Here is a 126,967-nt window from a genome sequence, read left to right on the forward strand (position 1 = left end):
AGGTGTTAAGGGTTTTGTCTTTTGTTACATTCAGGATAAAACAAAAATATTCTTTTTAATTAAGTGAGTATTGTAAATTAACAAGACAAAATGAATTAATAAATTATTTCTTTAACAGCTTTATTCAGGTTCAGGTTGAAACCTTGTTAAAACATTATTCGCCTGATGTTCGTTTCTGTGTCTGTGACGTCTGCTGCTCATCTGCTCTGCGCTGCCCTTCAACATTTATTATATCATATTGTTAAATCTGTGTCAAAAAGGAATAACAAAATAAGTGACTTTTTGTAGTTTTTATAAAGACGACTTATGTTTTTGTTCGCTTTAATAAAAAAATGAATATTTTGTCCATTAGTACCTATAATAAATTAAATTTCGACATAGGTCCGATTTATGTTGTTATTCCTTTTTGCCACAGAAATCATTTGTTTATAGTTCATTTGGGTAAAAGATATTTTATCGTTTGAGGAACAACACCATCGTCTCAACCCAGAAAATCACCTTCATGCAGTACATTTGCTGCTTCATCTTGCACTTCAGCTGGTCACAGCAATACAAGTCCAACATCTGTATTGAGAGTGACGATGGTGTTGTTCCTGAAACGATAAAATATCTTTTACCCAAATGAACTATAAACAAATGATTTCTGTGGCAAAAAGGAATAACAACATAAATCGGACCTATGTCGAAATTTAATTTATTATACTAATGGACAAAATATTCATTTTTTAATGCCATATCCATACATTCTTTTAAACTTTTAAAACGGATACATCATAATTAGGGCAACAAAAAATATGTCCTAAAAAACTAGTTTTAAGCGCTTATAATATACCCTTAAAAATCAAATATATGCTCAATAAATGTAAAAGATGTTTATATGAAGCGTTTTTGCTTTAGGAAATTAATTAATAAGAACAATACCAATCAAATACAGAAAAACCAAAACTCTTCTTCTTCACTCCAACTTTTTGAAGATTAATAAAACATCCAAAAAATTTGTTTAATGGCGAATAGTTCAACTTCGCAACATACAGACATATATTATTTAAGAAAAAAAAAACAAAGTTAACAAAGCAAATTATTTTTTAATAAAAGAAATTCGGTCGTGTCCTTGGTACAATAATGTACCTACAGGAATGTTTTATACCTTCCTGGAATCCTTGAAGTGTGAGTAAGAAAGTGGCATTCACACTTTTTAGTTACAATCAAAAAAACTAATAAGAACACGTCCAAGTGAGTTCCAAAATTTGTATTTTTCTATCAAAAATGTTTAAAAATGCAAACATTCGAACTCATTCGGTCGTGTCCTTGGTACAATAATGTACCTACAGGAATGTTTTATACCTTCCTGGAATCCTTGAAGTGTGAGTAAGAAAGTGGCATTCACACTTTTTAGTTACAATCAAAAAAACTAATAAGAACACGTCCAAGTGAGTTCCAAAATTTGTATTTTTCTATCAAAAATGTTTAAAAATGCAAACATTCGAACTCATTCGGTCGTGTCCTTGGTACAATAATGTACCTACAGGAATGGTTTATACCTTCCTGGAATCCTTGAAGTGTGAGTAAGAAAGTGGCATTCACACTTTTTAGTTACAATCAAAAAAACTAATAAGAACACGTCCAAGTGAGTTCCAAAATTTGTATTTTTCTATCAAAAATGTTTAAAAATGCAAACATTCGAACTCATTCGGTCGTGTCCTTGGTACAATAATGTACCTACAGGAATGGTTTATACCTTCCTGGAATCCTTGAAGTGTGAGTAAGAAAGTGGCATTCACACTTTTTAGTTACAATCAAAAAAACTTATAAGAACACGTCCAAGTGAGTTCCAAAATTTGTATTTTTCTATCAAAAATGTTTAAAAATGCAAACATTCGAACTCATTCGGTCGTGTCCTTGGTACAATAATGTACCTACAGGAATGGTTTATACCTTCCTGGAATCCTTGAAGTGTGAGTAAGAAAGTGGCATTCACACTTTTTAGTTACAATCAAAAAAACTTATAAGAACACGTCCAAGTGAGTTCCAAAATTGGTATTTTTCTATCAAAAATGTTTAAAAATGCAAACATTCGAACTCATTCGGTCGTGTCCTTGGTACAATAATGTACCTACAGGAATGGTTTATACCTTCCTGGAATCCTTGAAGTGTGAGTAAGAAAGTGGCATTCACACTTTTTAGTTACAATCAAAAAAACTTATAAGAACACGTCCAAGTGAGTTCCAAAATTTGTATTTTTCTGTCAAAAATGTTTAAAAATGCAAACATTCGAACTCATTCGGTCGTGTCCTTGGTACAATAATGTACCTACAGGAATGGTTTATACCTTCCTGGAATCCTTGAAGTGTGAGTAAGAAAGTGGCATTCACACTTTTTAGTTACAATCAAAAAAACTTATAAGAACACGTCCAAGTGAGTTCCAAAATTTGTATTTTTCTATCAAAAATGTTTAAAAATGCAAACATTCGAACTCATTCGGTCGTGTCCTTGGTACAATAATGTACCTACAGGAATGGTTTATACCTTCCTGGAATCCTTGAAGTGTGAGTAAGAAAGTGGCATTCACACTTTTTAGTTACAATCAAAAAAACTTATAAGAACACGTCCAAGTGAGTTCCAAAATTTGTATTTTTCTATCAAAAATGTTTAAAAATGCAAACATTCGAACTCATTCGGTCGTGTCCTTGGTACAATAATGTACCTACAGGAATGGTTTATACCTTCCTGGAATCCTTGAAGTGTGAGTAAGAAAGTGGCATTCACACTTTTTAGTTACAATCAAAAAAACTTATAAGAACACGTCCAAGTGAGTTCCAAAATTTGTATTTTTCTATCAAAAATGTTTAAAAATGCAAACATTCGAACTCATTCGGTCGTGTCCTTGGTACAATAATGTACCTACAGGAATGGTTTATACCTTCCTGGAATCCTTGAAGTGTGAGTAAGAAAGTGGCATTCACACTTTTTAGTTACAATCAAAAAAACTTATAAGAACACGTCCAAGTGAGTTCCAAAATTTGTATTTTTCTATCAAAAATGTTTAAAAATGCAAACATTCGAACTCATTCGGTCGTGTCCTTGGTACAATAATGTACCTACAGGAATGGTTTATACCTTCCTGGAATCCTTGAAGTGTGAGTAAGAAAGTGGCATTCACACTTTTTAGTTACAATCAAAAAAACTTATAAGAACACGTCCAAGTGAGTTCCAAAATTTGTATTTTTCTATCAAAAATGTTTAAAAATGCAAACATTCGAACTCATTCGGTCGTGTCCTTGGTACAATAATGTACCTACAGGAATGGTTTATACCTTCCTGGAATCCTTGAAGTGTGAGTAAGAACGTTACATTCACACTTTTTAGAAAAAATCAAAAAAACTTATAAGAACACGTTTATATGGTGTGTCTATGGATTGAGATTGTGTTCATCCATATCCATACTAATATTATAAATGCGAAAGTGAGTCCGTCTTTTCACTGCAAAAGGATCTCGATTCATACAAAAATTGTACCCAAGAACTTTGTTCAAGTCTGGTGGTCATAATTTTCATGAACGGTTCATGTTACCGATTTCATGTATTTTATATTCATAGAAATTAGGAATAAGTATACACAATTTATAGAATTGGTGTTGGAAAATTTTAAAAATCCAGGTTCATGAGTCATAAGATATAGGAATAGACATTAAATTCATGAATATATGCATACAAAATAAAAAATCCAAGTTTTGTAAGAACTATCCCTACAACTTAGGATTTTGTTCCTAAATTATATGTATTATTCATAAGAAAGTGCAAATGTTAAAGCAGGAACCGTTCATGCTCGTATGTAAAAATACATGAAATCTAGGATCAATGATTTTAAACGAAATTCTTCCATACAAATTTTTTTAGGAATTGAGATACATAAAAACAACACCCATACATGAACTTTATGACCGTTTTTTCATACATTTTCGGAAAAAATGTGCCATTTTGGCTCTAAGAACGCCGTTCCTAGATATTATGTACAATTTTTTTTTCAGTGTAGTCAACCTTCCATTAAAGTTGTCTGAGTTGGAAGGTGATTTTTTGGCAGTTCAGATATTATAAACTTGCCTAGCTTTCAAGTCTATTATGTCGTCTGAACCGGCCCAATGGAAAATGCAAATTTGACTTTTGGACTTTATTGGTAGCTATAACTGACTCCTTATTGAAGGAAAAATTAAAAAGTGCTATATAATGCTGATTTTTGTTTTTTGACTGTTAGGTGATATGAACTTTGCTTTCGTTAAATATAAGTAGTGGCACCTTTCATCGATTTAAATAGCAAAAGATCGATTTAATGGATTTTCTTCAATAAATTAGTCAATATCTCAAAAAGCCACTATTTTTACTTATACCTAATGAGTACTTCCCTTTATGTAGTTTATTCATTGATTGGGGTGAGTTTACATACACCCCATCCCTTTTGTTGATGCGACGAAAGGAAAATTCAAAATAGGGGAACGGAATGGATCTATTGTTATTTAAGTGACATGAAATGTATCATCGCACCCCTTCAACTTTTTACAACCTATAGCCCCTTTCACCGTCATTCAGACTGATTCAAATATTTAATCGTTTGATAAACAAAATGCACGCCACTCGTGTTTCCGTTTTTCGAAGAATTTAAAGCAACGAGGTTAAAACCTTAGAACTCAAATATACAACCCTTAAAATACATACACACATACTTCTCTTTCAATATTGCCCTTTTCATTTTTTGTACAATATAATAAAGGGTTACAAAGACTTGACTGAAACTCAACCCTGGTCCTTTTTAACGCTAAGCCATATTTGCTTTAACAATAGTTTTTAGATTCTGACACAGGGGTTTCTTTTTGAAAAGGAGGAACTTTCCTATGATCATGGAAAGAGAAAAAAAAACATCCCTTTCGATGCAAATATAGTGCTGTTAAGTTTTTCTTTACTTCCATATGACCACATACCCAAATTAAATGCTTTAAGGATACTATCTATATACTTTTAATGTATGTGAATATATAATTTTATATCATCTAGGTATGTATTATGTCCGTACTTTAATATGTAAATAGTTTTATTGTTCACTCCCATATTGAAACTTAGAATATCATAATTATAATGATAACAAGTAATCAAAGATAATATTTTGTAATGAATTTACGCGAGGGAATTGGGCCTTACCAAATTGAATCCATATCCAATTCGGATTGGGCGAGGAAAGATTCAAATAACTGGATTTGTCTATTCAATTGATTCAACTTTGTGAACTGAATTCTTATTAGGCCTGTTTGTTTCAAAATGTCACTGTTGTTGTGTGAAAAATGTGCTTAAGTTCACATTATCGATTTTAGATGACAGTTTTGCTCAAAACTTATTGAGAGCCCTCAAGTAAAATAAAATGTCTAATAAAAGTAAATCTGCAGCTAGTTTCACAGAAAAGTATTTTCAAAAAGGACTTGACAACGCACGTTGCTTTAAATGGCGCATAGGCTTCAATTGTTTGGTCAGTTGGATCTTGTATGGTTGATCCCTAAGATCATTACTCAACATACGCCAAAAGGTGTTCTGAGCGATAACCAATTCTTGAAAAACACAAACACGCTTCAGCTTCGGCTTCGCCTGACGTTTACGAGTTCAGCCATAGGAATTCAATGCATGCTATCACAATGAAGCCCCGACGTCACGTTTCATTTGACAATCGTAAGAAAATAACGTAATGTTACGTAATTTGACTCCAAACGGAAGCTCTAGTTCAAATTTGCTGAACATTTGCTTTGTCTGACAGCTCAACAGCTGTATAAAAGTCAACAAACAAAATACATTTGCTTTTGGAGGGATTCATATTGGTTATTATAGGCTACTTCCGCGATAAATGATATTTTTTTGGTTTCAAAACTCATGTTTTTTTTATTTTGAGAAAAAATAACAGCTGCTAATGACAGAAGTTTCATTTTAGAAAAGTCGTATTGGAAGTGTCATTCAACGCAACCTCGAAGCAGGCCCAACGGAACGCAGACGAAGCCGAAGCCGAAGCTGAAGGGTATTTGTATTTCAGCCATGACTGATTTACTCCGTTTGCTACGAACAGCAATATTTTTGACCAACTCATTTTCTTATTACTTGTCTATTACGGCTAAAATTATGACCGGAAATTGGATTCAACGCTCTCCAAGTTGCGGTCAGCAACTCCGAATGATGAAAATGTTAAGTTTATTGAATAAATTGGCAATGACAGTTCGATAATTGGAGTTATACTAAGGATCTGGCCCTCCAGGTTGGGGGTTGTGCCGTCGGGGTGACTTCCTGGCCACGTAAAAATACCTTAAGTTTCGAAGCACCAACAAGCTTCGGATACGGACGGATTCACTCTTGACAACCCACGCAAACGAAATAAGGACAACGAACTTCGGATATGTACGTGGAATGTTAGGTCCCTTAACAGAACACGTGCAGCCGAACAATAAGCGGAAGCCCTAAACTGCTGCAAGGCAGATATTACCGCCATCCAATAAGTGCGATGGGATGGACCGGGCAAACGCAAACTAAAAGACTGCGATATATACTACGGCGACTGCTACCGAGAACAAAGACAGCGTCTATTTGGGTGTGGATTTGTTGTTGGAACTAGGCTCAGGCAAAAAGTCTTAAATTTCAACAGTGTGAGCGAGCGCATCAAGGCTAAATTCGCCAACATAAGCCTAATATGCGCGCATGCTCCAACAGAGGAGAAAGATGAAGACACCAAAGACATATTCTTCGAACTCTTGGACAAGACATATGAGCAATTCCCTGGCTATGACATTAAAATTGTCTTAGGAGATTTTAATGCCAAGCTAGGAAGAGAAGACATCTTTGGTGGCATAATCGGGAGATACAGCCTGCACGACACTACCTCCGACAACGGATTCAGGCTGGTCGATTTCGCTGCGGGGCGAGACGTTCTGGTAGCTAGTACGCAGTTCACGCATCTTAATATCCACAAGGGGACATGGAAATCTCCTGATCAATCAACCGTCAACCAGATTGACCACATTGCGATCGACGCTCGACACTTCCCCAGTATCCAGGATATCCGAACATTCCGAGAGGCCAACATTGACTCGGACCACTACCTCGTTGTAGCCAAGGTACGGCTACGGATATCCCGATCCAAGCCAAAACAAGGAAGTACTGTGAGAAGATTCGACGTTAGACGGCTACAATCGCAAGAGACTGCCATGTCCTTTTCCGATCGAGTCTCTAATAACCTCCTAAGGAGTCCTATGCCTCCTGCATTAAGCATTGAAAACCAGTGGCAACATTGCCTTTCAGCCATCAGAGACGCCGCCTCTGAAGTGCTAGGTTTCACACGGCCACCACAGCGAAACCCCTGGTTTGACGACGAATGCCGGCAAGCTCACGCAGCGAAACAAGAGGCATACAAAACGGCGCTGCACAAAAGGACGAGAGCTGCTCGCGAGCTCTACGAGCAGAAGAGGAGAGAGGAACACCGGCTTCTTAGATGGAAAAAAGAGAGCATTAGAAGCGCGCGATCGAGGAGATAGAGGGATGTCACAACAGGAATGAGGTTCGTAAATTTTACCAAAAGGTAAAAAAAACCTCCCAAGGGTACCAACCACGAACCGAAGCCTGTAAAGACGATCAGGGGAACATCGTAGTAGAACGGCAGTCGATGCTGAGAATATGGAAAGATCACTTCTCAAAATTATATAACGGCGATGACGAACCGAATTCCGCTGTAAGGGAGATAGAACCACTCAACCTCGGCGACGCAGATCAACAATTCCGCCTACCCGACCTTGACGAAGTGAAGATAGCTATATCTAAACTTAAGTCAAACAAAGCTGCTGCAGCTGACGGCATCACCGCCGAACTATTCAAAGCAGCACGCGATGACTTGGTAGGGAGCATGCACCAACTCATCTGCAAAATTTGGTCGGAAGAAAGCATGCCCGATGAGTGGAATCTCAGCATAGTGTGCCCGATACATAAGAAAGGAGACCCTCTAAACTGCGCCAACTACAGAGGCACCAGTCTCCTTAACATTGCGTATAAGATTCTCTCTGCCGTATTATGTGAACGTCTGAAGCCATTCGTCAACAACCTGATTGGTCCTTATCGGTGTGGCTTCAGACCAGGAAAGTCCACATTGACCAAATATTCACACTACGGTAGATCTTGGAAAAAACCCAGGAGCTTCAAATCGATACCCACCATATCTTTATCGATTTTAAAGCCGCGTATGACAGCATCTATAGGGAAGAGCTCTACCGAGCAATGTCTAGTTTTGGCATCCCTGTCAAACTTATTCGTTTGTGCAGAATGACTATTAAGAATGCACGCTGCTCTATCAAGGTTGGAAAAGATCCCACCCATGCATTTGATGTCAACAAAGGTTTTAGACAAGGCGATGCACTTCTTCAACATCGTTCTGAAAGAATTGTGCAAAACTCAACCGTCAACACTATAGAGGCACAATCTTCCAAAGGTCCATCCAATTAGTCGGATACGCAGATGATATTGGCATAATTAGAAGATCAAAGCGTGATGTCAGTGGAGCGTTTTTGAGAATTGCGACGGAAGCGAAGAAGTCCTCTCTCGAGCATCTAACCATCTATAAGACACTCATCATCCCGGTTATCATTTATGGCGCTGAGGCCTGGACCCTGTCAAAGAAAGATGAGAGCGTTTTACGATGCTCCGAGAGAAAAATTTGTCGGGTGATTTTTGGTCCCGTACGCATAGATGGAGAATGGAGGGAGAAGATATAACGACGAACTGTACGGGCTGTACAGCGAAACTGACCTAGTTAGCAGAATTAAAGTCCAACGGCTTAGATGACTAGGTCATGTAGAGCGGATGGACATCAACGCTCCAGCCCGGAAGGTCTTCGAATCCAATCTTGTGAGACGGCGCAGTAGAGGAAGACCGCGACTCAGGTGGCGCACGCAGGTGGGAGAGGACCTCAACCAACTTGGCGTGCGAAACTGGAGACAGCTAGCTAGGGACCGAGCTCGCTGGAGACGCTTGTTGGTTGAGGCCCAGGTCCGCCCTGGACTGTAGCGCCACCTTAAGTAAGTAAGTTCGACAATTTGTATGTGAAAAGGGTGTGTCCATAAATTAAATTCATAGTTTTAAAGTCGCTATTAGTAAATTCCACATGTATTGCGAGCGATAATAGCTAGTGGCTCAACGACTTTGGTTTTCAAACATTTCAAGGATTTACTAAAGATATTTAATTTTCAAATAATATAGATTCAAAATGCGAATGTTGTACAAATTCAAACTAAATATCCCGGATCCATGTCAAAATGAAAAAAAATGTAAGCAATCCGGAAAAATAGTTAATAGATATTTTAGTATGTTTTCTTTTTATTAAAAATAAAGTAAAGTTAAAGCTTAGACGCATATTGTTTTTACTGAAAATGCATAGGATTTATATTACATATCATGTTTATAAACACATCCAGTCGTGATCATCAACGACTTTGAAGTCCTTTAAAGGTTTGAGTAGACAGAATGCGCTATCCTATATAAAAACACTCACCATCCTGGTTCTCATATATAGCGCTTAAGCTTGGACTTTGGTAAGGCAATATGAGAACGTTTTAGAATGCTTCAAAATAAAAATTCTTCGCGTGAATTTTTGTCCCGTCTGCATAGATAGAGATTGGAGAAGATTCAACGACAAAAGGCTAATGGCTGTAACACAAACACGCTTCAGCTTGAGCTTCGCCTGACTTTAAAGAGTTCAGCCATAGGAATTCAATGCATGCTTTCACAATGAAGCTTTGACATCACGTTTCGTTTGACGAACGTAATTTAACTCCAAACGGAAGCTCTAGTTCAAATTTGCTGACCATTTGCTTTATCTGACAGTTCAACAGCTTTACAAAAAAGTCAACTAAAAAATACACTTTTACTGCACGAACAATGAAAACAAAATTTTGAGAGAAAATAACATCTGCTAATCATAGAACTGTCATTTTAGAAACGTCATTCAAAGCAACCTCGAAACAGGCCCATCGTTACGCAGACGAAGCTAAAGCGTGTTTGTGTTTCAGCCATTATGGCTCAGGTTGGTCGAAGGGGGGTTGCAGAAATGTAGCACGACCCCCCAATTATAACGCAATGTTTATTCTGGGTGGTATCACTGGATTTTGTTAATACCTAATAAATTTAAAATTTAATAGAAAAATAGGTTTAGTAGTACTGATATTTATCATAAACTAGACAACATAAAACGAGACAGTTTTTAGTATTAATTAAGACTTAAAAGAATTATTAAATAATAAAAGTCAATTTAAAATGTAATTTTGCAATTTAGAAAAACATGGGATTAAATTTACATTTTTTTTCAAAAAGCGGACTTCTGGTTTTAAAAACCCGTGTAATACGTTATTGTAAGTGCTAGCGTTGTTTTTTAACAAATTTCTTTCAGTTTGAGCCCTTTTTTAAATTGCATCTACCATCTCAATGGTGTTAAATAGATCCACTCCTCTCCAAGTAAAAAAAAATCTTGTTTTTTACCACTTTACAAAATGCAGCTATCGATTTTAGGCGACCCAGTTATCGTACTCGTGTCTTAAAGTATATAGTTATAGGACTGACAGGTTTTTTAACTAAAAACTGTAGGAAATGGATCATCCTTTGTGTTTGAAAGGGACAGATTTATAGTGAAGCTTCATAGCGATTATGTTAGAGCCATTTTGTCGCATTATGAAAAAAGATTAGGTCTCAGATAGCTATCTTTGTCTCATATAGCCCATCAAGTTCGTGAAAGAATGCTTTTCCAAAGTATTTCATTCTAGTGTTTTTTCTTTGGTCTCTACAACTACGGGAAAAGGTGTTGTAAGAGATACCCAACTTCTCTGCATTAACTGCTACAGGCCAATGTCCGGTACAAACCCCAAAATTCCTGGCTATGCCTTGCCTTGGCCTGCATAGAAGATTGTTTGTACAGGTTTTATCATAGGTGGGCCATATCTTCCTAGATATTATACAGTTGGATAAATTGCTCCACCTTCAGTTTGATTCAGTTTGGTAGATAGAAAATATTTTACCCTTCACAGCACCAAGAGGAATGTTAACCATTTCCACAGGTGAGCTATGAAGGGCCGATCCTTGCCTGGCTAGCTCGTCAGCCCGTTCATTTCCCACGATACCACTATGGTCCGGAACCCAGATCAGGGTGACACCGAGGTTAACATTCAGGCTCGCAAGCTCATGGCGACATTGCTGGACCAATTTAGATGAGGATGTGGCCGAGTTAATGGCTTTGACAGCTGCCTGACTGTCTGTTAAGATAGCCGCATTTCAGTTTTGGTTTGGGCTTTTTTTAAGTATCTTACATGCCTCCCTTATTGCCAGCAGTTCAGCCTGAAAAACGCTAGCAAAGTCAGGAAACCTAAAGGATTTAGCTACATTTAGGGACTCAGAAAAGATCCCAGAACCAACTCCGCACTCCATCTTTGAGCCGTCAGTAAAGATGGTTGTGTCGAAACCTATCGACACGATATCATCCTCCAAATCTTCTCTGGATGAGAAAATAACCTTAAAACCCTTACTAAGGCTCAAAGTAGGAGTTCAGCAGTCAGTGTCTACCGAGATAATATCTGATTGAATCAATTTCATTGTGTTGCTGTGACCATAAGGTTTTGCCAACCAGCTGTTTGATTCCTTCAGACTAATAGCGCTGCAGGAAACTATGTATTTAATAAAAAGGTCGATTGGTAGAAGATCCAAAGTAACGTTTAAGGCGTCCATTGGGCAAGTACACATGGCTCCTGTGGTGCCCACGCAAGCTGTTCTCTGAACCTTCTAAGCTTATCAATATTTTAGGCTTTGCTTAGAGCAGGCCACCACACAATCGACCCATTTGTTAAGATTGGACGTACTACGGCTGTGTACGTCCATAAAATCACCTTCGACTGAAGTCCTAACTTTTTGCCGAAAGTTTTGCTGCAGGCGTAGAAGGCAACACAGGCCTTCTTAACCCGTACTTCAATATTTAGTTTCCAGTTTAGTTAAGGGTCAAGAACAACTCCCAAATATTTTGCACTGGTAGACAATGATAGGATTTGACCGTTGAGTCGAGGTAGCGTGAAGGTCGGTACTTTAGTTTTGGTTGTAAAGAGCAACAGTTCAGTTTTACTTTGGTTAACTCCTAGTCCAGCTGCTAACTTTCTTCAAAGCTGACTCCGTGATTTCACTAATCATAGAGGTGTACTTTCCTGACACCAATAGCACCAAATCATCCGCATAGGCTACCGCCTTCACTCCACATCTCTCTAATTTAACGAGAATTGTATCCATGACCAGAAGCCATAGAAGAGGCGAAAGGACACCACCCTGGGGTGTTCCCCTACTCACGTGTTTTGTTGCGATTGTATTGCCTAGAGTGGCTCGATCTTCCTACAACTGAGCATGGAAATAATCCATTCTCGAATGAAGTCTTCTTCACCGAGCTTAACGAGCGATTCGGTAAGGACGTTGTTAAAAGCACCTTCTATGTCTAGGAAGTAGTACCCGTAGCATGATGGTTAGTGCGTTGGACTGTCATGCAAAGGGTCTGGGTTCAATCCCTGCCTGTGCCACCTTAATTTAAAAAAAAAATAATTTTCGCGGGTACTGCCTCTTGCGAGGAATTGACAAATCCTTCAAGAGTAATTCTTGTCATGAAAAAGTGCTTTCTCAAAACTAGCCGTTCGGATTCGGCCCAAAATTGTAGGTCCCTTCCATTCCTGACAACAGTACTCGCACACAGGAATGGTTGAGAGTTGTAAGTCACTAGGCCCTGGTTCACAACGGACTGTTGCGCCACCCCATTTGATTTGATGTCTAGGAAGGTGGCAAGAGTAAATTTTGTATAATGGATTGGAGGGCAGTCTCCGTAGATTTGCCCTTAAGATAAGCATGCATGAGAGCTTTCGAGAGGTCGTCCAACTAGGATATCTCTAATATGGTAATCAAGAATGCGCTCCAAGGTTTTAAGCACAAAAGATGTTAAGCTTATTGGTCTGAAATCCTTCGCGGATTCGTGACCTCGCCTACCCACTTTCGGGATAAAAACTACTTTGACCTGTCTAACGGAATTGACTTGCTCCATATGAGCTACGTTTAGCTCTGTGGTTTCAAGCGATTCGGGGTTATTACTCTCGCAACCCGGAAAGTGCGTCTTCATCAGTAGCTCAAGAGATTCGGCTGGAGAGGCTGTCCAGGTTCCATCAGGCCTGGACAGTCAATTAGAATTGAAGGATTACAGTGTTCCTTCGATAAAACTTTGCTGAGCCTTGCGGAGTCCTTTATGTCTTCGATTGATTGACAGTATTCTCTCCAGCCTTGTCTTTTAGCTGATGACAGGGCTTGTTTGTAAATTTTAAGAGAGTCTTTAAACGGTTGGTAAAACTTATGTTTGTGGCAGATATTGAAAATTGTCCTCGTCATTTTCATAAGACTCGACAGTTCTTAGTTGCTTAGTTTGGAATTCGCAATTTGACTGAATTTCGTCCAGTCAGTTCTTTTGGGATTTCTGTAAATTGGAGGGTTTTTTGACTCGAAATTAATTTGAAAAAGAATCCACTTGTGATCCGAAAACGAATTCAAAGGGGAAACTCTCCAATTCTCCACTAATAAATTACGGTTGTTTACTAAGGTAACATCAAGCACATCCTCCCATGCATCATAATTTTCCGGGCTCGAAAAGACGAAAGTGGGAGTATTGCCTCTGTTACAAATGGTCATATTATTTTCAATAATAAAATCAAAAAGTGACTCACCTCGTTCATTGATCACAGAACTTCCCCAAAGGGTATGCCGAGCATTTGCGTCGCCTCCGATCAGAAGGTTTGCCTTTTTGATGTAAGATTCGGTTATGATTTTGCACACCTTCTCCGGAGGTGATGGTGCATTATGGGCAGAGTAAAAAGAGGCCATCAGCAAACCCTGTGTATTCTTGTCTTCAAATCTGACAACTTTCAGATCGGGAGTGCTAAAATTTGGACATACGAAACTTATTAAATGTTTCTTAGCTAAAATACAAGTTCTGGGATTACCTTGGTCTTGATCTGGGGTTTTATAAAAGAGGTCGTATTGGTTGTCTTGGAGGCCTCGTACCTTGAGGCCGTTTATCCACGGTTCTTGGAAAACGCCAATGTCGAAGTTTCCCTCCCTAAGGAAAACTCTCAGATTATCTGAAGCGCACTTTTTAATTATTTTTAGCTGCAGAGCTGGGGCCCGGCAACTCGCTGGGGATCTCGACTCCGCTTATAACATCGTCATCCTCGACGTTGTCATCAGCTTTGTCGGTGTCGGAGCCCCTAGACTCTCCTCGCTACTCCTCAGAAGGTAAGAGGCGCTGGTCTTCTGAGGTTCTTTTGCTTTAACTAAAGCCCAATCGTGCATGGGGACCAGCGGATTTTGCCTCTAAAGACCGCGGATCAGGTCATGTCCGCTTGGCTTTATGCTCATGAGCGGCAACCAAATGCGAGCCTTCGGTTGTCTAGGGATGTCCTTAGCTGGGATAAGCTTGAACTTCAAGCCCTCCCAGTAATTGCTAACCTTAGGAATGCTATCACCAAGAAATCCCTAGAAAACCTGTCCGCACACTTAATTACGCTATGCCCCCTGAGCATCTCGCCAGAGTCAAAACTAGGGTAGGGGCCCTCACTGTTTGTTATAGTGTATGGAAACACCATCTCAGAGAGCTTGCCCTCGATAGAGTTCCACGCGTTCAGCAGACCTTTGCTGTTTGTGGAGAGCTCATCCACAACTGCTACGTGGAGGTCATCCCTGACAACCTTACTAAGAGTACGCAGTTGCGCTGCTCCAGAAGATGGTGCTTTCACTGGCTTTGTCCGGTCGTCAAACTTGCTCTTTTTCTGAGACGTGCAGATCTCTACCTGAGATCTGTTTCGCTTAACGGCCTTTTCTCGGCTGGCAGAAGATTGTTGTATTCATCAACAACCTTCTGGTACTTTATTTTATCTTGGGCGTCCCTCTCATGAATCACTCCGGTCTCTTCAATATTGGCAATCTTGGCAAGAATATGAGTGGCCGATTTGAAGCGGTTCCTGAGAAGAGCGCCTTCTGATTGTTTTTTGGTTCCCCGAGTTGCAACGCTACTCGAGGGTTTCGGTTTTGTACACGGTTTAGGAAGTATAGGAGTGCTATGAATAGCACTGCCTATGCTTTCTGTGGTTTTGGGTTGCTCACAAGTGCTGGAACTACCAGCGCTAAATGAGCTCCCCTTCAAAGTCTCCTGGCTGGAGGCCAAGAGTTCATCCTCCAAGTCTGTGGAGGGTTCTACGTTCGTCTTGTCTATTTCGTCCATTTTTTTAAATTTTTTGTATTTTGGTCCCACGAGTAGGTCGGAAAAAAGAGGTCATCCCCGACAGAGCCGATATACCGGGGTAAGGCAGAAAATAAGACGGACCCTGCCAAGGCATCCGAATGAGCTCGTTAGCGACTGGTTTGCCCCCCAGCCTTTCATTCTTCGCTCATACCACCACTGAAATTAGGGACCCCGTATCTATGGTCAAATTTCATTGCTAAAGCTTGCTACTATTAAGGAGTAGGAAACTTCAGCAATTCAACCTGACCTTAGCTGAGCTCCATCTTAACAACGCACAAAACGACTGTGGTGATCATTACCGCCCGGCACCCGTCTTACAAACGAACACAAAGCTTGCAAGTTATTCAATTTTATTAGGAAAAATGAAAGTTTAAACTACCAATACACTTCGTAGAAAAAAAAACTGAGGAAAATATCGCAGCTATATCGGTCCAGTTTAAGTGATGACCATGACCGTGAATTATCGATTCGTCGCCGCGCCGTTCTCACCAATTGAGCGTCTGTAACTCCACTAGGTGGACAATTTTTCGGCATGATTTAGGTGTGAATTCTTTCAAAATACATCTAGTGCAAGAATTGAAGCCGAATGACCTACCAAACATTTTAGTAAATAAGCTCTTGAAAAGTTAACCAAAGATCCAACTCATTTCTGGTTAAACGGATACGCGAAACAATGTAAGGAATCGATAGGTGTGTTTGGCAAACAGTCAAGTGTGGGGCCGTTTAATCCTGCCTATAGATCCTGGGATTTAACACCTCCAAACAAGTTTTTTCTAGCTCTTTTTAGTCAAAAGTCTATAGCGAGAAGCTCTAATTGCTGCGGCACTGGAAGACAACAATGAAAAGTTAATTCGTGGAATACCGGCCGATATGCAAGATTGAGTATGCAAAAATTGGACAAAGCTTGAAATGACTGAAAATCTGTCTTTTTTCGAGATTCGAGATATGTTGATATATTGAGGGAAATTCCAGGTAGGTAGATAAGTAGAAATGGCGATCTCAAGGCAACCTAGCCAATTAGCGCTGTGGTGCGCCCTTTTGATACCAAAAACTCGTTTCACATGTGATTGAAAGGGACAGATTTATAGAGGAGCTTCATAGCGATTATGTTAGAGCCATTTTGTCGTATTGAGAAAAAAGATTAGGTCTCTAATCTTTGTCTCAGATAGCTCAAGATAGCTCATTCGTGAAAGAATGCTTTTCCAAAGTATTTAATTCTAGTATTTGCCAAACCAGGAAATTTACGGACAACTACGGCAAAAGGTGTTGTAGGAGATACCCAACTTCTCCGCATGAACTCCTATAGGCCAATGTCCGCTAAAAACCACAACAATCCTGGCTGTGTCTTGCCTTGGCCTGCATAGAAGATCGTTTGTACGGGTTTTATTATATGGGTGGGCCATATCTTCATAGATGTAATGTAGTTGGGTAAATTAATCCACCTTCAGTTTAATTCAGTTTGGTAGATAAAAAAGATTTTACCCTCCATAGAACCAAGGGGAATGTTAACCATTTCCGCAAGTGAGCTGTGAAGGGTTGATCCTTGCCTGGCTAGCTCGTCAGCCCGTTCATTTCCCACGATACCACAATAGTCCGGAACCGAGATCAGGGTTACACCGAGGTCAATATTCAGGCTCGCAAGCTCATTGCGACATTGCTGGACCAATTTAGATGAGGATGTGGCCGAGTTAATGGCTTTGACAGCTGCCTGACTGTCTGTAAAGATAGCCGCAATTCGGTTTTGATTGGGGCTTTGCTTAAGTATCTTACATGCCTCCTGAAAAACGCTAGCAATGTCAGGAAGCCTAAAGGATTTAGCTACATTTAGGGACTCAGAAAAGATACCAGAACCAACTCCGCACTCCATCTTTGAGCCGTCAGTAAAGATGGTTGTGTCGAAACCTATCGACACGATGTCATCCTCCCAATCTTCTCTTGATGGGAAAATAGCCTTAAAACCCTTACTAAGGCTCAAAGTAGGAGTGCAGTAGTCAGTTTCTTCCGAGATAATATCTGAGGGAATGAATTTCGTTGTGTTCCTGTGACCATAAGGTTTTGACAACCAGCTGTTTGATTCCTTCAGCCTAATAGCGCTACAGGAAACTACTCGTATGTATTTAATAAAAAGGTCGATTGGTAGAAGATCCAAAATAACGTTCAAGACGTCCGTTGGGCAAGTACGCATGGCCCCTGTGGTGCCTTCTTTAGGTTATCAATATTATAGGCTTTGCTTAGAGCAGGCCACCACACAATCGACCCATATGTTCAGATTGGACGAACTACTGCTGTGTACGTCCATAAAATCATCTTCAACTGAAGTCCCCTTTTTTTGCCGAAAGTTTTGCTGCAGGCGTAGAAGGCAACACAGGCCTTCTTTACCCGTACTTCAATATTTAGTTTCCAGTTTAGTTTAGGGTCGAGTATAACTCCCAAATATTTTGCACTGGAAGACAATGATAGGATTTGACCGTTGAGTCGAGCGGCGGTACTTTAGTTTAGTTAACTCCTAGTCCACAACTCGTGGCCCAGTTGCTAACTTTCTTTAAAGCTGACTCCGTGATTTCACTAATCACAGGGGTGTACTTTCCTAAAACCAATACCACCAAATCATCCTCATAGGCTTCCGCCTTCACTCTCCACATCTTTCTAATTTCACGAGAATTGTATCCATGACCAGAAGCCATAGAAGAGGCGAAAGGACACCACCCTGGGGTGTTCCCCTACTCACGTGTTTTGTTTCGACTGTATTGCCTAGAGTGGCTCGAATCATACCACTGAGCATGGAAATAATCCATTCTCGAATGAAGTCTTCTACACCGAACTTAAAGAGCGATTCTTCTATGGATTCGGTAAGAACGTTGTTAAAAGCACCTTCTATGTCTAGGAAGGTGGCAAGAGTAAATTCTTTATGATGGATTTGTAGATTTGCCCTTAAGATAAGCATGCATGAGAGCTTTCGAGAGGTCGTCCAACTAGGATATCTCTAATATGGTAATCAAGAATGCGCTCCAAGGTCTTAAGCACAAAAGATGTTAAGCTTATTGGTCTGAAATCCTTCGCAGTTTCGTGACCTCGCCTACCCACCTGTCTGTGGGCCTGTCTCCACGACATGGGCACATGTTTGTGAAGGAGGCATCCTTTGGAAATTCCAGACTTCGTTAGATTTAAAAAATAAAACACATTTTATTTACGTTTTACGTTTCTGGGGCGATTTTATTTGACTTTCTCTATGTAAATTGGCTTCTTTATAATTATGTTTTATTTATTCAGATTAAAATTAGAAAGCTTTCCTTTTTGCTATATATGTATGCTTTGCATTCATTATTTACAATTGACAATTTTTTAATATTAATTAAAATGTTCGGTAACTAGGTATATATTTTTTCATATATATATAATAGAATTTATGCATAAATTTCTTCTAATAATAACAATTGAATATAAAGTGAAAAATGTTATTTACTTTTTTTTTAAATTTAAAATATATTTATTGTTTAACAATTCATAAATTATCTGTATATTTATTTAATTATTTTTTTTTTAAATTTATTCTTCTCTTAAAGCAAACAATTTTCACAGCCGTTACATTATTAATATTTTCATCTTCTGTTATTTTATGTTAATTTCAATTTAACTAATGTAATAATTATTCTTTTTAATTGTTTAATAATAATTTCGATTAATTTTAATGTAAATAATGTGTAAATATATATATATTTTTCGATTTACCTATTTATACAATACAAATAGCTACATTTCATGCATTCTGGTCCATGAGATACAAATTTATTTAAATAAAAATTTCAACATGTGTTTTTCGTTTTTTGTATTTAATATTTTTTTATTTATAAAGATTTTTAAAAATTCTTTGCTATAGTCAGTGAAATAAAGTTGTGTGTTAGGTTTTTTATTTGTTTGTTTGGCTATTTTATATAAAATAGATTGTAGTTGTTATGTTTTACCATTTTTTGTCACACAGAGGTTTTGAAAATTTATTTTTAGTTTTTGGTTTATGTCTTGATTGAAAAAGTGAAAAATTGGATTTATCTAAAAATTTTAACATTATTCCAATTATTTTATAAGAAATAGTTTATTCTATAATATTGTTCTGCTGGAAATTATGTATATATAGAACCATTTAATATAAATGTTTTTTTTTACTTTAAATTGGTTGGTAAGTATAGAGGTTTGTGTGTGTACTTTCTTGTCACATCTAAAATATTTGTTTTTTCTTTATTGACAGGTTTAGATTAAAAAAGACTTTACAGAAAAAGCTATTCTAGGAAGACAGACTCTATAATTTAACAAAATAAAAGGTTTATTTTATTCACGTCATTCTAGTACCTAATTTTGTCGTAATTGTAGTAGAATCATTTATTTGTTGACATTTAATTTGAATACTACTAAAGTACTCTCTAGAAAGACTGAGTACATTTCTTTGCTTAGTTTTGAAAGGGTTTGAATCCTTAGATTCATTTTTTTACAATTAAATTATTTCTTATGCCTAACTATTTCATATCATATTTATGATTTATCATCTTTAATCTGCTGTCAAAACTTTTAGATTCCTACCTTTATTGTAGTGAATTAGTGCAAATTAGATTTTAAACAAGTGGACTGAATTATTTAATGTAATTTTTAGCACCTAAATTTAATTAATATTTTTTGTTCATAATAAGGCCTAAATATTTTTTTTTTTTTTCAAAAAAGTGTCCAGTATTTTTTAGCACTTACGTAAAATATAAATATGTTAATAATATTTCCTTGTAATAGTTTTCTTTTAAAATGGTGTCCGATGTGTCAAAATTAAAAAAAAAATATGCTTAATACATAGAAAAAAAAATAAAAAAAAAACAATATTCTAAAATGAAAATAGAAATTCTTGTTTCAAAATTTTTCATAGATTTTTTTTAACAACCAACGGTGCAGATCCTTTTGGTTTGGCCAAGAAAAATAATTATGCCTTAAATGTCAAAATTTTACATGATCTTCAATCAAATCAAGTTAAAAAATCCTTTTAAATAAAAATTGAAGATTTAATTTTGCCAACTATAAATCTCCAAAATTTTAAATATTTAAAACAAAGCTTCTTAATGGTTCAGTTTAAGCTTGAGTTAAATTTCTCAAAACACTGTTTTCTTTCGGAATTCCTGTTCCTTATTCATGTTTTTCTTATGTTTCAATTGAAAAGGTCTTGAGCATTAAACTGAATTGAGTTGAAATACGTTTTACAGAAGGCAGAGTCAAGTTGAAACTACGAGTAGTTGAAAAAATCAAAATGTGTTGTTTTTTCTTTTTATTTAGATGCTAGGGTTTATTTCAATTATGCCATATTTTTTTAACTAAATAAATACAATTAAAAGGCATATTGTAGGACAACTCCGTCTGCAGCTTTATCTTTATTGTACCAATCGATGGTGATAGGTGTCAGTTCTTTTTTGACAACAATGAAGATTGAACGCATTACGATAAACGACTTTTTTTTAGTTCAGAGCTAAGCACTGAGCAGTGTCTGAGCGAACAGAGTAGAGTAGAGTGTTCAGTATTTAACTCTGTTTACTCAGTTATTTTATTCTGAGCTCACAGAGCGCGCTCTGAACACGTTCAGAACTAAAAAATAAACACGAATTTGAAGCTCTGACCGATGAGAGCTCAAAAAGAAACAGAATTATTTTTGTGACAGTTCTGAACTAAAAAAGAAAAACGCCAAAAGATCAATCCACAAGCCGTTGTTGTTGAATCTGTCAAATAGAGTGTTTTCAAATATGGACGAAATGATTTTGACAACTCGTGGTGGCCATATTGTTGCTTTTACATTCTGTCAAAATATCTTCTTTTAATCAGTCACTAAAGACAAATCATCAAGGCAACTTAAAGCGTTGAGTAAAAAAGGATAAAATTGTATTATCAAAGTAGGTGTTCGCTTTTAGCATAGATGCGTGGTTGTGCCCTTTTGTATCGGGTGGACATAGTCTTGAACAATCAGTCAACATCCGTACGTCAACGAAACGCAAGATCTGCCGACAACATCGCCAAAGTTCTTGCAAGTGTGCAGAAGAACCCGAGGAAATCAATTCCGTCTCGTTCATAAGATCGTGTCTTTTCGGAGACTTCGATATGGCGAATTTTGAGTTGTGATTTGGGCCTGTACACCTAAATCCAACTGACACAAGAGCTGAAACTAGACGACCATATTCAGCGTCGTATGTTCTCTGATTGGATTTTTGAGCAGTTGGAAGCTGATCTTAATTGTATTCAAAAAATTATCTCAAGCGATGATGCCCATTTTTTATAATAAGCACACACTCAACTGGATATTAATATCCTTATTATGCAGAGGCACAGTGTGAGCACTAGGAAGGGGAGAGAGATTTTACAAGGAGATGTCGGGGCACATTGGTTTTGAATTCCTGAATATTGCAATGACTAGGAAAGACAGAGTGTGGTATTCCACATTCGCGTAGTACGGCTAAAGAACGAATCTCTGTATTTGACAGTACGGCCGAATTTTTACTTGAGGGTAAGCTGATGAGAATTCCCGGAAGTGCGAATATTACGGTTGAACTATTTAAGGGGGGGAATGCAGCTGGCTATTTCACTAGAGCATAAACCGTCAAAATAACGGTAAAAAAGGGTGGGACTAGAAACCTTACGATGATGTTAAAACGAAGTAAATGAACTTATGATGATATTATCAGCTATCAATTTAAATGCTCCACGGTTAATTACTATTCAAGTGGCTTAAATAAGTTGCAGGAGGAACTGCCCAGAGATGGGAGTTATACTCAAGCTTTAGACGTATAGTCTTGTAGATAACAACCAGATCAGAAGGTGTGAAATATTTCATGCATCGGCTAAGGAAACCCAAACACCTTGCCGTATTTTTGGCGAAATCGCGTACGTGATCGTTCCACAAGAGGTGGTTGATGATACACATACCGAGAATATTGGGATGTTCAGTGTCCTCGATGCAAGTGCCATTTATAGGGGGGTATATTTCGCTTCAACGATACAAGACAGCAAAGCTGTTTAAGTCGGAATTTAATTGAGCTTATCATATTTTGTCGTTGCAGTTCCACATCCGAAGAAGAGGTAGTTGAGCCTGAAAACGAATATAAAAACGAAGAGCACTATCGTCAGCGAAACAATGTATTGGATTAGAAGTTGCAGACAGGAGATCATTAATAAAAGTGAGAAAGAGTGTTGGAGATAGAACAGAGCCTTGTGGCACACCAGCATTTATTTTGTGGTTTTCAGACTTGAATCCGTCCAATACTACTATCCAAGAGGTAATTACTAATCCAATGAAGTAGGGATTCATTAAAGCCGAAAGCACGCATTCAGAGCCTGATGCCAAACCCTATCAAATACTTTTGAAATATCTAGTGCAATAATTTGAAAGAATGAAAGAAAGATTTAGGACGACACTCGAAATTCATGATTTGCCAATACATCGAAATAAAGTTACTCTTTGGTGTGAATTATGAGCTGAAAGTGTCATCGATCCGTATTTCTTCGAAAATTATGCTGGCCAATCCATCACCGTCAACGGCCGGCGGCTGCGATCAGTACACTGCCAATCACTAGGATGAGGCCACATATTTTTCAACCGATTTTCGGTCCGATACCTGTTGGAATTTGTTTAACCCGGAAAATTTTACTACTTGAGAGTAGGTACTTATTTTCTTAAAACAAAGTGATACAATTATAGGGTTAATTAGAAAAGACCGTTGGAATTTCCCTACAATCAATGAATGAGCTACCTAAAAAGGATATAAAAAAGTGAGTCACTAGGATGAGGCCATTGCGAATATTTCGTTGTAGAATTTTTTCAAAATTTGGGTTACAATATTTAAGAACGTTTTACAAACAACTATTTTTATTAAATTTCAACTACATATGGGTTCCGGAAAGACGTTGACAGTAGCAGAAAGAGGACAAATCGATGCTTTCAAGGAAATGGGACTCTCAAGCCGAGAAATAGCAAGGAAGCTGAACAGAAGTAAGACAGTTGTAAACAACTATCTTGCTGATCCTCAAAACTATGGAAAAAACCAAAAAGGACGCACAGCCCAAGCAACAACATCCCGAGAAAAGCGGTTAATTTTACGTATTGCTTCAAATTCTACTCAATCAGATACTAAAATAAGGTCCAAAAGCGGAGTATCAGCCAATATTTCGACAGTCCGAAGGATAATAAGAAAAGATGGTACTATCCAGAGAAGAAAACTCAAAAAGAAACCTGTTCTAAAGCAAGTACACAAGGAGCTGCGAATGAACTTTGCAACAGAACATGTCTCTTGGAGCAGTCAATGGCAACGCGTCGTCTTTTCGGATGAAAAAAAGTTTAGCCTTGACGGCCCCGATGGTTACAACTTTTATTTCCATGATTTAAGAAAAGAGGAACTAATTTTGGGAAGACATCACAGCCGTACATCAGGTGTTATGGTGTGGGGAGCTATTACCTACTATGGCAAAATCGAATTGGAGTTTCTTCTCTAACAATGAATGGAAACAGCTACAAATACTTGTTGGAACGCTCATTTCCGAAGATGAAAAATATTTTTGGACCTCTGCCTTGGATTTTCCAACAAGACAATGCCCCCATCCACACTTCCAGGGTTGTCAAAAGCTGGATTTTATTAGAAAACGTAGAGCTTTTGCCATGGCCACCCTATTCACCGGACTTGAACATAATCGAAAACGTATGGGCATGGCTATCTCGAAAAGTTTATGAAGGCGGTAGACAATTGAAAGACAAGGACTCCTTAATTTAAGCTATCCGTGATTATTAATTGAGAAAAACTTAATAAATAAATGTTTGAAAACCAAAAACTGTAAACATTTCTTTAATTTTTTTGATATTTTATAAGATTTTTCATGTGGCCTCATCCAAGTGACGCACTTTTTCATACTGTTTTTAAGTAGCTCTTTAATTAATGTAGGGAAATTCCAACTGTTTTTTCTATTTAACCCCTTAATTTTATTACTTTTTTTAAAGAAAATATCTACCTACTCAAATGTAGTAAATTTTTATTGATACGAAATTTCCAGCAGGTATAAAGAACGAAAATCGGTTGAAAAATATGTGGCCTTATCCTAGTGATTGGCAGTGTATATATCTCTGTTCACCAACTTCTTGTGGCCTTTATTTGATGATATGGACACCGAAGACATATGGTTTCAACAGGATTGTGCGCGTGCCACAAAGCATAAGACACATAACATGACATGGTTATCTCGCTCCAAAGCAATTTGAATTGGACACCAAGATCGTGTAATTTGATCCCTTTACACTTTTTTTCAGGGGGGCTTTCTTAAGTCGCAGGTCTATAAAAATGAGCCGCAAACCATGCCATACTCGTATGTCAAATTCAGCCTTATTTATACGCCAAAGTCATCGAAAACTTGACCTTTCAAATGCGTGCCACCCGTTAGGTGAGAAATAGATTTAAATAATAAGATTATGTTTAGTTTTTTGTTATCACAAATATTTTTGAATGATAAACTTTCCAGACCGATAGCATACTAATCCGTCCTTTTTTTAAAGCTCTAGCTATTACTTTTACATTTTCTCCAGAAACAAGTGACTTTTTCTATACTTTAAATATCTAACAACTTTGTATACAAAACAAGACGAACTTTAGATAAAAACCAATGTGTGCTAAAGTTCACAATAAACCTAGACGAGAAAAATTGTTTAGTGAAAATTTGAATTTTTTTTTAATTGAAATTAAGCTTTTCTATTTTTCAAAAACACAAAGCCCACCATATTTTACTTTAAATTGGTTCTATAGAAGATTTATTTCTAATATTTTGCTTTTTTATGTTTTTAATAAATTTGAGCAAATTTTCTTATTTTGTTCAAAAATTCTGATTAGAGAAAGATTTATAAAATTAATTTTGCTTAAAGTAGGTAGTATATCTAAAGCTAAAGACTTTCTAGATCTTACAAATATATTGTATCTATATAAATGAACCTAAGAGTAGTGTATAGGTATATATCTTTCTAAACTTGTATTTGTTTGTTTTAAGTTATTGTTATTGTTGTTATAAAATTGTGTCTAATTATGAGAAACCTAAGGAATTTATCGAAAGATTTAGCCATTTATTGTTTTTATTTTTTAACTTTATAGAGAGTGTGTGGCAAGTTCTTATTTATTTAACCTAACTTACATAATTTCTCTTATCAATTTACATGCCTATGAATCCTTCGGGTTTTTTCTTATTTAATTTATAGAATTTTGCGGAAGGAAATATTTATTCTTAGCGGTCTTTGACCAAAAATATAAACGAACGTTTACGAATAAGCTTTGCTTGTTTTTTTTTACAATTTTATTTAAATTTTTTAACAAACTTATAGAGAAAATATTTTACGATAGTCCACCATTTTGTTTTAGATAATTTTTGTATTTACAGAAAGATTTTTACTTTTGAGCAGATTTGAAGGCAATCATTTTAAATTTTTAAAATATGTTTAAATATTTTTATTTTAATTTTTGAAATAAATATTTTTTTTTATTTTTGTAAATTGTAAACATTTTCAACAAACAATAAAATAGTGTTTTTTTATTTTCTCAGTGTTGGATATGTAAGTATTGCATGTCATGATATTTTCTAATTTTTCAAGTATATGTTAATTTTCTTGTGTACGTTTCCAAATTCGTAAAAATAAGCGTAAGTTAAAAATTTTGAGGAAAAATAATTTAAATAAAATTTGCAAAAATGTGCAAAAATGTCCAATAGTTTATTTTTTATTTGTAGCACTCATATTTTTATGCTTTTTTCATATTCAATTTTTCTATCACAATTTATTGATTTCTAGACTCGAACTCATTGTCATTTCGTCCGAAACATTAATAATAATTTATTATTCTTTGATTGCATGTCAATGTGACCTTGTTTAGTTTAAGTTTTTTATTTGTTTTTATATTGTTTTTATGGTTCACATGTTACATTTTGTTTCTATACCATGACCTCTATGAACTAGTATTTTTAATTTGTTTGGACTTTTCGTAGAGTTGTATCATGTTTTGTAACTTAGTTTTCTATTTGTTTATGTGTTAAATGTAAAAAAATGTGCTAACAATAAATTTTTATTGATATAAAGAACAAAAAAACATAATTTTGTAATTATTTATGTACATAAAGTGTAAATATGTACATATAAAAATAAGGAATGCTTAAAGGTTTTCTTTTTGTTTTTGTTTAAGTTTTAATTGTTTATGAGAGCTGAAGTTATAAATTCAGCAATACATTACCCAACATTGTTATCATAATGGTGGACATCGCAAGTGGAGTTATGGCGGTTGCAGTGCTATTTCCGGCTAGAATTTGAGCGCGTTTTCTCATCCGTTCCTGAAAAATAAAATCAGATTGAAATAAATTGAAATTTAAAATTTGTATTTATTTTCTTGTAAAGTGTTTTTTATGTTTTTACGCCTTTATGTTGTATTTATTTAATTTTATAAGCTATTAAAATTTGTATTGAGTAATCCAGTCATAAGCTATTTCAAGCCAAATAAAGTCTCTGAACACAGAATAAAATTGTTTGTCAGCTGACTTGCAAGTTGTGGAGTAGCAAAGAAATTTCTTATTATCTCTTATCGCTTCTACGCGATTTATTTCCATTATTTTATCTAAAATTGCCAAATAATTGATGTCTACAATTTGAGCATCAAAAAGCGAAGTTTTGGTCACCATACAAAAATATAATTTTTCTGCTGACAGCTTGGGGTTAGAATAAAATAAAGCAAACATAGAACAACGTGAAGTAAATATATTCTAGTATGTCCGTACGTCCGTACGTTCGCTACGTTTTTTTCGTTGTCCATAGCTCAAGAACCAGAAGTGATATCGACTTCAAATAAATTTTGTTATGCAGATAATAAGGCAGAAAGATGCAGAAAGGGCTCTCAAAAAAAAAACCATAGCAGTTTAAAAAAAAGGTGACAATTTTGGTTAACCCTAAATATCTTACGAACCAAAAACGCTAGAGACTTGAATTAAATTTTATATCATACATATATTGTAACGTGATATCAAAGAAGTATATTTTAAAAAAAAAATCCATCTAACAGTTTTTTTATAAATCAAAAAAACTGAAAAAAAAAAACAATTTGTCGCCTCCAAAATTTTACGACTAAAATATGATTTCATCTCCAAAACAATTTTGTGCAACGAAGAATAATGTTTTTGACATCTGATAAAATTTTGAGAAAAATCGAATTGACAGTTTTTTTTATAAAAATAAAAATCTAAAAAAAACATTACTCAAAGTTGATAAAAATTGAATATCAATTCAAATATCTTTTCAAAACCTTAAAATTTAGGCTACAAACTTATTTTATCTTATAAGAAATATTGTTTGCAATATTCTGAAGAATGTTGAAAAAAATCGAATTGACAGTTTTTTTTACAAAAAATTAAAAAAACTAAAAAAAATTTTAATAAAAGTTGGTAAAAATTGATTTTCGACTCAAATATCTTTTCAAAACTTAGAGATATTGGCTTAAATTTACTTTTATCTTTAAAAAAATATTGTTATCAACATTCAGTAAAATTTCGAAAAAAATCGAATTGACAGTTTTTTTATAAAAAGTTAAAAACCGAAAAAAAATTAACAAAAGTTGGTAAAAAATGATTTTCGACTCAAATAGGTTTTCAAAAATTTGAGATTATAGCTTCTAACTAATTTTTACTTGTAAGAAATATTGTTTTCAACATTTTGACAAATTTTGAGAAAAATGGAATTGACAGTTTTTTACAAAAAATAAAAACCTAAAAAAATGTATAAAAGTTGGTAAAAATTCATTTTCGAGCCAAATATCTTTTTAAAAATTGTAGATATTGGCTTGAAAAAAATAAAATGGGGTGGCGCAACAGTCCGTTGTGAACCACGGCCTAGTGACTCACAACTCTCAACTATTCCTGTGTGCGAGTACTGTTGTCAGGAATGGAAGGGACCTACAATTTAAGGCCGAATCCGAACGGCTAGTTTGAGAAAGCACTTTTTCATTACAAGAATTACTCTTGAAGGATTTGTCAATTCCTCGCAAGATTTTTTTTTTATTGGCTTTAAACTTCTGTTATCTTTTCAAAAATATTGTTGTTAACATTCAGTAAAATTTTGAAAAAAAAGATTTGACAGTTTTTGTACAAAAAATTAAAAACCTAAAAAAAATTTAACAAAAGTTGGTAAAAATTGATTTTTGACTCAAATATCTTTTCCAAAAATTTTAAATATTGGCTTTAAACTAATTTTATCTTATAAGAAGTATTGTTTTCAACATTCGATAAAATCTTGAGAAAAATCGAATTGACAGTATATTTTACAAAAACTAAAACTCTAAAAAAAAAACAATACTAAAACTTGGTAAAAATTTACTTTCGACTCAAATAGCTTTTCAAAAATTAAAAATATTGGCTTCAAATTTATTTAATTTTTAGAAAATATTGTTTTCGATATTCAGTAATTTTTATATAAAAATCCAACAGTCCGTTTTTTTCATAAAAAATAAAATCTACAAAAAATAGTACGCAAATTTTCATTTTTTCACTTTTAAGCAAGAAAAATCGACAGACGGGATGGGAAGTTATCAGTGTAGGTCGCATCCCAGCCTCTTTTTTTTTAGATTGGTTTACACCATGACTAGACTTACATAGAACGATGTAGTCAATGGTAATCAATCAATTTAGAGCCATGATTACTGAGTTTTGTGTTCATCAAATGAACCATCATGATGATGTGTAGGAGATGCGGCTTCAACAACATGACGCAATATTTCACAACCCGTCGGCCGGTATAACTCCATTTGAGGCATGATTAAGGTTGTATGCCCTTAATGTGCCGAATTATCCCATCCTTGAGTTCTTGAACTGTTGCTGGCTTATTGATTTACACCTTTTTTTCAAATAGCTCCAAAGAAAGAAGTCCAACGAGGTCAAATGAAATGATCTTGGCAGCCAGCTGATACCACCACCTTGTGAGATAATTGTTGAATTTGTCGCTCAAAAGAGGCATGGTTTCTTTAGCTGTGTGGCAAGTGCCACGGTTCTTTTGAAACTACATATCGTTCATATCCATATCTTCCAATTCGGACTATAAAAAGTTCGTTATCATCTCACGATAGCGAACATACTCGTAATTCACAATAACTGCCTGACCGACCTCATTGTGTAAAAAAGTACGGCCTGCTAAAGCCGCCAGCCCATAAACCGCACCAAAGGGACAATCTTTCTGATTACATGATTTTTCGAAAATCACTCTTGGATTATCATTTGCCCAAATGCGGTAATTCTGCTTATCGACCAATCCACTGAGGTGAATATATATCTATCGCGAATAGCAATAACTTTTTCTTCAGTACGAGCTGTAAGAGCATGCACTGGTGTTTTCACGATTTTTCCGATTGTACACACATTAGGACGATTAAATTGGCAGAAAAAATAAGGAAGTGCATTTTGATAAGACTGAATGCCTTTAACTAGTTGCTCGATTGTTTAATATTCCATGGTTCAATTAAATTAATCTGAAATTTAAAAATTTCAAATAAAATGCAAAACAAGACTTGACGTTTTGGTGGGGTTCACATTCAACATCGGCCCTTAAAATTTAACCACCCATTATATTTGAATTATAATGACGAGATGGCTTGTGGGTCTTCATTTGAATCAATATGAAGTTTTAAAAAACCTTGAATGTACATAACTCATTTAAAAAATTCCTTTTTAATGCTGATTTTGAATTACTAATTCAGTCAAAATTACCTTTTTTCAACATTATTTTTATTTTATTTTCAAAATATTCCACAACCTTAAGAATACGACTTCATGAGAAAAACATACATTTTGTTAACACCATTCAGCTGTTAAGATTGTAAAATGATTGCGTTCATTTTGGTGAAATGCTATTACCTTTTCGAAGTTTGTTTTTGCTATTTGAATAAATATCTTCAAGGCTATAAATTTTAAGATTTCAAAAAGTAGGGAGATATTGTAATGTATAGGACGCAGGTATACAATAGTTATGATTTCTCTAGAAAAAAATTGTTTGGAATTTGAAACATTTGCTATATCGAGTTCCGAACGATTGTTTTGATTTTTTAAAGATGACTTGCCAACGTCAATATATCAGGGTTCCCTCAATCAAAAAACTTGATCCAAAATCCACAGCTCATCTTAACCTTGAAAAAGTGATAAAGCTCTATCTAATAGAATACCAAGTTTTTAATCTGCGCAGACATGAGAAAGACCGCTCACTTGTAGCCACAGATACTGGCAGTGTCACACCAAAGTATCGTAAAGATTCAAATCGTTTATATAGTTTTTGGGCCGTTTTTCATTTGACATAGTCAAGCAATGTCTGCATCAGTAGTTTATTTAACATTTCCAACTTTAAAGAATTTATAAGAAACAAGAATACAATTTTTACCTGCGCCAAATTCTCATCTCAGCTAAAAAATCATCCAAGCATCCTCTTATATCATCTGGCCACTCATAAGCAAATACTTTAACAGTTCTTTTCATGTCTTCTTTATAAAGATTATAAAATTTTACTGGCAAAATATTTTGAATTTTGAAAATCAATTCACGATGATCGAGGAACCAATTTTTTAACTGAACCAACAAATAGCCAACAAAATTAACATAGACAGACCGAAGAAAATGTTCTTCCGGACCACCCGCTTAATTGTCTGTTTGGCAATGATTCGTGGCACTACCATTTTATCAGCCATTTCCTTGTAAATATGCCAACAAATCACGTTTCGGAATTATGCGGCATTTCAACAATTTCTTCGTAAAGATGGCTGGCATATTCTACAGCACCAATTTTTCGCAATTTTTTTTTGGAGAAACTCACTTAGATTCTTAAAAAGGCGAAAAATTGGCTTTATTACAGTTATAGTTAAGTTTTGTATTGCTGTTAACAAAGTGTGAGGTTTTGAATTCGACACTTTTCAAATTTTGTTCATCCAGAATCTCTAACGGGCAGCAGACACGAGTATGCTCATAAACGTCAAAAAACAAAATTAGGGAGTCTAAATGCTGAACCCAACGAGTTTCGCAAAATTTTAAAAGCCGTGTTTGTTTTCGCATTTTCAAATTTACAGTAGATTGCTAGATTGATTTTTGAAATTGTCAAACACGTTTTTCTTAAAACTTACCCTCATGGTGAGGAAGTAATGATTTTGGATGAGTTCTTTCGATCCTATAGACCGAAGTCATATTGTTTTGCGCCTTAAATTAAGGTATGTTTAAATGCAGAAATGCATTTAAATGTTAAAAAATATTAAATTTAGGAGATATCACGTAACACTCATTATTAATTTGATTCTTGTTTTTGAAAAATAGGGAAAAAACGTGACAAAGGCAAACAGAGATGCAGTTTTTGTCTTAAAATATTCTTGTGTCACAATTCAAGAAGTGAAACCCGTTAAGTTAATAGATTTGTTTATATTTGCAGTTAAAACTTACATAAATGAACCGAACAATTTTTCAGTGTTTTGATATTACATTTGTTTGGAGACCGTGTCATAAGTGGCCGTGCGATCGTTTAAAAACGAGTACTACAAGGCTTTTTCTGTTTTCAATTTTTCATTTTTAGCCATAAGAAACTTAAGAGCGTTTCTGTGCTAATAATAATACTTATCTTCATACAAAAGATTCGAATAGACCAATGCAACGTATTTGCAAGCAGATAAGTGATTTTTTTTATGATGGGGACAAAGTTAGAGAATTTGAGTTGGAAATTAATTATGTAAAATTTCAGTTTTTTTTTCTTTTGAACAATAATAGATATTTGTTTACTGCACATATTCTGATATTTCGAAGGGGGCTTTAACCCCCAAACTCTCTCCCTTCATTCGCCCATGTTGGAGGTATATACAAAAATGTGTTTCTTGCTTGGAATCTCCGCTTAGTAAAATTATGTAACCATCGGATATCGGTTTTGATTTTTACATTTTATTTTAGTGAAAAGTGAAGTCAACTGTAAAAACACTTACAACTCTAAAGGATTTTTTTAGGCTGGTGGTTTTCAATCTAACAATAATTTTTTGGCCTTTTTGACAGCTGTCATTTGAGTTATGTTAAGTTTGGTTACTCATTTCATAAAAAATAGTGCAAACCAAAATAATGGTAAGGTTTACGCCACACAAGGAAACAATCAATAAAACAATCGCTGGACTATTATGTGTAGTTATTTGAAGTCGCTTTTCTACGCAGATAAGCTCAAAACGAATGGTGCAATGGAAGACAATATTCCAAGCGTTATAACTGACATACGAAAATTGGGTGGAATTTTTTTGAACTAGTCGTAAAGCCACTTGTCGGAAATTATTTTCGAAACATAATCACAGATTTTTTAGTCTTGATAATAATACTCGTTTTGTTGCCATTATTGATTTTTGAAAACCTCTCAGCTAAGAAAAAAAGCTATCCGATTCCCAGAAAAACCAACTTTTGATACCCATTAGCTTTTCAATATTTACAGATCCATGAAAGCTATCCATTCTATCTTTGAAATTTTGTATTTAGAATGCTTAACCGAAAATCAACAACAACGCGAACTGAAAACAGGATCAGCAGAATGTGAAAAAATTAAAAATAAATTTTTAAAAAATTGTAATTTATATATTTTGAAATATATGAATAATAAAATTCAGAAGATTCTAATAAAACTCAACATTTGAAAACAAAGCAAAGAACTCACAACATTTAAGATACCCACTAAGGCTCCGTTAAGTTTGTTGGCCCATAATTTTAATAACAATACGTTTAAAAAACAACATCAACTTATTTTGTATTTTTGAAAGCATTTCAATTAAAATTATTTTTTAGCTATGAAATCAGGTTATTTATTTTGAAACGAAAAGATTTAATTCTATAGCCACTCCTTTATTTGTGACCATTTTGTTCAACATTAAAAAAGCACACAATTTTGAAATTGCATTTCTTATAAACAAAAGCAGTAAGCTATTTATAAATCAACATAACAATGAAACCATCACATTTGGGTAACTCACAATTTTTTGGAACATTCCTCAATTATTCCTTAGTGAATTTTGTAGCAGGTATATAAGGGAACATCTTTATGCGCTATACTTTAAGCAGTTAAGAATTTTAGGAAAGATCAGTTTTGAGTCCAGAAATCGTAAATATATAGTATAAAAGCTTCTGGGTATACATTTTTGTATATTTTTTAAGAAGAATAAGGTATTTATAAGCTTAAAAGGTCAAAGAAGTTCCGCTTTGGTCGTTTTTTCATCTCAGAGCCTGTTGGAGTTTTTGCAACTGTTGCACCTTCCTATAGAAATTTGATTAATTTCCTTAAACTTTCCAATAAAAAAAAAAACGTTTCTTTTTTTTTAATTTTCTATGGCGCAGTCATACCTGATATTTTGTATCCTCTCCAGGTGGATCCAAGCACTCAAACTCACAGCAATGTGTACCAACTCTGAAGTTCTTGCAAAACTAATGAAATATAGGATTTAAAAAAAAAGAAACAACTTCTTGAACCAGATAATCAGATGAAGAAAAGAGTATTTCATGCTTACATAGGGTGGATCGCAGTAAATTGCTTTACACCACAACGGCTCCGAGTGGTAGCAGACACAAAGACTGCATACTCCGGGTCCAGGTACATACAGCATTCCATGGTTGACAGAGTTGCCTTGAAAATCGATGCAGTCCTCCTCCAAGCATCCTGCAAATTGAAAGATACATAAATAAATTTGAGGTTATGTAGAAGCGGTATGGATAAATTCAAACCCAATACAAGTACCTATAGATAGTTTATGGGATGATGGAGATTGGAGATGGATGAAGAGTTCCGGGTATAATTTAGTTTCTTTATTTTTTGGCAAATATCCTGCATCACAAGTGGATTTTTTCTGGCAACATACCAAAATTTATCAAAGCTTTATTGAAAGGTGGATGAGCATTGTTGGTTGTTGTTTTGTGTGTGTTTGTTTTTTGTTTTGGTATCTAGCTATTTAGCTACTGTTATTTAATGCTTCTTTGGCATAAGATAAATTGGGTCATAATAATAAGTTGCTGCATTTTGTTTTAATGCCGATGAATTTTTTTTGTAAATTTAAATCGATGCCAATGAAGATGAAAAAATGCAAACAGGTGATTGAGATGTCAAATGCACAATTACTTTTAATTTATTGCAAGGAAATGGCAAAACAAACTCTAAAAAGATGTTCGACTTTGACATTATTATGCTTATTTAAACTCGTATTATGGCATCAAATACAGGTAATACAAAGGCCCAAAATTGTTAATAATCTTCAATACCCATTGTGGGCTACTACATTGGACAATGTGATCTGTTGCAACTGTCAAACAAAAAAATATACAGCCTCGGTCGACCTTTAGGAGTTTATACCGCCTGCTTGAAATCCCTCTCATCAACTCCTTAAAAAGTATAATTACAAGGAGATTTTTGTGTTGGAATTTAATCGATTCAAGTGTTGTTTCTTTTGCACATCATAATTGTGTCACTCAGATAAGTAACTGGCTCAAAATCACCAAGGTTGCAAATTTTAAAATTGCTTTATGACAAAAAAAATTGCAAGGTAAAATGATGACTTTGAGCTTATACTGTTTTAAAATTTGTATATTTATAAACTTTGACAGGGCAGCGCACAGAGTTCTAAACTTTATTAGAAATATTTTTTAGTATTAAATATCTTATAAACGGTGATTTTTTAAGAGCTTGAAAACTTTAAAAAAAAACGCATACAATTTGCAAAATCTCATCGATTCTTTATTTGAAACGTTAGATTGGTCCATGACATTTACTTTTTAAAGATAATTTCATTTAAATGTTGACCGCGGCTGCGTCTTAGGTGGTCCATTCGGAAAGTCCAATTTTGGGTAACTTTTTCGAGCATTTCGGCCGGAATAGCCCGAATTTCTTCGGAAATGTTGTCTTCCAAAGCTGGAATAGTTGCTGGCTTATTTGTGTAGACTTTAGACTTAACGTAGCTCCACAAAAAATAGTCTAAAGGCGTCAAATCGCATGACATGACATTACGATGGTAGAGCAGTTGAATAAAGTGGGTCCCCGATTCCGTCCGTCTGTACGTTTGTCTGTCTGTCCTGGCTTTTACAAACCATTTGGTCTATTGACAAATTTGGACATTAAAGCGCTAGGCGTTTTTTAATTTATTTAAAGACTAAAAATAACAGTTGACTATACAAATTTTTTGATTATAAGCCGATAATTAAAATTACATTAAAATATCCCCAAAACTTTTTATCTTGATTTGGCTCCTATCGGTATAAAAAAAATATTTTTGCATTGCTCCAGAAGGGTACCATTCATAAACCCATTTTTTTTCAAGTTTTCGCAGGAACTTATAAACCGATTTCAATAAGTAAACGGTGATTTTTTAAGAGCTTGAGAACTTTTTTTAAAAAAAAAACGCATAAAATTTGCAAAATCTCATCGATTATTTATTTGAAACGTTAGATTGGTCCATGACATTTACTTTTTGAAGATAATTTCATTTAAATGTTGACCGCGGCTGCGTCTTAGGTGGTCCATTCGGAAAGTCCAATTTTGGGTAACTTTTTCGAGCATTTCGGCCGGAATAGCCCGAATTTCTTCGGAAATGTTGGAATAGTTGCTGGCTTATTTGTGTAGACTTTAGACTTGACGTAGCCCCACAAAAAATAGTCTAAAGGCGTCAAATCGCATGATCTTGGTGGCCAACTTACCGGTCCATTCCTTAAGATGAATTGTTCTCCGAAGTTTTCCCTCAAAATGGCCATAGAATCGCGAGCTGTGTGGCATGTAGCACCATCTTGTTGAAACCACATGTCAACCAAGTTCAGTTCTTCCATTTTTGGCAACAAAAACTTTGTTAGCATTGAACGATAGCGATCGCCATTCACCGTAACGTTGCGTCCAACAGCATCTTTGAAAAAATACGGTCCAATGATTCCACCAGCGTACAAACCACACCAAACAGTGCATTCTTCGGGATGCATGGGCAGTTCTTGAACGGCTTCTGGTTGCTCTTCAATCCAAATGCGGCAATTTTGCTTATTTACGTAGCCATTCAACCAGAAATGAGCCTCATCGCTGAGCAAAATTTGTCGATAAAAAAGCGGATTTTCTGCCAACTTTTCTAGGACCCATTCACTGAAAATTCGACGTTGTGGCAGATCGTTCGGCTTCAGTTCTTGCACGAGCTGTATTTTGTACGGTTTTACACCAAGATCTTTGCGTAAAATCTTCCATGTGGTCGAATAACACAAACCCAATTGCTGCGAACGGCGACGAATCGACATTTCACGGTCTTCAGCAACACTCTCAGAAACAGACGCATTATTCTCTTCTGTACGCACTGTACGCATTCGTGTGGTTGGTTTAATGTCCAATAAAGTAAACACTTGGTCGATTATGTAGACCATAAATCGGACGTAAAGCGCGAAACACATTTCGAACCGAACACTGATTTTGGTAATAAAATTCAATGACATTATTGCATTTTTATAGTTAAAAATAAATAATCTTTTAGTATCCTCTCTAAAACTACATTTTGTATAAAAAAAAAGTTATAGCATTTTATGAGCCAAGGTAGAACTTCGGGTTTCCTGAACCAAGGCAAAACAGGAATATGCTGGGAGAAAAAGGTACAAAGTCGAACGGCAAAATCGGAAGAGTTCGCCAAATCCTTCTCCGACCGAGTTACAAGTAACCTCTCTCGAAGTTCTATGCAACCAACACAATTGCAAAAATGCAATCAGAGAAGCCGCCTCTGACGTACTGGGTTTCAAGCAGTCACCTACAAGGAACCCCTGGTTTGATGAGTAATGTCGGCAGGCAAATGCTGCCAAACAACAGGCACGTAAAGCGGAGCTGCGTAAAAGGACGAGAGCTGCTCATGAGCTCTATGAGCAGAAGAGGCGAAAGGAACACCGACTTCTCAGAAGGAAAAAAAGAGAGCATGAGAAGCGTGCGGTCGAAGATGTTGAGAGTTTTAAAATCAGGAATGAAGTTTGAAAGTTTTTTAACAGATGAAACGAAATTCACAGATACATAAACCTAGAACCGAAGGAGGCAAAGACGAAAGTGCAAACATCATAGTGGAACCGCAGCCAAGTCTATGCTAAGGATTTGGAAGGACAACTTCTGCAGACTGTATAACGGCGAGGCCGAACCAAATTCCGTTGTCAGGCAGGATGGTCCATTCAGCATAGACGACGTAAACCAACAATCCCGTCCTCCCGACTTAGACGAAGTAAAGATGGCCATATCTAAGCTGAAGTCTTTTAAAGCCGCTAGAGCGGATGGCTTGAATTCCGAGCTCTTTAAAGCAGCTGGAGATAAGTTGGTAAGGAGCATTCACCAATTTATCTGTAAGATGTAAGAGTTTAAATACTTTAATAATATAAATGACTAAATTCAAATAAACATTGAAGACACAATCCAGTAACACTTCGTTTTAAGATATTAGAAATATGCACATACTCGTATGATCAAGAGAAAACTCTTATTCGTTTTGCAAACGGTCTTAACAAGTTCATTTTAATGTTATTTATTAAACAATGTAAGAAAAGCTCTACTCATAACAGCATAATCCAATGACGAACACTACTGCTTTTGATGTTTTGTAACAGTTTATTTTTGTTAAGAAGTTTACTTAAGGTTGTGCTGATTTTAATTTTAAGAAGTTTGGACGAATAAAATATCCAAATGATTAACTTGTCTTTTTTTTATTTTTGCATGTGAATTCATTTATGAGGTTTCTTAACTTTAATTTTTTATTGCATGATCATTTTAAGTTTTGCATGACAATTTTAAACTGAATTCAAAGCAAAATATATCAGGAATAAGCCCTACAAATATATGGTCGAAAGAAAGCATGCCCGACGAATCGAACCTCAGTATTGTTTGCCCGATCCTGAAAAAATGAGACCCTCTAAAAAAAATCTTCTTTGCCGTAATATGTGAACGTCTAAAGCCCATTGTCAACAACCTGATAGGTGCTTATCAGTGTGGTTTTAGACCAGGAAGGTCCACTGTCGATCAAATATTCACATAACGGTAGATCCTGGAAAAAACCGAAGAACATCTCGACACATCGACACTCTCCATCTTTTTATCGATTTCATGTTGTGAGTATCAAGGCAGAGGCCGCAAAAACGGGTTTAACGGTTAATGATGGCAAAACAAAGGACTTACAACACCGACGTTTTCGTCAATACATCACCATCGACAGACGTAACTTTGAAGTAGTCAAGGACTTCGTCTATTCGTCTACCTAGGCTCCGCTATAAACGCAGAAAACAACACCAGCGCTGTGATCAAACGAGGCATAACTCTTGCTAACCGCTGTTTCTTTGGGCTAAAGAATCAATTGAGTGGTAAGGTCCTCTCTCAAAAGACCAAAGTGTCGCTATATAAGACCCTTATCATAACCGTTCTGTTATACGGTGCAGAAGCAGGGACTATGACAAAAGCGGTTGAAAGCACCTTCGGTCGTTTCAAGAGAAAAGTTCTTCGTGTGATCTACGGTCCCGTATGCATAGAATGGGAGTGGAGGAGAAGATGGGACGACGAGCTGTACGGGCTGTACAGTGACGTAGACTTAGACAGAAGGGTAAATGTCCAATGATTAGATGGATGTGTCACGGAAAGTCTTTGAATCCACACCCACAGGACAGCGCAGTACAGGAAGACCGCAAAACAGGTGGGGCGCACAAGTGGTGACCTCACCCAATTTGGAGCACGAAACTGGAGACATCTAGCTAGGGACCGAGCTAGATGGATAAGTATGTTGGGTGAGGCCCTACTTCACACAGGACTGCCACCTTAAGTAAGTAAGTATAGCATTTCAAGAGGTATTATGTTTTTTGAGTTCACTCGGTACTATGAGCTAACGCAAACCCCATTAAAATAACTTTAAAAATAGGCTGCAATCGGAATATGTTTTTAAAATTCTAAGTGAACAACATTCTGGTTGGTTAGAATTCTGTAATTTTAACTTCTGTAAATAGTTGTGAAAAATAAAAATTATTTAGATGATTTAAAGAATTGATCATTGTTTTACATTTTTCTTTTAGCCCATTTTAACACTTGTTTCTAGTTTTCAAAAAATAAAATTAAGACTAAGGTTTTGTTTTTTAAAAATATGAACCGGAATAAAATCAAAAGTATTCGTTCTGGTCGACAATTTATGTGGAGAATATTTAAAATTGTAATTTTAAAAAAAATGTTTAAATTCTGAACACATTTTTACGTTGATCACTTTCTATTTTATCAATATGAACGAAATAGTATGAATGGCGCTCGTACAAAACAAGTTCCTTCAAGAATTGGCTTGACAAAAGAAACATACCGAATTTGAATAACATATGGATGATGGAAGTTTCGGGAAAATCTTTTGACGAAATCAAGTGTTTTGTTAGTTTTTTTAAATTAAAATTATTGTTATCCGTAAACGTTATTATTGAGTTTAGTACAACAAAACCAATATAATATCGTTACGTTTGCTTTGTAAAACGCAAATTTCTTACATTTGTCAATATTTAAAATCAAAGGACTTTCATTCCTAAAATTGGTTAAGATTGTTCGATTGTAGCTTTTTAGAGTCCTTGTTTACATACAAAGATGGTATCAAAACGGCGATTTCTAGCGTTAATTGAGTCGCCAAGGGCTGCTTGCGACTGCCAACTTTCCCTACCCATGTACCCATCTACAGTCCTTGATGATGTTAATAATTCAAAATATCTTTAAATCATCTGCATAAATTTACTATATAGACTTATTTTAAACAGAAGGAAAATCCTTAATAAATAAAATAAATAGCAATGGACCAAATTGACTCCCTTGAGGTACACCAGAAATGACTTTACATTAGATTAGAATAGAAAATAAATGCATTTATATACAAAATTCAGTTATACAATAAATAATTACAAGTCTTTTAAGACCTAGTTTTAAAATTGTCGGTCAGATTGTCAGAATATGAATTCTGATAGTGAAACAAACAAAACAACAAAGATAAAAAGTGAGATTAAATGTATTAATAAAATTAAATTACTGGGAATTACTTTTAAACAAGTTTATATAAACCAATTTTTTTAATTTTCAATGTAAAGATACAGTAAAAAGGAAAAGAAAAAAAAGATCAAACCAATTTAATGCACTGGAAGAATTTAAAGCTCTGTGTAAGAATTCTTTTTCTGTAAGCCATTGCACATTGGAGGAATTTGTAAAGTCTATCCCAGCCTTGTGCTTCATTAAGGGTTTGGATTACATCTTCAGCTTCAAATTGGTTCTTCCCAAAAATGTCCTGACGAATTTCTTGGGTAATTGGACAAAATCCTAAAAAGTGTCCGATATTCTCTCTGTCATGGGTGTTGCAGAGTTGGCACTAGATAAAGGTCTGGTCTGTGAGGTATGTAGTTCAGAAAAAGTATCGCACCTCTGGCGCTCTGGCTCGTAGTATTCAAGAAATCATATCAGTTGGGTAGTTTGATTCTCCAAGATTAAACTCAAACTTAGAAGCTTCTTTACTGCGATGTTTTGGCCTGGTTGATGAAAATTTGCCGATATTTCTTATCCAATTTCGCAAAAAAGTGAGTAAAGCCTTCCTTTAAAACCCGTTAGATTATCCAAATCAAATTCGATCGATTCACCCGTCAAATTTGCAAAATCGATCCAAGTTTATACAAAATTAAGCCGATTTATGATGATAAATTTTAATTCTCTATTAACCAGCCTTGATGAATCCAATCGGAGTATTTTGACAACGTAATCAAATTGAGTCTTGAGAGTGTCGATGAACAACGGTGGAAAACCTGTTTCGATATGAAGCAAATTATTAGGCATTGTTGATGGGAAAGCAAAGACTCGCTTCAAAAAGAAACGTAATAATTTGTCCACATCCTCATACTCTTTGTAGCCCCACACTTGAGAGGAGTAAAGCATAATAGATTTTGCCACAGCTTGAAGCAGTTTATATTTTGCTGAGTGGTGGATGGATTTATTTGTAATGCCGTTTTTCCAGAAAACGATGAGGGCAGCCTTCGCCTCCTGAAGTTTTAACTTGATATGTTCTTTCATACAAAGGTTACTTGTTATGGTAACACCGAGGTATGTAACTTCCTTAGTAACTTGAACTTCCTGATCCTGGTACTTCCATTTTTCATAACTAGCGTATCTTCCGTGTCCTTTTCTGAAGATCATTATGTTAGATTTGCTAAGGTTGACTGATAAATTCCATGTATCGCAGTATTTTCCAAGTTTGACGATCATTTCTTGGAGTTGGTCTGGGGATTCCGATAAAAGTACGATATCATCAGCATACAATAAGCCCGGGACATTTCCTCCTACCGTGTGCTCCACTAAATGCTCAATAAATATATTGAATAATAGAGTACTCAAAGCACATCTTTGTTTTAGGCCCATTGAAGATTTGAAATCTTCGGAAAGACATTCTCCATCCCAAACGGCTATTGAATCTTTCATTACATGACACTATCATGTCTATCTCTAAGATATGACAAAATCCACATTACGAAACGGTCATAAAGATCAATTTTACTTAAGTTATTGAGAAAAATTTCAAGGCTTAATTTGTCAAATGCTTTGATAGTGTCTATATATTCGCAATCGACATAAGAGAGTTTTTCGAAGTCATCCAAACAAAAAGTAAAGTATTGTAATAAATTACTAATTTTATTATTTTGCATAATTGTCAAAAAACTTGAATTTAATTCAACCAAGTTTATTGAACTTATTTTAATAAACTTTTCCATCATAAATATACACACGTAAATTATTTCATAGACTTACATTAATTAGACTCCTTGAATCTCCATGACATTCTTCATGTCAAAATTGAGTGGCATGTTTCAAAATCTATTTATTACGGTTACGGAAAATAACACTTTCATCAATTGATTTTGTTGCAATATATGTACATTTTATTCTACGACGAATGCATTTTATTTTGAAGAATACTTGAGATGCGGTGTCAGATAAATGGTAGTAGTTTCTGATTGATGTCACCTATTGCCCCGTGCACATCATGAAAATCCTCTTGGGTAATCGATTAACGCGATAAGGGCTTCTGAAGATTGTATCGTGTCTATATAGTATTTACGTAAGCTCATGTGCATAACTATACATCTTTTGTTTCATACGTAGGGCTTATGTATTAAATAAATAAAATGGTTTCGTAAGTGCACTAAGGTTTATCAGTCAAGTTGATTGCTGGATGGTTGAGCGAAGTGTCGACATATAAAAATCGATTTAAATATAAATATATTTTTAGAAGCAGACATGGTAAAATATACATCATAATACGAGCAACAGTTTGAAGAAAATTCAGTGCGCATTTATTTCGTCCCAAGAAAATGATTGCCACTTGTGTATAAAAATATCAAAACAGCTTAGCACTTTAGAATCACCCTTAATAATTTATTGTCAATTGATAGGCATTGCTGCTTCTTGATTCGTATTTACCCTTAAATACGTTTACTTAAATAATGTCTAAACTATATTTACCTATAGAATGGTTATAAATAATTGGGGCTCATAAATACTTGGTAAATGGGGGTTTGTTTTGCTTTTGATTTATTCTTTTATAAAAGGTTCTCGAAGTCGAAGGATTATTCAAATGTACAATTGACATTTGGTTAGGTTACAGAAATAATACGTCATTGAGTAACGATATGTTGATGGCACGATAACATCGATGATTTTGAAAATTACCCATTTCTATGGGATTTGAGTTTGGACAGCTCAAACACACACGAAACAAAAATACTATTAGGTTGTAGGATCTTAAAATGAATCAATCAATCTTAATAGTGTTCTTTTAAAAATGAGGTACTGTTTTTCTACAATGTCCTATAGCTGGTCGATATTCTAATAATTTGGAAGCAAGCGTTTTTAGCACAATTATCCAACAACGATCGAACAATAAATCGATGGAACTAGGCAGCGAGATTTAAAATCCCGGACTTTCCCGGACAAATTAGAATCCAAAAAACAGTACAAAACGAGGACACAAATACATTATACTTTTTAAAAAAAAAATCTGTTTTATTTGGGTATTTCAGTTTTTTTTAAATAATAAAAATAAATTAATTAATTTATAAATAGTTACATATCTAGTTACATATTATTTAGGTACATCTGTCATCATATTTCATAGGAACATTTCATATTTTGTATACGTTAAGTTATTAACATTTAGCACATTATATACATTTTTATACATTGCATAAATAATGAAATTTAAAATATAAAAAAAAATGTTTAAGGTACCCCGTAGGTTGGATATTTTATAAATACATACCTACATAGTTAACTAACTGAAAAGATTTTTGGGAATGATCTATTCTAATTGTATTTTTCATTGCTTCTAATTTTGTTAAGTATTTCACTATCGCTTGACATTAAAGAATCGTAAAAAGATTCGCAACTCAATGCTTGAAAATTAAATTTTGTTAAAATTATGCCTTTTACAGTGTCGGGTACCAATTTGATTCTTTCTTTTGTCCACTGCGAATTAATCAAAGAAAAAACTCTTTTAACATCGGTATTGTGACTAGGAATTGCGAAATAAAACTCCGCAATTTTAATTAATTCACTGTATAATTCTATGGAGGTACAACTTTTAAAAATTCAGTCCATTTTGTGTTTACATTAGTTTCATCACAAGGAGAAAGGTTATCCATATAGTGCTTGAGATTACAAAATTGATCAAATAACGCACTGTCCCTGACAGTAACACCTTTTTCCTGAATATAAATCAAACATGGTTCAACTGATTCCCACGTTACGTTTTTATCATTGAACTGCATCCACGAAAAAACTTTAAATTTTTCGAAAGGTTTTAGCCAGGATTCAATATATTTGACAGTTACATTATAGAGGTTATTGGTATCAATTTTAAATTTGTTTACTTTTTCTTGTAAACCAGATTCAACAAGCTTTTTCATGATAGATTTAATTTTGATAGGAATAAAATTACTATTGATTCGCTCTTGTATATTGCTTACAATATTTTGTAAAACTTTCACAGTCTCAATAATAGATATATCTTGTTTTTCAAGTTTTTGAATATTAAAATTAAAAATAGACATAAGAGAATGAACTAGAAATAAATACGCCTCACTCAAATCATCTTTGAAGAATTCAATCAATATTTTTGGTGGGTTCTCAACTTCTTCGAAATAGGATTTTAAGACTTCAAACATGAGTAAAAGCCATTCCACTGCAGGATATAAAGAAAGCCATCTGGTCTTTGAATGGTATAAAAGTGGCTTGTATTCATTGTCAAGGAATTCAGCAAAATCTCGAAGTCTTTCCGTTCTGACAGTATATATAGAGAAGTAGTTATATATTTTAACAATGATTATATCAACATCAACGGAGAGAGTATCACATCCGTGAAAGATTGCATTGTTCAATACATGTGGTTGGCAGCCTACACCGATCATATTTTGGTTTACTAATAATTTCAACTTCGAATACACATTATTCGAACCTTTTCTCTGTCGGCCACCGAAGTTGGTATTGCAGTTATCCGCACAAAATCCAATACATTTTGTTAATAAATTATTTTTTGTAAAAGTTTTTACAATCAGCTGGGTTATAGTGTCGGATTTTTCATTTTTTTCGAATGCAAGATCCAGAATCTTGCTTTTAGTTCCACCATTTTTAAAATCGTAATATCTTATTAAAACAGGGAACATTTTCAAGGCTAAATGGTTACTAGCATCTGTTTGAGCACTTATGAAAGCAATTGTTTTTAAATCACATATTCACATAGTACCTGTGATATAGAAAAAGGGGCAATAACGTTGGTGATTATCGCAGTAGCCTTAGTTCGTGCACAGGACAGTTGCTTGCAAATGTTTGAGTCGAAGTATATCTTTTGGTTTAATTTAATGGTGCAATCGAGTGAATTGAATGATTGGTGATTAAAAACAGTGTGGTATGCAAATGTTGCCTCTGCTGCCTTTAAATGTTTTTGGTCAGCTGCCGGTCGCGTTGTGTTGACGCTCGTAAATTTTTGGAATGTTTTTCGGACTTAACGTGATCTTCTTTATTTGCAATTGAAATTGTACAATTACAAATGGAGCAGCACACCTCCCAGTAAAAGAAGTAAACTTTGTCCTCAAATCTTCATTAAAAGTACATTTTCGTCTTGGCATTGCATTGTGAGCAGCTAAAAGCATAATTATTTAATTTAAAACACAACTCTCGTATTTGCAAAATTTTATCTTTTACCTTTAACACTCTTTTATAATAAAAAAATTGTTTTCTTTACGCCCACAAAATTAAATGAAAAACAAAAACATTTAGGTGCAAATCCAATCCACCAACTAAAAAAGATGACATTGACGTTTGACAGCCAAAAAATTCTGTTTGTCTAAATTCTGTTCAATGAAATTCTGTTCGTTTTGATTTTCTCTTTCAAAATGATTAGTTCTGTTTATTTCTTTAATCTTATTAGTCGCGATTGAGTTTAAGAATAAGAAATACATAAAGAATATTAAAAAACTTTTTTTTACTGATGAAAAGAGGACAATCCCGGACAATTAGCAAAAACTATCCCGTACGTTCCCCGCATAGGTTAAAAAGAGTACATGTCGGATGGCAACGCTAGATAATAGAACTTACGTCATGAATTTTTTCTTTCATTTAAAGATTGTTTTTTACTTTTTAAGAATTATGTGACAAATATTCATTGAAACGGATTTTCAATTTTAACGTGATTTATAAAAAAAAACATTTTTAGAAATTCTCATAATATATGGATATTATTGTCATCATTAAATAATTGTTGTATATTATGTTATTATATATTAATCAAGGTAAATTATGCAAAATATTGGCTTACCTTAGCAATCGTATATTTAATTATATAAACTTATAGAGTAAAATATTGCAAGACTTCTAAGTAAAAGGTAGTGAATTTTTTTTGATGGAAGTAGGGATGCGCGTGTTTCCAGGGTTGGGCCCAAAAACTCATCTGTCAATAATTGCACAGCTGTTTCACTAAATCTTTACAATTTTCGAAAATCTTCACCTATCTATCGATTTAAAACAAAATTGTTCAGAAACTCGGCCATTTTAGCCGCGTTTAATTATCACCGTGATCTGATCCGGATCAGATCATGATAATAAAACAGCATTGGATCATCATATTTTTTATTATTTAAAGTTTGGTAGCAGTGTCAAATTCGTTCTTTCAAAAGTGACATTTCGAAGCAAAAAAAATATAAACAAATACCCAAAATGGAAGCTGCTGTGGTTGATCGAAGTATTCATTTTAATTTTTATTTCTTTTCTCTATTAAAAACTTGTATAATTTGCAGTTTTTATTTGAAAGTGATGAAAGCGAAGAATCAAACAATTCAATTTTATCCCTATTGAATCTTATCGATGATGATTCAAGTTCCAGTTGTAGCTCCACAACTTCTGAAAATGTGAAATCACAAAAATCAAAAAATGTTGAAAACACGTTTACATGGGATTTTTTTGAAATCATTCTTTAAATTAAAAATGGTTGTAAGAAACACTTAGGTGACATAAATTAGAACTCAGAACCATCTTAACCATCTCAATAAAGAGAGTAGTTTTGAAATGACAGTGGTTTGTATGTAAATGAAATGACGGTGGGTTGTATGTAACACTTTTAAGAATTTTGACATAAATTATGTCAAATATACATTTTTTTGGACTTAATTATTTGAATTTCACCAAAAAATTAATCTAATTATTTCATGGATTATATACCAAATAAATAAATATAAAGCTTCTCGCTTTTTATTTAAAAAATATTTTATTTCAGTCAAATTAAAATATTTATATGGCAATACAGTTTTATTTAATTTGTTTGCAATGATACCAACATTTACATGTGAAATCACAAAGATAGAGCGCTCCTTGTTGTGAAAAAAAGAATTAAATTTTGGATCTCAAATTGAGATCCTTAACAATTTGTTAGATCGATCTTATGCAATCGAGCGTTTGCTCGTCTTTTTGCATATCAAAACAAAAACTTTCTCACGTAGAGCTTTCATCGAGAGATCGATCTCAACATTTGGAGTTAGAACTCACAGCTTTAGATCGATCTCGGTCACTGTATTTTTTTTTGCAAACCATTCTAAGAAAGGTCTTAGAAAAGTGAGTAAACAGCTTGGACTCATCTTTTTGCGGAACTCAGACTCTGTTTTGTATGCAAAAAATCAAGTTCAAGCTCAACAGCTATTACTCGTTGAAATTGAGATCGATCTCAAAGCTCTTTTCGTTGCTTAGTTATGATTCTTCTTCATGTAAGGCGAGTGAAAAAAAAAATGTCGTCTGAAAGTGAAAATGATATATGCATCAATAGTGAATCGGAAAATTTTAATAAGTTTTTAGTTAAGGAACTTAAAAAACAATAAAATTTTGTTGGAAAAATCACAGTTGCCTATTCATAAGGCGAAGAAGAGTGATGCCATTCTCAAAATAATTAAATCTTATAAAAGCCAATTTGGAATTGACATCAACGACAAACAAATAACTTAAAAAGTGGCAAACATGGATTCCTGTTTAAAAAATAAAATAGATGTCAACAAAACAGGAAATAAAAAAATAATTCTAAAAGACTGGGAAAAAGAATTACTAATTTTAATTGACGCAGAAACTAATCCAACGATGAATAAAATACCAGGTAAAAATTTTCAAGCATTCTATGTACAAAAGAATGTATAGAATTATGTACCTACTTCTCGTTAGGTTCTCGTGAGAACAATTCAAGCAGTCCAGCAACAAGTTCAAGAAAACGGTCATGTGACTCCCTTCAAATGTCGTCATCAGAAATTCCAGTACAAAAATTGCGTCGGGTAAATTTTATGCCGTTTTGAGCATCTCTTTGATTATGTTGCCAACCAATTTATACATGAAATTTTTTGACAGGTTTCTAAGTTTCAAAGAGAAACCACTTCGGCAGTAGAAAGATATGAGACTGATGAAACGAAAAACTTAAATGGATTAATTTTATTGTGTGATCAATAAACGTGAAATTTCTTTTCGTCGTTGTTGTCCGGCGTTTCTAATACGGGCTGCAGTCGGAAGGGGTTGACCTTCAGTGGCATCGTTAGTTGGAATGATTTGATTGCTTTCATCAACAGTTTCGTCTTCGTGTAAATACTTAGCGAAGTTATGCAAAATAAAACAAGAAGCTATTAAATTTGGAATGGTTTCTTGCTTCACTCGAACTTTATATTGCAAAATAGGAAATCTCTGTTTGATTTGTCCAAAGCATCTCTCTATAATAACTCTTTCTTTTGTCAAAACAGCATTAAAATTACGTTTGATTTCATTATTCGTTTCTTTAAACTTGGTCATTAACCATGGAGTAATGCCATAACCTTCATCACCGAGAAGTATTCCTGATATGTTATTATTATTCATGTGACTATATAGGAAAGAGTTTTTCAAAATACAGGAGTCGTGTACGGATCCTGGCCAGCAAACTTCAACACTTGTAAACTTTTCTTCCGCATTGCATGAAGCTTGAACATTAATGGAGTAGTATCCCTTACGGTTAATGTACTCCTCATGATAGGTCAAAGGTTTCCATATTCGGATATGAGTGCAATCTAAAGCACCAATTGTATAAGGAAACTCGTACTTCGAGCTCCATAACCTTTGCGCTTCTAGTATTTCTTCCACAGTATGTGGGAATATAATCCAATTCTTGGCCTGGCTTGCAATTTCTGCAGAAACTTGCTGCAACACTCTAGAGACCGTAGATTGATGAACTCCAACGTCTTCACCAACTCCAATTTGGAACCCCGGGTCTGCTATGTATCGCAGAAATGTTCTTATTAACTTCCCATATGAAGTTATTGTAATGTCAAATTGTCAAATTGAAAATTTTGACATTTCTCGACGTTTCAAGGTCCCTAGAGTCGAAATAAAAGATTTTTAGAAAGATGTCTGTGCGTGCGTGTGTACGTACGTTTGTACGTCCGTACGTCCGTACGTTCGCGACGTTTTTTTCGTCGTCCATAGCTCAAGAACCAGAAGAGATATCGACTTCAAATAAATTTTGTTATACAGATAATAAAGCAGAAAGATGCAGAAAGGGCTCTCAAGAAAATTGCGTGGGTGGTTTTTTTACCATAGCAGTTTGAAAAAAGGTGAAAATTTTGGTTAACCCTAAATATCTTACGAACCAAAAACGCTAGAGACTTGAATTAAATTTTATATAATAGATTGTAACGTGATACCAAACAGGTATATTTTTTGAAAAAAATCAATAAACCGGTTTTTTTTTAAATCAATAAAACTGAAAAAAAAAAATTTGTCACCTCCAAAACTATACGACTGAAATATGATTTTATCTCTAAAACAATTTTGTGCAGCGAAGAATAATGTTTTTGACATCTGATAAAATTTTGAGAAAAATCTAATTGACAGTTTTTTTTATAAAAAATAAAAATCTAAAAAAAAAACATTACTCAAAGTTCGTAAAAATTGAATATCGATTCAAATATCTTTTCAAAAACTTGAAATTTAGGCTTCAAACTTATTTTTTCTTATAAGAAATATTGTTTTCAACATTCTGAAAAAATTTGAGAAAAATCGAATTGACAGTTTTTTTACAAAAAATAAAAACCTAAAAAAAAAATGTATAAAAGTTGGTAAAAATTGATTTTCGACTCGAATATCTTTTCCAAACTTTGAGATATTGGCTTTAATTAACTTTTATCTTTCAAACAATTTTGTTGTCAACAAACAGTTAAAGTTTGAAAAAAATCGAATTGACAGTTTTTTTACAAAAAATAAAAACCTAAAAAAAAAATTATAAAAGTTGTTAAAAATTGATTTTCGACTCAAATATCTTTTCAAAACTTTGAGATATTGGCTTTTATTTACTTTCAAAAAATCTTGTTTTCAACATTCAGTTAAAGTTTGAAAAAAATCGAATTGACAGTTTTTTTACAAAAAATAAAAACCTAAAAAAAAAATTATAAAAGTTGTTAAAAATTGATTTTCGACTCAAATATCTTTTCAAAACTTTGAGATATTGGCTTTTATTTACTTTCATCTTTCAAAAAATCTTGTCGCAACATTCAGTTAAAGTTTGAAAAAAATCGAATTGACAGTTTTTTTACAAAAAATAAAAACCTAAAAAAAAATTTATAAAAGTTGGTAAAAATTGATTTTCGACTCAAATATCTTTTCAAAACTTTGAGATATTGGCTTTAATAAACTTTTATCTTTCAAAAAATCTTGTTGTCAACATTCAGTTAAAGTTTGAAAAAAATCGAATTAACTGTTTTTTTACAAAAAATAAAAACCTAAAAAAAAAATAATTTATAAAAGTTGGTAAAAATTGATTTTCGACTCAAATATCTTTTCAAAACTTTGAGATATTGCCTTTAATTTTTTTCATCTTTCAAAAAATCTTGCTGTTAACATTCAATTAAAGTTTGAAAAAAATCGAATTGACAGTTTTTTTACAAAAAATAAAAACCTAAAAAAAATGTATAAAAGTTGGAAAAATTGATTTTCGACTCAAATATCTCTTTAAAAATTTTAAGTATTGGCTTTAAAGTAATTTTATCTCATAAGAAATATTGTTTTCAACATTTGGTAAAATTTTTAAAAAATCGAATTGACAGTTTTTTTTTACAAAAAATAAAACTCTAAAATAAAAACAATACTAAAACTTCGTAAAAATTTACTTTCGACTCAAATAGCTTTTCAAAACTTAAAAATATTGACTTGAAACTTATTTTATTCACAGAAAATATTGTTTTCGATATTCAGTAATTTTTATATAAAAATCCAACAGTCCGTTTTTTCATATAAAAAATAAAATCTACAAAGAGAGTACGCAAATTTGGTAAAAATTGATACCAGTACATAAAGGCAAACTTTTAAGCAAGACAAATCGACAGACGGGATGGGAAGTTATCAGTGTGGGTCGCATCCCAGCCTCTTTTTTTTTTCTTCATTTGTGAGAGCACCACCACGCGTTTCTGAGCTCGGGCCCAAAAATTCCTCCGTAAACAATCGCACACCTTCTTCACTAAACCGGTACAAACGACGAAAATCATCACCTATTGGACACCTTCTTTCCTTATAATTTCTTTGTCCGACATAATTAATTATAAATTCAGCCATCCTTACGGTTTTATGTGAACTGAGTCCGAGAAATACCATGCTTAACAATTTGTGAGATCGATCTCATGTAACCAAGTGTTTACTCAGCTTTTTGCATATGAAAACGAGCACAATCTCATGGCGAGCTTTCGTTTTGAGATCGATCTCATCCCTCTGAGATTAAACTCACCAAGTGAGATCTAACTCGGTCAGTAATTATTTTTTTGCATACAACTTTAAGAAAGTTCTCAAAAAAGTGAGTAATGAGTTTGATCTCATCTCTTTGCATACGACCCAAAGAGTCAATCAAAACGAATACTTTTGAACTTCTTCCGACTCATTACTAGTTATTTTATTTCTTTGTTCGTCTTTCAAGTAACATGACTTTAAGGAGACTACAACTAAATTAAACAACTAATGTAAACAATTTCCATCCATAGGTCGCAAACTACGAGAAGGTACATAAATATTAAACATTGATAGCAAAGTAGAACAATCTATGTTAGAATTCAAAACATCGAAAGCAAAAAGTATCGAATATAGTTGTCACCTCTGCACTTAAGGTTTTAAATTAATTAATTTGCATTTGGTCTCATAAGATGGAACACTTGAGTTTCTAAAAACCTAACGTAAGGCGAATTTGGTAAATCTTATCTGAACTTTTTCAATCCTAAGAATACTCGTTTGAGTAAAGGGATTCCAGATAATGCAACAATACTCCAGAAAAGGTCTGATAAATAAAGGGTTTTTAGAGTGTATGGATCTTCAAAATACTTAGAACTTCTAGATATAAGACCCAACATCACGTTAGCTCTAGAAATAAAGTGGTCAATATGAAATGAATAACTCATTTTATAGACAAAGATAACTCCAAGATCTTTTTGTCTTGGTAACCTTTATAATGGATGATTATCAATTATCACTGCCTATTTTAAATATTGAAATATAAACTATTCATAGTACAATGCAGTCAATATCAATTTGAATTTTACTAGCATCTAATGGAGATCTTACACAGCTAAAAATCTTGAGATCATCGGCATATAAGAGATACTTTGCTTAATAACTATATTATTTGGCAAATCATTAATAAAAATAACAAAAAGAATTGGCCCAAGGTGGCTGCCTTGAGGAACCTGAAAAGTTTATTATTTTATTTGATAAAACATCACCAATTTTAACATATTAACTACGTCCAACCAAATAACTTTTAATCCAGTCTAGGAGAGCAGAGTGAAACCCTAGCAGCTCAAGTTTTTTCAAAAGAATATTGTGTTGCACACGATCAAATGCTTTTGAGACATCGGTGTAAATAACGTCACCTTGCATGCGACGATGATTCGTAAATATTGATAAATTGGTTGCTGTCTATCTACCACTCATAACTAAATTTACAGTTTATTATTTATTTTTTACAATTGCTTCAAATACTTTTGGAATTATTAGAATTATTATTGGAATTTATGCAGAGGAGTAATCAGAGAATGTTTCCATGAATCTAAAAGTGTACCTTGTCGCAAAGACATGTTGAAAATATAACACAGCGGGGCTGCTAAATTGTATTTACAAAATTTTAAAAGAAATGGAGGAATATTATTTGGTGCAGCGGAGAAACTATTGTTTAAAGATGATAAAGTGACAACACATTATCTAAAGATCAACAAAGGATACCTGCATTTATATTAGAATTGGAATTATTAAAATCTTGATCATAATTTAGTTAGCAAAATTTAGTTGAAAAAATAAGACAAAATTATTACAAATATCACTCAAGTTCTTTTCAAAAGACCCATTTCTATTAGTATTCAAAAATGACCACAAAACTTTAGAATTACTATTTATTTATAAGTAAATCTTACTGAAATATTACTATTCAAACAGTTGAAGAGGCGTTCAGATGACATTACATTAACTATTTCAATTAAGAATATCTCTAATTTTCTTGATTTTAAAAAAAAGAGTTTTTAAAAAATACATCTAAAAACGTTCTCAAAATATAATAACACTAAAATCTCAAAATATAAAGTTTTGGAAGATTTAGCATGCACACGTAGATACCTGAAAAATTTGACGTACTCAGGGGAAAAATGTATGTATTTACAAATTTTAATGAATATTTGCACTCAAAAGTGATTGCAATTTCGCAGCACTTTTGAAGCACTAAAATGATGAACCATCAAAAAATTACGTGTTCTATTATGGGAAATTATCTTTTCAGTTCAGTTTCGTTTTATTTGTAGCACAATTTTTACATTATTTTAAATTTAACAAACAATTATAGAGATTTAGAAAAACAAAATTTCTTTACAACTTTAACATAAATAACAAATTTATAACAAGATTTTAAGATAAGAAAAAATGATAAATAAATTTATTTAAGGGAAAACACTACAAGAAAAAAACCCTCATATTAAACTAAAAAACTAGTATTGCACATAAACCCAAAATATTAGGAAATCACTTTTTATTGTAAGTTTTGAATGAGATCATTATCTGAAAAAGAACATCTCTCAAAAAAGTCGTTTAGTAATTTGTAAAGAGTATATTTATTAAGGTTGACATAAGCTCTTTTGTGGAGTCTTATAGTAGAATAGTAGAGGTAAATTAAGTTTTAGTTTAAGGACTTTATTTTGACATATCTGTAATTTTTTGATGAGAGTCTCAGTACAATCGAACCACACTGGTGCTCCATAAGGGAGGACTGGCTAAAATATACTTTTATAAATTAATATTTTATTATGTATGCTTAGACAAGACTTCCTATTGATAAGCGGATACAGGATTTTAATTAATAAATTTAGTTTTTATGAGTTTGATATGTGACCTTGAAAAGTGAGTTCTTTACCAAGTATAATGCCAAGATATGTATAATTTTGGGACCATACGATATTGAATGCATTAATATTAAGTGTGGTTTGTGGGAGAAAACATTGTTTTCGACGTCGTGTGAACCAAATGGCCTGGCATTTACTTTAATTTTGCACTTATTTAAGTAACGAAGAAGTTAAGTGCGTCTTGAGCAAAAACACTTGTTGCAAAAAGGGCAATTGTCGTCCGCAAACATGGCAGTTTCAGTATTTTCAAGCCTAGGAAGATCGGATAAGAAAACGTTTAAGAGAATGGGATCCAAAACAGATCCTTGAGGAACCCCAAATGAAATATCAAATTTCGCAAGTTCCTAATAATTTAGATAAGATATCGTGGAAAATTCAACAAAATTTGCTTAAAGATGAGTCCATCGTGCCAAACAGTGTCAAAGGCTTTTCTATGTTTAACAAAACTAGATCCGTCGAATTTTTTAAAACAAGATTGTTTTTGAAATATTTTTTTATTCTTAAGACTTGGTGGGAGGTGAAGTGATCTGCTCTAAATCCGAATTGTTCAATTGGATATATGCTTCTTTCATCAATATGTTGCAGGCGCCGGCCCTTTAACACCTTTTCGAAAAGTTTACTTATATTGTTTAGAAGACTTATAAGCATATAATTTGATGGGCTATCTTAAGGTTTCTCAGCCTTGGCAAAGGTATAATCTTTGCTTTTTTCCATTGTTCAGGAAATTAATAGTGTTTGATACAAACATTGAAGATAAAAGTTAAAAAAGTGATACCTTTTAATAATTGGTTGTTAATTCCATCACCTCGAGGAGATTTCTTTATTTTCAGGTCTTTATGCAAGCTTTTTACTAAACTGTTGTTAGGAATAAGTGTACTGGGTTGAAAAATTACAGAATCTTCGAGCTCTAAGAGTTTTTCGCGAACAACATTATTTATAGCAACTCGAGGGGTTACTAATTCTCTTGATGTGTTTCTATTAAAATACACTGTGAGCTTTAAGAAAATAGGGAAGGGTTTAAGAGAAGATACCAGTGTATATTGGTCATAAAAATAGTGTTGGGTAAAGTATTGTTTGTATAAAAATATCGGTAAAATAGCGAAAGGTATGCGTGCGATGTAAATGTTCTATGTTCTATTGCCTATCAATTTCAAAGCCCTTTTTTGGATTCAATCAAAGAGATTTAAACTTGTTTTTGGGGTATCTGCCCAAGTATGTAAGTTATAATCAATTCTTTGACGAATGGAGGCTTTTGTAATTTACAGCCAGTTTAGAAGGAGTGAAAAATGTCGTTGTTTTGAGCGGACACTGACTGATTACGGGACGTCTTTCAAATGGGAAAGCAAAAGCTGTTGCAGTTGCAGTCAGTTTTAACTGATGCCAAACTTCATTGTTGTACCAAAATTTTGGTTCGATCAAATCACAAAAAATTCTAAAAATGCCTTTTTCGACCCTAAACCTCACGAATGGCTATGCAAAAAATCTGGTATTTCAAATCCAGGCGCTTGTATCTCAAAAGTCTTTTTTTGGTACGAGTTTTGGCAGACCCATGGAGTATCAATAGACCTTTTCTATACGTTTTTGGTAGTTCTTCGTATATTTGACATGAGGTCTTTACGTCCCAAAAAAGTTCCTAGGATTCCCCATATAGTATTAAAGCTTAAACGAACTTTAATTAATGTTAAAATTAGACTGTTGAGACCACTACACTAAATTTTAAGTGTTGTGGTCTCAAGAAGGTCTTTAGCAAGCCTTATAGTAGTTTTCAATAAATGACTTGCACTAAATTTGGTTCATTCACAGGAAAACTATTGGACAATTTATAGGTTCCCGTGGTAGAATACAGATACAATTCGTTTAGGTGTCCCACAAGTGGTTATTGAGCTATTGAAGTTTAAACAATCATGGAATTGAAGTTTTGATTTGATAGTGGGACATTATCGATATTTTTATTAAAAATGTACGACCATTTTCGATTTAATGATCGTTTCGTTTAATGATCGTTAAAAAACTTTCACATATTTAGTATCCCGTGGCATGATGGTTGGTGCGTTGGACTGCGATATTGCGACGACTGGAAACTGAAAATAAATGTCCAGAAGTCAGAGGCAATTCTGTTCCGGACTCCGTTGGCTAGGGCCACGAGGGATACGTGTAAGAATTGGCTCAAGATGGTCATCGTTGATCTTCACGGGCAGCCATAAGCGAGCAAAAGTGTAGTGAAGTACCTCGGTATCTGGTTAGATCAGTATTTATATTTCGACAGACATATAAATGGTGCTCTGACCAGGGCCAGAGGAGCCTTCGCTCTGACGAAACGGCTGTTTTTTAGCAGCCGGCTTGACCCCAGAGTGAAGGTAAGTTGCTACATGGCCCTCATACGGCCAATGATCGTGTATGGTTGTCCTGTGTGGTTCAACGTTGCCCCTTCTCAGATGGAGAAGTTTCGGGTGTTCGAGCGGCAGTGTTTACGACGCTGTACCGGCTTATATCGAACAGCCGAATCTTCTTATGTGCATAACTATTCCAACGAGGTCCCATACAACGGGGCTCGAATCAACAGAATTGACAATTTCGTGATAAAACTCGTTCGAGGTCACATTGCAAGAGCTATGTCTTCGACCAACAATTTAATTTTCGGGGCGTTCTTTTCGAACGACGAGTATTTTGAAAGTGCACGTTTGAGCGGCTTCATTCCACCAGAGGCATTCCTCTTTTTATACAAATGCGGTCTGATACAGGATAGATTGGCAGTTCCGTTAATCTACCACGTCAGACGAAGAACCGTGGATAGGCGACTCCCGTACAGTCGGGACGTCATGGCACAAGGCGGAGCGGAGCTCCTTCGGTTCAGTAGGGATGTGTCCGAACTGGACCGAACTGAGAGGGTGAAGCAGGAGAACCAGTTTTGGTGGCTTCAATCGGCACTTGATATTGGGTAGTCGGGATGGGGTTTTAAACCTTGGCCGGCTTACATACTTGTTTTATAGTTTTAGAGTTTAGTTTTAAGTAGAATAGGCATGGTGGCACAAAAAGAAATAGAAAAAAAATAATAAAAAAAAAAAAATACAAAAAATACCAAAAAAAAAGAACATTAAAATAAAAAAAAAATAAAACATGGAATATATAAAAAAAAAAAAATACAAGAAAATATGAAAAATAAAAATTTTAGATAGTTAGTTTTGCTGCTGTGGTTGTTCTAGTTTTAAGTAGTTTATAGGTAGAATAGGTAGTTTAAGTTAGTTTAAGTTAGTTTTAAGTTTTATTTAAGGACCTTATTTTAAGTAGTTTGTAAGTAAAAATAAATAAAAAAGGATATTAAAATTATTTTTTTGTTAAAATTTTCTAATAAATACAAAAATAAATGAAATGAAATTTAAATGAAGTAAAATAGATCTTAGGGCCGAAAGGCATTAGTTTTAAGTGTTATAGTTTAACTTAGAGTGTCCGTATGGGACCATTAAGTTAGTTGTAAGTTATGGATAATTAGGCTAATTTTATGAATTTTTGTCTAGCTTTAAGATAGGTTTAAGAATGAATTAATAAAAAATGAATTCTAAAAAAAAGTGCGTTGGACTGTCTTGCCAGAGGTCTTGAGTTCAATCCCTGCTTGTGCCATCTAAAGTTTTTCACGGGTACTGCCTCTTGCGTGGAATTGACAAATTCTCCAAGAGTAATTCTGATTATGCAAAGTGCTTTTTGAAATAAGCCGTCCGGATTCGATATAAGACTGTAGATCCCCTTCATCTCTGAAAACAGTACCCGCAAACAGGAATGGTCGACTTCAAATAAATTTTGGTATGCAGATAATAAAGCAGAAAGATGCAGAAAGGGCTCGCAAGAAAATTGCGTGGGTGGTTTTTTTTTCACCATAGCAGTTTAAAAAAAAGTGAAAATTTTGGTTAACCCTAAATATCTCATGAACCAAAAATACTAGCGACTTGAATTAAATTTTATATTATATATTGTTAAGTGATATCAAACAAATATTTTTTTTTGAAAAAAAAATAAATTAACTTTTTTTTATAAATGAAAAAAAAAAATGTTTCACCCCGAAGATTTTACGAATACAAAATGGTTTTATCTCCAAAACAATTTTCTGCAACGAAAAATAACGTTTTTAACATCTGATACGATTTTGAGAAACTGTTTTTAATAAAAGTTGGTAAAAATTGATTTTCCACTCAAATATCTTTTCAAAACTTTGAGATATTACCTTTAAACTACTTTTATCTTAAAAAAAAACATTGTTGGCAACATTCAGTAAAATTTTGAGAAAAATCGAATTGACAGTTTTTTGACAAAAAAACCTAAACAAGAAAATTAATAGAAGTTGGTAAAAATTGATTTTCGACTGAAATATCTTTTCAAAACTGTGAGATATTGGCTTAAACTACTTTTTTACAAAAAATAAAAACCTAGCAAAAAAAACAATACTAAGACTTGGTAAAAATTAGCTTTCGACTCTTGTCTTCAAACTTTTTTTATATTTCATAGAAAATATTGTTTACGATATTCAGTAGTTTTTTTTTTTATAAAAATCCAACAGTCCGTTTTTTCAAACTAAAATCTACAAGAAATAATACGCAAATTTGGTAAAAATTGATGTTCGGTTCTTGATATCTCTCAAAGTAATTTCATTCATCCAATTTTTAAAAATTTAAGAAATGTTACTAAAATTGGTAACAAAATTTTTCAACTAAAAATCTATTTAAAAAAACTAGATTTGCAAACTTAACTACTTCTCTATATGAAAAATATTGTTGGTAATTTTAATTTTTTTAAGAATCATTCAACTAACAACTTTTTTAACCCAACCCTACAAACTTTTAAGCAAGACAAATCGACAGACGTGATGGGAAGGGATCAGTGTGGGTCGCATCCCAGCCTCTTTTTTAAAAACATTTTGATTATGGCGTTAAAAGTTGTTACGAAAACAATGTAGATTTGAAAAACTTCTATTGTCAACACACCTTTTCATCAATTCGTAACACATTCAGATGAAGATAGTATAGATAAAGGAGTAGGAGAGTGTGTCCCACCGTATTCCGTATTGTCACTGTGTTTTAAATTTTGACGCCACTTAAACGCATTTGAGTAGATGTGTTCCTCTTTTCATATTTATTTAAAAAGAAAAATGCACACGTAAATACTGGAAAAGTTTGGCGTTCTCACGAGACAACAATAAGTTTTAATGACTCAAAAATGATTCCAATTTCGCAGCTAAATGATCAACCATCAAAAAATGATGTGTTCTATTATGGGAAATTATCTATTGTTTCACAGACTCGAAAAATATTGGCATCGTATTTAGAAGATTCAGGACAGAACGGGATGGTTTTTTAAATCAAATCGAATTTGATTAATTGCATTAAAAAAAACTCCCATTCTATTTTTGTCAAAAAACATGATCACTTTAATTTGTTATCATTTTTTTTTTAAAGGCTACTGGGCGCTCTTTGACCTTCAGTTCACCCCTGCAATTGATATACATCATACTCCCAACTCTTACATAAAAAGTCAGAGTTAGCCTAAAGTGTGTGGGTCCAAGGCAATTGCAGTTCTTGAATTAACTAAGAATTTGCTTGACAGATATAATTCAAGTTTTTCAAAAAAAAAAAAACGGGACAACAATCAAACCTATTGTCAAAGCATTGAGTGAAAATATTGAACAAGAATACTTTTCCAGAATAAAAACTCAGTTTCAAAGCCTCATTACATTAGTTATTTGTGTGTTTTTTATAATAAAATAGTATAATAGAAATTTTCAATCTAAGGTCCATAAAAAAGAAATGTTTTTCTATGCTTTACAAATTTCAAAACAAATTATCTATTTATGTATCTACTCAAATAAATTCAATCGACATTGCATATTGTATTCGTAATTTTATGCATCTAAAGATAGAGATAGTTCTTCTCACTATCTAATATATATTTACTTTGACTTCCTGCAAATAAACTTAATCCCCGGAACGACATTCTTCAGTTGATTGGCACAAGTTGATCTTTTCTTTATCTGCAGAAAGCCCTATAATGCTCCATAGTATTCTTCTCTAATGCTTGTAGTTCTTGGAATTTCATCAGAAAGACAACGGATTTTGTCTAACTAAATTGCATTGTGATGACTTCTTCTAAAAGTTGTATATACATGCATAGCCCCTACAGATATAATATCTATATAAGTAAAACTTAAGTCTATACAAGCGTTAAAAATACTTGAGCTTGCTGTGTTTGTTGTTTGAAATAGAGATGCATTATCTGTATTGATTTTCGGATAAAAGTGGATTTCTTAGTAAAGGAAGGTAGTCTTTGATGTCAAAGTGCTGAATTTAAATGACGTTTAAAGCAAAAAGGACAAACTTGTGAAAATAAATATTAAGAAAATGGTTTATATTTCTATTTATTTAGGATGCATGTTTATTTTATGGTTGGAATTGACAAAGCAGTTCACCAGTTAATAGCGTATCTAAATTCCCCTATTGAATTTTTGTCCAAACGCGCTTCAGCTATAAACAGAAGGTTTAATTATTAACACACTGCTATATCTGTTTACGTTAGTATTATACATTAATATTTTTTTAAGATTAATTATAGCAACTCAAGGGGTTATTAATACCCTTGATATGTTTCTATTAAAATACAGTGTGAGCGTTAAGAAAATAGGGAAGGATTTAAGAGAAGAGATCAGTGTATATTGGCCAATATTAAAATGGCAGAGAAAAATAGACTTGGGTAAAGTATTCCATATTCTTGATGTTCGGTTAAAAAATTAATCTCTATACTTAACAGGACGTTCGAATGCGATCTAAGGGTAAACTGATGAGTGTGAATTCCTGGAAGTGCAATATTACGGATGAATTGTTAAAGTTTCGGAAAACAACAGGCTAATTCGAAAGAACATTGCTTTGTATAAAAATATCGTAAAATAGCGAAGGGTATTCGTGGAATATATGCAATTTATAAACAAGTCTTGGACGAATGGAGGCTTTTGTAATTTACAGCCAGGTCAGAAGGAGTGGAACATTTCGTGCACCGTCGGAGACATCCTAAACACCAAGCAGATTTTTTGGCAATGTTGAATATGTGATAATTTCATAAGAAATGACATGGACTGAAAGTTGATTAGTTTCCTGGGTGCAAGTGTTACGCATGGATAGCAGCGTCGTCGGTTGCGCGGGTGTGGATTCGAAGACTTTCAGAGCTGAAGCGTTGGTGTCCATAAGCTCTACGTGACCCAGCCATCTTAGTCGTTGGACTTTTACCCTTCTGGCTACATTTACGTCGCTGTGCAGCCCGTACAGCTCCTTGTTCCATCTTTTCATCCAGTCCCCTTCTATGAATAAGGGGCCGTAGGTCACACGAAGAACTTTTCTGTCGAAACAAACCAAGGGTGCTTTAATCCGCTTTTGCCATAGATGATGAGTGTGTTATATAGAGATACTTATTATTTAGTATACACTTATTTAGTTGTTTCTTAGCCCAAAGAAACAGCGGTTAGCAAGAGTAATTCTTCGTTTGATCTCAGTGTTGGAGTTGTTTTCTGCGTTTATAGAGAAGCCTAGTTAGATCAAATCACGTGTGGACTTATTGCTACGAAAGATATGCTAGCGGTCGTTGAGAAGCTTCAGTTCTTCGATATATTTCTTAAACTGATAACTAATCAGCGTTTCTATAACTTTGGAAAGAGAGGACGTGAGTGCAATTGGACGATAGTTATAGAAGGGGAGGAGGATGTATTTTTTAAGGGACAGGTTCGACTGATGCTGGTTTCCATCCACTCGGAAGAGATCTTTACGATAGCAAAGGCGTAAAAGCTTATACGGAGTGGATTCGCCAGCATTGAAGTACACGTCTTTAATAAAACAATAGGAGGGATTCTATCCGAGCCAGCGGATTTGTCAGAGTCTTTCAGTGATCTTTAAACTGCAAGAGTGATACGTGGATGACGTGGTATACATTTCTTGCAAATAACCAGACATTTTTACTACCTTTGAGATATTGCAGTATTTTTTGCCGCATAAGTTCTGGTCATGTACAAATTTGGTTCGTCGGTCGATACAGGTTTTTCTGGTTTCTTCAAACTTATTTTGGTTTTCTCAGTTGAGTTGGCTTTAAAAAATGGAGAATTATATACATCTATTATGGATTAATTTTTGACTTTATGTCTAATAAAATAAAAATCAATACAAAAGAAAGTTAACTGCCTTTTTTATAAAGTATTGATGTATTCTTGTAGTGCCTTTAAAATAATTTCAATTTAATGGAACTTGGAATATGTGTTAGATTTTCTCCATGAAATAAGAATCAATAAAGTTTATTAAAATTGTAGTGTGAACAGCTTCATTTACCAGCAGACCCGTTGGAATGAATTCCGTGCCCAGGCGGAAAAATCTACCATTTACCATTTTTTGTCAAAGTTCATGCCTACTGATATTTTACGTTCTAATTTCGATGACGAATATCATGAAATTGGTTGGAATCAACGGAAATAATAATTTTTTGTTTGCAAAGTGAACCGAAAAAAAGTGTTAATCATTGAATCAATCTCACGAGTATCGTCCAGTTTAGTTGTAGTTGATAGTAAACATTTCTACATACGAGATCAGATTCCGAACAAAATCATACCTTCAATTCGATATTGCCAACGATTGGTTAGTAACTGATAATAGGTCAATTAACATTAATATTAACAATTAAAACAAAAATTAGCATACAGATCTATTACCTTTTATGAAAATAAAATAGAGCGAAGTAAAAGAATTTGAAATTTGTCTTTAAAAATAAACCATGCATTTTAAAAGGTTTAACTTAAATACTCGTTATTGTTTTTCCTTATATTAAAATATTATCACAATAGTTTCATTAGAGTTAGTTTGCATTCAATTTAATAAATTCTTTTTGCAAACGAGATTTCCCAGCTTTCTGAGCAGCAAAACTACTTATAATTGAATCGTTATTTAATTTCGTTGCCAAAGGTGCTTCGATTCATAGTGTTGCAAGTCCGGAAACACGATCTTGTGATGAGCACGAACGATGAAATCTCTTGGTTTTGGCAAGGACGCTAAATGAAATGAACCTTGTGGTGTAGTTTTTACTCTCAATTTCGTCCATTGTTGAACTTTCCATCATATCGAACCGACTAGAAATTTCAGATATATTTGAATCAACTATAACGTAAGTCTCCTTAACATTGCGTATAAGATCCTCTCTGCAGTATTTTGTGAACGTCTGAAGCCATTCGTCAACAACCTGATTGGTCCTTATCAGTGTGGCTTCAGACCAGGAAAGTCCACTATCGACCAAATATTCACACTACGGCAGATCTTGGAAAAAACCCAGGAGCTTCAAATCGATACCCACCATCTCTTTATCGATTTTAAAGCCGCGTATGACAGCATCTCTAGGGAAGAGCTCTACCGAGCAATGTCTGGTTTTGGCATCCCTTTCAAACTTATCCGTTTGTGCAGAATGACGATGGAGAATGCACGCTGCTCTATCAAGGTCGGAAAAGATCTCACCCATGCATTTCATGCCAAAAAAGGTTTTAGACAAGGCGATGCATTGTCATGCGACTTCTTTAACATCGTTCTGGAAAGAATTGTGCAAAACTCAACCGTCAACACTAGAGGCACAATCTTCCAAAGGTTCATCCAATTACTCGGATACGCAGATGATATTGACATAATTGGAAGATCAAAGCGTGATGTCATTGGAGCGTTTTTGAGCATTGCGACGGAAGCGAAGAAGATGGGTTTAGTGGTCAATGAGGGCAAGACCTATGCTGTCATCAAAAAGGACACTGAACGACGACATCTTGGACAAAACGTCACCATGGACAGCTATAACTTTGAGGTAGTTAAGGACTTTGTCTACCTAGGCACCGCTATTAATGCAGACAACGACACCAGCGCAAGAAGAATAACTCTTGCAAAACGCTGCTTCTTTGGTTTTAGTACTGAAGTTTTTCAGATGATTTACAAATGGCGGTTTGCCTTAATTCTAGCAGACCATCTTGTATCGTAATGTTTGTGAAGGGATCCGGGCAAATTTTTCTTAAGAATTTTCCAACGTTGGGCAATACTGTTAAACAAGTTGAAACACTTTTGAACAACACCAAAAAATGGGATTGCGGCAGTACAAAATTACGCTGAATCGACTCGACGCAAGTTAAGGCTGTGAGCTGCACGAGGTGCATACACGGCATTTGGAATTTTTTTAAAAATAAATTTGAAATTTAAGTTGAATTAAATAAGAAAAACGAAATAATTTATTATAACTTTCTTTCAATAGTCCAAAGTTTTCATTAAATATAAACAAAGGTTTTGAAAGTTGGTTAAATTATTTCAGTACTCTTGTAGATCAATAACTAAATATAATTATACAGATATTGAAGGTGAAAGGTTGTTTTTCTTAAGACAATTGAATTTACCCCTTCTTCTTATCAATTTGACCGAACTCTCCAATCATAAAAAACTGTTTCGGGTTGTTTTTCAAAATTGATTACAAAATTTTAAAAATTGAAGAGGCTGGGATGTGAACTGTACTGATAACTTCCCATTTATGTCAGTCTGTCAATATTTCTAAAGGTTTTACAAATAACAATACCAACATTTTGTGTCTGAGAACCATTATTGTTTTGTAGAGGTTTTCATATTAGCAAGAAACAGTTGACAATTGTTTTTTCTAAAACAATTGACTAAAAGTTAGCAACAATATTTTCCACATGATAAATAAGTTTAAGTTCAATATCTGTTATTGTGCCCGAAAGTTTTAGTAGAAAACCAATTTTTTCAATTTTAAGTGTAATTTACTCAAAGTATTTATTTCATATAAAGTAAATTTAAAGCAGAATAAAATAGTTTTGATGTCAATATCTTTACTTACTCTCGAAATATTCGAATCGATCATAAATTTGTTTTTATTTATAAAAGAAACTGATAATTAGATACTTCTAGAAAAATTACTTAGTATGAAAAACGCAACATTTTTTAAGATAAATATGCAAATAAATAGAATTTGTTTATAATAATTTTTTGCTTTACTTTGCCATCTTTAAGCTCCTCCCTCTTAAGTCAGTCGACATAGACCCCACTTAAAATTAAAAAAAGTACTCCCTAACAAAAACAATCAAAATAAGCCCACTATATAAAAATAGTTTAACAAAATGGTGAGTTTTAAAGTAACACAACTATGTTTTTTTATGGTAATTGCATACAGGGGGACTATTTTTGTATCAGATGAAGACTTTGTGGGTCAAAAAAAAAACTGAACTAAGAACTTTAAAAATAAGTCCAAGCAAAAAATGTTATACTATTTTGCAAATATTTCTAGATTAAACCTTTCATAAATCAAAGGTAATTCCGCTTGGACTAGTAATATGTGTTGGACCACTTCAACTGAATGAATCGAATTAAATTTAAAATGATTTTTATTTGAAAGAAGTCAGGTTCAATTTTTTTTTTGTATATCTCTAAAAATGGTAAACCTTTCCTTGGGTTACGGTATGACGCTTGAACGGTTGGACCAACTTCGCTAATTCTTTTTTGTTGTTTTTGTTATTGTTAGGAAAAGGTTCTTATAATAATAAAATTTGTTGGAAAATTATAAAATTTTATATGAAGAAAAATTAAAAAAAAAAATATTTCTAAAACAGTTCCCAGCGATCACCGAAAGTAACCATTAGTTACCGCGGTTAGTAGACAGGTGGGAGACCGTCTCGCACAAATGTTAATGGAACTTTCGATCGATGTATTACGAACAGCAATTTTTGAATGAAAAACTGATTTTGGAGAAAAAGGTAACAATACTTCCTTTTATGACATATGGATTACATTAAATGGGACTCCCATCAAATTCCCTAAACAAACTGTCAGGTAAAAATGGAAAGGCCTCAAAACGGTCCTTTAGCCCAGCATTCTGAACTGGGTTGGATATTATCTGGTCCTATTAATTCAAAAAATAGTTTATCTATTGAAAACACAAGCTCCTTACATACACAAGTCAATGCAATTGATAATTCACTTCGAAAGTTCTGGGAACTAGAAGAAGTTCCTACTTCAAGAATTTCTACTCCTGAAAAAACAGCTTGTGACAATTACTTTCAAAATACATTTTCTCGTTCTGCTAGTGGAAGATATATAGTAAAACTTCCTTTCAAATCCAAAGTGCCAATGAAGACTACCCGATCTTTAAAAATTCCTTGCTTAATGCGCAGAGAAGGTTCACTCATCTCGAACAAAGAGTGTTTCCAAAAAATCAAACTCTTAAAGAAGAGTATTCAAAATTCATTAATGAGTACATAAGCTTCAGTCATATGAAATTTAAATGTAATCTTCAAGATCTTCCTCCAACTGAAAATGGTTTCATACTACCACATCATGGAATATGGAAGGAAAGTAGCTCTACAACAAAGTTAAGAGTTGTATTTGATGGATCATCAAAACCAGCCAACTCCACTTCTCTCAATGAAGAGCTTCTTCCCGGTCCATCATTACAAAACGATCTTTCATCAGTCATTCTGAAATGGCGTAAATTTCTCTTCGTTTTCACATCGGACATTGAGAAAATGTTCCGACAAATCATTGTTCATCCTGAAGAAACAAAGTTCCAGAGGATCTTATGGCGTCCCGATACGTTCAGTTCACTTCAACTGTATGCATTGCAAACAGTTACTTATGGTACAACTTGTGCTCCATATCTTTCAATCAAAGTTTTGCAACAGCTAGCATATGATGAAGCAGACAATTTTCCTAAAGGAGCTGAAGTTTTGAAAAACGACATTTACGTTGACGATATTATTTCTGGTGCTGACGACATCAGTTCAGCAAAGACAATTCAAAAGAAACTCAAGGAGCTTTTAAGTTCCGGAGGGTTTAATCTAAGAAAGTGGACTTCCAGAACTCCTTTCTGTGAGTTTTCATTCAATTTTGATGATTCAAACTCATCAGTTGGGTGGGTTTATTTGTGGAATCCAAAATATGATTATTTCTTCTTCAAAATATCGCTTCCCATGTGTAAAACTGGCCCCAACAACAATTCTGGCTAAAATATATTTTCAGCAACTTTGGCTGGAAGGTATTGGATAGAATGATCCTCTTCCACATAAATTAAGTTCCGAATGGGAACAGTATAGAAATAATCTATCATTCTTACAAACTATAAAATACCTAGATGGCTAGGCACTATAAGTTCTTCATCTATAGAAATTCATGGCTTTTCCGATGCTTCGAACAATCATAGACCTAACGGACAGATTTTTGTCAATATTATTACTGCAAAAACTAAAATTGCACCAATTAAACAAATTTCATTGCCGCGACTAGAGTTGTGCGGTGCAGTTCTCTTGGCTAAGTTGTTTAAAAAATTTATATCGGCTACTCAAATTGAAACTTATATCTTAGAATCATACTTCTGGACAGATTCTACCATAGTTCTTAGCTGGATGCATGCTTTACCTATTCGTTGGAAAACTTTTGTCGCCAACCGTGTAAGTGAAATTCAAGAAATAACGAATGTAAATCAATGGTTTCATGTAAGTTCAGAGGACAATCCAGCTGATTGCGCTTCAAGACGAATTCAACCTCAAGATTTAGAAAACCATGAACTCTGGTGGTACGGTCCTCGGTGGTTAAGTTTCTCAAAAGTCGATTGGCCCAGTCAAGATACCTCTCGATTTTTTACTGATCTTGAGCAAAAAACGAAAATATTTGCATGTACTAATGTAATTATTCAATTTTCCACTAACCTCTTCAGTAGATTCAGTTCACTAAACCGTTTACTACGAGTGACGTCTTATATCCTAAGACTTCGACCTAAAAGGCTGAGAATTTTCAGTGGTTACTTAAAGGCTATAGAAATTCAAACTTCATTAAAACATCTCATAACATTATTTCAATCCTTATCATTTCCTAACGAAATTAAAAGTCTTACAACTAAAAACGAAATTTCTTTCAAAAGTACAATTCTTAATTTACATCCATTCGTTGATAAAAATAACCAACTTCGTGTTGGAGGTCGACTTCGTTTTGCGAACATAGACGACGATTCAAAATATCCTTTGATTCGACGAAGACCTACAAGGGTTTTATTTGCATATTTATTTGTTTGGTCACAAAAGCTATTCATATCGAGCTTGTCTCAGATATGACTTCCGAAGGTTTTTTGGCCGCATTCCGAAGGTTCACTGCGCGAAGAGGAAGCTGTAGTCACTTGTACAGTGACAATGGAACCAACTTTGTGGGAGCCAACAAAGAGCTTATAAAGATGAATCGTCAATTTCTTCAAATTCTTTCGCCTGACGTCCGTGCCCAGATGGAAAATGAAGGAACTTCCTAGAGTTTTATTCCGCCTACCTCACCACACTTCGGTGGATTATGGGAGACAAGAGTAAAATCAGTTAAGTACCATCTTAAACGAATATTATTAAATAAAGGGTGATTTTTTTGAGGTTAGGATTTTCATGCATTAGTATTTGACAGATCACGCATGATTTCAGATATGGTGTCAAAGAGAAAGATGCTCAGGATGCTTTGACATTTCATCATGAATAGACTTACTAACGAGCAACGCTTGCAAATCATTGAATTTTATTACCAAAATCAGTGTTCGGTTCGAAATGTGTTTCGCGCTTTACGTCCGATTTATGGTCTACATAATCGACCAAGTGAGCAAACAATTAATGCGATTGTGACCAAGTTTCGCACTCAGTTTACTTTATTGGACATTAAACCAACCACACGAATGCGTACAGTGCGTACAGAAGAGAATATTGCGTCTGTTTCTGAGAGTGTTGCTGAAGACCGTGAAATGTCGATTCGTCGCCGTTCGCAGCAATTGGGTTTGTGTTATTCGACCACATGGAAGATTTTACGCAAAGATCTTGGTGTAAAACCGTATAAAATACAGCTCGTGCAAGAACTGAAGCCGAACGATCTGCCACAACGTCGAATTTTCAGTGAATGGGCCCTAGAAAAGTTGGCAGAAAATCCGCTTTTTTATCGATAAATTTTGTTCAGCGATGAGGCTCATTTCTGGTTGAATGGCTACGTAAATTGCCGCATTTGGAGTGAAGAGCAACCAGAAGCCGTTCAAGAACTGCCCATGCATCCCGAAAAATGCACTGTTTGGTGTGGTTTGTACGCTGGTGGAATCATTGGACCGTATTTTTTCAAAGATGCTGTTGGACGCAACGTTATGGTGAATGGCGATCGCTATCGTTCAATGCTAACAAACTTTTTGTTGCCAAATATGGAAGAATTGAACTTGGTTGACATGTGGTTTCAACAAGATGGCGCTACATGTAGCACAGCTCGCGATTCTATGGCCATTTTGAGGGAAAACTTCGGAGAACAATTCATCTCAAGGAATGGACCGGTAAGTTGGCCACCAAGATCATGCGATTTGACGCCTTTAGACTATTTTTTGTGGGGCTGCGTCAAGTCTAAAGTCTACACAAATAAGCCAGCAACTATTCCAGCTTTGGAAGACAACATTTCCGAAGAAATTCGGGCTATTCCGGCCGAAATGCTCGAAAAAGTTACCCAAAATTGGACTTTCCGAATGGACCACCTAAGACGCAGCCGCGGTCAACATTTAAATAAAATTATCTTCAAAAAGTAAATGTCATGGACCAATCTAACGTTTCAAATAAAGAATCGATGAGATTTTGCAAATTTAAAAAAAAAGTCTCAAGCTCTTAAAAAATCACCGTTTAGAATTCATTCATATGAAGAAATGTATACACTTCTAGTTCAAACCGAAGCCTCACTAAACTTCAGACCGCTGTGCCCACTCACCGATGATCCTACGGACTTAAGTGTACTCACTCCTGCCCATTTTCTTATTGGAGAGCCTACGAATATTGTTCCAGAACAATCATTACTTGATTTTAAAACCGACTCAACAGATGGGAACATATCCAACAAATGTTCCAGCACTTTTGGGATAGGTGGCACAAGGAATATCTATCACGCCTTCAACAACGTCCAAAGTGGACCAAATCCGAAAGAAACATCGAAAGATATGACATAGTAATCATCAAAGATGAAATATATCCTCCCGCGAATGGGCCACTGGCTAGAGTAGTGGAGACTCATCCAGGTGCACACGGCATATGAAGGGTTGTATCTGTGTATGCAAATGGAAAACAATTCAAACGCCCAATCCCAAAGTTATGTCTACTTCCGGAAGGTCACACACCAAATTCAGCATATAACGACAATTCCACAACATAACAAAATTCAACTTTATTCACACATCTGTAATAATTTCAAAAGGATTCAATATTCTCAACAACGTTAGCTAGTATCAGGCGCTAAAAACCCTGATCCTTTTTGTTCAACATTCATTCTAATGTATATAAGAGGAAATGCTTGCATGCCATTTTTTTTATCTTCATTAAAGTATCTTTTTTTGTATCTTAAGTAAAGAACAGTAGTTCTCCCCGGCGGTATGTTTAAGATCTATTACAATTATTTCCGAAATTAATTGTAATAGATCAGAAACGAAGAAATTAGAAAACAATTGAAATAGATTTGGGAAGGGTACATTGCAAGAACTCAAGACAAAAACAAACGAAAGTTATAACCAAATTGATCCAATAAAACGAATCAATACCGAAAGAAGGACTACATAAGAGGTGGATGGACGATCTTAGATATTTCAACGACAACTGGTATAATGACACAAAAAACATAGATCTATAGACAACAATGGCGGAGGCTTATGGCAGATAAATCTTATTTCAACGTAAAATAATTATAACGAAGTATAACAGCCACGTCTTTGTAATAGCACCCAACTTGGGGTGAAGAAATTAATGAGCAACGTCATCGAAGCCACAATTTTAAAAAGGAAGTACATAGGCGAAGAAGCGTTTTGATTCCACGAATTCCTTACGAAATGTCATTCGACTTTAAACGGTTACAATTTACAGTGCGGCTAGCATTTGAAATGTCGATAAATAATTAAATCAAGGGCGCTCGCTAGTTGTTTGTGGTATTTATCTGGAAAATCCAAGTTTTCAACATGGTCAATTATATCAATTCAAAAATCAATATTTATAATAAAGACAGGTCAAATTATAAAAAACCAACAAGCAGCAAAAATGGCGTATACGTATTTTTTTTATTTTATTCGATTTTAAAATAAAATTTCCCATTTTTTGCAAGTTTTACTTTTTTTATACGTAACCTACATGAAATGTCAGAAATAGTTACAATAACGGTTCAGCTTTTTTTCTTACAATTAAGTAGTTTTCTGTCTTAAAAAAAGTAAGGTAAAGTAAAATGTATTTTTTTTAATTACTCTTATACCTTGTTCAAGAGTTGCCTTCAAAATATAATTAGAGTTTAATTTTTCAAGTGAAAACACTAAAGTTTTCAACTTAAAACCAGTTTTAAAGAGTGTTTTACTTACTTATAATATGTCACGGCCTTACTTCCATCTGATACCCTGGTTTGGGAAATTTAATTTGCTATAAGGCCTGTGAATTTTAAATTGGTCAAAAACCTGCTCATATCGTTGGTTCATTGTTATAGACATCCATACTTATGTACTTACATATAAAAATATGGTTATACATGTGAAAAAAAACCATTTTAAATTCAAGCTTAAAATAAATCGTGTTTGACATAATAGGTACAAAAAACAAAAATTTAAAAAACTCTTTTGTATGAGTTTGTAAAAATATAATACTGAGTGACCTTCGATTAGAAATGTCTTTTTTCAGGGCCTTAATGTATTTTCATTTCAAAGGATGTATTTAATGGATTTAAAAATAGATAAGTATGCCACCGTCGCCGTCAGGTTGACTCTTTTAAATTTTGTACCTCTTCGTCCTGGAGCGAAACTTAAAAAAAACACTCAAAGCAACATGAGTGAAAGCACTACTCGAGTTCATGTCTTTCTGAATCTCCATAAAAGCCGGAGGAGTATTTTGGAAATAGTTCGTACCGTACTCGTATACTCTTCAAATAGAGTGCAGCCAAACCAAGGGTATCTGCGCACTGTGAAGACCGCATCTGTTGAGTACTTGTTAAGGATACAGAACCGAACCGAACTGAGAAGACGAGAACCAACGAACGTCACGTGAATGCTTTGTCCACATTATACAAAATGAAAACGAAGAAAAATATCATCAAATAGGTTGGGTACGGTACGGTGAAGGTAATCAAGCTCTAGATATTTTATTATTCCCTTTTTTTTGTATGTGTGTTGAATCTAGAGCAAAAGTATCTATGAAATGAAATGATTTTCAACCGTAGGTACGTTGCTCTAGCTGCGTGTATAGTGTCTTCGTTGGTCGTGGTCGAATATGCTAGTGATGACGAGGATGACATGAACTTTTGTATGTATGGGTTAAAGACTTATTTGTATGCAACAGTCCAACAGCATCACAGCAGGAGAAGCCGAAGCCGAAGCAGAATATCATGAAGGCCTCTTTCGCCTATCTAAATATCAGACAACACAAAATCAACTTTCACCGTTTTTAAAAGAGAAAAACAAGGGTTGGTGGTCAATTAGTGAGTGAGCATTGAGCAGGAAAGGAACGCATTAAATATTAAACAAGTGACCTATATTCCATTCGCATGTGTTTAAAGCTGACCGCAGGATAATTCTTTTACATTTTTTTGAAGCTGAGAAAAATGAAATGAGGTTGGTACAGCGAAATCTCCCTTAGGCGGATAGCAATGGCGTTTCGACTTGGTGTTTCTCAGTTTTTTTTTTTTCTTTTTTAGCTAACTCAGTTTTTGAACATAATTTTAAAAGGTCAATGTCAATAGAAAATATCTGAAATCGATGTTATTGGAGGAGTTGCAGCCAAAATGGTTGGAGTGTGTGTGTTTTTTGCGAAGCAAATTGAGATGATAGTGATTGTTGAAAATTGAAAGTGAATTAAGTTTTTGAATTTAGAACTTTTTTTATAATCATACATCTTTGAACCACTACTTAGTTAATAGAATTCGTATGCGTAAAAAATAGATAGTAAAGTATGCTCTTAATCTAAACTTAATTGAAGAACTTTTGCCATTTGTTTTCGTCTCAAATATCTCAAGAACAAATACTGATATTGTCTACAGTTAAAATTAATGTTACTTTAGGTATGATTCAGGAACTATCAAGTATCAAATTTAAATAAATATATGATTTTATTAAGCTCAAAAAATTGGTCAAGTGCCCGTATAATCAAACATTTCAAAATATTAAAAGTTCATAAATATGCATTAAAAGAGGGATTAACTTTTAAATGAAGATGAAGATTGTAAATTGAAAATTTCCAAAGAAATTAGACAAGAAAATAAAACGTATACGCCTCAGTGACACAGCTTAATATTACAAATGTTTTTAAATGTACCATTCTTAGGCAAGGTCTTGTAACTGGAAATTAAAAAATTATACAATTTTGAAATTTGTTAGTGGCCTCAGTAAGAATAGGCCTTCAAAACAATATTTCAGCGTTTTAAGAAATTACCCTTTAAACTTTCGAAAAACACATAATATTAGGCTCTTTGGCAATTTTAATTCAATAGTTTTTCAATAAACTATTTCATGCCCAGTTTAAATATCCTCTTGTTAAATAGTCTTCATCTATCCTAGATAATCCTGAAAGAAATTTATATAAACATTTATAATAAAACGATTATTTTGAAAGAAAAGGCAAAAACGGATTCCGAACCTAAAAAAGACGTTCTAAATTTGTATACGTTGGATCAAATTAGCTCCACAAAATAACTCTAAACCGAGATACTAAAAGGATCAAATCAAAGATTTTTAGAGAGATATCTGTGTGTGGGTGTTTATGTGCGTCCGTACATTCGGGATAGGTACCAATTTTCGTTTTATATATTTCAAGAACCAGTAGATAATAACATCGAAATGTGAAAAAAGGACTTTCAAAAAAATCGAGTGAGTGTTTTTTTTTACTGAAGCCATTTAAAAAAAGTAAAAATTTCAGATGACCCGAAAGATGTCACGAAATTAAAACGCTAGTGACTTTAATTAAATTTTATATTGTATAATGTGACGTGACCAAATTTGTATACTTTTGAAAAAAAGTGCTTTATAAATCAAAAAAAGCTCAAAAAAAATATTTGTCACCTCGAATATTTTTTTAATGATTTTACTTCCAAAATAATCTTATGCAACGAAAATAACATTTTAAATACCTGGTAAAATTTTTAGAAACATCTTATTGACACTTTTATTCAAAAAAGAATCAAATTACTACTAAAAATTGGTAAAAATTGATTTTCGTGTCGAGTATTTTGATAACAAAGATAAAATTTCTTCAATTATAAAAAGTTTTTGTATTAATATTTTGTAAAGCTTTTTTCCATTGAGAGAAAAATAAAAATTAAATTTTAAGTTAAATTTTTTGAAGAATAAAAGAAGATACTTGTATCCAAATTGATTCATGCCATGGAAATATTGTTGTTAATGGTTTGTAATACTCATAGAATGTGTTTTCCTTTAAAAATATAGTGATTTAAACCTTCGAATACATCTCCACATAAAACAGCTTGAACTAAGATTTTTGATTGAGTATCTACTCTTTCAATTTCTCTAAATCATAAAATTGATTTGTTACAATAAATACCATTTAAATTTTTAACGTGTACCAAAAAGAAGTTATCCGTAAGGGTCGCATCCTATCATCTTTTTTTTATTTTTTAGGTATTATAAGTGAGTCCAAAATAAGATTGCTTTTGATCCCAATTTTCATAAGCGAATTTTGCTAAGCGATGAAGCTCACCTTAGGTTGAATGGGTAACTACGAAATAGTTTCAAAGTTTCAACGGACCTGTAAACTGGCTTCCACAATCTTAATCCGCTTGACTTTTTTTGTGTGAGTATGTGAATTAGCTAGTTTACGCTGATTAACCCAAGAAGATTCACCTCTTTTCTCGCCTTAGCCTTAAATCATCTTATCATGGATTTTTTAAGATTTTTAAAGATAAACACTCTACTTCAACACAAACATTTTCAAAAATACTTTGTTCTTTTATTTAAAAATATTGCGGGTGTCTGTGCGATATGTTGAAATCTAAAATAGCAGGAGTTTGATAAAAATGAAGTAATGCATTACTACTCTTAGTTCTGAACTCACTCATTAAAAATTAATTTAAAATTAGTAATTTAAAAATAAAATTATTAAGCAGGAAAAAAAAGAGAAAACAATAGCAAAAAATAAATTGAGGAAGTGCACCAAGAAGGATGAACAACTGGAGCATAATCTTCTACCTATTTGCATTGACAGATCCTAATAAAAGCCAAGGCAACATTTACAGCGAAAACATTCAGGAAATAACAGACTCCCCAAGTTTATTCGAAAAGGACCACAAACTTATAGAAACGGCAAAAGATTTTACGACTCAAGCTGAAAGACCTTGCAGAAAAATCATAGTTCTTACGCCAAAACAAAGGAACAGAAGAGGACTTATCAATGTTCCTTCAACAACAATTAAATTTATAACCGGAAATATGGATGCTTACGACGCAATAAAATGTAAACTAGAATAAACATTCAGATTTTTGAAACACTTCAAAATTTAACAAAACACATTAACAATCAACAAGAAAAAAATTCAAAGTTTTCTAAGAACGAACTCCTAACAAACCTACAATAAAATCAGAAGAAGCAAGCATTTTATTATACAGACCCAATATTTAAATCAAGTCAATTACTATATAGACCTTCTGTCAAATCACATAAACAATATAGCTGAAATTCATTTTCAACTCAGATAAATTTGAACACATAAATAAACTTTTCGAAAAACAGTCCTTCAATATATTATCAAATAAACGCATCTACGACCTTCTGGAGTAACATGCATATTATCTACTCCCTTAAGAGGTTAAGGAAAATGTCAAAAAAATTATCCAAATGAAACTGGGGGTCTTCTTTTCGCCCACTCGTAAAGTCTTTCATACGAAAAGTCTACTAAATAGATACAACGACAATTTAATTGTCGTTTTGAGCGTTTTCAAGTACTGGATAAGTTAAATCAAGGAAATTCAAAATCTGTTCTAATTAGTAATATCTTCATGCCCTAGACACCTAGACTTAACCAGACTTAAAAGAACTGATAAAATGTATTGATCTTTTATTCTTACTTAAAAAATAAAGATTAGTATTCAAAAAACGACCAATTTTAAGGTGTACATCAGATTTTCCTGATTCTGTGGAGAAAATAAAACAATAAGCGTGGCATAACATTGATATCGTTACATCAAAAATTTCTGCAGCAGGCTATAAGGGAATCCTGTAAAGAAATTTTTCTAAAAATTCTAACATTTTTGTACGCATAAACTTAGTCTTCCAACATGATAACGCGCGTAGTTACTCTGTCTGTAAAATAAAAGCTAAGACGGAGTTGTAAAATGTGGACTTCATGAAAGGACTGCCGTTCTCATCTGATCTAAACATTATTCAATATACTTGGGGCTGGTTGGTACCCGCAGTAAATGAAGGTTTGAAGACAAAGAAAAATTCATTTCTGCAATTAAGTTAGCGTGGAGCAAAAGTTCGTTGAACTGAATAAATAACTGTGAGATTCATAATGTCAAACTTGTTTTAGTTGAATCCAATAACAAATTTCATTTCTGTAACCATTCAGTTAATTCAAAAAATTATTCAATATTTACTAGTGTCAAGCTTTGCAATTGGGCGAAAGATAAATTTGGGATGTTCTTACATCACCAACAGATAGACCAATAACCATCATTATTTAGAAAAAATTTAAAAATTATTTTGAAAATATTTGTGCGTTTTTATTCAGTTTAAGCGGAATGTATTTCTCAAAAACTTTATCTTATAGAAAAATTACAAATTCGAATTGATGAAATTGGCATATTGTCTACTTCTTAAATGTAAGGGATTTCTGTATTTAGAAATTTGAACAACACTTTTCATCAAATTTTTCGTTTTTGGTGGCAATTTTCGGTGTAAATTCTCAGAAATCTTAGAAACACAAATTCGACAATTTTGTAACACTGACGTTTTTAATATCTCATAAAATTAAAAAAGAAACAATTAACAGATTTTTCTTTAACTTATTTAGCACTATGAAACAATCTGTTTTAAAGCTTTTTTTAAGATCTTAATGTTCTTGTATTCAGCTGACGTTTTCTGAAATTTTATACAATGTTGTTTCATTTCACCCACAACTCAAAGTTTGACTATGCAAAGCTTTCTATTTTGCACTTGTAGATGTTGGCAACATGACCCAAATTTTCTTACAAGGAGGTATTTTTTTTAATGCATTCAGACAACAGTCTAGAACTACCAGCAATTAGTAACTTGACTGTAAAATGGTGCATTTATGTCTGTCTGGGCTTATAAGGAAAACATCTTTTTATTTGTTACAATTATTTTTAAGCCTCGTTATTGACGACGACGACGAAATAGTGGTGGTGGTTGCAGTGCCATGACATAGAATACCGTGTTATGGGAGGGAAATGCAAAAGCCTTTCCGACAATTAGTCGAAAACTTTCATAATTAAATTTTCACCCACAAACCTACAGTGGGGGAAGCCATTAATATTGCAATTGAATATCCGGATGTCGTAGTTGAGACTAGAGGCAAAGCGTGTGGCGTAACAGAAAGTGACGCAGTGTTTAACCATCTAAGTGTCAACCTCTGTTTCCTATATACCGTACATATACATATATTTATGTTTGTAGATTATATTGCATATATGTATCTACAGGTCCTTATAATTACATAATATGCATACAATTATATAGGTTTAGGTAGGTATATCTATGCCAATCTATACTAAATCTAAAACAAATGGTTTTGAAATGCAATTAAGTTTTGAAATAATTGCATCGTGTCGTTTGATTGGGGTTGAAGGATTTTAATTAAGTGCCTTTCGAAAAACTATCTATTACATATGTCTGTACATTTTAACGGTACGTACATTTTAATGCGGTATATACTAATACCTTCGTGTGTAAAACTCAATCAAAGTCGATTGGAAGCAGTGAACAAGATATAACGCTTCACAAATTATTGCTGATTTGAAGAACTAAAGTGTTTGCTTTTATAAATTAAGTGACATTTTCATTATTTGTGCATGATGAAGGATGTTTTTTTAGACATGTAATTTTCAAGAAGAAATTAAATACATAAAATTCAATGTTGTGGCTAATAATAATTCAGCTTTTTTAAGAATTTAAGTTAAATGCACACGAGCGTATATCAATTTAAACTCTTTGCGACACAGAAATCTATAAAAAAAATTATATTTTAAAACGATTATCCAAAGAAAGTGTAAAGGAAGCCAGACAATAAATTCCATTTACATCGCCTTTAGATACTTTTTATGACGAAATGGATTAAAATACATCAACATTGTTGTTAATGGTCAGAAAAATTGTTCTTATAATTTTGATGCTTGTGTGGCACTAAACTGTGTATTATTCAAGTTAAAAAATCATTAATGGCTGAATCACACGCTTCAGCTTCGGCTTCGCTTGACGTTTACGAGTTCAGCCATAGGAATTCAATGCATGCTATCACAATGTAGCTTCGACCTCACGTTTCGTTTGACAATCGTAAGGAAAAGAACGTAATGTAACGTAATGTGACTCCAAACGGAAGCTCTAGTTCAATTTTCTGAACATTTGCTTTGTCTGACAGCTCATCAGCAGTAAAAAAATGTCAACAAACAAAATATTTGCTCTTTGGAGGGATGAAATAATAGAAATGTCATTCAAAGCAACCTCGAAGCGGGCCTAACGTAACGGAGACGAAGCCGAAGCTGAAGCGTGTATGTGTTTCAGCCATAAGAGTTGTGTAGATATTGAACCATTCCATTTTCATCAGCACATTTTGCAATAAGGAAGGTTCAATCACACCACCATCCAGCACTAACCCAATTACCACATTAAACAGTGACACCCGTTGAAAATGGAGTGTAATTTCACCATTCATTCTTGGATTTTTAAATCCCAAGTGTGTCAATGTTTTTTTATTAACTTAGCGTCTGAAGTTTGTTTGTGGTAACTGTATTATTAAACCTTTAAGACTCGAATTTTTATGCAAACTACAGAATTAAAAAACAATTTTTTTTCCAAAACAACGAGCTTTAGCGGCAGGTTTCGTTCAGTAAAGCCAATTGAATAAGGCAAACTTTTAAAAATTGACCTGACTGCATTTTACAAAAGTTAAATGGGCCAATTTTTAGAAATTCGTCGAATTGCACTTTGACAAAGTAAAATAAGGCCAGATTACTTTGAGAAATAATTAGTTTAAGAATAATCAGTCACCTACAGTATGATCTGCTTGGGATAATTCTTGAATTTTGGCCTTATTTTACGTCATTAAAACGTCAGGATTCTTCAATTATCACCAACTCACCAACCATGACTGTAAAATGTTTACCATTTTGTATCATTTTTGCTTGTCAAATGCTAAAAAAAGACAATAGTACCCTTGAAAAAACTTTAGGGCATAGGCAGGGATCGAACCCAAGATGACATGACAGTCCATCGCACTAACCATCATGCCACGGGTACTACTGTTACTGTTATTGTTACTGTTCTTGCCTTCTGCTAAACATAAAATACTCGTGGCAACTGGCAACCAATGCAATGTTACCATAGCACTATACTGAATTTTGAACTTTAGTTCTTAGAGTTCACTTTCAGTATGGTGCAGGAATGTTATAAGTAGTGGCCAAAATTAGTACATTCCACACGCATGAATAATAGCACTGTCAGTACATAATTTATCGAAATTGAGGTACTCCAGCAGTCCAGCATCATATAATTGTTACAGTCTATTCAAACAAGAGTTCGAATCAGCGTTGCCAAAAAGTAAAAGAAAAAAATTATATTTTGAGTGACATTACCAAAATGTGCGGGCCACTAGCAAACTACCCTAGAATAAGTTTAAGAAAATAATAACAATTTATCTTTTTTTGTGTTTACAGCAGTGATGGGACATATACTAATTAGGTGGTATTTCTACAACTTTTTTTTGTTTCTGAAATTCTACCACCTCCAACTAAACCACCTTTTACCATTCGCTTGGTTATAAACATAATTTTTCTATTACTTTGTATTGCTGTTTTGACATATTGAGACTTATATTTTTACTTCATAGATCAAAAAAACAAAAAAATTTCATAAACTTCCAGAAGGCATCAAACATCAAATTTTAAAAGTTTGTCAAACTCGGTGGCATGGTATATGGAGCAGTGGAATCCCTTACTTGATTTTTTTCATTTTAAGTTCATTTGAAGAGCATAATCCTAAGCCATTTTCAATTTTCTAAAAAATACAAACAAATTATTTTTTAAGAATTTTGTTGCCTTCAATTTAAAAATAATTAGCGACTTGAACAGAATATTTCAATCTGAGATAGCTCAAATTTACCTCTTAGTCGAAAGTATGAAATCTTTACAGTTGAACTTAGTGAAAAATTCCATAAAACGGAAAAATATTGACATACATACATAAATAATACTACACTCTCAAATGTGTTTTGGGTTACATTTTGAAGAATTACTAGAAAATAAATTTGATGAAAATAAAATCATGGAACTAGGAAAAGTTATGTGCAGCTATTATGTTGAGTTATGTGTACAAATTTCACAACGATTTATTTTTTGTAATGATAAAGTTAATGTATTCAAATATTTAGATCCGAAAAACGTAATTGCTGGAACAATGCCAACAGTCATATTTTCCGGTAGACGGTGCAAGTATTGAACTGTACAATAGTTTAAAATAATAGTAAGTTTCAAGAATAATGAGATTGTAAAACAGCGGAATTTTCTTAAAAATTTGAAAGACGGTATTGGAGTTTTAATTTTCGAAAACTTGTCATTGTACATGTTACAATTTTGCTGTAGTAGCGCAATAGCTGAACGTAATTTTTCAATACTATCAAAAAAGATAAAAGAAACAAATTGAACACAACTGTACTCAACATTTTAGCTGCAAGAGACAATTTGGGGAACGGGATAATTTTGATCCCCCAGAGGTGTTGTTTAAACATGCTTCGAAATACCAATTCAAAGATTATTTTATCGGTTGTGAGCAAGATATGTGATTATAAAACTAATTTGAATGGACTGATTTTGTTTTATTTTTTTACCACCTTTCTACCACCTTTTTATGGGCTATTTACCACAACTATTTTCCAAGTCCCATCGTTGGTTTACAGTTTTTCTTTAGTGATTTGTATGTAATGACTACCTATATGTTTAATAGACAAATAGTAAATATTTCTTTTAAATCTTCATTTGAGCTCATTAACAAATCATTTTTAAAGCAAACATCATGTCAGACTAAATGAATGAGTTCAGTGTCATTTTCAATATGAGAACTTGTAAATGGAGAAAACACATTGATAATTTGGTGACGAAATCAAAAGATTGTGTTTTTAAAAATATTTTGTTTTAAAAAAAGGAAATATATGATATGCGGGCCATTTCATGTTGGCCCAGGACCACGGGCCCGATCGGGCACATTTTGGCAACGCAGGTTCAAATACTTTTTTAAAAATCTGCTTTTCGTGATTGTTGAGTCATAAGGGCGACGGTTGGTTTCCTACCATTTCATAAACTTTTATAAAGTCACATATTGCCGTCGCGGCGCGAATTTAAATTGCCATTCTTTACACTTGCCATTTTGTGTTTCCACTTGCCATTTTGTTTCACTTACCATTTTTTACTTAGATTTAATTTCACCTTTGTTTCTAATATTTTGTCTTAATAAGAACTTTTATTTACTTTGCCTTTTCTTCTTCTTACTTTTCTGTGTTGCCAATTTAACGTTCGCTTCGCTGTAGTCCCCGGACAGCACGAACGCGGCTGAGAACACAGCCAACTCTGCTTTCTTTTGTGTGGTTTGACCGATTGTCCCACAACAACCCATCGACGACAAAAATTCCAGTCACAAAAGTAAAAATTAAAAAGTGATCTTGAAAATAAGTTTATTTTGTAACTTTTGAAATTACATTGAATGTTACATTTTTAAGTACCCGATACTTGATATTTGTTATAACATACTTTAAAATATGCTAATATTTCGAACATTTCAAAGCATTAGTTTGAATACTTTTATTGGTAGATGCTTGTGCTTAAAATGTTCGAAAATGATTTGGACCTCATATTTGTTAATTTGATTTGCATCGTATTCTGTATAAACTTAGATCTTATAATATACATTATACAATAAAACCTGCGGTGAATTCTGAAAGGTAGTCTTACAAAAGCAATTGCGTAAGCTGACAATCTAATTGCGTACAGAACGGCTCGAAAGGTTGAAGTTAGTGCACGCTTGAGCGGCTACATTCCACCAGAGGCATTCCTCTTTTAAGATAGATGCGGTCTGATACAGGATAGATAGGCAGTTCCCCTAATCTACCACGTCAGACGACGATCCGTGGATAGGGAACTCCTGTACAATCGGGACGTCATTGTACAAAGCGGGGCAGAGCTCCTTCAGTTCAGTAGAGCTGGGTTTGAACGGGACCGAACTGACTTGGCCGGCTTACATACTTGTTTTGTAGTTTATAAGTAGAATGGGTAGTTTAAGTTAGTTTCAAGTTTTATTTAAGGACCTAATTTTAAGTAGTTTTTAAGTAAAAATAAAAAAGGATATTGATATTAGTTTTGTTTTATTTTTCTAATGATTACAAAAATTAATTTAATTGAATTGAAGTTAAAAAGATCTTAGGGACGAAAGGTATTAATATTAAGTATTATAGTTTAACTTAGAGTGTCCGTATGGGACCAGTAAGTTAGTTGTAAGTTATGGTTAAATAGACTAGTATATGAATTTTTGTCTAGCTTTAAGATTGAAGTAATAAAAATGAATTTAAAACAAAAAAATACAACACAACCTAGACAAGTTCCTTTCGCTTTAGTGCCTAATGCGCATAGGAACCTACATTTTTTTAGAACCTCAACGTTTTTCTTAAGAAAATTTTCATATACTTCCTATTTAAACGGGGCATTTAAGTTGAAGCACTTAACCGGGTATAACCCTAGTTGCCAACGAAAGTTTTCCTTCCCAAAAGTACGCCGCCATCCGGTTGCCTCAGTTAATGATATCCAGAAAAAAAACTGTGGATAATTTAAATATTAACTTCACCTACATGATTACTAATAATTTAAACCAAAAACAAATTAAACATGAGCTTTCTTCATATTCCAACTTGGGGTATGTTTTAAAATACAGCGACTTTTTGTTTGCCTGAATTATATAATCTTCTCTCTTTATTCCTTTTCCATAATTATAAAACTATTAGTGAGATCATTTTCTTAAAATAAATTAAATCTAATTGTTTCCTCTAAAATATGTCATAAACAGAAAGTTAGATTTTGCTAGAACCTTAGACGAAAAAAGAGCTTTATCAAAAATAATAATAAGGGTAGGTACATTATTATTTTTTTATTTTATTTCACTTTTGAGGGTTGATGAAAAAAAAGAATTGATGTGGTGAAGGTTAAAAAAAAGTACACGACAAGTCTAGCTAACTATTAAAAAAATATACTATGCATTTGAAATAGCTCGAGTCACGCAAAGGCATATTAGTCACATAAATAATAAATATTTAGTTTGGTAGGAAGAGAGAAGACTTGGAGGCATGAAGGATTGTAGGTGCTTCTGGGTGGTTACTATATATCGACATAATAGTAAAATAAAAATAAAAACATAAGCAAATAATTTCCAAGGTGAAGAATGTTGGGTTGGTAAGTTGAAAAAACAGGAAACAAATTATAGAGGAGAAGGAGTATATAATTGCTTTTGCTAAGTATATGAATGTCGGAAATAATTGCATTATTTTATAAAGACTAATTTCTTTTTTGTTTGTTTCGAATTCAAAAATTGCAAACAGGTTGGAGAGGCATTGTTTGAAGCTTTTGAATAATTGTTTTTTATTTTTAACCAGTATGTCCCGGAAACGGAAGAATTTAGTGTTGAAAAACGATGTTTAGGAAGGACAATGAACTTTGGATATTTGCGTGGAGTTTAAGATCTTTTATAATAGACAACACGTGTCAGAAAGAAAAAAGGAGCTTAGATGCGACTCAAACTTAAAACTTCCCAACTCGTCTGTGGATTTGTCTTGCTTAAGGGGGTATTCTAGTCTAGAAATAAAAAAAATCGATTTTTTTTCATATTTCCATAGTTTAACTATTTAAGAATATGTCTACGAGAGGATTTTCCCAAATTCAAATTATTTTCGGAGAAATTAGTATTTTGCTGAGCAGCCATCCAAATCGGTTGGGCTGCAACTAATAGAACAAAAGACATAATGGGGTACTTTAAACGCGTTTTTCTCAGAACTGTCTTTTTGAATCTGATACCCACGATTTCTAAGGTTCTGACGAATCGATTTACTTGAAATTTTAAGAGAGTCTTCTTTAGGGAGTTGCCTAAGTCCGGAACTACGGCCATCCCCAAATTTTCATTTTTACTATTTTTAACAAATCGAAGAATATTCAAAAAAGTGGTAAATTTTTGTTTTTTTTCTTTAGACAGCCGCCATTTTGTAAAAAAAAATGTTTGTAACTTTTCCGTAGTTCCAGACATTGCGACATTATTGTAGATTAATAATCTTTTTTAGTTTTTGATTTCAGATTTCTAGGAGAGTTAAAATCGTGGGTATGGTCACGTACCAAATTTTTGAGACGCACCACTCCATCAGCTGATAACTAACGGAATTTTGATTTTTTTTTACTTTTATACTTTTTTTGTAAGCTTCTAATGTGAATAAATAATGTATATAAAAATTTATGGTAAAATTGTTGCTTGCTTTTTTCTACAGCACTTCAAAAATTACATAAAATTAATGTCTCTAGAATACCCCCTTAAGACTTATTCTTAACAATATTTTGTGCTAGATAAATAATTTGAAGTCAATGCTCTCTTAGTACTTGAGCCGAAAACCATTTTTTTAAAGTTTTTTTGGTGTTTTTGTAGGTTTTCGTATTTGCTAAAAAAGTTGTAAATCTAATTTTTTCTTTTTTTTTTTAGTCAATAACTTCATTAATTTAGGATCATCAATCGATTTTAATTTTATTTGCGTACTATTTTTGTGTTTTTTTTTATTTGTAAACGGTGATTTTTTAAGAGCTTGAGAACTTTTTAAAAAAAAAAACGCATACAATTTGCAAAATCTTATCGATTCTTAATTTAAAACGTTAGATTGGTCCATGACATTTACTTTTTGAAGATAATTTCATTTAAATGTTGACCGCGGCTGCGTCTTAGGTGGTACATTCGAAAAGTCCAATTTTGGGTAACTTTTTCGAGCATTTCGGCCGGAATAGCCCGAATTTCTTCGGAAATGTTGTCTTCCAATGCTGGAATAGTTGCTGGCTTATTTGTGTAGACTAAAGACTTGACGTAGTCCCACAAAAAATAGTCTAAAGGCGTCAAATCGCATGATCTTGGTGGCCAACTTACCGGTCCATTCCTTGAGATGAATTGTTCTCCGAAGTTTTCCCTCAAAATGGCCATAGAATCCGAGCTGTGTGGCATGTAGCGCCATTTTGTTGAAACCACATGTCAACCAAGTTCAGTCTTCCATTTTTGGCAACAAAAAGTTTGTTAGCATTGAACGATAGCGATCGCCATTCACCGTAACGTTGTGTCCAACAGCATCTTTGAAAAAATACGGTCCAATGATTCCACCAGCGTACAAACCACACCAAACAGTGCATTTTTCGGGATGCATGGGCAGTTCTTGAACGGCTTCTGGTTGCTCTTCACTCCAAATGCGGCAATTTTGCTTATTTACGTAGCCATTCAACCAGAAATGATTTTTCATCGCTGAACAAAATTTGTCGATAAACACATTTCGAACCGAACACTGATTTTGGTAATAAAATTCAATGATTTGCAAGCGTTGCTCGTTAGTAAGTCTATTCATGATGAAATGTCAAAGCATACTGAGCATCTTTCTCTTTGACACCATGTCTGAAATCCCGCGTGATCTGTCAAATACTAATGCATGAAAATCCTAACTTAAAAAAATCACCCTTTATAAAGAAATGGTCATAATTTTGGACATACAATCATTTTTTGTTCGTAAAAAATCGAGATGACAATTATTTATTTTAGGTTTTTGATTTATAGAACCATCAATTGACTTTTTTGTAAAATTATATCAGTTTGGTATCACGTTACAATACATTATATACAATTTAATCCAAGTTGCTAGCGTTATTGGTTCGTGAGATATTTTGGGTTAAAAAACCACCCACCCAACTTTCTTGAGAGACATTTCTGCATTATTATCAGTAAAACAAATTATTTGAAGTAGATATCTCTACTGATATATGGACGAAGAAATATGCTTCCCGAACGTGAGGCCGTACAGACGTATTCTGGAGATCTTGAAACATCGCGAAATGTCAACACTTTCAATTCGATAAATTGGATGGATGACTTGTTTTAAAAATGAGTAAATAAGTAATAGTTAACAAGACATTGGACACAGGCTATTTTTTATTTTAAAAATTGTTTAAAGAACATACATTTTGATTTTCAGGGTGAACGCGTTGATTTATCTCAATTTCGAATATATCTGATTTTGTGGAAGTTTTTTTTAATCTATATCTACTTTTTCAATGGAATTTGATAGTATATAAAACAAAATTTTGTTTTCAAGAATAATTTGAAAACGACGAAGTCAATAATAGAAACCAAAAAAATAATGAAACTATAATTTAACTTCGATATCGAAAATGGGTTTCCCACAAAAGAGAGTTTTCGATTAAGGAAAAGCACCATTAAATTTGTGTTGTATAAAATTGGAAATAAGTACAATTTAATAGCCAAAATATGTGTTTAAGTCACTTTAGAATATTTTTATTTAAACCAAGTTTGGCTGGAAAAGGAGCCTGATCTCACGGTGTTACATCTATGCACGGAATAAGCAAAGCACAAAATTGTTTAGATATATTCTCGCAATTTTTTGTCGAGGAGGTTTTCCTTACGTAGCTAGATGTCTTAATGTTGTCATGATAATTGATTCACCAATTTTTTCCATGTATATTTTATCTAAATAAACACAATTAAAGATTTACTTTGCAACTTTTTAAAATATGAATTAATTGCAAATTTGTATTTTAAATTGGTGAAAAACTTTTACTTTTCACTTTATTTTGAATTATTTAAATTTAAAAGTCTTTTCATTTTGCAAATGTTGCTAAGTGAAAAGCCTTTTGGTATAATAAGCCCCAGGTTCTCTTTAAATTTTTCAATAATTGTTTTTGTATCGTAATTTGTAAATTTGACTTCTAATGTTTTATAAGTTTTCTTTACTGCTCAAATATCTTTAATCTAACATAGTACATGAGTATCGAAAACTTCTGGAAATTTATCCAATACAAATTTAAACATTTTTGCTCTAGATTTCAGAGAATTTCCAATCACTTCATGTTTTATTTACTCTGTGTTGTTTTTTTGTTTTAAGATATAAAACTTTAAGCTGGTAACGCTGTTTCAACTACCGACAATTTTGCCAGCTGTCAAATGATTTATTTTAAGTTTGGCTTGACAGTTCAATATGAATTACTTGACACTTAAACAAAGCCCACCTTTATATTAAAGCTTCCCTATTGAGAGTGATGAAAATCTTCTAATGGTTGTTTGTTGTGCTTCATGGTTTTGTGGAATGATTGCTTCGTGCTTTCTTAAAGAGCCATAATTACTCAATTTGTCATCAACAAGATGGCGCATCGGCTTTGAACAGCTTGTTCAAAATTAATTTATTGAAGGATACGATCGTGTCACGTTACGCACCCCTTAATTCGCATTTAAGTTCGTTACATGAGCCCAAAACAGTTGATTGCTTGAATAACAATATTCGCTTTGTTATTGCCGATATACGGCCACAAATGTTGAAAAAATTCAACGAAAATTGTACCTCCACGTTAACCTCCAGATTACCTTATCTTGGTAGAGCCTCATAAAGCCAAAGTCACGATCCTCAATTGCCGGGAAGAAAATCGGCGCTACATTTTCAATTCAGCAAGATTTTTGCAGCAGCAATATTTTCAACAGTGTGTGCGAAAAATGGCTACATCGAAACCACTTCCTGTTAATTCACACTTCTAGTGACAGCTAAGTTTGACAGGTGTCAAATGCTAGCGCTACCAACTTGAATAAATCAACTATAGATTTCGAAAGCCACATCTCTAATAGACTTTTAATCAATTTATGGTGAACTTAGTAAAGAATGCAATATACATAATGTTTTCGAGTTCTTTTTGAACTATAGCAGTTTGTTGGCACTATATCAGCACTTATGTTCCTTGAGTTGTAGGTGGTGTTGGATTGGTTTTAGAAGATTGTTTTCCTGTATGGATACAACGAAAAACTGGCTGGGATATCCTACATTTATTGCAACAAATTATACAAAAGAAAAACATACCGCAGCAGACAAAACTCGTCTGACATCTGCTTGCAATAAATTATTTAAATGTAAGTAGGCTGGAAGGACTTTTTAACGAATGCCAGCACCATTATTCAGCAACATTCCGTTGAGAACTTAGGCAAGGGCAGATCCAGAATTTTCATCAAGGGGGGGTCACACACTTAGATGAGTTTTTACTCACCGCTTAAAAATGTTCTTTAATGTTTTGTTAAGGATGCTAAAAAAAATGTATAATTGCTAAAATGACAACTTTAGTTATCAAATTATTTAGAACACTGTTGTCCAGAAAATTATGGTCTAACTATTTAATTTGGATGCTTCATATGAAAGCATTCCAAGATTCGAACAGTTGTCTAAATATGCTATATTTAAGAGCTAAAATTAAATTGCTTAGATGGTTTTTGGGGCATTTGTTGCTTTTTTCCAAAAACAAAACACACTTTTCTTGTTTTCATTTCTATTAATGCGAAGAACGCTGCAAAAATTTAAAAATCCAGAAAATGAGAGGCGTCAACAAAACTTAAAAATTGTAGAGACAAAAAGGTTTGGTTCTTGAATTTAAGGAAATAGTTGTATTTAAGAACATAATTTCTCTAAAAAAAAGAAACTAAATTAAAACAAAGTAAGGTAAGTAAACAAATAAGTTGGGAAGAAAAGTTTTGTAGCACTCACAAATTACACGTTTCAAAGCTTTTATATCAATAGATATGAAACGTTTATTATGTTTTTCACTTAGCCATTAGTTTCACAAAAGTGTCACTTGATTTTATTGTGACATTTGTATTTTGGAAATTCGTGTTTAAATCTCAGTTCTAGAGCATCCAAAGCAAATTCAAAAGTAGATTTATTTAAGTTTTTAAGATCTTTTGTATCTTTATCTTATGACAATTTCTTCCAAAAAGTGTGTTTAAAAATATTTCCTATATTTTAAGATTTAAAAATGTACCTCCAAAATAAGTTCTTCTCAAAAATTTAAATGCCATTTTATTTGCCAAAAAATCTAGATTAACCTATTTTTTTCGAAAATCATTTTAAATTTTGTCTTAAAAATATTTTTCGTATATGTACTAAATAAAGAGCTTATAAATATATGAACATTTGACATTTAAATTTAGTAAAAATGTTGTCCCCTTTCTGAGATATCGAGTTTTGTAAACAAAATTAGTATTTTATTAAAAATAAAAAAAATACATTTTTGATCATAAAAAATCATCATCAGTTTGACCATTGACAAGAGCTTGAACAGAAAAAGAAGAATTTTAAAATCGTTCCATTAGTTCTTGAGAAAACTTAAAAGCAAAATAAAGATTTTTTTAGGGGTACTCCTCTATAGCAATACGAAAATAATAAGGATAATAAGGAATTCAAAGGCAACTCAATATAAAATTGATGATCTCTAATTCAAGGTTTCTTGTTAAGAACCTGAATATTTGCTCTTTTTCTTAGAAACAATTTTTATGAAAATAATTTAAAGCATAACTAAAGTTCTTTCAAGGTCTAAATTTAGTAAGAATCAACATTTGAGTTGTTTTTGACAGCAAACCACTTTTTGGTGAATGTCGTTAAATTACTAATAAATCTTTAAATTAAATCTTTACTTATACAACTTAACTGTATAAGCTTTTTGGCTCGTTTGAACCCCCCCTGGATCGTCAACTGGTCAAAAGTTGATGAATTTGTGCTGTGTTTTTGGAATAGGGCTGAATATCCGATTTATATTATGTTCTTGGTCCAATCTTCAGTCAAAAGTAGTACATTAAGAAACAAAGTTTAAGGAAGTAAAATACAAATGTTTTTTTCATATATACACAAAATAAATAATTCAAAATATAATGGGGGTCATATCCATTAACGCAATACGGCTAGTTTTGAATTGAAGGGAATTCCTACGAAAAAGCAAACAAATTATCTTCCAGGGGGTGTCATGATCCCTACGAACCCCCCTCCCCTGGATCAGCCATTGAACTTGGGCCTATTGACTTACAACTCTCAACCATTCCTGCGTGCGAGTCTTGCCAGGGATGGAGGTGATCTACAGTTTTATGACGAATATAAAAGGCTATTGTGAAAAAAAACACTTTTCATGACAAGAACTACTCTTGGAGGATTTGTGAATTCATCGCAAGAGGCAGTACTAGTGAAAAAAAACTTTTGTGATTGCACCTGCAGGGAATGAAACCAAGACCTCTAAGGTGACAGTCCTACGCACTAACCATCACGCCACAGGCACTACGCATCATTGTTAAGTCGAATTAATTAACAGAAAATGAACAAACAAATCTAAATATGTAAAATAATTTGATGTTACCTTACTATAAAATACTTCTTTAAGTCAAAGTGAAAGGTCTCCTTTTCTAAAGGCATTTAAATTCATTTTCATTTTTTTTGCTAAACATATTTAAAACTTTGACTTTTTTCCTCTACTCAATTTTACCCAAAAACCTCTTTGCCAGTAATTTATTTCCTTTTTATTTTCAAACTAAAAACCAAAAGAAAAAAATCTTCAAAGAGTATAAACTTATTTAATAATGCTTGGTTTCATTCTATGAATTAGTAGGTAGGTAGGTATAAAGGAAGGGTTTTGGTCATTTTCCGTTTAATTCAACATTCACAATGTGAGTTGTGGCGGGTTTCCCGTTGTAAGTTCAACAACAAAAGTTCAAAAACTTTTTCATCAGTTCAGATGATTAAAAAATCATCATTTTCTTGAACTACACTTCTTCTAAAAGAAAGAAAACAAAAAAAATACCTTCAACAATATAATAAAGCTTAAGAAGAAAAAAAGAAATAAAACAAGACGCCATATTATATTCTTTCGTTCTGTGAACTTATTTATCATTTTATTTTCACTGAAGAAAACAACAATTTTTGTTTGTTTGATGTTGCTGAGTTGAAAAAGTATTATCATAGCAGACAAAAATATGCTTAAATTCAGGAGTGTTCATAGAACAATAGAGTACAAAAAATGATAATAATTACTTCAATAATAAAAGGAAATCTTTGCATTCATCCAGCACGTTTTTAGAAACAACATGTACTTCGGTGTATATGCAAATAAAGGACTCACAAAAAAACTGTTTGAACGTGGCTAGAACGTTCTTAATACAAGTCGACAGAAGGAAAATATTCGCACCCTCTTAAATAAATAATTTGGTGGAGTTCGAGAATTGAATAGGTATTGAACAAATTATGACACAATATGGATTTTTTATAATGTCCGGAAAATTAAAATAAAAAATAAGGGTCACTCACGAATGGAATCAATAAATCTGGATTTAATTTAAAAACAAAATAATCTTGAGCTTAAAATGTCATTCAAAAGGAAGAATGCAGGATAGCTATAAGGGCATCCCTTAGGCGAGGATGAAACTCGTACAATAGAATACGTATAGAAGACCTTGGAACTTGTAGTGAATTTTGTATCACTACTTTTGAAATAAATCGGGATTTCCATAAATGTATATCTACCAAAATCCACCACAACAAAATAATACAATAATTTTGTATATGAATAATTCCGCAACAAACCGTATGCCAAAATAGTTTCTTCGAGAATTTTCCTTGCTTAAGTTTATTAACTATGTTTGTGGTGGTTTCTTTCTGAGTAAATTCGGAATTCTTAACACATGGAGTTTTTTTAATTTTTATTCTGTTATTTAAATGAATTTTTAAGTGAACATTTTCTCAACTGCGTTTACACAGCGTGAATTTCTCACAAGAGGTGTGTAAAGGTGTACATTGTACGGGCCCTCACACAAAATATAAAGAGTAGGCTTCATTATTTATAAATGTGATTTAATGGAAGTCAGGAAAGTTAAGTCCCCTGTTGGAGCCTCTTTTAAAGGTTACACGCATAGCTGGAGTTGTTGGTGCATGTACATATGTTTATATGATAGTGTGACCTTAAGAAAAGTTTCTGATATATAGACAATTATTGAAGGTTTGAGAGATGAAAACTCATACCTTTCTGAAAAAGTCGTGAAAATTAATGCGCACCTTTTAAAGAAATTACATACAAATCTTCGATTTTGCATGATATCAGTTTGTTCAAAAGTAACATTATAAAGAGCTTCGGTAAAGAGCTGCGAATCTTCTAAATATGATCAAGAGGGGTTTTAATGAATAGGAGAAATTAGCATGCATTAATATTGTGGAGTTTTTTGAGATATTTGAACTTGAACTTGGAGCTGTTGGCCATCTGAACCGACTTAGATGATAACTGATTGACAAATTTATAACACCTTTTTAATGCATGTAAAATGATTCAACTTAATTTCTTTCGCTTAAAAATCTTATATTCGTTTTTAGATTCAAAACTCTTTTATTTGAATGTGAATCTTCAACGACAATGTATGATAATACTTTTGAATTCGGACCAAGTAAATATTGTTAAATGAAGAAACAAGTCGAGAAGAATTTAATTCTTCGAAAACTCAGTGCTCCCTTACGTTGTTAAAAAATTTGCAAATTTAGGGATACTGAAGAACCTCTTCTACCACCTTTTTTGGAAGAATGTCACCAGAAGTACAGGTAGATGTTTGAGTTTCCTAAAGCAATGCGGAATGTTTTTTCCCTCTGAGGTGGCTGTTATCTAAAAGACTTATACCTTCAAACTTGAGTATAATTTCCATCTCTAGACTTTTGTTCCGTCAACTTACATGAGTCTCTTGAACATCAATGATCGGTGATGATATCTTTGTTGAATTATTTACGTCACTGGAAAATCGTCGCAAATTTTATTTCTTCATTCATTTTTATCGTTTCTTTTAACAAATTATGCACTAGAAAAAACGTCAATTGCTATTTTTATTTTAACCAATTCAAACGAAATAGTCGCGCTTTCTTGAATGTCATCATGCGCTTCAGTATACCCTCAAGCCGAACTTCAAGAGTCTGTCAACTACAGTGATTTGTTCATTAGCCGCACTACCTAAGTGTGGAGAACTTTAACAGACTCTGTTTTCAGCTTAAGACTGTTGTTTCCCTGGTAGAGATACTGTAAGTTACTAGAACTTAGTTTTTATTTTATTCTAGCCCCATACACTGATCTTATTTGAAGGCGGTGGTTAGAATTTGGAGAGATCTTCTACTACTACGCCATTTAATTAGCATATTTATATTCTTAAAACTTCAGGAATTTCTGTATCCTCAGAACTATTCCGTAAACAACATTTTGTCATACAATTTTATTTATTTTAATGTCAGAAATCTGAGAAGTTTAAATGGGTCATCTTAACCAAAGGACCTTTCATTTCTCAAAGGCCCTAAAGATTTGAAATGGTCCCGAAAATTCTTGTTGTCAACATTTTACTAGTAAAGAGCTGATTTGACTTTTCTTGTTATCTTTCACAGTGTGGTCGAAAAATAAATTGAATTCCTCGAATCTTGAATGAAGAAAAGAACAGGTTTTATGCCATAATTATAAGATCTGTTGTTTTTAACCGTCATCATCAACGTATAAAGCTACGTAAACACGATTGGAAGATCTTCCAATATTAAACCAAACTGTTCCAAGTCTTCTTATGGCATAAAAATAAATAAATTAGGTGGCGCAACAGTCCGTTGAGAACCAGGGCCTATTGACTTACAACCCTCAACCATTCCTGTGTGCGAGTAATTGCAGGGATGGAGGGGGTTTGAGTAAGCACTTTTTCATGACAAGAATTACTCTTGCAGAATTTGTCAATTCCTCGCAAGAGACAGTACCCGCGAATAAAACTTAAGGTGGCACAGGAAGGAACCGAACCCAAGACCTCTCGCATGACAGTAAAACGCTCTAACCAGCATGCCACGGGAACTACTTCTAATGGCATGCAATTGTCATATTTCTATCAAGTGAAAACTGTCCGTTTCTAAGGTTCGTTGGTATTATCCACATATTAGACAATTTTTTGGTAGAAAATCGGTTGACGATTGCCTACAATTCTTTCATGACTTTCATGAAATGGAGACATTGCCTCTCGTCACCTGTCAGGATTTTTTTTCGCATTTTTGAAGATTATACGGTTTGACCATTTGACTTTAAATGCATGGTCCGGTCTCGATGTCCTAGTGGATAATTTGTAAAGTTTGTTCTTTCGTAAAATCCTTTTTAATTCTTTGTATGATTTCTTTTTCGTTACTTTGACAGACGGTCTTATTTCTTTACATTTTTGCTGTTTTTGAATTCTCTTAAAATCCTGAAAGCTTTTGTTGCTGTTTTCTGCCAATTAAAAATGATGATGTTGTGGCGAAAATATCATCCAATATCTAATCATTTTAAGTAAACACTTAAGATCCTTTAAAGTAAGAGCTTGTTAAACGTCCTGTCAAGATCACGTGCTGCTTCGGGGAAAGAATGTAGATTGGTAACATAAAAAGTTAAGTTCGTATACAGGACAGTCATTTGTATTAGCATTCTTGTTTATATTTTTGATATCTTATAACCAGGGAAAGTATTTTTCTAACTTTACCGTTTTTTTGGTTAAACGGAAAATGAAATCGACTTTCGACAAATATGTTTCATCACCAGGGCGATTGAAAATATATGTATTTTATTTTGCTTCTTAGACTATAGTTGCCTTTCTTGCTTTATCAATATATTTTATTAAGAAATATCTAATAATTGGTTAAGCATTAAAAGAAATGCGAACATTTTCTCATGCCGTTGAGAATCTTTAGTTAAAAATCTTGTACAGTTTCAAGCATACACAAAAATGATGGAAAATGTTCGAATTTATGCACACAAAAATGCTTGGTACTTCTTCCTCGTCTGCGTAAAATGAAAACCTGCTGGCGTTCATTAAAGTCAAATTTGGGTTCTTAGGCGATCCAAAAAATCAGGGTAGTCATTCCGTAATTTTCAAAACGATAATCGTCAAAACGATTATCATTAACGATATCGTCTATAATTTGCTTCACGTAACTTTATCACTATCGTCTTGTTCAATCGTTTTCAGTATAAGTTCGTTGAGTATATTCAAAATGTCAAAATGAACTCAACGAATGATTAGCTTGTTCAATAACTTGAAAATGTTATTAAACAAAATATGTATTGTTAATAAACATGCCAACTATTTTGTGATGTTTATTGTTATTGTCACTTTTTGTGTTTTAATTTTTAGCCGCCGAAGAATAAACTATAATATCAACAATTTGTTCAAGGTCTGATATTTTTGTAAATCAGCTGCAGTAATAATCCCAATTTTGTCCAAGGGAAGGAAGTGAAGACTCCATTTTATCCACAGAGAACATAACTTGGCTTCAAAAATATTTGTTGTTTCCAAAACTTCTTTGGACTAGTGCTTTGTTCAAGAGCGATTCTAAAATCGTTGCCTGTCGAATATACCAATGTTCCTCCGCCCCAAAGTTTAAATATATAAACAAAATGCTTACATATGGGTTAGAATAGGTAGAAAGTTCCATTCATCTATTAATTTTCTTTGTTGAGTTTTTATTTTCATTTTGTAACAAAACTAAACTACACCGAAGTTTTTTTACTTCAATTTGCTTAGTTATCAATGGAAATTAATAGCAGACGATACCTACTTAGCTATCGTGCAAATGCTATCGTTTTGACGATATCACTTTGACGATATCACTTTGACGATTATCGTCTTACGTGAAGTGAGACCATCGTCTAAACGATATCGTCTAACGATTATCGTTTTACGGAATGACCCCCCAGATTTTCAAAGGCTACAAAAAAAACAAATACATTTGAGAGCCTATACTAACTTATAATTTAAGCTAACAATATTCTCATCAAGGAACATCAATTGGAGAAGTGCTGTCTGTTTTGAAAAACATTGAAGAAAATGTGAATAATGTTGAAAGTTTTAGATGGACTCCAATCGTTGCAGCTAAAGTTGAGATATTATTGAGCTCCTTCAAAGCCCTTCTAAGGGACAACCGAAGAAGATTGCTACCTTAGAACTTTACAAAACACTTGTCAGTCCAATGTTACTATAATTAAATTAATTTTTGTTTATTTTCTTAGTGTTTTTTAACAAATGCCTTTTCTTTGCCTTTTTGCTTGTTTTGCCTTTTTTTAAATTTTGAGGTCAACAAAATCCAAACCCTGCTTATAACTAAAAACTAGTCAATTCCAATACGGATATTAATCAATATAAATTTTTAAGGATTTTATAAAAGAAAGCTAGTTAATAAATTCAAGTTTTTTTTTCTGGACCATAAAAGTTAAATCATAACGCTGATCAACAAGGTAATGTATACTAGTTGGAAATTGCACTTTTTCTAAGGTTCTTTACTTTGAATTCATGAATTGTTTTTTTTTTTACTCCAATAAAATACGCAAAGATTTTACAAATTTACAATCCCTTACCTTGATATTCCGTTTGAACGCAGAAAAATGTATGCTAAAATGGTTCTTAAATGAAAAGCTGTATATAAGCAATTTCTGATATTATTACAAATTCATAGGCTTGAGATTATTGTTTTTTTTTTTGTGGAATAAATTGAAAAAAAAATATAAGAAACAGTGTTGAATTTTGAGTAAGAACACTTATAGCTTAAATTGAAGTTTGGATTCGGAATCAACTCTTAAAATTGACTCTAAATCAAATTATTAAAAAACAAAACAATTACATTCAAAATTTCCTAAGACTTCAGATAGAGTCAAATGAAGACCCACAAGTCATCTCATAACTACCAAATTACAAAAACTGCGAAAGATCCTAAAATCATGAATTAGAAGATAAGGAATTTTACTTCATCATCATTATTTATTGTAAAGGGATATGTTATATTTTAACTTAGCTTTAAAAACAAGTTTTTGTGCGTTTCATAATTATAGACCACTTTTCCATTTGAGATCTAAACCTCCAACGAAATTGTCAAAAACTCTAAATAACAAAGGGAAAATTTACAAGTGAAATCGTTGTAGTCTTCGATTGTCCGTTAGTATCGCAATTTCATGCTTGATTTTTCTCTCAAGAGAATTCCGTTATATTTGAACTGATTTGATGTGGTTCATATTTATAACCTACTTCACAATGCTCCCCATTAACATCCAGTTCAGTGTGTTTAATGGCTGAATCACAAACACGCTTCAGCTTCGGCTTCGGCTTCACCTAACGTTTACGAGTTCAGCCATAGGAATTCAATGCATGCTATCACAATGATGCTTCGACCTCACGTATCGTTTGGCAATCGTAAGGAAAAGAACGTAATGTGACTCCAAACGGAAACTCTAGTTCAAATTTGGTAAACATTTAATATGTCTGACAGCTCAACAGCTGTAAAAAAATGTCAACAAACAAAATATTTGCTCTTTGGAGGGATGAAATAATAGAAATATCATTCAAAGCAACCTCGAAGCAGGCTCACGTAACGCAGACGAAGCCGAACCTGAAGCGTGTTTGTGATTCAGCCATAAATTTAGTTAAAGTGTTTTGGCTAAATCATTTAAGACTATTTTTTTTGCGAAATATGCCGCGCGGTAAGGTACTTTCTGGAGTAAAAAAAGGTACAATTTTGGCTCTGAATGAAGAGAATGTGAGCATCAGTGCAATTTCAAGGATAATCAGCAGAAGTCGTCGGGCTATTGCTTATTTTTTACAAAATCCAGAAAGTTATATTACTGTGACACGATCAGGAAGAAAAAAAAAAAGCTCAGTGACCGCGGGGAGCGAATAATCGGTCGCGCCGCCAGCACTTCAACTGTAAGTTGCGCCAAATAAGTAGCGCTGATTCAGACAAGAGTGTCAAAAACAACGATTTGGAGAGCTATTCAGCGAAATCCACACTTGTGTCGGTCTAAAATGAATCTGGCACCACGTCTTTTAGATCGTCACAAGGTCCCTAGGCTTTAGTTCGATAAGAATAATATCGACACTAATTGGACATCTGTATATTTGAATTAAAAGTTGTTATTGAATTTTCATTAACGTGTTTTTTTTTTCATTTTATGCTGTTGGCATGACTTACGGAAGGAACCGAAATATTTCCATAGGCGAAATTTTGGTGGCAACTCGGTGATGATGTGGGGTGTTTTCTCATCCAAGGGGTGTCTAGAAATGCAATTCGCTTCATCGAAAATGAACAGTAGACATTACATTCAAGTTCTTCGACGCAGTTTGGTACCTTTTTTGGCAGATAAATATGAGAGATCTTGTATTTTTCAGCGGGATAATGCCAGAATCCATACCAGCAGATAAACAATGTATGTGTTGGGAATAAATACTATTGATGTAATGAATTGGCCCGCATGCTCTCCGGATGTAAACCCTATTGAAAATCTTTTTGCAGTTCTTGTCAGGAGAATATACGCGGAAGGAAAGACATATGAGACAGTTTCAGAGCTTAAACACCCTCTTCGTGAGGAATGATTTAAAATCGATCCAATCTTGGAGAACTTAATTAAGTCAATGGGAAGAAGAGTTTTTGACTTGATTCTTGCCAAAAGTTCTCAAATAAATTATTAGTTTCCGTTTATCATTAAGTTTTATTAACTGTTGAAGACATGGGTTTGAAATTTGAAATACTTGTTCTTTTCGTATTACTAAGAAATAAAAATGTAGTACCCGTGGCATGATGGTTAGTGCGTTGGACTGTCATGCAAGGGGTCTTGGGTTCAATCCCTGCCTGTGCCACCTTAATTTAAAGGGGTACTGCCTCTTGCGAGGAATTGACAATTCCTTCAAGAGTAATTCTTGTCATGAAAAAGTGCTTTCTCTAATTAGCCGTTCGGATTCGGCCTTAAATTGTAGGTCCCTTCCATTCCTGAGAACTGTACTCGCACACAGGAATGGTTGCGAGTTGTAAGTCACTAGGCCCTGGGTCACAACGGACTGTTGCTCCACCTAATGTAATGTAATGTAAGAAATAAAAATACACTTGTTACGTTTTTGAAATTAATTTGTTGTTTGAATAAACTGCCATGACCATTACTTTTATTTCCTATATTTTTAACTTCCCATAGGAAGTTATTGTAATGGGCCCGATTTGTCAAATTGAAAATGTTGACATTTCTCGACGTTTCAAGATCTCTAGAGTCGAAATAAAAGATTTTTAGAAAGGAGTCTGTGCGTGCGTGTGTACGTTCGTGACGTTTTTTCGTCCTCCATAGCTCAAGAACCTGAAGAGATATCAACTTCAAATAAATTTTGTTATACAGATAATAAGGCAGAATGGGCTCTCAAGAAAATTGCATGGGTGGTTTTTTTACCATAGCAGTTTGAAAAAAAGAGTGAACATTTTGGTTAACCCTAAATATCTTAAGAACCAAAAACGCTAGAGACTTGAATTAAATTTTATATAATATATTGTACCGTGATACCAAAAAGGTATATTTTTTTTGTTTTTATAAATCAATAAAACTGAACAAGTTTTTGTCACCCCCAAAATCTTACGACTGAAATATGATTTCATCTCTAAAACAATTTTGTGCAACGAAGAATAATGTTTCTGACATCTGATCAAATTTGATAGTTTTTTTTTATAAAAAATTAAAATAAAAAAAAACATTACTCAAAGTTGGTAAAAATTGAATATCGATTCAAATATCTTTTAAAAAACTTGAAATTTAGGCTTCAAGCTTATTTTATCTTATAAGAAATATTGTTTTCAACATTAGGACACATTTTGAGAAAAATCGAATTAACAGTTTTTTTTACAAAAAATAAAAACCTACAAAAAATTAATAAAAGTTGGTAAAAGTTGATTTTCGACTCGAATATCTTTTCAAAACTTTGAGATATTGGCTTTAATTTACTTTTATCTTTCAAAAAATATTGTTGTCAACATTCAGTTAAAGTTTGAAAAGAATCGAATTGACATTTTTCTTACAAAAAATTAAAAACCGAAAAAAAATTAACAAAAGTTGGTAAAAAATGATTTTCAACTCAAATGTATTTTAAAAACTTTGAGATAATAACTTCTAACAAATTTTTTCTTATAAGAAATATTGTTTTCAATATTAGGACAAATTTTGAGAAAAATGGAATTGACAGTTTTCTTACAAAAAATAAAAACCAAAACAAAAAATGTATAAAAGTTGGTAAAAATTTATTTTCGATTCAAATATCTCTTCAAAAATTTTAAATATTGGCTTCAAACTAATTTTATCTTATAAGAAATATTGTTTTCAACATTTGGTAAATTTTTAAAAAAAATCGAATTGACAGTTTTTTTTATAAAAAATAAAACTCTAAAAAAAACTTGGTAAAAATTTACTTTCGGCTCAAATAGCTTTTCAAAAATTAAAAATATTGGTTTCAAACTTATTTATTTCACAGAAAATATTGTTTTAGATATTCAGTAATTTGTATATAAAAATCCAACAGTCCGTTTTTTCATAAAAAAGAATCTACAAAAAATAGTACGCAAAACTTACAAACTTTTAAGCAAGACAAATTGACAGACGGGATGGGGAGTTTTCAGTGTGGGTCGAATTCCAGCCTCTTTTTTTTAAATTGTTTAGAAACGACAAAAAAATTCACGACTTTTAAAGTGGGTTATAAATTTGAACCGCACTGTATTATTAGAATTGCTATTTTAAAACCCAAGACTTGAATTTAGGACATCCTAATCCTTTAAAAAAGTATCGTTTTGTTTATGCACCAGAAAAATATAACTTAATTTTGTCGACCAGTATAATCAATCAATAGCTCTAAACTTAAGCTTTTTCAGTTTTTCGTTTTGTCTCGAAAAACAAAATGAACTAAATAACTGAAACCATTTTCTGTTTATGTTACTTTACATATTTTTATTTATGTAACTGTCCCATAGGAGTTAAAAAATCAATCGCTTTTTTTACAACTGAAGCAAGGATACGTATATAAATCAGATTCAAAGTGTTTCAAACTTTCAGAAAATGCTAACATGTGCATACATATACCGAAAATACCCTGAGACAAAACTTTGAAAGATTTGACAGTATATAAGATTGCATCTTTTCCCAAGATTCATTCCCAAGAAATCCCATACTCTCGCGTCACAAGAAAGAATCGAAAAATAAACTTGATTTTACACATAAAAATGATTGACCCAGTGATTTTATGAAATGCGTACAAACATTGTAAGTCAACATATGCAGTTATAATTTCACTTACCTATATATGTGATATACAGGCTGAGCACCAAAACAATGATCTTCCCTGCCAAAGACATCATCGTCATCAGCTTGTGGTGTTTCGGATGTGGCTCGTTTTGATGGATAATTTAAGATCGCAGCACGTTTGACAAATTTTTCTATATTGATAACGTTTAAGCACCCAGCCAAAGCTTATCACAGCGCACTTCAATATATATTCCCAAATTTATTAACAACACAAGCAATTTTAATCAGCAAAAGAAAAACAACAAAAAAGATCAAACTTTAAGCACTTGAATGATGGCGCAAATAAACGATTAAATTCTTTTTATTGACGAATATAACTACATACGGTTCGGTTCACGTTTCAAGCTTCAAGCTTCAAGACTCAAATGGTCAAACTACCCTTGAAAACACACAATGTATATAATGATGCTCTTTCTGGGGTGCGCTGACGGTGCGGTATTGTTGTTGTTTTTTTTTTTAACTATGCCCCACTTTGTATTTAAGAGTCAATTAGGACAGTAGGATACCTCAAATAGGGTAACACGGCGGCGGTGATGGTGGAGCAGGGCGCAGGCAGCAAAGACGTCTGCGGCGTGGCGTGGTGACAGCGGGTGACTGCTGTAAAGAGAGGTAGTTGTTTGTTTAACGATTCGATTTAAGGGTAATTTATGGACTCGGACTGTCGACTCTGACACCGACAACGACAACGACACCGACACTGACACCGACCGACACTTATGCGCGAGGCGACATATATTATTTTTAATCCGAGCATCAATCACAAGCGACGACACTTCGAACTTAACAACTACGAATAGCCACTGCAGCAGCGATGTGCATCATTATAATCATAAATATTGTCATGGGAACCGCAGCTAATAATAGGTCCAGAGCAGATCTAGTTTCTAGTATATGTATCCAAATTCCTCCGGTCCATGGATTATGCACGGATACAAGAGAGGAGGCAAGATGATGGTTGATGACGATGACGGAGGAAATTGAAAAGCCAAACAGGAAACCACGCAATTAAAACAAGAAAAACACACTAAAACGTGAGTTTTTCGAAAAAATGAGAATTTTAATACGAGTAGAAAGGAAAAAACTATAAACGAAAGGAAAATAATGAGAAAAGGACTTTTTTAGCACTGCATTGGGAGAAGTCCAAGGGGTGGTAGTTTAACTTTTTTTTTTTTCTTTTTGGCAGATTGCAACTTGGCCTTAATTATTAAAGCACTTGAAACCGAAACCTTTCTTGAAAGGTATAATAAATTTTTCTGGACTGCGTATGGTGTATGATGGTTGTTATTGTGTGTGGTGTGTACCTTTTCGCCTCGGAAAATTCCTGCCTTGAAACGACGACGTTATGTTCACAACTGAAACTGTAACTGACGGACGAACGAACTGAGCTGAGCTGAACAGAGCTGAGAGAGTGGAATTATACTGCATTGTGGACGGATGTGTTTGCCGTGTTAGGGTGTCAAGTTCGTAGGTGTGCGAGAGCATATTATGGGGGGAAGGGGACTTTTTTTTACTTTGCTGGGAGCCACGTTGCTGGTAGGTTAGGTATAGCTTCGTGTGCTTTTCGTTTTCTGTGCTCCATCTATACCAGCGATAGAGCGATGCTTCAGTTAGTTAGGAGGTAGGTGTATATGATAGAAGAGCTTTCACTCCGGAAGCATCTCAAGTTTTTGCGGCAAAACAACAATTACAATAAAAACAACAACAACAACAAAAACAAATATAACACGCACGTATAGAGAGACTGTGAAGAAGAGAGAAAGAGAGCAAGCATAAAGAAAGTCTCAGGGGGTGGTCCTGATGGTATGGTCACAGGTAGACTTTTATTAATTTCAGGGTGTTGCTTTTGCAATCCTAACCTAGTGTGATATGAGGCATTTACTGTCAAACTTTACTTTTTAAGTTTAATACAATTGAACATTTGTCAGAAATAAATGTATATGTATAACCAAATAGTAAAAAATGTTGCGACCAGAATTTAATTTAAATTTATAAAATGAACAATTTAATGATTTTTTAAGAAAATATTAGGAATAATTTGTTTGTCATGGGCTCCATTTTGTAAATTAGAGAGATAAGAACTGAATGAAAGGAGTTTGTTCGTAGACTATAGTCTAAGTAAAATAGTTTTTCACTTGCAATATACAATTTACTTTTAATTCTGACAGGTATAGTGGTGCAACAATCCATACGGAGTAGCTACAACATTTTTAGGATGCTACTCTAGGGAACGTGTAAGAATAAAAACCTCAAAGAATACCCGTGTTTGGTTGGAAAATCTATCCATAGTATAGAATGTTTTTACACGAATAACAAAAACAATATCCATAGTATGAATACTAGCCATAAAAGTAGAGTAGAATCTTACCAGGGATGGGTTTTTGACATTTGTACGAGTCTCGAATGGATCTTATGTGATTTCGTTCTCAAATGTTGGTACGATTGGTATTTTTTTTTGACAGGAGGAAATCTTCAAAAGACACTTTGCAGTATTCGACAATAAGTAGTGTGGGACTCTTAACCACTAAAACTACCTTATCATCAGGACCAATCTTGAGGGATCGACTTCCGATTTTTCTTTCTTAATTTTGTACAATTACTTTGGGGGAAGTTTAAACTTTTAATACTTTCCTATGTTTTTTTAGACCATAAGGCATAAGCTCATGAGGCTTGGTTTCTTTATTCAAGACGGACTCCATTTCAAAATTAGTATCACTTTGCAGTTTTTGGTTGTGCGGTACAGCGTATTTGTTAACCATTTCTATTTGTAAGTCACGATGTAGTTCGGTATTTCTTGTGTACCAAGGTGCATTACCTATTCCACGAAGGACTTTGTTTTGGAATTTTTGGATGATTTCGGTATTTGTTTTCTTTGTACAGTCCCATAATTGGATTCCGTAGGTCCAAACAGGCTTTAGTACTTGATTATACAGCGTAATTTTGTTTTGGATTGATAAATCAGAGTTGTTACTAAGCAACCAGTACATTTTTCTATATTTCAAGTTCAGCTCTTCTCTTTTCTTGTTGATGTGCTCTTTCGACTTTAGCTTTGCATCCAAAGTCATTCCAAGGTATTTGGCCGTATTGGCGTAAGGTACAGCTTGATTATTAATAATTATTGGAATATTGTTTATCTTTTTATGTTGTAAAGTTTAACACGTGAAAATTTTGTTTCATTGAGTTTGATACGCCATTTTTCGGTCCAAGCTCTCACTGTGTCGACGGCATTTTGTAGTTTTACTGCTGCCTTAGAGCCACATTTGCCGGGTACCAAAATTGCGGTATCATCTGCAAAAGTAGCCATTATGGTGTGATTACCAACTGGAATATCCCTTATGTATAGTAAATACAGGGTAGGACCTAGGACACTTCCTTGTGGTACACCAGCTTCTATTTTCTTCAATTCCGAGTATTCTTGATCTTACCTTACTCTAAACAATCGGTCTGAGATGTACGATTTTAATATTTCAATGTACTGCCTGGGAAGATCCCTTTGCGGTTTGTACTCAACTCCCTCATGTCAAACCTTGTCAAAGCTTGAGCAACATCTAAGAAAATAGCTGAACATACTTGTTTTTCTTCTAATGCTTTTTCTATTACATCCGATATTCTATGAACTTGGTCTATCGTGGAATGTTTATTTCTAAAGCCAACTGATGGTTTGGGATTAACCTTCTTTCTTCTATGAATTTGCGAAGTCTCTTCAGAAGGAGTTTGTCAAAAGCCGTAATTGGTATAAGCGATATTGGTATGTAAGCCGTCACTTCTGTAGGTAGATTACCTTGCTTTGGTATGACAATTACTTCAGCAATTTTAAAATGGTTTAAAATTTAAGTCATTCACTTTCATCTATCTTATCAACAAACTGTAAGTTATTTTCAGCTGCGTTTGATGAGTATGCCTGAAAAAAATTCGCAAGATGTTCAGCGAAAAGTTTAACTTTTTCTTTCAGATTACCGATTCATTTCCCATCTTGAGATTTCAAGGGCGAGTTTTGTAACCGCGGTCTTTTCAGGCGCTTGGCTACTTTCCATAGCGAAAAATCGGTTGATATAAGTCTTGAACCCCAATGGGTGTGTTTCGCATTGAAGTCTCCGCCAACAAGAAAGTTATGCCCAAGAAGATTAAATAGATGTGTATAGTCATCTTCTGTCTAGGAGCGCCTTGGTGGGCAGTATATAGCTGCTATCTTAAACTCTTTCTTTTTCATACCAATAATAAAAAAATAATAGTTGTTACTTGCATATTTTCACTAGTAAACTTGGCTACTTCATAATGTTTTAAGCTTTCTTTTATAAGAATCGCCGATCCACCTCTTGCCGTGTCAGCTGGATAAGGAGCGTGGTAACATGAATAGTTTTCTATTACATTATCCAGACTTTGTCCATTTTAGAAATGAGTTTCGGACACCAGGAAAATATCGATATGTTCTAGATCTAAAAAGATTTTTAATTCGGATGAATGTTGTATAAGACCGTTAGCATTCCATGTAGCAATTTTAAGTGTTCTGTCCATCATTGTTTTTTAAGAGCGACTTTTTCGCTTAGCAGTTTGATATTCAAATCCTGTTTATCAATTCTTTTAAGAATAAGTTGTAGCATTTCTTTTATGAAAGTTTTTTCATTCTTCAGCACATTTTTAACAATCTGAGATTGGTATTGCATTTGTATTTCGATGGCTGTGTTCGTTGAGTAGTCGTGCATTTAAAATCTATCTAATAATGTTGATATTATTTAGTTCTGTTAATGAAAATGGACTAACTGGGCTTATTTTGCAAGGCTGGAAAAGATAATTAAGTTTTGCTTTGCTTCCACTAAAGGTTTATCTCAGTTTAGATTGAATAAATCTGTTTGGTGTTTCCATCATACAAGAATATTTAAAAATGATTAAGTTTGACAGCACTTTCTAAAATGCAAATATTGTTTCGATATTTCGTATGAAGTGCTAGTGAGATAGTTTGATTCGTGTTAAACAATGAAGAACTGAATAGTTCAGCAACATAAAAGAATACGCTATCTACTCCATGTGCAATTTTTTTATTTTATTAAAACTAACTATATTTTTTGTACAAATAAACAGACCATAATGCATTATCTGTAGAACCAACTCCTCCACAAAGGTTTTTCTTCTCAAATGTTAACTAAATTCCGATCCCAGACCGGATTCGAGGCGAATCAAGCTCGTTTCAACTCGGTTCAGGTATATAAAGAAAATCAAGCTCTCTTCAACACCACATGTTAATGTAGCAGTCTACGACCAAACTTTCTTCTTGAAGAAATTGTTAAATTAACTTTTTTTTATAGAATCTCAATTTCCAGATGTTTTCTTAACATTTCTTCGTGAAAATTGTCCATTTTATTAGTTAGTTTTTTTAATTTTTGATTTTCACAAAACTTTCTTCTATTTTTGTGTTTTTTTTTTAAATTATTATTCTGACAGTCTTCTTCCAGTTGTACCAATTTTTAAATACAAAAATCTGGATACTCTGGATCGTTTCGGTGGCGTTTCCTCAATGTACTTTATATGGAATACCATACCATTTCTTTTTTATATACATTGCTTTTGTACTGTGGATGACTTTGCCAAAAAAACACGTGTAAAATTTTGCAAACAAACTTATAAAACTTGTTTAAGTTTATGCAATATTTTCACAGAGAATTTGCCGAATATTTATTTAACTAAATATGAAACAAAATTAGTTTGACATCTTATCTTAAGAACCAAATCCATTTAACGGTTCTTTTATAAATCAAAAAAAAACTGAAAAAAAAAATGTGTCACCTCCAAAATTTTACTACTAAAATAAGATTTCATCTCCAAAACAATTTTGTGCAACGAACAATAATGTTTTTGACATCTGATACGATTTTGAGAAATATCGAATTGAGAGTTTTTTTTATAAAAAATAAAAATCGAAAATAAACATTACTCAAAGTTGTTAAAAATTGAAAATCGATTCAAATATCTTTTCAAAAACTTGTAATTTAGGCTTCAGTTTTATTTTATCTTATAAGAAATATTGTTCTCAACATTCTGAAAAATGTTGAGAAAAATCGAATTGACAGTTTTTTTTACAAGAAATAAAAACTTAAAAAAAAATGAATAAAAGTAGGTAAAAATTGATTTTGGACTCAAATATCTTTTCCAAATTTTGAGATATTGGCTTTAATTTACTTTTATCTTTCAAAAAATATTGTTGTCAATATTCAGTTAAATTTTGAAAAAAATCGAATTGATAGTTTTTTTACAAAAAAATAAAAACCGAAAAAAAATTAATAAAAGTTGGTAAAAAATTATTTTCGACTTAAATATCTTTTTAAAAATTTGAGATAATAGCTTCTAACTAATTTTTACTTATAAACAATATTGCTTTCAATACTAGGACAAATTTTGAGAAAAATGGAATTGACAGTTTTTGTACAAAAAAAAAACTTAAAAAAAAATGTATAAAAGTTGTTAAAAATTGATTTTCGACTCAAATATTTTTTCAAAAATTTGAAATATTGGCTTCAAGCTAATTTTATCTTATAAGAAATATTGTTTTTAACATTCGGTAAAATTTTGAAAAAAATCGAATTGACATTTTTTTTACAAAAAATAAAACTCTAAAAAAAAACAATACTAAAACTTGGTAAAATTTGCTTTCGACTCAAATAGCTTTTCAAAAATTAAAAATATTGGTTTCAACCTCATGTTATTTCACAGAAAACATTTTTTTCAATATTCAGTAATTTTTATATAAAAATCCAACAGTCCGTTTTTTCATAAAAAATAGAATCTGCAAAAAATAGTACGCAAATTTGGTAAAAATTATTAAACAAATTACCAGTGTTTTATTGTTCTTGAGATGAATTTGTTTTTGGGTATGAGGTGTAACTGAGGTACGGTTCATCTCCTGGCTGAGCTCATCCTAAGATATCGCTTGTAACGTAAGAAGGATCTCGTCTAAAGAAATATGAAATACCATAAAACTGACTTGTCGAAAGAAATTGTTTGTTCGTTGGATTAGTTCGTTCAAATACTGAAACTATTTATTTTGATACAATATTTTACCAGTATTTCATATAACTATTATAGTAAGAGATAAGTTTTTAAAAATATTCTGCTGAAAATTCTCTTTCTTTTGACACCTTATTTGTTAAAATTGGGTCAGTAAGAGAGCCAAAAAAGGTGACGTACTAAATAATACATATTTTTTCTTGTTAACCTTTAAAAAATATGACATAATCTTATGCATTTTTGTGATATTGACAATTGAACAATACATTTTTGAATTGAAAATTGCTTTGAAGGCCAAAGTACGTCCCTAAAATTGGTAAAATATCATTTCGTACTGGTATTATCACATTTGTCAACGTGTGGAAAAACCTTTGTTAGTACTCAACTTTTGTTTTTGATCGGTTCTTACTTACTTACTTAAGGTGGCGCTACAGTCCGGGGCGAACCTGGGCCTCAACCAACAAGCGTCTCCAGCCAGCTCGGTCCCTAGCTAGCTGTCTCCAGTTTTGCACGCCAAGTTGGCTGAGGTCCTCTCCCACCTGGGTGCGCCACCTGAGTCACGGTCTTCCTCTTCTGCGCCGTCCCTCGGGATTGCATTCGAAGACCTTCCGGGCTGGAGCGTTGATGTCCATCCGCTCTACATGACATAGCCATCTAAGCCGTTGGACTTTAATTCTGCTAACTGGGTCAGTGTCGCTGTACAGTTCGTCGTTATATCTTCTCCTCATTCTCCATCTATGCGTACGGGACCAAAAATCACCCGAAGAATTTTTCTCTCGAAGCATTCTAAGACGCTCTCATCTTTTTTTGACAGGGTAAAGGCCTCAGCGCCATAGATGAGAACCGTGATAATGAGTGTCTTATACTCGTAGATGGTGATTTTACATGCTCGAGAGAGGACTTTACTTCTCAATTGCCTTCTAAGTCCAAAGAAGCAGCGATTTGCAAGAGTTATTCTTTGTTTGATTTCAGCGCTGGTGTCGTTGTCTGCATTAATAGCGGTGCCTAGGTAGACAAAGTCCTTAACTACCTCAAAGTTATAGCTGTCCATGGTGACGTTTTGTCCAAGGCGTCGTCGTTCAGTGTCCTTTTTTGATGACAGCATATACTTGGTCTTGCCCTCATTGACCACTAAACCCATCTTCTTCGCTTCCGTCGCAATGCTCAAAAACGCTCCACTGACATCACGCTTTGATCTTCCAATTATGTCAATATCATTTGCGTATCCGAGTAATTGGATGGATCTTTGGAAGATTGTGCCTCTAGTGTTGACGGTTGAGTTTTGCACAATTCTTTCCAGAACGATGTTGAAAAAGTCGCATGACAGTGCATCGCCTTGTCTAAAACCTTTTTTACAATCAAATGCTTCGGTAAGATCTTTTCCGACCTTGATAGAGCAGCGTGCATTCTCCATCGTCATTCTGCACAAACGGATAAGTTTGACAGGGATGCCAAAACTAGACATTGCTCGGTAGAGCTCTTCTCTATAGATGCTGTCATACGCGGCTTTGATCGGTTCATCTTACATAATTTATATGGTAAAAACTTAATGTAAACCATATTCAAACAGATCGAAGTTTTTAATCATAAAATTTGGAAAAAAGATACTAATTATTGGAAATATTAAGTTTATAATTGAGCTGTGGTGATGGCAAATTTGTATTATTTTTTGGGCATGTTATCTACATGTAATTTTTTTTATTTAGGGTTCGAAATAGCTGGAAATTTACCAATACAGTTTATTGTGACGTTTGTCATTACCTACCTAAGTTGTAAAGTGTTAGAATATCGATTTTAAAAAGTTATTATGCAAAAGTGTTACATTGTTTAGGCATCATAGGTTAAAAGGTGAGAAGTACATTTTTATAGTTTATAAATATTCATTAAATCGTAGAGTAACAAAAATTGTTTTATACATTACTTACATCAAAATTATTAGAAAAATAGGAGTTTTCTTTCTTCATTCTTGTCAAAGCTATTGGAAAATGCTGCACCTTTATGGTGTAAGTTCTTAGAACTTAAATCTATTTTTTACATTCATTTTACCTATATTTCAGGAAATGATATAAACAACTTTGCTATTGAATTTTATTATCTCACTTCAAGAAAAAATGTACATTTGAGAAAACAACTTTTGAAATGCTTCGAAAATAGAAACACGTATTACTTAAGTTTTTGCCTCATTCGTTCATTAAGTGGAGGAATAACTTCTCTTGGTATTAAGAAAGTTGACAAATTAAATAAATCCAAAAACACTTTGTATCGATCACTATAAGAGAACAAACAAAAAAGAATCGTTTAAATATAGAGAAAAGTGTTGAATTTTCGAAACATAAGTACCTCAGTGTTGAACGCAAGTATTGGTAACCAGATGAACCACCAGTTCCAAGTTGTTGTGAACCAATCATCCTTTGCACCATCATTACATGATTATCTGTCAATTATGTAAAAAACTAATATTTTCATATCAAGAAATTACAAAAATTCAAATCTTACATCGCCATTTTGTGATCAACGAATCAATATCCATTAACAATGTTAACATTTGATGTGGTTGGCTAAAGCGTGGTTCGTCCCTATAAAAGTTTATCATGATGGCTCCTTGCATTGCTTTGTGGCTAAATCGACGATCCCCGCGTGATACCATTGCATTGTGAACATTTGGATCAAAAATACTCCGGTACACCTCACGACGTTTCTCAATGTCCATCAGTCGATAGTTTCGAGCATGTTCCAATTTTTCAAGCTATATTTTCATTTTCATATTTGTCAAGGTGAAAGTAGTCAATTTTTATAATAACGTAGTTGTACACAATACTTACTCGAGCATTTTTTTCTTCTTGATCTAAGAATACTGCAACGCTCTCCTGGAACTTGTGCCAGAAATTAAAACCATCAACTTCAAGACCCGGGGTCCTCCCTAACCACCTATCAATAAGATCCAACAGGGACGGATCATTCTCAGATCCACTTATAGCATCTGCAGCTGATTTATCATCACCAAAAGCTTCCGAGTATCGCTGATTGTATTTGACGCGATTTTCAGATTTGACACCGAGTTTGTTTTCAATTAAACGAAATTGAAGACTTTGAAAGCCAGAAGCTGGAGCTAAATAGTTACGAAACTCCATGAAATCGAGTGGTGTCATTGTTTCGAGAATTGGAACTTGGTCAACAAGGAGCTAGAATAAAGAAAAAAGAAACATCTTGTTTAAATTGATAAACGTTAACATTTCAAAACTGTGACATTCAATTGCTCTTATTTTCGAATAGAGTATTAAGAAATTGATAACGCTCTTTCAAGGCTATAAAGCTCTTTAAGAAAATCCAAATATTTTAGTAGTTTTTTCGTCTTTAAAAGTCGTGATAATTTTCTATATTTAAAAGACATATCTTCAATATCCAGTTTAAATACTTTCAGTGTTAAAACATGCTTCAAAAATTGTATAAATAATCGCTGACCTATTTTGTGATAATAAAAATGCAAATTGAAAACCATTTTATTGTTAAGAGCTAGGTTGACATTGGCCTTGAAAACATCGGTTCTGGTAAATTTAAATTATCTTTTGAAATGGGTTGTTTTTTTTTTTTGTAGAAAAAGAAAAAATTGTTTTACTGAGCAATGTCACAGCTTCAATATTTTCAAATTATACACAAACTAATACAAGAACGAAATGTTTTCAAATTACAGGTCAACAGGATTTCTTTAAAAAAAAAATATGTTCGAAGTTTGTATGTCCTTAGTCCTTATAGTTGTTTAAAACTTAACATTACCTTTAATATGAGAACAATCCGATTTAAACGTTTGAGTATTTCCAAGGTTTTTGACTCCTCAATTGTTTCATCACTTAACATTTCACGAATTGAATCAAGTTCGTATATGATTTGCTTGAACCATAATTCGTAAGCTGGAAGGTGAAAATTGTTTAGAACAAATTACATTTTTATATATTTATATATGTTACTTACCTTGATGAGTAACAATAAACAAATGTTCATCGTGTACTGTTCGATTGTCCTGAGTTGAAAGCATTCGTTGAGCTGATAGAACCTTATCTAACATTAGATATTCACCATAGATCATGCCCACATCAGATCCAAGGGGAATGGCGTTATCATCGTGGCTGTTACTGATAAAAGGTATAAAAGTAATTTTGTATTGTTTTCTTTTTCAGAGTGATTACAGAATGAATTGAGCATTACAGTCAGAGTTTTAACTTGTATTTACTCAAAAAAAGTTCAAATTTAAAGCAGATGAGTTTAAATTATCATGGAGTTGTGTGTCTAATAAAAAGAGAGTGGCTATAAATTAAAATGTACTTAGCAATTAAGATTTTCTGACACAATTTTTAAGAATAATAGTAATCGCTTTTTCAAATTTTTAATATCCTCTTAAAAAAATTTTATTGTAAGCAAATTTTCAATTTCTGAAATCTTCAAACGCAGCTGTATGGGATGGATCTAAACTGTCAGAGTGGTTTTAATCAACGGCAGGCGTTCCACAAGGATGCATTTTGAGCCCTTGTTTATTGATGATATTCCTGATATTCTACCGGGTGGCGTTATCTTTGCGGGAACTCTCATCAAAGTCTTGCTCTATGCTATATTTTGTGTGAGATAAATAATTTGAATTCAATACCTTCCTTTTTTCTCCTAACACTTGAGTCGAAAACCATTTCTTTTCAGATTTTTGTTGTTCTTGTAGGTTTTCGTGTTTTTATTTAATAATGTCAACACAATTTCTTTAAGAGATTAACTAAACATTACTTATAATATTTCGCATATGATGAAATAGTTTGATTTCAAAATCTATTTTTTGGTAACGAGATTATTAGTCGAAAACCAAGTTTTACCAATTTAAGTAGCGTTTGTTTATAGTTTTTATTTCGTTTATAAAATATAAATAAATACAGATTGGACAAAATTTGGCACAAAATGAAGACATTTTAAAGTCAATACATGAGAAATTGTAAGTCGAAAATCAATGTTTACCAACTTTTAGCAATGTTTTTTAGATTTTTATTTTTGAATTGTATGTAACGTAGAATAACCTAGTTTGTCAATTCGATATGTCGAAAAGACATATCGAATTGAAGATAAAATCTTATTTTGTTCTTATATATATTAAAAATGAAAATTATTTTTGTTCAGTTTTTTTTTATTTATATACGAAAAACGTTATTTGAATTTTTTTCAAAAATATATCAGTTTGGTATCATGCCACAACATATAACAAAAAACTTAATTCAAGTCGCTAGCGTTATTAGTTCGTAAGATATTTTGGGTTAAATATCTTTCTGCATTATTATCTGTATAATAAAATGTATTTAAAGTCGATATCTCCACTGGTTCTTGAGATATGGACGACAAAAAATCTTCCCGAACGTACGGCAAAGCCAATCAGAGCTCTTTAAAAATTAAAAGAATCAAAGCTTTCTTCTTGAATAGTTTAGTAAGAAACGTCGTTCTCGTTGATTCTCATTAATTGGTGTTACCATTACTATGGAAAATAAAATCCCTGTTCTTTGTTCAAATAAATAAACTTAGTCTCAGATAGAATATTTAAAAATATTCCTAAGCAGAGCTCCTTCTTTGCTCGCAAATTCTTATTAATGTCATAGCTCGTTTCTCCAAATTGTACAAAATAACCATGATTATCTTTGAGCTTATAATAAACAACACTATAAAATCCTTACAAGGGATGATTTTTTAGCTATTATCTTTTTGGCAACACTGGTTTAAAAAGCTGAAGCACGTTTCGTGTTTTCTAAAAATATATGTTTTTTTTCACCCATGGACGATTTACATGACTATTTCAATACATAAAGTATATAAAGAGTAAAGCACTTTGCAAGTAAACAGAAGCCAAACAACTCAAATCCACAAGGTTGTTGCAATGAAAAAAAAAAAAAAATTAAAAATAACCGTTGAAGATGATTCTTTAATTTTTATACGTATGTCAAAAATTCTAACGGCTGGTACACGGTTTTGCGACGGGCTTGAGTTCTCGTTGTAATTGATGTTTTAAAGACTTATGGAAATGTCGTTCGTAGAATACGTAATTCTAAAAACGTTTCCTCGACAAACCTTCATTTTTGTCAAAAATACTCGACAATATTGTCCAGTTTTTTGTTTGCAAAGTACATGGTTTCGACTTTTCACGTCGATAAAAATTGTACTATTGCCTGCCAAGAAGGTGTTTCACGAAGGACCACAAATTCCTCAGCTATTCGAACTACAACTGCAGTAACCGTGGCGTGATGGTTAGTGCATAGGATTATATTGCTAGAGACCCGGTCCGTGTCCCTTACAGTCTTTTTTTACGGGTATTATGCTTCTTGTGAAAAACCCTTCAATAGTAATTTTTGTTATGGAAAGTGTTCTCTCATAAAATCATGACAATTGATACTGTGAACAAATGTCTGCATAAATTAAAATCTCGTAATAGAGTAAATTTTGGTGTCAGGCTCAAACCAAGGCCATCAAAAACCTTTAGAAAAATATATGTTATTTGATTGTCTGTTTCAAATTCTTGTTGCTCAGTAAAGTTCATTCAATTTAAAAACATCAACAACTCGTACTCTCAACAGATTAAAGGGAGAGTGAAAAAACCACGAACACAATGTTTTAACCAAATACAGCCTCATCAAATTCAACTGTCAACATTAGAAGGTCAAGGCTAGCGACAAACAGATTGAAAAACATCATTAAAAACCTTCCTTTTTATAAATTTAAATAGTAAGATCGTACTAAAATTATGGAGCTAATAAATAAAAGACAAACCAACTGATACAGCTCAATACATCAATATAGTGTAATCTCTTATCAAAAAAAAGGAAAAAAGGTCACATCACTACAGATGATTGATTCTGATTAAAACAATCTTCTTATCGTCTATTTCACTTAAAAGAAGAAAAAACAAACACAAAAACACCCAGAAGCGAACCCAGCTTCTTGATAGATAACACATTTCATAGATAAGAATGGATTCTTCTTATTTCATAGATAAGAATGGATTCTTCTTATTTCATAATTTAAGGAATTGATAATTATAACGGAACTGATTTAAATTTATTTTTAAAACGTAAATTAGGTCCATAACATATAGAGGTATATGATCATTTATTTATGCATCAGAATCAAAGGTAAGAATTAAATTTTTAAAAATGTATTTAATTTTGTTTCACTCGCTTTAACGGATATTCGATTTTAATGCATTTCCTTACCCATTTCGATTAAAAGGGCAACTCATTTTAATTCTTTTATTTCTTATCGCTTATTTACTTATATACGATTACAAATTGTGTATTAAATAAATTTGAATGATCGATCGAAATAAAATGTATCGCGTGTCCGTATTTGATGGGAACTTAACTTGAACTGATGAGATTATGGTTGGATCGAAGATGATGAAGGACTGGCCTGACTCGCACTTGGATGATGTTGAAACTGAAGCTGAAGCTTAATAACTATCAAATTTCAGTTCTGTTTGGTTTGTCTTATGGAATTTCATGGAAAAGAAGAATTGAAATAGAAACAGAAATAGAAATAACATTGTCTTGTATTTGTAGCTTTTACACATGCTACAAATATGATTAAGATTTTAAGATTGCATTTAGTTGTGAACTTGACATCTGATTGATCAATGCAATTTAATACGCATATAATCAAAAAAGAAAATGAATCAATGTCAAGAATTAGCAAGTGCAGAAACTTGTTCTTGTGCTGTGGGTTGATTGTTTTATCTTTGAAACGTGTAGAAAGAGGTATTACAAATAAGAACAACTTCTTCACTTAAATACTGTCGTCAGCAAAAAAAAAAGAATCAAGTGACATGGCTGCAGTCATAAATCACTTGCAAAAATATTGAACAGGAAACTGTTTGTTTTTTAAAATGTAATTCAACATTGTACGGTTTCTTGCTTTTATAGTCCAACAATAGAAACCCTTTGTATGCTTATTTCCAAGCACATCTTCGTTAATTACAAATAAGAATTTTCAAAGAAGTATATCCTAACAACGAAACAACTGATTCAATGTCAGCTTATCGCAGAAAAATAACGGACTTTACTGGTGTTGAAGTCCAACAAGAGCTCACGGAAACACGAGGAGTGGCTGGACAATCATCAGAAGAAGATATAAGACAGTTAATCTTGAATGAAGAAGCTTAGCTACTAACTCCAAATTGATCCCAGCCCGCCAATCAACCCGTCTACGATTTAACTGAGAACACTTTAATTGAACTTATGAACAATGCGGCTCCGTTCTCTTTTCAGACGAAAGCCCTGGAGAGCGTTTCATACAGTTTTGCATAAACAAAAGTCGTGGCTTTTTTAGGGGGTTCACTGATGGTTATGTAACACTCACAAGTTAATTGTAAACAAACTTTTGTTTTGATGAATTTAAGCTTGTATTTTCATTCATTATTTAAGCTCACTTCTTGTTTTATTATTTTACGAAAAAGATAACTCAATTTTATAACTTAGATCACTCATTAAAAAACTTAAACTATTGGCTTAAAGATGCTAAAACAGGAAAAGAAGGAAGACAACTGATGTTTTGCTAAAGACTTTTGACCGTAAGCGTGCGACTTGAATCAAATTTTTTGCTCTGGTCAATATTCTTCTGGGTCTATGTAGTATTTGACTTGAAAATACAAAATAATTGGGCCAATTAATTAGAATAAGAACGTTATAATTGCGTTCAAAAATTTGCTATTTCGGCTTGTGTAGGATTTAAGAATTCCAATAAAGTATCATATGTATTTCTAAGGAATTGGGCCTCGTGTTGTTTTTTTGCTACATATTTTTAAAGAAAGAGAATGATTTACAAATTTTTAAAAATGATACCTATCAGTGGCATTTACGGCAATGAAACTGACCATCTCCATAATTTCGGTATGATGTTTGGGTTTTTAGAGACGATTCGAGGCAATAAATTTGTCTCTCCGTCTGATCTAGCCACAAACCACGAAGTCTACGTCCAACTTTTGAGTATAACTTCCATTTCTGGGATACAGTGACTTACTTAAACCTTTTAGACATTGTTTCAAGAAGAGCTTTTAAAATGGTTTAGCAAAAACCGATAATTTTTTAGTTTTTAAAGACTTGAGAACAAATTTCCGTGAAGATTTTTGTACCGGTAAAAATGTTTGTCCAGTTGAGCAGTGAAATCTTTTTTTTTGGAGGCTTGGTTATGGAAATATCACCGACTTAGGATTGGGTTTGCAGGTTAATAGACCTTAAAAAATCCTTTCATTAAATATGTATAGTGAGGAAGTCGGATATAATTTTGAACAAATTATTTTTTTTTAGGCAATTATTTTGAAATAAACCAATTAATAAAGGTTTTCACCTCATAAAAATCCAATCGTTTTGAAACTTGGCACACTTACTAAGGGATGTCTGGTGATGACTCAAAAAAAGTTCCCAAGAATCCGAAGTGAGCTCTAGCGGCAGTTAAATTTTATAAAAAAAAAAGTTTCATGATTTTGTTCGTATCGAATATAGTTTATAAAATAACTCTAGAGGTAGTGAAGAGGGTTTATCTTAAAAACTATTGGTCGTATCAAAAAATAATCTTCTTCAAAATTAAAACCTATTAAATTTCCTAAAGAAATATGATACTAATTTCTCTGTACTTATTTGAATTTTTTAAATATCTCTATAGGCATTTAAGGAAAACATGTGTTTTTTTTAAACGAAAAGCTTATTTTATTCCTAAAAAAATATGGTGTCTGTAATTGTCCACAAAACAAACTGTAGTATTCAATTCGTATGTCCCTTCTAACTTCTGAAACTCGTTGGCTCACTATGTGGCTCATTGCCTGCATGCCTAGAGAATAAGCATTGTAGCAAGTTACTTTATCATTTCCAACGATGCCACTTGCTATTGACTGCTCACTAGTAGAAAAAAGAACGCACGTGAATTCTTCGAGTAGTGAGAAAATTTCATGAGAAGCAGACAGACCTCGAACCCATTTGCTAAATTCACTATCAGCGATTCCACCCCCTGTTGTCAAGCCATCCCATACTCTTCAGTCCACGCATTAGATCAATCGTCTGGTCCGACCACACCCCTGTCCAAAATTGGTCAGTTCTTCTCATAGTAAAGAAATCCTCTTACACATAGTTTTTAAATTCATTTGGGGTCATCACAAAACGCAGTTTTATCATGTCCTGCAAATACAGGTGACAGGATTTGGCGTACGAGAAGTATCCGGCGGGATGGAAATATGGAATCATATTCTTAACACAGTTAATATGGGCATTCCAATCGCCAGACCGCTAAGCGTGAATAAAATATTTAAGCAATGTAATCATATTAAACAACTGAATCCATAAGGCTGCTGTTAGTCCATTAGATTTGAGTTTGTTAAGATTTGTTTGTTGTTTCTCACTATTGGATCAAATGAGGGTTGTTTTAGTGCACATAACGAAGGAGACTCATCAAGAAAATATGTCATGAGATTATGGATTTCCTCTAATGCATGTTGGCTTATGTCAACTTGTTTCATTATTATATTAGCTAAAGATGTTTGTATTAGTATTAAAACACGAACTGTTCTAGTGAACGCTTTTCCTTGCAGCATTTTTTCAACAGAGACCTGGGCGTATATAGTACTGATAATTTCTTGCAGGCCACTTCCACTCATCAGAAAAGCTATTAGAATAATATAGGACATTAACAGGTGAAGTCCACCCAATCTGAACACGCATTTTAATAGACGGGACTCAGATGAAGCTGATGCAACGATTTCTTTACTAATTGTGTTTGTTTGAAAAAATCATCACATATTTTCCTTACATGCCTATAGAGTTATTTTTCAAACTAAAACAAGTACAAACAAATTAGTATCATATTTCTTTAGAAAATTTCATAAGCCTTTATTTTGTAGAAGATAATTTTTGATACGACAGAACAGTTTTCAAGATTATCCGAAAAACTGAAAAAACCGTATGTTTATCTTCACAGCTGCTAGAGTTATTTTATAAACTATAACAAATACGAAAAAAATCATAACAGCTTTTTTTTATAAAATTTAATGAGCTTTAATTCTGTAGAACAACATTCTTTGAAACAAACACCATATTTCTTTTAACTGCCGCTAGAACTCACGTCGGATTCTTGGGGACTTATTTTTGGGTCATCACCAGGCATCCCTTAGTAAATGTGCCAAGTTTCTAAACTGTTGGATTTTTGTTGAGGTGAAGGCAATTTTTTCGTTCATTGACTGGACTTAAACTGACTGGTCGTAAAGATTTCCACACCGGTGATTTTTCTATTAAGCAATTAAAACCGCTTCTTTTTTGGAGCTTTGGTTTCAAACAGATACCTTGTTATGGGCTGGGTCAAAAATAGAAAGTGTACTCTACCACGAATATTTCGGAAGCTGGAGCTTTCAGAAGGATTTAGTTTGCAGTTATGTACGGCTGATAACAGAGAATTGTCTTTTAAACGTACTGTCACGCTTTTAACCATTAAGTAAACAGGACTGTCTTAAGTCTAACCTTCCTTCCAAAATATAATAGCAACAAATTAAAGTTAATAGGCTTTAATTATTTGTTGAGCTATTATTATATAGGTTTTTCTGCATTAAAGTTTTTTGACCATACTCTTTAAAAATTAATATACCACACAAACAAATAGGTTCAAGAAATCGAGTGAAAATTGATTTTGAATAAGACCAAATTTCAGAACTCAAGTTAAGACGATACAAACTTAAAAGATTAATTCTATCCAGCCGAGTTGAATTTTGTTCCCTATTTTAGAATTAATTTGAGAACAGTTAAAATGTAGAAGCGGTTATTTTTATTTAATTATGCACTGAAACAACCAAAAGATGACCACTTCTTCAAAAATAAAAGATGAATTAATAGACTTTTCGAGACATCGTTGGTAGACTAAAGAATTTATTAGAAGAAATGGATAGTATCAATAGAAATCTGCAGATGGATCATTTCTAAAAGAATTAATTTCAAATTGAATTATTATACATGATTATCCACAGCAATACCTCAGGGTTGCACCTTATGAACTCTTCTAAATGGTCACTTAATATGGAAACATAAAATTGCACGATTAATATATTTTTTAACTCCTAGACAAAATTAGCTCCAATTGCAATAAAATCACTACAGCAATTTTATATTTATTGCAAAGCGGAATTGTTATCAGGACTTATTTGTAGGAATTTGGGATAATTTACTTTTTACTTATTGGAATTTTTGTTAAAGCATCTGTTTTCTAACCTGGCGTGTAATTTCGCTATATTTCTTCTAAAACTTATATATTAGTTTTGTTTAAAATATTCTACGAAAATTTCTTGGATATTTTTGTGATATTGTAGCTTTTGTAAGTATACTTACATCAGATCCTTTGTCAATATTTTAAGCTTGCCATTGTACCTAATGCATACAATAAACGCATCTAATTTGTATACTATTTGGTTTTGATATTTGCAAAAGAAAACAGAAAGTTTTTGCGACAGAAGAGTTTGTTTTTATTTCATCTAATCTATACTAGCTACAATCTCTTATTTGCCATTGAACATCTATTTCATCAATATCTGCACTTCCTCGAGCAGTAAAAACCAATCGCTCGCTTTTATTATTCATTTCGGAGGAAGCGAACAAATACTCGTTGAATCTTTGATTTTTCAAAAAACAATACTCTCCGTCAAGCTCAATTTTCCACCTGCTGTCTAGGTTAGTTCCACGAACTTTCTCTTCTGTTTGAACATAACGAGAAATCCAGTCAAATTTTCTAAACCTTACGCCCAAATACTCTTTCTTAAAAGCTTGACTTTTGAACAAAAAATCATCGGATAATTTCTCGACAACCCAAGAACCTTGTCCCTTCATCAAGTCGATTGCCTTACAAGTGTACACATCCCTCGGGGAATCATTGTCTCGCTCGTTATTTGCATACAAGTACTCCATTCGGCCCCGATTCCAAATGCAAACCTCCCTCGTGAAGAATAGATTTCTGGCACAGGCAGGTAATCTATCGATCATCATATTAATCTCGTACTTCTGATTGGGATATAAGTTTTCATAGTTTCTGTGGCCCTGCATCTGCCTGATGAAATCGGCTATTTTCAAAACAGCATCGTTGTTCAAATCCTTGTCCTCTTCCAGCTTTTTGAACACTTCTAGAAGCACTGTTGTCCTTTGCGGTATGTACTTGCTTATACCCATAACACCCTCAACAATTTTAATAGCAGGAATGAGCTGATACGTTCGATTTACTATTGCCTGCATAACCTCCTCGCTGAGATGGGGAAAAATTAAGATCTTTTCATAAATCTTTACTGCTTTCGAATTTTCAAAATAACTGTTAGACAAAATAGCAGCTGTTAATATTTGAGTTGCTGGAATTTTTATTTCATTCTTGAGCTCATTGACTATCTGTTTTGTTTCTGCTTCAATGACTTTGTCCGCGATGTTCCTCTGTAGCTGGACATCTCGAACGAAGGCCTTGGCAAGTGCAATCAATTTCAATGGATCCTGCTGACCATCTGCTGCCATTTCAATTCGTAACGCCTTCAAGACGTAATAAGTTATATCAATTGCATTGAGCGAATTTGAGAAATCCAAAATATCAATGATCGAATCGTCCGCGTCATCGCCATATTGATAGGCAGCGTGAATAATTTCTTGAATTTTACTGGTGTTTTTTAAATTTAAAATTTGATCTTGGGCGACATCAAAGTGATGCGATCGTATTTCTTTCGCAATTGCTTGGATTTGACTGTCAGTTTGTCTCGACGGAACACGTGAACTTGAAAATTGGAAGGATCCTTTTCTAATTTCGATTAAACACACAACAAGCCAGAGTGTTAACTTTGAAAACGAAGTATATAACATTTTTGTAGCTTTTGTTGGTTTTGAGTTAAACCGCGGATTGAGACTCAATTCTCAATTGTGATTTGGTTTTTATTGAAGCTTTGGAAATTCATAATATCATCGTTTAGATATTTATGCAGTTAATGATCTTCCATCAAAGCTTTGCTTTGAAATTACAGCTTTATAACCTGCATGATTTGTCGTAAGACGTCTTTTCGATTGAATCATAGGTAGACACTTGGTTTGTTGCATGATTATGGAAAATATTCAAGTTTTAATGAAAAAGTTTGGGTTTCACTGGAAGAATATAGAAAATTGTTATAATGTTAGGAACAACTTATGGTAACAATACGTGTGTCATTAAATTATACCAGTTTTAAGTTCTTAGTTAATAGTTTGTTCAAAATAGACATACAATCGTGAGAACTTCTGGGTAATTGTCAAAGTGAGGCTTTGTTAACCACATTATGAAGAGCTATTCAAAAATTCCATGTGAACTTGAAGACTTTTAAGATTTTTATTCGAAAATTATATATTTTAGCTTATAAGTTACACATATGAAAATAATTATAAAATTCGAACTCGAAGTTTTAATCAAACATGATATGATAGAGAAGTCGAAGTGGGTCCCTCGATTCCGTCCGTCTGTCCACGCTCCTACAGCCTAAACCATTCGGTCGATTGAGTTCAAACTTGGAAGTTAAGATTTTCAGCAGATTTGCTATAGGGTTTTCCTTTAATTTTTTTTAAGATCAAAACTAACAGTGGCCCCCATACATTTTTTGGGTCAAACAACGAAAATTCGAATTCTCTCAAAAACAAACCGACAGGTTTTTATTAAATTTTCCCTAAAATTTTATTTTTAACTTGGCTCCTTTTAGTAATGAAAACATATTTTTCTATTGCTCCGGAAATAACGCTCATAGAAACTTTTTTTGTTTTTTATTTTCGCCAAATTTCTTAACAATGTTTGATTATCAAAAGTACATTTTTTTTTTGTTTGGATTTTTAAAAAAAATATTGATTTTTCTTTTTCAAAAACGGTTCAACATTATTTGGGCAACATTTTAATTACATTCCTATCTTTTATCCAAATTAATGACAATTGGTACATATTATATATTATAATTATTGTAAATACCAACGATGGCCGTCCGTGTAGCGTCCCTGCATCGGATGAACGAATATGATATGTTTATTCGACGATCTATTTTAAAGTGTCTATCAAGAAGTATTATCTTGGTACCTTTGTATTTATGATTTTAAAATATTATTCTTTAAGAATAAGGTTGTTTCACTCATATTTTACTCACTTTCTCCTATATATAAGAATAAATACTCAGTACAAGTTAAAGAAACGGGCCAGAAAGAGTATATGTATTTTTTTTATTAGAATCACGGTATTACGTACAGCCTCTACAATTACGTGTCACTTCATAACTAAAATCCAAAACGCATAAGAGCCTGACAACAACAAAACATGAATAGCAATTTCTTTGAATTGTTCGTATGATTGTTTTTGTTTTTTGTAAACTTTAACTATAAAAAATAAACTTTAAACTGAAAACTTGTAGGAAAAAAGGAATGTGATTGGATTGTAGTAAGTACCTTCTACCTACTAATAACATTCCTTCATTATCATCATAAACATGTCTTTATCTATCTATCTGCATAAAGCTGAGCACGCCAATGAACTATTTAAACATACATGTTCTTCCTCTTTCTTATCTTCAGGTAATTTACTTTCCATCCTGGTTCTTCTTATATGAAATTTAAATAAAGATATCCAAAGGAAAAATGCTTTGAATGAACAAGTTGAATACACAAACAATTGTATTCGTTAAGTATGCTTACAACACAAGTATTTTTCATTAGGATGAGTTGTGTCTTGGGACGAATCGTGCCTGTGTATAAACAAAAGAAATACCTGGAAACTAGCTTACCGACGAAAAATGGTGTGAATTCGATAAGTTCATTCAAATACACAAACCATTTCCCTTAACATAACATTTTCTGAGTCTTTCATATTTTTATTAGAATAAAAAGTTAAGTTTTTTTTAACAAATCATAAATAAATATTCAATTAAATACAATTCGCATAGTGTTCGGAAAATTCTCTTGGTTTTTTGACACCTTATTTGTTAAAATTAGTTCCGTATCAGAGCCGAAAAAGGGAGACATGCTAACGAAATATAGTACCGCTCATAGAACAGTAATTTTTGTTTTTATAATTCTCAGGAACTAATGAAGCGATTTTAATATTTGATAAAATATTGCATTTTTTTCACAATCCGATATCTCAAAAAAGGGTCCACATTTTTTTACGAAATTCAAATCTAAAACGTATATTTACAATCACTAAACAACTGCATAACAAAGATATTTTTAAGAAAAAATGAGAATTTTGTATATATATACATAAAACATGTATTTAAATAAAACCGACATAACGATTTTCAAACAAAAAATTGAAAAATGTAGGTTTCTTGACAAATTGAATGGCATTTATATCTTTGAAGGCAAACTTATTTTACAGGTATATTTTTAAATCTTATATAGGTACTTTTGTAAACAGATTCTTTGCATACAGTAGCAAGTTCGTGCGACCCAGTCGTGCATTTTATTTTCTTTAGTTTTGTCTTAAATTTTAAAGTGAAAGGGTGAGAGTTTCAAGAATATACTGAAATTTTTATTTGAATCTCTCGTCTAATAAAATTAAAATAAGAAAGAGGCTGGGATGCGACCCACACTGATAACTTCCCATCCCGTCTGTCGATTTGTCTTGCTTAAAAGTTTGTCTGTATGTACTCGTATCAGTTCTTACCAAATTTGCGTACTATTTTTTGTAGATTTTATTTTTTATAAAAAAACGGACTGTTGGATTTTTATATAAAAATTACTGAATATCGAAAACAATATTTTCTGTGAAATAAAATAAGTTTGAAGACAATATTTAAGATTTTTGAAAAGCTATTTGAGTCGAAAGTAAGTTTTTACCAAGTTTAAGTATTGTTTTTTTTTAGAGTTTTATTTTTTGTAAAAAAAACTGTCAATTCGATTTTTTTTTAAATTTTACCAAATGTTGAAAACAACATTTCTTATAAGATAAAATTAGTTTAAAGCCAATATCTACAATTTTTGAAAAGATATTTGAGTCGAAAATCAATTTTTACCAACTTTTGTTAAATTTTTTTTAGGTTTTTAATTGTTTGTACAAAAACTGTCAATTCGATTTTTCTCAAAATGTGTCCTAATGTTGAAAACAACATTTTTTATAAGTAAAAATTAGTTAGTAGCTTTTATCTCAATTTTTTGAAAAGATATTTGAGTCGAAAATCGATTTTTGTTTTTCGGTTTTTAATTTTTTATAAAAAAAACTGTAAATTCGATTTTTTTCAAAATTTTACTGAATGTTGACAACAATATTTTTCGAAAGATAAAAGTAAATTTAAGCCAATATTTCAAAGTTTTAAAAAGATATTTGAGTCGAAAATCGATTTTTGCTAACTTTTAATTTTTTTTTTAGGTTTTTATTTTTTGTAAAAAAACTGTCAATTCGATTTTTCCCAACATTTTTCAGAATGTTGAAAACAATATTTCTTATAAGATAAAATAAGTTTGATTAATTTTTATTTTAGATTTTTATTTTTTATAAATAAAATCAATTCGATTTTTCTTAAAATTTTATCAGTTATCAAAAACATTATTGTTCGTTGCACAAAATCGTTTTGGAGATGAAATCATATTTTAATCGTACAATTTTGGAGGTGACACATTTTTTTTCAGTTTTTTTGATTTATAAAAAAAACGTCAAATGGATTTTTTCCAAAAAATATACTTCTTTTATATCACGTTACAAAATATTACATACAATTTAATGTAAGTCTCTAGCGTTTTTGGTTCGTAAGATATTTAGGGTTAACCAAAATTTTCACCTTTTTTCAAACTGCTATGGTAAAAAAAACCATTCACGCAATTTTCCTGAGAGCCCTTTCTGCATCTTTCTGCCTCATTATCTGTATAACAAAAATTATTTGAAGTCGATATCTCTTCTGGTTCTTGACCTATGGACAACGAAAAAACGTCGCGAACGTACGTACACATGCACGCACATACATCTTTCTAAAAATCTTTTATTTCGACTCTAGGGATCTTGAAACGTCGAGAAATGTCAAAATTTTCAATTTGACAAATCGGACCCATTACAATAACTTCCTATGGGAAGTTAAAAAGTTCTACTAAAAGGAGAATGGCATTTTTTTCCTATCTATTAATTTATGTAGTTTTAAAACTAAGCCTTAGAACATAAT

At 33.2% G+C, this 126,967-nt stretch overlaps 2 protein-coding genes across 2 annotated transcripts; both read right to left on the minus strand.

The window, feature by feature from the left end:
• Positions 1 to 33,531: 33,531 nt before the first annotated feature.
• LOC129944344 (integral membrane protein DGCR2/IDD-like) lies at positions 33,532 to 103,222 on the minus strand. The gene is made up of 4 exons (XM_056053707.1): positions 101,807 to 103,222; positions 33,918 to 34,066; positions 33,754 to 33,834; positions 33,532 to 33,667 (listed from the first exon to the last, which is right to left on the minus strand). Exons 1-4 carry the CDS (start codon positions 101,871 to 101,873, stop codon positions 33,581 to 33,583), a joined length of 384 nt encoding a protein of 127 aa, XP_055909682.1. The 5' UTR covers positions 101,874 to 103,222; the 3' UTR covers positions 33,532 to 33,580.
• A 7,659-nt stretch (positions 103,223 to 110,881) lies between these two features.
• LOC129945859 (tryptophan 2,3-dioxygenase) lies at positions 110,882 to 116,246 on the minus strand. The gene is made up of 7 exons (XM_056055800.1): positions 116,037 to 116,246; positions 112,780 to 112,940; positions 112,585 to 112,718; positions 111,633 to 111,992; positions 111,307 to 111,556; positions 111,151 to 111,244; positions 110,882 to 111,079 (listed from the first exon to the last, which is right to left on the minus strand). Exons 1-7 carry the CDS (start codon positions 116,060 to 116,062, stop codon positions 110,974 to 110,976), a joined length of 1,131 nt encoding a protein of 376 aa, XP_055911775.1. The 5' UTR covers positions 116,063 to 116,246; the 3' UTR covers positions 110,882 to 110,973.
• Positions 116,247 to 126,967: the final 10,721 nt, after the last annotated feature.

The sequence above is a fragment of the Eupeodes corollae genome, chromosome 2 (genome assembly GCF_945859685.1).
Source record: "Eupeodes corollae chromosome 2, idEupCoro1.1, whole genome shotgun sequence".
NCBI classification, from domain to species: Eukaryota; Metazoa; Arthropoda; class Insecta; order Diptera; family Syrphidae; genus Eupeodes; species Eupeodes corollae.

What these genes read in the sequence shown, in the direction of transcription:
- LOC129944344 (XM_056053707.1), bottom strand. Translation starts at nt 101,873, where the DNA reads ATGACGATGATGTCTTTGGCAGGGAAGATCATTGTTTTGGTGCTCAGC. An exon ending in TTTACTGCGATCCACCCTAT is followed by an intron (nt 33,835 to 33,917) that starts GTAAGCATGAAA and finishes ATATTTCATTAG; the next exon opens with TTTTGCAAGAACTTCAGAGT. An exon ending in GAGAGGATACAAAATATCAG is followed by an intron (nt 33,668 to 33,753) that starts GTATGACTGCGC and finishes AAATTTCTATAG; the next exon opens with GAAGGTGCAACAGTTGCAAA.
- LOC129945859 (XM_056055800.1), bottom strand. Translation starts at nt 116,062, where the DNA reads ATGAGTTGCCCTTTTAATCGAAATGG. An exon ending in AAGAAGAAAAAAATGCTCGA is followed by an intron (nt 111,557 to 111,632) that starts GTAAGTATTGTG and finishes ATGAAAATATAG; the next exon opens with CTTGAAAAATTGGAACATGC. An exon ending in GTTGATCACAAAATGGCGAT is followed by an intron (nt 111,245 to 111,306) that starts GTAAGATTTGAA and finishes CATAATTGACAG; the next exon opens with ATAATCATGTAATGATGGTG.